At 38.3% G+C, this 144,179-nt stretch overlaps 5 protein-coding genes across 23 annotated transcripts; 1 reads left to right on the top strand and 4 right to left on the bottom strand.

Moving 5' to 3' along the window:
- Nucleotides 1–66,068: 66,068 nt before the first annotated feature.
- Nucleotides 66,069–86,246, bottom strand: LOC127417702 (vimentin-like). 9 transcript variants are annotated; one of them, XR_007893314.1, is made up of 12 exons: nucleotides 84,324–86,246; nucleotides 83,605–83,746; nucleotides 83,088–83,246; nucleotides 81,322–81,441; nucleotides 78,870–78,965; nucleotides 78,130–78,267; nucleotides 76,565–76,699; nucleotides 73,830–73,940; nucleotides 73,632–73,756; nucleotides 68,691–69,993; nucleotides 67,367–67,425; nucleotides 66,069–67,270 (listed from the first exon to the last, which is right to left on the bottom strand). XR_007893314.1 is itself a non-coding variant. In XM_051657876.1 (11 exons), the coding sequence occupies exons 1-10, from the start codon at nucleotides 84,422–84,424 to the stop codon at nucleotides 69,951–69,953; spliced, it is 1,170 nt and encodes a 389-aa protein (XP_051513836.1). In that variant the 5' UTR covers nucleotides 84,425–86,246; the 3' UTR covers nucleotides 66,069–68,796; nucleotides 69,938–69,950. The 9 variants fall into 9 exon arrangements, 4 of the variants coding, with proteins under 4 accessions (XP_051513836.1, XP_051513838.1, XP_051513837.1 ...); XR_007893316.1 differs by having other exon boundaries at nucleotides 67,367–67,467; nucleotides 69,938–69,993; XR_007893315.1 differs by having other exon boundaries at nucleotides 69,938–69,993.
- On the bottom strand, nucleotides 83,747–106,591 carry LOC127417683 (inositol polyphosphate 5-phosphatase OCRL-like). Of its 6 annotated transcripts, none has more exons than XR_007893309.1 (25): nucleotides 106,029–106,591; nucleotides 105,258–105,337; nucleotides 100,554–100,645; nucleotides 100,236–100,274; nucleotides 99,865–99,978; nucleotides 98,745–98,894; nucleotides 98,389–98,629; nucleotides 98,143–98,301; nucleotides 97,958–98,059; nucleotides 97,483–97,597; nucleotides 97,268–97,384; nucleotides 96,181–96,362; nucleotides 95,957–96,068; nucleotides 95,610–95,719; nucleotides 95,326–95,461; nucleotides 95,129–95,239; nucleotides 94,581–94,746; nucleotides 94,237–94,472; nucleotides 92,397–92,420; nucleotides 91,518–91,634; nucleotides 91,350–91,434; nucleotides 90,490–90,617; nucleotides 88,306–88,417; nucleotides 88,026–88,216; nucleotides 83,747–83,765 (listed from the first exon to the last, which is right to left on the bottom strand). XR_007893309.1 is itself a non-coding variant. In XM_051657826.1 (24 exons), exons 1-24 carry the CDS (start codon nucleotides 106,071–106,073, stop codon nucleotides 88,092–88,094), a joined length of 2,898 nt encoding a protein of 965 aa, XP_051513786.1. In that variant the 5' UTR covers nucleotides 106,074–106,591; the 3' UTR covers nucleotides 86,396–88,091. The 6 variants fall into 6 exon arrangements, 4 of the variants coding, with proteins under 4 accessions (XP_051513786.1, XP_051513787.1, XP_051513789.1 ...); XR_007893308.1 differs by lacking the exon at nucleotides 83,747–83,765 and adding an exon at nucleotides 86,396–87,329; XM_051657826.1 differs by lacking the exon at nucleotides 83,747–83,765 and having other exon boundaries at nucleotides 86,396–88,216.
- An 837-nt stretch (nucleotides 106,592–107,428) lies between these two features.
- On the bottom strand, nucleotides 107,429–111,691 carry LOC127417699 (protein eva-1 homolog C-like). 4 transcript variants are annotated; one of them, XM_051657871.1, is made up of 9 exons: nucleotides 111,530–111,666; nucleotides 110,277–111,097; nucleotides 109,675–109,880; nucleotides 109,454–109,577; nucleotides 109,207–109,359; nucleotides 108,878–109,021; nucleotides 108,693–108,764; nucleotides 108,385–108,465; nucleotides 107,429–108,116 (listed from the first exon to the last, which is right to left on the bottom strand). In XM_051657871.1, the coding sequence occupies exons 3-9, from the start codon at nucleotides 109,825–109,827 to the stop codon at nucleotides 107,728–107,730; spliced, it is 1,116 nt and encodes a 371-aa protein (XP_051513831.1). In that variant the 5' UTR covers nucleotides 109,828–109,880; nucleotides 110,277–111,097; nucleotides 111,530–111,666; the 3' UTR covers nucleotides 107,429–107,727. The 4 variants fall into 4 exon arrangements, with proteins under 4 accessions (XP_051513831.1, XP_051513827.1, XP_051513832.1 ...); XM_051657867.1 differs by lacking the exon at nucleotides 110,277–111,097 and having other exon boundaries at nucleotides 111,530–111,691; XM_051657872.1 differs by lacking the exon at nucleotides 110,277–111,097 and having other exon boundaries at nucleotides 109,454–109,573; nucleotides 111,530–111,677.
- Nucleotides 111,692–117,193: 5,502 nt separating this feature from the next.
- Nucleotides 117,194–122,059, top strand: LOC127417712 (chloride intracellular channel protein 2-like). Its single transcript, XM_051657893.1, has 6 exons — nucleotides 117,194–117,441; nucleotides 119,045–119,154; nucleotides 119,833–119,958; nucleotides 120,624–120,724; nucleotides 120,840–121,009; nucleotides 121,163–122,059. Exons 1-6 carry the CDS (start codon nucleotides 117,388–117,390, stop codon nucleotides 121,319–121,321), a joined length of 720 nt encoding a protein of 239 aa, XP_051513853.1. The 5' UTR covers nucleotides 117,194–117,387; the 3' UTR covers nucleotides 121,322–122,059.
- A 3,301-nt stretch (nucleotides 122,060–125,360) lies between these two features.
- LOC127417691 (sodium/potassium/calcium exchanger 3-like) lies at nucleotides 125,361–143,951 on the bottom strand. Of its 3 annotated transcripts, none has more exons than XM_051657850.1 (17): nucleotides 143,488–143,951; nucleotides 139,949–140,044; nucleotides 138,354–138,430; nucleotides 134,956–135,030; nucleotides 134,787–134,871; nucleotides 134,599–134,702; nucleotides 134,391–134,465; nucleotides 134,253–134,278; nucleotides 134,083–134,136; nucleotides 132,955–133,097; nucleotides 132,699–132,865; nucleotides 131,293–131,578; nucleotides 130,116–130,282; nucleotides 129,768–129,882; nucleotides 129,552–129,664; nucleotides 127,363–127,428; nucleotides 125,361–127,249 (listed from the first exon to the last, which is right to left on the bottom strand). In XM_051657850.1, the coding sequence occupies exons 1-17, from the start codon at nucleotides 143,594–143,596 to the stop codon at nucleotides 127,139–127,141; spliced, it is 1,869 nt and encodes a 622-aa protein (XP_051513810.1). In that variant the 5' UTR covers nucleotides 143,597–143,951; the 3' UTR covers nucleotides 125,361–127,138. The 3 variants fall into 3 exon arrangements, with proteins under 3 accessions (XP_051513810.1, XP_051513811.1, XP_051513812.1); XM_051657851.1 differs by having other exon boundaries at nucleotides 132,780–132,865; XM_051657852.1 differs by lacking the exons at nucleotides 138,354–138,430; nucleotides 139,949–140,044; nucleotides 143,488–143,951 and adding an exon at nucleotides 136,155–136,302.
- Between the last annotated feature and the right edge of the window lie 228 nt (nucleotides 143,952–144,179).

Genomic DNA, 144,179 nt, shown 5'->3' with positions numbered 1-144,179 from the left:
ATGCTTATCTCAAAGTTGCCAGAATTGAAAGCTTTGGTAGATATAAGATTTATTAGGCAGATTTAGAGGTCTGCAACCCGAAACCGACAGGTTCAGGTTTGTAATTAATGAAAAAGTAAACAGGCCTACCGATCTTGTTTCGTGCACGTGCTCTCGCTCACAGACACGCGCGAACAGACGAGTTAGGGGCACGTCTGTTCTGTTTGCCCATTGTTTAAACACTTGCTGGACGAATGTCTTTGACATTTTCACAGCGTCTTGCTTTTTCTTCAGCGTCTCTCACAGGATCGGCACTGTTTAAGCACCATGTCAAGTTAAAAAGAACTTCACATTTTTAAAAACGCATGTTGAGACATCTGCGCTCTGTTTCATTCTTTGTGCTGCGTCTAGATTGTTTTTAGCGCAGCTGTCACAAAGATTCAACATTCTAAACAAGTTCAGGCTGCATAGAGGGGACTGTTGCATTGTTTCATATTATTCCAGATTGTTCTGCACCAGGTGAAATTTCAGCAAATAAATGGTAAGGCAATGCTTTTTTCCCTTCTGCTCTAGTGTACTAAGGGGCTGCCGTGCTGTGTATGTTTACTGTTTCAGTACTGTTAAGAATGTTGCCTATATGCTTACATAAAATACATCTATACTAGGAGAAGATACTAGGAGAAGAAATTAGTTAGTAAGTGATTTCGGGTTCGGGTCAGGTTCGTGCTTAAAATCGGACCGGGTAGGGTCGGGTCACACGGTCTCGGGTTGGGTTCGGGTTTCATTTTAGGGCCCGTGCAGAGCTCAAGGCAGATTTCTGTGCATACCCTCAGATTAAATCCTGCAGGCGCCCATGACAGAAGATATCTATTTACAGCATGTACACTCTAAAAGCTTTTTCTCCAGGCCATTACTTGATATATAATATGTTGTTTTCTATGTGCAAACTTTCCGATCGGCACAATGATTTGATGGTATGTTTGACAGTTTGTGTAGAGTAAATTATTATGTTTCATAAGTTATGGAAACAGAACAGATCTAATTTGTCAGAAAATTAAAAAGCACCTGGTAAGAGTTGGTTATATTGCCTGAATGCATTGCAAAGTCTTTATAATGACACCAATTTTGTGTTACTGAGGCGAGTAATTATTAATTAATTTGATGATTTCTTTATCAGCACGGAATGTCAAAAGTATGCCAAAACATGTTTATGTAATATTTTTTAAGTGACTCAAGCATACAGTAATTTCCTAATTTATTTTCTATTTTTCAGGGGTCAACTTTTTTGACATGAAGTGCCATTTTTTATTTTCCTGGTCAATGGCTGTGCCGCACCCCAACTTTAGAATCCAGAAATGACATTGCTTTTGTTTATTTATGAAACTTATAGTTAGCATTTTGGCTGTGTACTCACAGAACAACGCTGACACACCAACGCATAACTATTAATGCACACCAACACAGGTCAGATAAAATGTCCACTCTATGTATTGTGTTGTAAGTTCATCAACAGATTAATATACTCGATTGCTACCGCATTTCCGTCATCACATGGCACACATGTAGTGTAGACAACTTTATTAATTATAAAGGGAGCGATCACATCATTTTCAGTGATAGACATTTAATACGTCTTTTATAGAATATTGGCATTAACTTAAGGAGCTTTCTGATTCAGGCAAACCCAGTTTGGTTTTTGTTTAAACTAATAGACTAATCACTATCAGAAAAATACCATGGTATTACTGACTTAATGATTACATTCATATTTCATGATACTGTCATAGTACTCAAAGATACTTTAAAAAATACCATGGTTTTACTATGACAGATGTCAAAAACATGGGATTATCAAAGACCATGTCTGAAAAAAAAAAGTGTAAAAAAAGGAAATAATTATGTTGAAAAATTAGTATGTAGTATTAGCAAAGAATTAGTTAAGTATAAATAAGTGCTACTCTTCAAAAAAAAATAAAAAATAACAAGTGCCCTTTTTTATCCTTTCACCCCTATCCCTGCTGAGGTCTGTGCATGCCACTGTCTATTCCTACCAGAAAGCACCATAAATTTACTCTCATTCAAAATTATGTTTTCATTCTTACATTATGCCACATCACAATGAATATGAATTGCCCTATTCATTGGACTGCACTGTAAATAATGATTATAAAACCTTTATTCTAATCATTATTTTCAAATACTTAGGAACATCAATGTTAGATGAAGTTGGCCTAAATAATCCATACCACGTTTAAAAAAAAAAAAAAAAAAAAAAAAAATCAGTTGTATCATATTCTGAGTTATATTATTTAACGTAGGCTTAACCATGCTTAATTCTCCTCTTCCTAACACTGAGATTTTTTAAGTTAAATGTAATTTGATCATTAGCAGTTATATAACTGAAAACAATCCAGGTGGTGATGCTGATTAAATTCTGGCAATTGACATCAACGTTTTCCCATCTGTTACGCCATCGTACCACCCAGAAAATTCACTCAGAATGACAAAAGAGAAAAAAACATCAATTTTGCCCCCTAATAAAGGCTAACTTTATGAGGAACCATGGCAACAAACAACAATCTTCTTTGCTGCCTGCATCTAACTGATGCCAAATGTTCTTGCAAACAAGTGCTGCTTCTAAAAAGGAGAATATAAAAACTGAACAACATCACCAAAAACCAAACATGCTTCTTTTAATTAATTTAGTATTAATTATCAGAATGCATGCTTCTATACTTCACACTTACTCACATGCAACCCATGTTGCTTGTACCACATAAGGTGTCTGAATATTAAGACTCCATGTTACTAAATGGAATTAAGGTTATTAAAACAATTTTAAATCACTGGTTTTATTGGGAACATACTGCATTGTGTGCAAACACAGACATTCCCTCTTCCTTCTCATGAAAAAACAAAGATCAGGATCTCACATGTTCATACATCTCTCCACAGACATAAACACACAATTCTGCAAATGTGTCCAGTTGTTAAAATATTCTATTTCAGTTCAAACATACTGTGTGTACCGACAGTAATATATTGAAGAGGTACAACAAAACGGAACAGATTTGAACTTGCCTATATCTCATGAGTGATGGTGTTGATGATCCTCAGAGAGGCATTTTTCTTAAATATTCTGTCACTCTGCTCATCTTGGGTCAAAGTGTGAAGAAAGATGTAAAAACAATACAATTCAACACCCTTTCTGTAAATATGAGCCAAGCAAATTGCACTGATATAATACTGTTAATGTAAAAGTGTTAATGACATTTATGTTTATTTTTATTATTTTTTCAAAAATGCAAATACTGTTTATGGATAAAAATATTAAAAAAGGTACACATAAAACTTTGTACAACAGAGTTTAAATCTGATAATTTATGCATAGCATTATGAATTACTGTGTGAAATGATGAAATATGCAGGATCATTTACCATGTTATACGAGGATACTGTGCAAATAGTGCATATGATGTGCTATGATGAATGTATATCTCATCATCTAAAACCATGTTAGTTACTTTTAGACAAAGCCTTAAACACCACAGTCTTTGAAGGGTACACCCCCCACCTCCTTAGAGGATATTGTGGTAGAAGTTGTCATTATAATATATTACTTTAGGAAATATTAGCCAATAAAATTGGAAATACAGTTTCCAACAGTATTCAAAAAGTGCATTCTTTCTCAAATAATTGTTTACTGACAGAATTCTGTTTTCTAGTTGGAGAGGAAAAGGTCTCTTGTCTGATATTTTATATATTTGTGCCATATCTAATCAAAATCAGCTGAAAGTTTCCAAGCCGTTCTGGCATACTACTAGGGGGAAATTTGAAGTACAACAGAATAAAATGAACTTTTTTTGACAGTCCACTGAAAGATGTCAGAAAATACTTATCAAGAACAATACCAAAAGAACTTTCAACTGTTTGAGATAGTTTTGACCTATTACCAATCACTGTTTCTGACTCCTGTAACTAAAAAGATCTTATGCACCTAAAACCACAATTACATCACTCAGATGGGCAATTAAAATCTTATTACTGTGAGTGAACCAACCTACAACATTAAAAAGCCGCTTTATTCCCTCAGTGAGATCTGAGAGTGTTACATGAAATCTCAGGCATGCAAAGCCAGGCCAAAAGGATGGTACGCTGCTAGTTCCTCCTGTTGGCATAAACTATTTTGGCAGCTCTTACAGTGATGATCAGAGTTGGTAATGTGCTTCCATTTTTGAGCCACTCAGCAGTACTGTCTTGTACTGGATAGGGCAGAGGGTGCTCTGCGGAGAAGGCAATAACGTCATGCTTCCCACACCCCTCGGTCAGGCGCTTCTGGGTCAGGCTTGGCTGTCAGTAGGTTGGGGTGCTGGGCAGCCATCCAGGCTCACAGTGCCTATGGAAAGCCTAGGGCCAGAACCTAACAGCCCTTAGGATGGAGGCAGTGGGCACTGGCATCACAGCAGCTTGCCACATAAACCTGACCATGACTGAGCGACGTAGGTGATGAATCATCCACTCTGTGCAGCTCAGAGCCTTTAGTGCAAAAGAGTCTCTAAACATCATCCCTTACTTAAACTTACCTGCAAGTCTGTCCCTGTGTACAAATCTTCTGTCCTACTTATTCCAAATGTCTAGTATTACAATACAGTATATTGAACGCAGTCTCATGACAACTCACAATAATTTATACAATATGGCAAAATTATTCAAACGACTTGACTCGCACAAACAGGTATGACTTTTATTCCCATAGAAAGCAGCAATCAATCAGCAAAATTTCTCATTTTTAGCTAGCCTCTCTTCCAACACTTTATTTAGTTGTAGGGTTTGGGTAAGGGGTTAGACTTATGATTAGGTTAAGGGTTTGGGGTTTAATTTAAAGAAAAATCGTAATAACATTGTTCATTTATTTTTCTCTATGGGAGTAAAAGTCAGACGTTTCTGTATGATCCAACTATTTCTAATGATTCTGCCATTTCATACTATTATTACGACTTGTCAAGAGACTGGGTTGGCATGTTTTAGATTTTCTTGCCATATGGGAACAGTCATGTTGTCAGGCTTCTGGGTGTTTCTATACAACTCATAGGTCATTTTGATTGGTCATTTATGGGATTTTTGTATTTTTATTAAATGAGCCTATATTTTTACTTCAAATATCTTGAGATAACACAAGATAACACTAAAAATTACAATGTGTAAACTGCTCCAGGAAATAACTGCATATTAAATACATGTTGTTCATTAACATTTCACTATAATGTAAAAATAAAATATATACAATTTGAGGCACTAAATGTGAATTTGTAATTGTATTTCTTTTTTTTTTTATACAATCGGATAAACCTGTTAGTTTGAACATTTATCTGCAGTAGACACATGAAATGTGTTGTACTTGCTTGTATCATTGTTGAATATTTTCAGAATCCAGCATAATATCATATTTCAAAGAGATCCAAGTCCAAATATCCAGTATCTTGGATATTGAATTTTATAGTTCCCCTCACAGAACAAAATAAAAATAATTATATTACATTTAGATATTTAATATTCAGCAATTAATACTTATTCTTAACAAAAAAATTTTTTGAAAAGTTTCCAATCTCACATGGCAGTTTTAGCTATACTGGGATAGATATAGAAAACTGATAGGTCCAGACTGAACCAAATACTGAAGATCATTTGGCTTCTATGAGTGGACGCATCATACATGATAATTTGCCACATTTAGTGGGCCGAAGGCAGAGTGCCATTTCTGTAATACGCTGATTCAGAGGTATGTGTCACCTTGGACTGGGCGGAAAGAGGCATGACCCTCATGTTTGAAACCTGAGGCAGGATGATTATTGGATAGCGTGAACACAACTGAAAACATCATCTAAGCAATATTAAGCTAATCAGACAGTCACAACCATTTCACATTAGTGTCCATATGTATATCATTAATCTGACAGAGTCTTAGGCGTTCAGTAATAGCAGTCACAGTCCAACATGCAGGATGGGTGTGAGGATCTGAATTCACGATCTGGGCCAGAGATACAGATCTTGTTCAATGAGACTTTACTCAAATTATGTTCTATACTAGAAAGAGATGAAAACACATATTCCAGGTTCAATACAAGTTAAACTCAATCGACAGCATTTGTGGCATAATATTGATTACCACAAAATTTTATTACGACTCGTCCCTCCTTTTCTTTAATAAAAGCAAAAATCTGGTTAATAGTGAGGCACTTAGAATGGAAGTGAATGGGGCCAAACCATAAACTTTCAAATACGCACTGTTTCAAAAGTATAGCAACAAGACATAAACATTACGTGTTGACATGATTTCAGTGTGATAAAATCACTTACTAACTTTTTCTGTGTAAAGGTCTAGCAAATTGTACAACTTCTTGCCATGACAATGTGATCCAAACAAACCCTAAAACCACTGTAAAAATGACCATTTAAGCCACTTTACAGCTCAAATAATACATGAGTTTAGACAGAAGAATTAATGTAAGTGCTTTTATAAAATTATCAGCTTCACATTTCTGCCTTCAAACCCTCCAAATATTGGCCCCCATTCACTTCCATTGTAAGTGCCTCACTGCAACCTTGTTTTGCATTTTTTTTTAAATAAATGTAAAAAAAATATTTTTTTATAAACAAAATAAAGGATGGACGAGTTGAAATAAATTTTTGTGGTAATCAGCATTATGCCACTAATGCTGTCGATTGAGCTTAATTTGTATTGAACCTAGAATACTCCTTTAAATATACCAGAGAAATCCTCAACTTACCACTCCAGACTCAAATATTTTGAAGACAACATAAAAATAAATACCCTATATTTGCTTTCTTAATAAATATCCCTGGTCTTGTTGTGTGCAGTTCAAAAGAGCATGTTACAATACAGAAAATATTTAATGTACATTTATTTATTTATTAGCTATGTGAATATTACAATGTGTTTCACATTAGTGTCCTGATCTCCCTTTGTGGGTTTACTATGCAATGATGACCGGCTGACTGCACATTACATGTCATAGCACTCTTTTCAAGATCAAATCAAAACTTGATGGATAAAATCATGCCCCACTCCTACAGAATATTTTTTTAAAATCAGAAATACACAGCATTATAGAAATGTAATGCATTGCAAGTGCTGTTTCATTTTGTCTAATTATGCAAAACATTAAAATTCATTTATTTTTAGATGTAGATCCAAAACAGCTGTGAAAAAGTACGATCGAAAATTAAACATAACAAAAGTGTTTGAGAAGCTAAATAATAAACAAACAAAAAAGTATCTCACACACACAAAGTCATATCACATACAAGAGACATAATAAGAATTTTATGCGGACTACTATTTCTCCCACTGAAGGTCTAGTTGCTACGTAACAGAAAAGGGTCAGTGGCACTGTGCAGGGTGAATAGATTCCTCCAGAGCAGTCCATTTATCAAGCGCTGCCAACATGCCAAATGCACAAAGGACAACACATCCACCGCTAGATCCTGTTCCTTTTCACTGTTTCCTTCTAACCACCTTTCCTCTTTTTATTTTAACCTCTTTGTCCCTTAAATCTTAAAACAATAATTGAGTTCACCAAAAAAGACCAAAACTTGCATGAAATTCCAGATGAGATGTAACATGTTAGTCACATTGGTTAAAGAATGAGGAGCTGGGGATACATTAATTTGAAGATTATTTCAATTTCAGTGTTCCATCACATTAAAACTGCTACTTAAGGTTACTCGAACAACTCTTAAATGACCTCACTAAGAGCCCTGTGCAACAGGAAACATAATTTCATATCAATGTTCTCCATCGCTATGAGTGCAGAACAAAACCACCACTAATGAGTCCCTGATCCCATGTTGAAAAATGACCCAAACTTCTACCTTACCCCCTTACAGGTGGGAACCGAGAATTGACATTACCGCACAGAAACGATTTATGATATGGATTTCGTGGCCTTCAAGCAGGTCATTAAGTAGTATGGGTCATTAGAATGAAAAAGCCTTTTCTTGCCCGTTTCAGTTGATAACAATACGCAGCTGGGTTAAAAGCACCTCAAGAACTATTACTTTTGAATTTATGCGTGACACAAAATAAATTATATTTATGGCTTGGCACACTAAGGCAACGATACACTGTGAAGTGTGAATTGTTATGTTATTCTTCACAGACAGAGCAAAGAGAATTCATAACAGGGAAGGTGTCAATGCATCAAAGGCGAATTTCACAGAGATAAGAAACAAAGAAGTATGGGTTCAAAACACTGCCACTCCACCATAGTTTTTATGGAGGCTTCTTATTTCCTATTCATTCAATACAAAAAGAAGGAATTCACTGCATTTCCACACCTCGGTTTCTTCACCTCATTTCTGACACCATGTGCCACCTTCAGAAAAAAACAGACTGAGCTTCTGACAATGACTTTGAGGGAGTCAAGAGAGTGAAACAGCAATCCATCAGTGCAGCCGTGGCGAACATGAGGTAAAAATATTCTCCTATTTTATGCCAGCTGACCCCATAACTGCACTTGATACATCCGTTTCTTTATTGACTCCTCTCCGCCTTGTCTTTTGTTCACCTTGGCCTGATTGCATCAGTGCAAATAATGACCTCTTCATGAAAATGACTGCAATTTTCCTGCAAAAGTCCCCTGTGCTGGCAGACTGCCGCAGTAATACACAGAGGGGAGAGTGGCAGACACTTAACCCATGTTAATGATGAAATTAAGAACGGCGACCACTAATGAGGACAGGAAAAGGATCGTTTGGAGACAAAAAATGTCAACATACTATAACTCTGTTTTGTGTAATTAGCACTTTCAAATGCTGTTTTACTGCTCCCGTTCAGCAGTTGTTATTTTATATGTCCACGATTGCAACCTCTCCCAGTAGGACACATAATCATATACTTTCCAGAATAAACAGGCAGCACATAACACCAGGAATATCAGATATCGCACATTGAAGTGGTCGAAGATTAGCTTGGCAGCAAAAACTATAAACAGGAGACTATAAAACTATAAATCTCATGAAGATTAAGATCATTAGTGAACTTGGTTGGTATTAGCAGGTGGAAGAGTGGGCATTGTCCAACTTCAAAGTCCCTTTCAGCAACACCTAAGTCCCGTGTGCTGCCCGCTCTTCCTGAAAGCAATCTCTCACCTGTCCGCTTGCATCAGTTCCTCTCTCTATATTGTGCAGAATCTGACCCACAGCCAGCTTGATACTCAACTTTCCAACCCAGAGAACTTACAACCAGCATCTATACAAGCCAAGCAGGCCATTTCTAAACTGCGTGCGATGGTGTGAACTGATCGAAATTCCGATAAGCACAACAACATCGGGGAAGGAAAAAGCTGTGGCTTTTTCTTCAACCTAATAATTTGTTTTGACTCCTTTTCATCTTACTGCTACACTAAATGAACTCCAGATCTGGATGAACAGCATATCTCTTCTTTTAGATCTACCTTTTTTATGTGATAGAGATAGAGATAGCGGGATGGAAAGCAAAGAGGGTAAAAACACTGATGAAGAAGGAAGGATCTAACAGAGAACAACAGTACCATTAGAAGTCCAAAGGACCTTGAGAAAAGTTGGCATGTACAGTTAAGTCAGAAGTTTACATACAAATTAGTTCAAATACATTTAAACTCAGTTTTTCACAATTCCTGACATTTAATTGCAGAAAAAAATTCCCTGTCTTAGGTAGGTTAGGATCACTACTTTATTTTAAGAATGTGAAATGTCAGAATAATAGTTGAGAGAATTATTTATTTCAGCTTTTATTTCTTTCATCACATTCCCAGTGGGTCAGAAGTTTACATATACTTTGTTAGTATTTAAATTGTTTAACTTGGGTCAAACATTTTGGGTAGACTTCCACAAGCTTCTCACAATAAGTTGCTGGAATTTTGGCCCATTCCTCCAGACAACTGGTTTAACTGAGTCAGGTTTGTAGGCCTCCTTGCTCACACACGCTTTTTCAGTTCTGCCCACAAATTTTCTATCAGATTGAGGTCAGGGCTTTATGATGGCCACTCCAATACCTTGACTTTGTTGTCCTTCAGCCATTTTGCCACAACTTTGGAGGTATGCTTTGGATCATTGTCCATTTGGAAGACCCATTTGCGATCGAGCTTTAACTTCATGGCTGATGTATTGAGATGTTGCTTCAATATAATTTTCCTTCCTCATGATGCCATCTATTTTGTGAAGTGCACCAGTCCCTCCTGCAGCAAAGCACCCCCACAACATGATGCTTCCACCCCCATGCTTCACGGTTGGGATGGTGCTCTTCGGCTTGCAAACCTCACCCTTTTTCCTCCAAACATAACGATGGACTTTATGGCCAAAAATTTCAATTTTTGTTTCATCAAAATAGAGGAATTTTCTCCAAAATGTAAGATATTTGTCCCCTTGTGCACTTGCAAACTGTAGTCTGGCTTTTTATGGCAGTTTTGCAGCATTAGCTTCTTCCTTGCTGAGCAGCCTTTCAGGTTATGTTGATATAGGACTCGTTTTTACTGTGGATATAGATAATTGTCTACCTGTTTCCTCCAGCATCTTCACAAGGTCCTTTGCTGTTGTTCTGAGATTGATTTGCACTTTTCACACCAAACTACGTTCATCTCTAGGACACAGAATGTGTCTCCTTCCTGAGCGGTATGATGGCTGCCTGGTCCCATGGTGTTTATACTTGTGTACTATTGTTGTACAGATGAACGTGGTACCTTCAGGTGTTTGGAAATTGCTCCCAAGGATGAACCAGACTTGTGGAGGTCCACAATTTTTTTTTCTGAGGTCATGGCTGATTTCTTTTGATTTTCCCATGATGTCAAGCAAAGAGGCACTGAGTTTGAAGGTAGGCCTTAAAATACATCCAGAAGTATACCTCCAATTCAGTACACCTCCTATCAGAAGCTAATTGGCTAAAAGCTTGACATAATTTTCTGGAATTTTCCAAGCTGCTTAAAGGCACAGTTAACTTAGTGTATGTAAACTTCTGACCCACTGGAACTGTGATATAGTCAATTAAAAGTAAAACAATCTGTCTGTAAACAATTGTTGGAAAAATTACTGATGTCCTAAATGACTTGCTAAAACTATTGTTTGCTAATATTAAATCTGTGGAGTGGTTAAAAAATGAGTTTTAATGACTTCAACCTAAGTGTACGTAAACTTCTGACTTCAACTGTATCTTCAGTGCATAAAAAAGTCCATCAAACACATGGCTGTAAAGGATCCCTGTAGCTCTCATTCTCTAAATGTATTCATCACAGCCTTTGAGATTCAGACAGCCGGGTGACTTCCAGATCAACATTACCTGGCACCTGTGAAACTATAGTACAGATCTGCATCTCTGATTAGATGCTGTCTGTACATGCAAAGATGTTGAAAGTTTGTTATTTTAAGCTCTATATAGTAAATCTATGACAAGAGCTATGTGTGTATGAGACTGTATAAAGACATCTCTTTGTTTAAATTGAGAAACATCTTATTGATTAAGCACGGGGTTCATGGATTTTTCCGAAACATGTCCCTAACAACAGTTTGCACTGTCTGTACAAGACCTGCGGTAAATACTACCTGATTGACACAATGTATTTGCAAGACAATGCCCCTGCAGAAGTGCAAATACCTAAGATTTTTGGATTCCTTGTATTGTCTATGCAGTGAATAGCATTTGAAACCTGCTCTATTGAAATGACAGTGACCCTAAACTGTCATCCCATGTAAATCTTAGTTAGCGCTCTCTTACTGATGGACCAGATAACCTGGATTATGGAGACAGCTGCTGCTGAGTCACGCAATACCGGAGCCAGTGTTTGCTGGAGATAATTGGCTGGTCCAGGGTAGAAATTATCAGTCTACTGCTTGGCCACAAACTCTCTGCAATACATTTTCATGAAGTAAAATAAGAGAACTCAACGCTATAGAAAGAACTACAAATTGCACACAAGTGAATCACATTGCTGAAAGAAAATCACTTATCTACAAGAGTGGCAGAAATGGCATGTATTACTAAGTTGAATAGACATGGCAGGGTAGACATGGTTATGGGTTGAAAGTTAAATCCATTGACCTCAGAAGTCTGACATGTGCAATATGGAGAGACAAAAGCTGTCTCTTTGTGGTTGTGCATATTTTAAAATATTACACAAATTAAGCTTAATCTCTGCAGCTCTTTAAAGACAAACATTTACCACATTGTTTAAATAGCTCTTGGCTTTTCAACTTCGGCTCAGTTACTGCAAGAATGTTTACAGGCCTTGAACACAATACACTGAGGTGGTGTGCTACAGTAGCCCAACTATTTTCAACCAGCAGATCTCTCAACAGTACTAGGAAACATCCGCCTGCATTTATTCTAGGTACCGTGCTTGATGCCTGGAGTAAACACAGATACCATTAAGAGGCGGAAAACAAACAGGAAGAACATTACTCATGAAGGGAGACAAATAATATGGTAAACATTTTGAGATAAGTTGCCATTTTTAGCTTTGGATGAAAAACACCTGTTGATTTTACCATTTTGATTAATATCGCTTAGAAACATCAACTTGGGCATCAACTTTGGTTTTATTACTCAGATTACGTTGAGATTAACTGGTGGCCAGGACTGGGAGAATAGACGTTCTTCACTATTAATAAAAACTTACATAAGGAAGGGTTTTGAAAGAATGAAGGACATAGGCATGTGAAATGCCATCACCGGTAGCTGACTGGCAGCATGCATAGCATTCCTTTACTCAAAGCGTTTCCTGTAAACATTCAAATACTTCCTGTGTTGGGCCAGAAGTCAGATGTGCCAGGTGCATTTGTTATGAACATATCAAATAACAGATCAAAAGAGGAACCCGCTGAAAATTTTGCAGGTTTGAATTTAAAATGAAAGGAAAAAACCTACAAGTAAAGGTATTGGACCATATGGAGGGTACTTAAAAGTTTACAACACCCAAAGAGGATTAAAAGTAATTTGGTGCAAATGTTAGGAGTTTACAACCTGCTTTGTTGTAAGTCACACATGCTCTTGTCTTTATTGAGAGCATTACAACATGCCATTCATACTCAAATCGAAGCATAATTTTGGGTTTGGTTACTGATTTTCTGGAAGTGTAACTTTGGGTTTGGCTACTGATTTTAAAATAATTGTTTTTAATAACAGTTCTATATATAAAGTTGTTTTTTATCTTCGTGGTAACACTTTACAGTAAGGTTTTATTCGTTAACATTAGTTAACTAAATTAATTAACAAATTAACCATAAACAATAAATGTTCAGCACTTCAATTAATCTTGGTTAATGTTTATTTCAACATTTACTATTTAAATCTAAAAGTTGTATATATTAACATTACTACATGCTGTAAAAACATATTGTATGTTAACACATAGAACCTTATTGTAAAGTGTTACCTTTTCTGTAAATCAGTCTAACTGTATGTTTTTTTTGTGTGTTACTAATGACTTCATTCTCTTATGAAAAAGAGGCATGTTTGTGGTGATCAAAGCAATTTAGATACCAGCCATACATAAAACCTGGTCATTGTTCTTCAACAAATTATCTCCTGGCTAAAATTAGGTCAGTGGTGGTGGATAAGCACCATCAAACTTTGCATTGGACAGTACCAGACGAGAGGATTACTTCACAAAGAGTGAAGGCTTCAAGTGGACCCTGCTAAAATGGAAGGTGCTCCCGTTGTTCGGTCTGAAGAGGGTGTTACGGACATGCTTGCCTGGAACAAATGACTATATAAACAATGCCACACAGAGCCATGGTCTCATAAATGAAAATATACGTGAGCAGAGCGCAGCATTTTTAAAAGGTTTTGACAAGGGCATCTATTCATAATGTGAATATGTCTTGAGCAGCCACTTAATTTGTTTAATATGTATTTTATTGCTCTGTGCTGTCAATGGAGATTTGGTTAATGCATCCTGGGCCTCTTGGAAATGAAAACGGCATTCAACAGAGACGATCAAATTCTTTTTTTAGTCAAAGTATGTAGAATCGTTGTATTTATTCATGAAATTGAGACCCTGAAAGATGTGTAATGGCCGTTCATACAGAACACTTTTTTGCTTCCGTCTGCGCTGTTTTTCAATTATTGTTATATGTAAACATTCACTAGACAGAATGCAGGAATGCTGCATTTTTTAGATGCTGTGATAATTTAAAAGGAACTTTTTAAATGTGTCTCAAGACACCTGCCATCTGTTCAATTCGTTGTGCTGCAGTTAGCTTTTTTTAGAGCAAGAATGTGTTCGGTGTGAATGGCCCCTAACAGAAACTGAGCAAGAGAACTAAATAGAGAGAAGATATTTTTGCAACAAAACCTAAGGCATTATTCATTAATAAAAAACTAATTAAAACGTTCCTTGATAAAAAACAATTCTGAACAAAACACACAAAAACAAAACTTTACAGCATACATTAAGTACATCTGTTCTCAAATGGCCCAGTTTTTTGGCCTCTTTTACACATTTGTATTTAATTGTCTTTGCAATGACGTGATTGTGGGAATATTCATTCAGGTGTTGAAACTGAAGAGGGGGAGATCATAAACAGCATGAATTGTGCTAGATTGTTGGTACCCAACTTTATAAATACAAATAAAGACAAACAGTCAAAACAAATAGCAACAAAATAAAAATCACAATGGAAAAAAAAAAAAAAATAATAATAATAATTACAATAGCATTTAAACTGCATCCAATTCCATTCACAAAAAATATATGAAACATTTTATTCCTTCAAGGCTTTACATATCACTCACCATTCAGTATAAGAATCAAAATCCCTCCTGTTTATTGAACAAAAGAACATTTCAGCTCAGTGTAGCTTGCTGATTTTCATCAGGCCTTTTGTTCTTGTAGAGAACGGAATTCTATACAGAGAGCAAAACAAATGACTCAGAATCAGCAAATCAAACAAAACAAGATGAAGACACAGGGTCTGATAAGTTTTCCTCTGGCACCTCCCTATGTCACACGCACACTAGACAGAAATGCTACAAAATATGCCAGCTATTCTACCCAAATGCAAAATACACAATACTGAATCTGAGAAAAATGGGTTTAAAGCACAGTGCTTTGCCTTTGTTTTACAGTGAATTTTGTAATTATTGCAATTTTCACACTCTGTTTTCTCTGAATCTAAGCATATGTAGGTATCACCAAACCCATCTATCACAGGACAGATCATAGTCAAAGAGACACTATTTCAGTCAACTTAATTCTGACAAAATGTGTAGCTACTGCATTTTGCCATTGCATGGCAGCATAGACGATGACAAAATTATCTAATATTTTCATGGAAATGTGTTTCATAAAAGAAAAACTACTCTTTCTATTCATCTTGCATCCTTTTTTGGTGCCTCTCCTTCATCTAGTGTTGTTTTCAGTGGTTTCCAGATACACACCACCTAAAAAATTCTAAGAAGTGTTTCTGTTTGGTTATCATAAAACTACCCTCTTCCTCTCTCTCTTTCTTCAGTGGGAGGGTTAATACAGGGTGGGGGGGATGGGGGACTCAGAGTCAGGGATACATAAGCAACATGAGGGACCTGGGCTCCTAATCCAAGGCAAACAGTCCTCATACACAGAACTACCACAAGCTGACTCCCTGCACACTCACGGCTCTACTGGACTTGGCAACAGCTTCCATTTACAAAGGGAAAAACGCACATCTCCGCAGGAGAACTCCAACAGAAACCTGCCCTCAGTCTCAGAGTGGTGCTGTCACACACTTGCACACAGATATACAAACACCTTCACACAGACACACACACAAACACGCTCACCCACTCAGACACAAACATAGCCACGCACACACAGAGACATACGCACACACTAAGGAGCAAACAGTCTCTCTGCCTTTCTCTCTCTCTCCTGCTCACCCACTCTCCTCTCCCTCCCATCCACACACACACACCACTACAGTATATCAGCTATCAACTCGCAGAGAGACGGAGGGGAGAGCAGAAATGAATGTGAAGATCTTGACGCTGGTGATTGTGCTGGTGGTTTCTCTGCTGTGTTCAGCCAGTGCTGGTAAGTGTGGAGCGTGACGGCCTTTGCCCGGAGCCTCCCTATGTTTATCTTTTTTCTCTGCTGTTAGCCTTGGGAATGGGCAGCTGTAGCTGATCAGTTACCCAGCATGGTTAGCCTTCTAGGGCTGGGAGAGGAGGGAAACAGTACCTGGCTGCGTGCTGTGCTGCACTGCAGAGGTTTGGCTTGTTTTTGTGCCTATTTAATGAAGTTTATTGTGCCATTGGTGGATTACTTGCGTAGATTCAAAGTCAGGCTTCATATTGACAGACAGGAAAATTACGGTAATTATAATTCTTCCTGGTGCCATGTAATGCTTGGCGTTCTAAGATTATGCACTCCTGGATTTTGTAAATGCAAGGTGTATGCTTATTCAGTGTTGTGGTGCATGTGATGAAGGTTGTATAATTAATTCAGTCGGTTTGGATTCCAGATTTAAAAGCCAATATGCTGTCAGCACTAACTGTGGATGTTTCAAGGTGGATTTGATCAATTTCTTTAGGCTGTGGCACATCATGGATGGTATTCTAGGCTGAAGGTACACAGAATGGCTCCTTCATGGCATGCATGTGAGATTTCGTGCTCTTACACTTAACCTCAGAATGTTTAATTATAAAAGCAGTCTGATATTGTATTATGTAATTAGAATTATTTATCTACCTCTAGCAATAGTACAAAAAACAGACTGAGCATTTATCAAGGATAGGTCACACAAGTCTTAAATGTTAGAGCTTGAGTCAGGTGACCAGTGGTCACCCTGCAGATGTGATGCAGGTAACAGGCTTGTGTTAAAAACAACAACTATGGCCCTTGTGCAAATGCTTGCATCTCTCTAAAGTCCGACACCAATCCACTGGCAACTGCTGGGAAGCAGGTTTGGGAGGGTTACTTTTGAAATGTATTCTACTACAGATTACAGAATACAGAATATTTATAACGTATTCTAAATACTTTGGATTACTTCTTCAGCACTGGTTGATTTTTTCACTCATTTTGACTATAAAAACTGCCGGTACAGTAAGACAGAATACACATGTTAAAAATACATTCTCTGAAAAACCTAAATATCTTATGCAGTGTTGCTTCTAAAACAAGATAAATCAAATTGATCTTGTTTTAAGGATTTTTAGGTATTTTTACAGGAAAACAATACAAAAATTATTATCAAAAATATGATTTTTGCCCTAATATCAAAGGTCTTACTAGAAAAAAAGAAATTATGATCCAACGTGAATTTTCTTGATAAACAAATACGATCATGCCTGGTAACGTGCATGTAAAATGGCTATAAACAGCATTTTAGCTTAGCGTAAAGCTGACAATTTACACAAGGTGAATTTCTATTTCTTCTGCTCCAAACTTACTTCAAACTTACTTCTCTGTCTACACGTATGAATGTAACACATCATAAAGAAAGTGTTTCACCGCTGTTCAGATGCACTTTGGATCGCATCATTTATATGTATAAATGTTTTCCATCTGAAAGGACTAAATATTAAATGAAACAAATGACAATAAAATGCAAAGTAATCTCTTCAGTAATCAAAATACTTTTTAAATGTAACTGTATTCTAATTACCAATGATTAAAATTGTAACTGTAGTGGAATACAGTTACTTATATTTAGTATTTTAAATACATAATCCCATAACATGTATTCCGTTACTCCCCAACCCTGCTGGGAAGCATGTGTGTTTGAGAGCTTAAGTGTATGTCGAAGTGTCTCTGTGTGTGTAGGGTGCTGGTTAGTGGATACTCAGCCAATCAAACAGCAATCGCGCAGAGCTCCTTACGCCCTGCATTTCCACACACATTCATTACGCAGATGCTGCTATTTTTATCTCTGCACGAGTAAATGGGAAGCAATTACCTTGCTTTATGGTCAGTGTCGTTTTTCACTCCCTCGTGCCTATGTGTGTGGAGTGTGTCCAGCTTCTGTTTTTCCTTATGCCTGATCTTTGGAAGGACAGGCTATGGCTACAGCCTTCAGCCTATAATGTCTGATTTGTGTGACATGCTTCAGGTCAGACTGCCTGCTTGTTCCCAGCCTGTTGTTATTGGTAGTATTATCTCCACTGAGAGCATTAAGCATCATGAGATGGGGGGAGAGAGAGCTGCAGGGAGCCGGAGCTGCGCGCTGTCGCGGGAAGGTGTTGGAAGCGGCTCGGTGTGTAGGCAGCGGGTGTGAAGCCTTTCATCTTCAGACAAACGCTTTTCCACTACACTGGGAGTTTGCTGGAAATTGCCATCTATTTCGACCATGAGTGCACGAGCGTGTGTACGATGGGGGTATTCTAAGTAATGCGGGAGCACCACTTTCTTGGAGGTTGAAAGAAGGTGGGGACATGGAGAAGAAGTGATGGTGCAACAGGCAACAGGAGCTTCATTACTGTAGCCCCGGGCAGGCATTTAGTGTCACCCAGCAGAACGGCTGCGGCCCTGCTAATCTCATCTCCACATACCTCAATCTGCTTGTCTTGTAATGAGCTTCCCCTAAAGAATGGGCAAATCTCTGCACATTAAGCCATTCATAATTCATCCTGAAAGCAATCTGTCTTCCACTCTCATTGCTCTCAAGCCTGGTATGTAAACACTTCATATTGTTGAAACAGCTCAGGAACTCAGGGCTGTCAAAGTTTGAAATCAAAGCCTCATCTTTCAGAGTCAGAAGCGCTGGAAAATTACAACAGCTCAAAAGCAAACACACACATGCACATAAACGCACAGAAGTCATGAGATGTGGTGTAATTTTAGCTGCTTTGAGTGGCCTTTCCTTCCAGTCAGTTGAGCAGGTGAGAGCGCGGAGATCAGATCTTGAGCATTATCTGTTTAAAATCAGCTCAGTGCTAAGGGGCGATTTCATGCGAGCTGTCAACAATGTTATTATTTGGTATCAGTGTTAATTTTTTCACAGTTTTTGATGAAAATGTCCTTTAAAATTAGTCAATATTTCATCATCTCATATTCATTAGATTTAGTCAGTCGAAAATGACATAGCATATCATTTTAGTCAACGAAAATAAAATCTTTTAGTTGATGACGATGTGCAAAATGGACAAAAAAGTGTGTCAAACTGTAACAGACCAAACTTTAATCAAATATTCAATCATTTATGGAAAAAATTTAAAAATGTATCAAACATATAACTATACATAGCCTACTGTCCTTGTTGTGAAAAAACTGAGCTCTTAAAATAATAATGAATAGATTGAAGTATTAGCTACTTTTTAGAAGTTAGCCTACTGTACTCTGAATTCTTCATGCTTTAGAGACTCATTAATTTTCCATGAAAGGATATTACATTGCGTGTAGCGTGTTTCTTACAGAAACAGTATATTTACAACGCAAGTTACGCAATGCAAATTACGCATATTCTGACAAGTGCGTCATTTAGATCAAGTTCACCTGTTCATTCGCTTCACTGTGCAGAAGTTGTTATATTACATACTGTATATGTTGTGGATATAGGCTACTATAGTAATTAAAATGTATAAATAAGATGCGTTTGAATGAGGTATTTACCCCATTTTGAAGCAGTTCATTTAGCCCGTGTTCAACTCATGCAGCTCAAGCAGAGAAATTCCCAATTATTAATGGGTTAGATTAATCTATTTCTAATATCTTCTTCTATATACAGATTCTATAGATGTTTCTTCTCCTTTTTATATCTTGCACTGTTAATATCTTGCAGTATCATTATTATCGTCATATTTTCGTCAATAGTATGCTTTAATAAAATAGTTTAATTATCGTCATGATGCACCTTTTTAGTCTCGTCTTCGTTATCATTGACGAAATCAAAAAACCCTTCGTCAACAGACGTTTTCATCAGTGATTTCGTTGATGAGATTAACACTGTTTGGTATTAAACTTTGATGTAGCGTTGGAGATCTTGCACAGGCATGTCTCGCTCATCTGTGAAGCTGTGCATCCTGGGTCAGTGTGAGCCAGTGAGACCCTGGCAAAACAAATACTGGGCTCATTAAGAAAACCTTCAGCCACTCAATGTTTCTTTTTAGAAGAAAAGGGGAAAGGGCCAGGATATTTTGTGAAATAACATCAGTGGCCCTGTGCTAACAGCATGCAGGAAGTATTAAATCATAATTCCAGTTTATTTCACCCGCTCACCTAATGCGAAGAAGGTGTTTGCAGCTACAGACTTGATTATGGGGGCCGTGGAGAGAACACAAACAGGCAAACTTTTCCAGATGTCCACTGATAACATGATAATAGTCGCCGAGCAGCATGAAGGAAACGGGCGCTACAGAAAGGTCATTACAGGATTATGGACAATCATTCAATGGTGCTTTCAGGCATGATGGATTTTTGTCTGAGTTCCTCTCTTTCACATGCACACGCATACACAAACGTGCATACATACACACACACACATACAGGAGGTCAGTGACTCAGATCTATTTTATGAGTAACCTGGATATCCTCTATGGTGTTGCAGGAGAAATGGCTGTCTCACTTTAGACTACAGTGTGATTTGTCAGTGACTGTAAAAGCAAATGGTTGTGTAAAAAATACACACAGATGTGTCCGATGTGATCTACTGATGTGTGAATAATTACTAGTTCATATTAATGTACACAGTTATCTAGTATATTGTTGTCACGGTACCACAATTTCAGTAGTCGTTACCAATACCAGTTAAATTTCACAGTTCTTGATACCAATTTCGATACCACAGAAAAATGTTGCTAATATGATAATGTGCTATTGAACACACTCCTTTAGCCTATTTAAAGTTACATTTCAATGTAAAAAATAAATTAAAAGATATGCATGTTTCCTTCAAGTGTTTATAACACTTGTTTGTTTTTAAGCAGGGCTCTACTGAAATCGGTTTTATTTTTTCACCAAATCCTGTTTTCCCTTTTTTTTTTAAAAATTATATTATTTTTCATGATATATTTACATTATTATTCCATGTTTTAAAGTTTAATTTCATTTCATTATCAAAATGGTGTCTAATAAAAAACATTTCCTTAAACTTTTCACAAGTAAAAATAGAACAATTACTTGTTTATTTTTATAAACTCTTCAAGTACATGCTGGTGCTCAGAGTTTATGGAACTGGTTATTTGGTAGCTATACAGCTCTGGATTTTACAGAGCAGAAACAATAAAAAAAGTGACCTTTATAAAACATTTTCATGCAGTAGAGGCATAGCGGTAACCTTTGAGAAATGCTACGAATTGGCCACAGCATGGTGAATGTCTTGACATATGTGACTGCTGTAGGCCAGCATAATGCAATTTAGAGCACTCTGAATATACCAGATCACCTCCACCCTAAGACTCATACAGGTACAGAGGAGAAATATCTTGAAAGGTGGTGGTGGAGGAGAAAGAAAAGGGAAAAAATTAAGAGACGTGATTAAACCTGTGTGATAGCAAAGGGAGCCTTGTACGACCAACTGATTTTGCAAGAAACACAGCCACTAAAATATTCAAAAGCCTTTAAAACTTCACAGCTGGTGGTCTTCCTTTCTTCCCCATATTTGCAGGTGGACAAATGCGGGGAATATAAAGGTCCTGGTGCCAAAACTCTTTCAAATGGATGTTTGCTCTCTGCTCTCTCTCAGAGCCACAGTTTTGCATCTGGCTTAGCTGCATGCCTCCTGTACCCACATGCCAGCAAGCTGACAAACCATTAGCTAGGCCCCTTTAACTGAACATCAGGGAACATATCCCCTCAACACCACCAAAATCTCTTTCTCTCTCCTCGACTTTTTTAATCAAAGCCAGAAATAACAAAACGCCTCACTGCATCCACTGGGGCCTAATATTAATCTGATTTATGGCTCCCTTTTCAAATATTAAACATTACATTTATTGTGGTTGCTGATCAGATAAGATCAGAGTGGACATTTTTATGCACAGTGAGGCAAAATGCTAAATAAATATTTAAAGTCAGGAAATAAATGCGCTTTAATTACTTTCATGCTCAATTTGTAAAGCATGGAATGAGAAAACAGGAGAGGGCTTTCCCTAATGGAAGAGAAATAGTTAAATTGTTTTTGGACATATTTAGAGTTCTGCCAAATAATTTTAAAGCTATATCACGTCAAACTGTTCAACAGATTTAAGACTTCTGCTTTGGGTATTTCACGAAGTCTGTTCAGAAACAGATATTTCTAAGGTACTGATTGGTGTGAGTGGTTCTGATTTGAGAAGTTAAATGGATAGTTTATGAGAAGTGTTGGAGCGTTTTTGGAACACTTTAATGATGCCCCCATTGGGAGTACTCGTAATTCTAAGCCTTGGGGTACAGGATATCTGTTTAATGCCTTCAATTTTATTCCTCTAAATAATATACAGCCAATATAAACCCAAGCATGCCTTCTCTCTTCTCTTTAATGGAAGGCAATGCATATTAAATGCAATCTACACACCCCTATACTGTACTGAAGCATTTCCTCATGAGCTTAAAAGAAATTTTGATTAACTTTTTTTTTGAATGTCTTCCAATTAGTCGTAAAGACATCTGCATAGATAATAGGACATTGTTTTTAAAATGTCCAAAGGGAACAATTAAAAACCTAAAGATTTTATCAGTCGTAAAACAAAAGTATGCAATTATTTTATCATATGACTTCTATATTATTGTCATTCAGTTTAGAACAAATTAGGTATATGCATGATGGTTGATATCAAGAAAACAAAAAGCATAAGAGAAGATCATTCCTAACAAGCCTCATGTTGAATGAACAAGTCTGTTTGTAAAAGTAGCGTGCAGGAATTTTCCATAGATTCCGTAAATATACACTATATACAATTCAGGCCAACAGTTTACTCAGGGATTGTGAAGCTTTACATTTAATCTTATTTGGTTTAAACATTCTGGTTTATACTCCAACACATATAAACAGAAATGGTAAATGAACTCTCAGTAATTGAAAATCATCTGTAACGTCAATGACCCTCAAAGTTACCGTGAGAACCAGGGCAAATTCTCTAAAACAAAACACTCCATTGCGTCTTTGTCTTATTCACTGGCTGAGGTGCATGCAACAGAACCAGCCATTCACATTTGAGCTGTTCACCCTGCACCAAGTGGTTCAGTCTTGTCCATTCACATTGTTATGACACATTTGTGTCTTTTCATGACTGATCATTGAGAGATGAAAACATGTGATCTCAGCTGGAAATAACCCAGCCTGCACTGGTTGACACTCTTTCAGCGGTCACTCAGTAGCTCAGCAAAGGGCCTAAAGCAGGAGAATTGAAACTGAAGCCTTTCTACACCATCACACTTCCTTTAAAGACAGTATGCATGTGGGTTCACAGCTGACAACACAATAGAAAGGGGTGGATGTTGTTCATTACTGATTAGAGAGCACATTGAAATAGACTGTTAGTGGATCCCATCCTTTGGGCAGCAAATACTTTCAGCATATAATTGTGGCCTATGAAAAAAATGGGGTCTTCCTCTAGAGGGCATTTAACTTCCTGAAAAGCTGAATCCTCTATTGGAGGATGCAACATAAAGGGACGGTGACACAAATGGGTAAACTAGAAAAGGTATTTATTAACAAAAAACAAAAACAAATGGTAACATAATCAGAATATCAGTTATCAGTGATGTCAGTCAGTTGTGAATGTAAGTGTATGAACGTGAAGTGTTGTATCAGTGAGTGTATGGATGCTAAAAATAAACAACAGCCAAAACTGAAGCGGGGAGCTGGCAGACTGCCTAAGCAGCGGCCACAACTAGCGGAAGCAAAGCGTTTAAATCGGTCACCACTACAAGGCTCAGGTGTGCACAAACCACACCCCAATCACATCATCTGAACCTGCAAAGTAAGAAAAGAAAACACACAACACTGACTGGGTCATAACAGGCGCATTCAAATTTTTAGAAGTTTTTTGTTTTTCTGTGGACATGTGTGCATGAAAAAGTATGCCTGTTTAAATCTATTACTTGAGATACAATTCGTAATCCTGAGATACAAATGGATATCCACCCCTGCAATCCCTTGAAAGTTATTAAATAAAATGTCCTATCCTGTAATCACAACCGACGGTAATTGGTGCATCCAGTCCATCGCTGCCAGCGCTGAGTAGAGTAACATGCACCACAATGGCTTCACTGAAGAGTAAGGCCAACATTCTTTATACAAGTACTTGGCTAACACATTGTTAATGCGCGGTTCAGTTGGACTTGCTTAATGTGCATTCTTGCATTACCGAGGTGGTAACAAAACTTAGTACTCAAGGGGGCGATAGAGTTACATTCAAAAGTGTGTGCCATTAAACTGGATGTGGAATTGTTCAGGTAAGCTGCTATTAATTTAATGACTTTTAACTTGCTCAGCAATATTCTTTTCAAACTGCAGTTCCGCCATGACAGTAGATGACTTGAAAGAGAAAACTCACTGTACAAGCAGACAGTTCACACTAATGGCCTACAACGCCCCTTGCAGCAATGTTGCGAATGCAGCGCCTTCTTGCGTGGTGTTATAAAATTTGTCTGACCCATTTTGTAATGCAACAACAAACAAAATCGAGCTTCTGTAGCTTGAAGCACCAGCGTTTACATACCTGCATTGAGAATGTTTCGGCCTTAAGCATTATCGTAATGGTTTCATGCTCGGGATGTGCCTGAAGCCGAATACCGTATTCAGAAAGGCACGAATAATGACTTCCAAACAAAAAACAAATTCATCCAAATAACAGAAAAAATCTTAGTTTGACTGATTATACAAGAAGCACAAGGATAAAGTGACATTTTAAATAAACATATCTAAAATTAAAATGAATTTATAAGTCTGTGAAGCCAATATTACTAAATAATAATTACTATAATGGTGTCCTAATATCGTAAAAAATCCTGATAAATCTATGGGACTTTCACCTGTTTGTTTCACCAGGACTTTAATCTGTTTCAGCAGATATTAATGTCAGCAATACCAGGAGAAACCACAGTTAACGACATATTCCACAGTTAATGTAGACTACAAATTCAGCTTTAAATGGTAAGAAAAAAAAAAAAGAAAAAAAAATATATATATATATATATATACACAAATGCATAATTTATTTATAGAAACTATAAAAGTAGCAGAGTAACATTTAAAAATGGGCGTTTCATTTAGTTTGACACTTCCAGTTTAAGCCCTGCCCACATCCAGTTCTATCTGAATAATTTTGTCAGAGGAACAGATACAGATCTGCAGATACAAATAATGGCTTCACTGCACCCCCTATTTCATGCTAACTGCCATTCTATCAGTCTTTATTTCTATGATCCAATTGGTGTCTCTAGAGATTAATGCAAAAATGGGAGCTAGCAGCTTCTTGACAATTACTAGCGTGCTAAGCTTGAGCCCGCCACTACTGACTAAAACATTCAAGTCTCAGTCTCTGCTGCCTGCCTTGGAGGTAAATCGTCTTTAAGACAGCATGCTGTTTGCCCTGGAAGCCAATTCAGAAGAAATCTCACTTAAGATGCTTTGCATGATCAGCTCGCTGATTTTCCTGTTCTTAAAGGGTCCAACCTACAGTAACCTCTAGCCAGTGATTCAACCCCTGCCAGTCTGAAGTGCTGCTCCAAGAGTTTGAACAAGTCTTAATTAGCCTTCTGTCTCTCTCTCTCTCTCTCTCTCTCTCTCTCTCTCTCTCTCTCTCTCAACATGTCATTAGCAGTCAAGGCAGGAACCATAGTGCTTTGAGCCTACAACTTTCTGATCATTCGGTACCAGGCCATTTCGAGCCACATTATTATAGCTTAGCACTAATTTGGGTCATATGTAGTTTGCTTGCAAGGCTGCACACCATCTGAAGGTGTCAGGAACGATCATAGAGCAGAGGGGTGACGAGAAGCCACAGCCACTTTTATCAGAGTACAGTTCTTACTTTCAGTATTAAAGCTCAAAGTGGAGCAGTTTTCGGGAGTGAGGTGTGGGAAAGTCGGCCTAGGAAAGCGAGGACAAGTTCTTGTGCAATTTTATTCCTCAGCAGAGTTGCAGAACACACTGCAAGCCTTAATTTCATCCTGCAAGCCCCGTGCTATAATACACGCACAATGGTCAATACCAAAAAGTCCCTGTTGCAATGAAATATGGCCAGAAACGACCACAACAACTGGTTGCAGGGCTGTCAGACAGGGAAAGGGTTAAGCAATCTTATCACCTCCCTCACCCTAATGTGGAAATTTGTAAACTGGGAAACCTGATCTATTCCTACTGACACTGTCATTCTCTTGCTCCTCAGTGATTGCCTTTCACAGCGGCTGCCATGGAAACGTGGTTAGAGATTGGTACCAGTTTATGCCAAGGCCTGGTGCTTCTGGTAGGCATGCGATAAGCAGCGCTTCGACTCCCTGCATCAAAAGGCCACAGAATGCAGGCTGCTGATTTCAGATGCTGCTCAGGAAGCTCTACTGGCTTCCTCATCTTAATTTCCATATCAGAAGTAGTATATTTAGGGACATAATAGCCCACTGTTAGGAAATTTTGCAAGGCACACTGTAACAGTCTCATTTCTGAGCTAGGCAAGTGATTCATAGTGGGGTTTCATGCTAATTAATGTGTCTCATTCAAGGAATAATGCTCGTGATCAAGTGTGACTAGCTAAAGGATAGTCTTAGTGGGCATAAAATTGGCATGTCTGCTTGTGTGGTGGAGAAAAAAAGCAACTAAATGTGGAGCTCTCTCTTATTTCAATGAATGAACGTCCTTTGAGACACTAGGGATCATGCCTCTGACGTCACAGACTGGCAGCTATGGTTACACCCCCGTGGGGCACCACGCCTCTTCTCGTGCATACGCAAAGCAACACTCAAAGAACAAACATTTCTTGAATAACATGCACAAAGACACGTCCATTTACAAAATGCATTTCGATATCATTTGGCAAGAATGGAAATGATTTGAATGCAGCAAAGCATGTACTTGTTTAATCAGACAGAGAATAATTGCCACACCTTTCTGCATGCAATTTCTTAGATGGGTTAGAAGGACTCTCACATGTGCAACAGAGCATCAATGTCACATAAAGTTCTCTTAAAGGAGTAGCTCACCCAAAAATGAAAATTCTGTCATAATAATTGTACACCTGAAGCACAAATGCTAGCGCTGCAGCATTGTTTATCAGTTGGGTTGCTAGGAGACATCTCTAATGAGAGTCAAAGCGAACGGGAGTGTTGCAGTTTTGTTTCCTTAAACGTCATCTTCCGAATATCAGGGAATGGAATGCATTTATGGTCGGAGATATCAAGTAGGAATATCCCACATCCAACTTGAATGGAATGCAGAATAATTAGATAGATTTTTCCAGGTATTATAGACCTCCTTGGTAGATTCATATGAAAAATTATGATTTTTGAATGTCTGTTCGGGAGACATTCATTTCACAAACAGTCATGCTACAGTTAAAATTAGGCTTGTTTGAGCATTAAGTGTCGTTTCAAGTTCTGGCTTTCGTGCGTGGACGTGTTTTTAAAATGTCAGTAGGTTTTATTAGTTAGCTGCAACATAATGTATGATGCCCAAAGGCATAGGGTGTCTTATTCATTGTGAAACTGTGTTTTCTTAATGGCATGAATCACACTGAAGGCCTAGACTTTTAATGCACGGCCTGCCACTGAGAAAGAAAGTCATATTTGTTTGGTTAAACATATAGGTGAGTAAATTAAATACTGCTATTGCTAATGCTATTAAATACAAAAGACAGAAAATACACAAATCTCCTTAAAACTTTGTGCCACCTTTGACTTATGATGTGGCTACGTTGCCGATGTCCATTATGCATGTTCATGGAGATACCCTTATGAGAGCTGTTATGACTGCAGACTCGAGACATGGAGAGTGAGCGGATGGATGTCTGACACACTTCTCTCATCATGCCTACTGCTGCATCCAACTCTCTTGTAATGGACTGTATTATTTTCTAAAAGATGAGGTAGGGCAAGGAGAATATTCTGTAAACAACAACAATAAATCAATATCCCTGTATAATGTTTCACAAACAAACTATCCAAGCAAGACGATTTTGATTCACATAGACAGAGCAATTACATTACGCATTGATTGGTTGCTGCATTCAGTTCATTTAAGATGGCTGATGGCGAGGGTGTTAGAAGGGCAAATGCATAAGCAAAGATAGTGCATGTATTACAACCAGCCATAAATAAGCCATAAATAAAGGTTGCCCTCTCTTCACCTGGTTCTGCTTTGCATGTAAGTAGATCTAATCTCTCACTTCCTGGAGTGTTGAGTAAAAGATTAGATCCATCTGTTGGCCCCAGACTGAAAGTCCTCAGACTAGCCTGAACTTTATACAGTATCTATTTAAAGTCATGGTTCTTTATTGTTTGCGTTGTGTATTTGTATAGGGAGTGTATAGTAAATTTAGGCCAGTCAGAGACATCAGATTGTGTACGCCCTTTATAAATGTTGCCTACCCTGGGCCTCTCTCTCTGTCAGGAAAGTGCCGGGTGATGGATAACTCTCTCGGCTAAGAGGCAGCCCTGGGATTTACAGGGACACGCTATCAGACACGAGGTGTCCAGCAGAGGAGAGGCATGGAGAGGCAGTCATGTTAAAAAGTTAACATAATGAATAGCACCTAAGGAGTGTGGCGAGGTGGGACGAGAGGATGAGATGGCTACGATCTCGCTATTTATCATTAGTCTGCAGGAAAGCCGAGCTGTTGTTACCGATGGCACTTCCTGCAATGTCAACCATCTCCATTGGAGCACCAAGTTGTGGTGACTTCAGCATTTTAGCATTCCCAAAATTCTCACTTTATTAAACTTTAATTGAAGGGTTTTGCAGGGTGAGGACCAAACAGCGTTCTTTTGTAAAATAATCCAAAAGTCATGCTTAAGGGTTTGAGGTCTTTAGATAACATGGCTGGTTTCGTGAGAAGCATCTATTGGAATATTACTTCCTGACTTGCTTGTCATTAGTTGGTAATCCTGGAAGGTATTATGGCAGTGGGAAGGAGGCCCACTATCAGTGCCATCCGATCTAATACAATAAGGAGGCTAGAGCATTTTGATCCCTGCGTGGGCCTGGTAAACAAAAAGCAAGTTAAGAGATCACATCAGCATATGCCATCTATTATAGTATATCCACGATTATTGCTTGTCACTTTGTATTCGCCATGGAGTGCGGAAAGATACAGCAGCCTGCAGAGTATTTCAAGGATCTAAACAGATTGAGAAGAAGCCAAGAGTCGTAAAACAACGGTGATTTTGAGTGCTTAAAATAGACCTCCCTCTTTACCAATTCAATGTATGTCTCATGGTTAAAAGGTTAATTCACCCAAAAATGAAAATTATGTCAACATTTACTCACCCTCATTTTGTTCCAAAACCACATTACCTTCTTTTGCTCTGTGGAACATGAAACAATATGTTTGGCAGAATGTTAGCCCTCAGTCACAGTTCATTTTCATTAAATGGAAAAAAGATGAAATGAAAGTGAATGGTGACTGAGGCTGTCAGTTCCTAACATTCTATATAACATTTCTGTGTTCCACAGAAGAAAGAAAGGCATATGGGTTTGAAACGACATGAGGGTGTGTAAAGCATGAAACACTTTTCATTTCTGTGTGAACTATCCCTTTAATTCATAAACACTGTTCTTATTGCTTATCACTATTTTTTAGCACCTTTCATTACACTCTGATTATTTGCCAGACGGTCCGGGATGAGAATTTCCTTAAAGAAGTGCTCTCCTCAAAGCTAAGTGCTGAGAAATGGTGCCTGTCAGCTTGTGATAGCAGGAAACATCTAAATTATGTCATTATGGAGGGGGGTTATGACAGAAGCAGATAGAAGAGTCATGGTGATGTGCTGTGTTCAGATCAGCTTGCCCAGTAGAGAAACATTTTATGTTTGTTCTCTCAAAGGCATTTCAAGACTATGCTTCTTGCGATGTTGGACAATATGTTGGGTTATGTAATTATGGTTTTGAAAAGCCAAGAATGGCTAAAACATTTGGCCTGTTTCTCACAGTTGACTCTGAGTGTTGTAGAGAGGACCAATGGGGAGGGGGAAATCTCATGCTTACACATAGAGCCTTTTTACATGTTAAACCCTCCAGATTAGAAATAAATGATTTGAATGCAGACAGAATGAGTAAACTTGCTTCATTCATTTTGCATCTTGTGCAATTACAGGGGAATAATGCCCGGATTAGCAGGCCTGGTGGAAAGATGTGTGGTTTGTTTCCATTAAATCTAGAAATATGCAATGGAGTCTGTTTGAGGGGCAAATGAATTAGCCCACTGTTCGAAGAATTAGTCTGCTGTGAACGTGTAATATGTCAGCTAAAGGCGATTAGCTTGAAAATGTAATTTGAGTTGTCAGGAATTTAAAAATATAGCTTGAGCACATTTAAATAAGCAGACTTATAGGCAACGTGTTTAGCCTTGTTACCCCTCATTCATGGTTTAGCCATTACTCATATAAGAGTTAAAGATTTAAATCCTGTATAATAATGTGAATTGTATGGCACTAGCTGCTTTGTCTGTGTGATTGGCAATGACACACTAAAAATAATAATAATGTTACATGTGGTTACATCTAAAACAACAGTTTTTTGTTCAAGTCAATAATATTATTTATCATCACTGAGTCAACCTGAATACATTAGGTTACACCAAGAAAATGAATTTTAAGGCTTAGATCAGGTAACAATAGCTCCTGAAGGTAACAACTGCAGGTTAAACTAGGCTTGCGATTTGTGCCTTTTTTTTTGTGCATTGATAATCAAATTTTTTTCCAGATGATTATTGATCTATATTGGCATTTTTTTCAGATATAGATAGGGCTCATTGTTGCATAATTTATTTGTTTGAAGCTATATACAGAAAAATTGCATAATAAACTTTGCCATTTCTAATTGTTCAGTTTGCTCAGTTTGCTCAGTCATACACTAACCTGCAAACTCATCAACGTCACTTTGTTCGTTTTTGAAGAAGTACAAAAACCTTCATAACTTTTGTGTGTATAGTGAATAGATTCACAACTTTGGACTGCAACCTGCATCGCATGTTTTTCAGTATTAAGCACAGTAAATGTTATATCACCCCCTTGTGGTCTCCCAACGCTATCACACCAGACTACATTAACCGGAAGGCCAACTAACAGTGAATTGGAAAGCACACAAAAAAGCTTTTAATTTAAATGTCGGCAAATGTTAATATATTGATGCCTCAAAAACATTTAGAGAAAATAATGTGCAGATCAGCAATAGATATATCGATATTTCATGACAGTCCTAATTACCACTTTTTACAGTGTAATTTTTACAGTCCAGTCAGAGTAGCTCATTTTTTCCTTGTTGCCCTATTTTTCCAATGTTAGCTATTTGTTAGCTATTTATTTTCTTTTGAGTGAAAGGCTACATCTCAAACATGACAAAATGCATTGATTTGTATGAGACATCTAGAAGGTCTAATATTGGACTCATTCTTACACTGACTTTTTGTTAATTCAGAACAAGTGCTTATGGTATGACATTTTAGAAAAGTTGCTCCCTGGATTCTTCTTAATTTAGGTTGTCTGTCACTCCCCAGGGAGATGTTAGGAATGTCTTGACCCAACGAGAGTAATCTCATTCAAGCTCTTGCTGGGAAAAGGTTAATGGGATTCTCTGTTTACTCTCAAGGATAGGCATTTTTGGAGCTCTTACTGAAAGATTCCTTTTTTAAGAGCTGAGCTATCTGTCTGGCTGTTTTTTTTTTTTTTTTTTTTTTTTTTGCATGCGTTGGAATTGTTAATGCAGAAGGACATATGAAAAGAAGATGAATTTTGAGAATGGATTACATTGTTTGAGCGCTATTCAGCTGAGATAGTATGTGTAAAGTATGGAATAAGCAAATGGAGAGCAGTGGCCCGAACATCTACTGATTCTGAAATGAGAAGCATCTTAGTCCAAGCAAGTTTTCCCTTTCATCTGCTTCAATAACGTAGACAGTAAAGATGAGTCTTGCAGAATCTGTTCTGATAGCTTCTGTCATTGGGAAGACTGGGAACTTTCTGTGGAAAGACATCCAATCCTTATGAGGCACTCAAACAAAACACCCTTACAAAGGCAATTCAGGAGTTGAATGGGAGATCAGTGACATCAGATAATGCTGCACAGATCAAGGTCTCCTAAAAACCTCCCAGAATATTTTCTCTCTCTTGAGGATTTGTTTGATTTTTCTAAAGAGGTGAGAGGTAAGAGATGCATTGATGTGGATCAAACTGTGGATGAGACAGGCTTTAAGAATAAACTCACACTTATTGAGAGATGACTGGAAACATCTGGGCACACTCACAAGAGAGTGCATGTAGGCACACATACACACAGACAAATATGTGCTTAGGACAAGCGTCTACCCAGTGTTCTTGAGACAGACACTTGGTGATGCGAGAAGTTCAAAGATTTGTTTCTAAACATAACATAAGTGTCCGTGACTGGCAGGGGACGTGAGACAGCAGGGTTTGGATTTTCTTTAGAAGTGGTTCCGCTGTAATAAATTATATTTAAATTTCTTAAAGATGAAGTGTGTAATTCCTTCACTGTTAAAATATATTCTCCTGTCCCAGCTTAAAGGGACAGCTCGCCCCAAAATGGAAATTCGATCATCATTTACTCACTTTCAGGCTGTTCCAAACCTGTATGATTTTCTTTCTTCTGTGGAACATAAAAGGAAGTCTAACCTGAGTCAGCATTCACTTTCATTGCATCTTTTTCCATACAATGAGAGTGAATGGTGAGTGAGGCTAACATTGTGCCTCCTTCTGTGTTCCAGGGAGAAAACAAAGTCATACAGGTTTGGAAGAACATAAGGATGAGTAAATAATGACAGAATTTTGTTTTTGGTTGAACTATTCATTTAATATGAAGAGACAACTATAATGTAATTAAGCCATTCATAGTGTGATTTCCCTGAAAAGTGTAAACACTGCAGTGCTGTCAAAACATTGCTCTGTTTGTATGATCCTGACAAGCCGACAAATCAACAATGGCTCAACCAATAGCATTATTTTGGGGCTGGATTATCTGTTTGAAACCTATTTGAAAACAGTCATTATTTCATTTGTTGACACTAGTGGCAATCACATAGCAAACTATATCTTAGAACACTTGCATCTTATTGAAAATTAATGGGTTTTAGAGACACAAACACATGCCCTCTTTATCTTTGCAGGTCCAGTGGCCTCCACCGAGCATAGCAAAGAGCTGGAGGAGGTGGGCAGCATGAGGACTCCTTTACGGCAGAACCCCCCTCGAGCCGGCCGGAGCCAAAGACCCTCTGGCTGGAGGAGGAGACGCCCTCGACCCCGCCTCTCCCATAAGGGGCCCATGCCATTTTAGAGCAAGGTCAGTTTGACATTACCAGTGTTATGCAATATAAAGTATAACCTTAAAAATCTAATAAGAGCCAAAAATAACAATAACAATTTAGCAGAAAAACATAATAAATAAATCCAATTTTCATCTGAAAATAGAAAATTTCTCTGGATAGGCCTTGGGAGAAGTAGGACCTTTCTCATTTTCAGAATAATCGTCTAATCTAGTGCACACTGAGGGAAGCTGAGAAAGCTAGAGAATAACATGAGGGAAGGAAGACTGTGATTGACAGAAACCTGCTCCCTCATTCATTTCTACCATAAATAATAAATTACTGTTGGCACAGAAAAACTGCACGTCATTATGAGATTACTGGACTTTAGACTGTCCATTTCTGTGGTCCCAATCTCTTCCCATAGGTCTACAAAAAACCTATACAGAGTGTGGTGTAATACAATGTAAATGGTGTGTTATACATACAGTAGATATATCAGCTATCCGAGTCACTACATTTCTGTTATTCTGATTTTTATGCCAGTTAAGTTCACTATCTAAAGATAATACTCAGTAAAATCCTGAATCTCATCTAATCAGTTTCAGCTTGTTTTTCAAGTGAAAGAATATTTAACTTAATGTCTAAATAAACAATTCCTCAGGCAAATACTTTATTCTTTGCATACAGAAAAACAGTGTTCGCTTCTTACAAAAACTGCCTCCATGAAATTTCCAGTGAGCATCAAAATAGATATTTTCAAAGCAGCTTATATTAAGGAAACAAACAAATTACAAAGTCAATAAATCAAAAATCAATATATCAGACAGATCATATCAGCATGTTTCTTTTATCATTTGCACTGAAATGGTGGCACACAGTTTTTCAGAAACATAGGGATTTTTAAAGTTAAATGGAAATGGAAAAAAAATCAGTGTGGAGAGATAGCTATGGACTCATTCACAGCTTTTAAGATATCCCCACAGGAGTCAGCAACACTATCCTGCCAAGTCTCGCCATAAATTAACCTCATATAAGACTAGAGTCTTTGGAGAAAGAAAAGTCAGCTCTTTATGGCATAGTTAATCGTTTTTAAAGGCAGAGGGACGAAGGCAACAAAAAGTGAAAAATCCAAAGCCTTCAAATCCACCACAGTTTTACAATCTATGGCAAATTACAGTTTTTTGCTCTTGGGAAAACACTTCCTATTCATTTGTTTCATCAGTCCAAGAGAAAAACAGTGATGATGTCACAAAGGTGAACACAAACAGGGAAGCCTCTGCATACCAGTCTGTGCTCATGGGAAAACACACATATCTAAACATTCAATACCCAGCTTGTCCAATAAAATGCTGATTCTTTTGGAAAGATGGGCAGTCAATGCTTGTTTTGATCCTAGAATACTGGCAGTACAATAAGGTTAGCTGCAGGAAGCTGTGTAGCTCCATTAAATGAAACAGCTCAGTGACTCACAATGTAGACTCCACAAACAGCACTTCTACCCCAAACAAGACGATGACTTCATTTTCATTCAGCTCCTTCTTCAGCTCCCTTCATGCCATACTAGAGTTCAGAGTTCACGTCTTTTAGCACATTCACCCACATTCCTTTGGGCCCACTCTGGTGAACCAGTCCGTTTTAAGTGACTTGCGTGCCAATCAAGCCTGCCGTATCAAGCACCAAAATCAAACACTAAACAATGAAGGAAATTCTTCTCGTAATCCAGTGGCATCCACATACAGATCATAGTTTTTTTTTCCCCTAAAGGAAAAGTTCACCCAAAAATACAAATCCTGACATTATTTACTCACCCTCATATCATTCCAAACCCACATGACTTACTTTCTTCTGTGGAACACAAAAGGAAATATTTTAAAGACTGTTGATCGCTGATTTCCATATTTCTATACTACCTCACTTTCAAGCTTCAAAAAGCACCTAAAAATGTCATGCAAGTAGTCCATGTCAATGTCAGAAATTAACTTATCCATTAAGGGGCAATATTTATACCTGGATTTGATTTTTGGGGGCATGTTTAACCTTTATGAAGGCATATGTTTTCTAATTATTTAAAAAAAATAATGTAAAGTACTTCATTCTAACCAATTTATTAACAAATTCTCTATCCGAGTAATTATATCTTAGGTTTTATGCAATAATATGTACAGTATATCTAGGCCTAGAATACAGTGTTAAGAAATATATAAGATGTTACAAATATTACACAGAAGAGTTCATTATGGAGCAATTTTTTGCCCCACATTTTGAATCTGGGGGCATTTTTGTCACTTTCGGTTACATTTTCCCCCAAGCCACTGTTAATGTCTGACCCTGGTCCATTCTACTTGTGACTTATTTCAAGCATTTGAGGTGAAATGTCCACTGTGTGGCACTAAAAATGAGTAAAATGTTCTTCCAAACAGAGGAGGTTAGGGTTAATGTTCTATCAAGTTTTAAATCAACAAAACCTACCTTCCTACCCTAATCCTTAAACCTAAACATATCTGATAGTATCAAATAAAGCAAATGTTAAATAAAAAATGTAGGGCTGAAACTAACGATTATTTTGATAATCGATTAATCTTCGATTATTTCTACGATTAATCGATTAATCGGATAAAATTTTATTTTATTTCCTGTATTTTATTAAAATATGATTTTTCCAAAAACTGAAATTATAAAGGGCATAAGGGTTTGGTTTCCTTTACATTACTGAATTAACGATTCTTTACTCTCACAAAACTTTGAACAAAGCCTAAATCATCAGAAGTTTACATTTATTATTATTATTATTATTATTATTATTATTACTTTCAGGACATATGCGAAACGGTTCCTTTACTTGTAAAACTTAACAAAAAATGCTCTTCATTAAAGAGTAAACTGATCCATCCGGGATGGAGTGGGACAAAAAAATTTGCCCAGCAGAGGGCAATAGTGACACAAGAATAGAAATGTTAATAATTCTGCCCAGCTGAAAAATACGTAATTGTGTTAGATACAGTACGCTTGTACGCTGTCACTGATTATATACATTTAAGTATTTTAATATGATTACTGATTACATGCTTCTAAACTATTCTTAAAAAAAGAATTGTGTATGTTTATCCAGTAAAATAATGTTTGCCATTGTATAAATTTACTAGTGAAATCAGACATTACATGATGTGGCATTATCAGGACCCTCAGTATTATTATATATTATATTCAGCATTACATACAGTTTAATAAAGTACAATCATCTGTAAACCATGTGCAAATTCACTCTCGCGCTTGAAAAGACTCATCCCGGTGCTCACTATATTACATGCGCTTACATGAACAGGAGAAAACACTTTAAAAACCGGCACACCTTGACTGCTGAGACTTCAGTCTGATATCCATGAAAGCTGCACAACTGATTACATTGAATCTGAGATCGTGGTATGATGTTGGACAGTTTAATCAAAATGATCGCGCTCCCTTTCTCCATTGTGATCGATTTGATTGATGCGGATGCATGCGCTCGCTTGCTCAGCGTTTAACAGAGACTCGCTTGTGGTAAGAACAAACAGTTTTGCAAAATACGCAGCTGATTTTGAACTCATAACATGTTTACATTATAAAACATAGAAAATAGCAGTAAAATGAAAGTGATGCGCTGGAGAGAAACAACTCCCGCGCTTCAAACAGCACAAGCACTCTGTAAACGCACCTGACGCAGCAACTGCTCCACATTAAACTGTATGCTTATTATGATCTTCTCTGAAGTGTTTATAAAGCGCTCTTGTGCACTGGACAACTTGGGTCGTGTTTCTTCCGCTGCAACTTGTCTCCGTTGTTTTTCAAACGAGTTTCATAATGCAACCCATTTTTAACTGGGCTGTGAAGTGATGTCACTGACGGGGCTTCTCAGTGCTTACTGCAAATATCCAACTAATCGATAATGAAATTCATTGTCGATGATTTCCATTATTGATAATTATCGATTTTATCGATTAGTTGTTGCAGCCCTAAAAAAATTTAATTGCTGAAGCAACCACATCATGTACAAGATGGCGCCGCAGATGGCAGCCTCGGTGTGGAACTCTCCAATTCTTTTGTTGTTTTTGTTCGTTTGTCCTGTGTTTAGTACATTTTTTCCAATCAGTTTTACCAGGAATGAACTGCTGAACATTCGACAGCACATACCAGACAATCTTTTCCCGGTTTTTGATTATTCAGACATTTTGCTGGACATTTTAGTCAGAGGCACAGCTGTGTTGTTCAAGTGCGCTATGAGACACAAGTGAGGGAAGCGAGCTGGCGCGTTGGTCAAGCTCCTTCAGCGCAGCTTTCGAACAGCACTGCCGAGCATTCATCTAGCGAATCTCCAGTCTCTTCCTAACAAAACGGACAAACTACATCTCCTCACCCATACAAACAAGGACTTTTCAAACTCTGCTGCCTTGTGTTTCACAGAAACCTGGCTGAGTAAAGCCATTCCAGAAAGTGCGTTACATCTGCTGGGCTTTCAGCTGTTCAGAGTGGATCACATTGTTAACTGGGAAAATGAGAGGCAGTGGAACATGCTTTCACATCAATGAAAGTTGGTGTACAGATTTAACAACGTTAAAAAAGATGTGCTGTCCTAATTTGGAAGCGCCCTTTATCAACTGTAAGCCTTTCTACTCGCCACAGGAATTTTCCTCGTTTATTCTGGTGTTTGTTTATATTCCTCAACAAACGTGTGTGAGCACAGCACTGCAACAGCTGGCTGATCAGATCACAGACACGGAACAACAACACCCAGACTCACTTATTATTCTTGGCGATTTTAACAAAGCCAACCTCAAAATACAGACAGCACATTACATGCCACACCAGAGACAGAAATATACTGGACCACTGCTACACAACATTAAAGGATGCATATCGCTCTGTCCCTAGAGCTTAGGGACTCTCTGATCAAAGTCTGGTTCATCTCATTTCGACCTACAGGCAGAAACTAAAATCAGCTAAACCTTTAGTAAAGACTGTAAAAAGATGGACCAATGAAGCAGAGCTGGAACTACAAGCCTGCTTTAACTGCACTGATTGGAGTGTTTTTGAGGCTGCAGACACCAATCTGGACAAGCTCACAGATACTGTGACATCATATATCAGTTTCTGTGAGGATATGTCCATTCCTACTAGGACTTACTTAACATTCAACAATGAAAAACCATGGTCTACAGCAAAACTCAGGCAGCTTCATCAGGCCAAAGAGGATGCTTACAGAAGTGGAGATAAAATCTTGTACAATCAGGCCAGAAACACACTGAAAAAAGAGATTAGAGTGGCTAAAAGAAGCTACTCTGAGAAGCTGAAAAACAAGCTTTCAGCTAACGACCCTGCATCAGTGTGGAGAGGCCTGAAAGACATTACTAACTACAAAACACCATCCCCAGCACTGTAGGGAATCAACAACTGGCTGACGACCTGAATGTGTTTTACTGCAGATTTGAAAAGCCCAGTCTCACACCCCACACCCGCTCTGACCTTCACTTCACACAAACACCAACACCTCCTGCAACCCCCCTCCTGCTACTCAACCTGCACTTAAGATCTGTAAAGAGGATGTGTGCCAGATATTCTGGAAAGAAAGGCAAGGAATGCACAGGGCCCAGAAAATGGTTCAACCCCTTGTTTAAAATCTTCAACAGATCACTGGAGCAGTGTGAAGTTCCCTGCTGCTTCAACACTCAACCATCATCCCTGTCCCGAAGAAACCCAAAATCACAGGACTTAATGACAACAGACCTGTCGCTCTGACGTCTGTTGTTATTGTTATTTGAGAGACTGGTGTTGGCCCACCTGAAAGATATCACTGGACCATTTCTGGATCCCCTTCAGTTTGCTTATTGAGCAAACAGGTCTGTGGATGATGCAGTCAACATGGGATTGCATCATATCCTGCAACATCTGGACAGACCAGGGACATATGCAAGGATCCTTTTTGTGGACTTCAGTTCGGCTTTCAACACCATCATCCCAGCTATTCTCTGGACTAAATTAAACCAACTCTCTGTTCCCACCTCTATCTGTCAGTGGATCACCAGCTTTCTGACAGATAGGCAGCAGTTAGTGAGACTGGGGAAATTCACTTCCAGCACCTGTACGATCAGCACTGGTGCCCCCCAGGGATATGTGCTCTCCCTACTACTCTTCTTCCTGTACACAAATGACTGCACCGCCAAGGAGCCCTCTGTCTATCTCCTGAATTTTGCAGACAACACTACTGTCTTCAGCCTCATCCAGGATGATGATGAGTCTGCATACAGAAGGGAGGTTGAACAGCTGGCTGTCTGGTGCAGTCAAAATAACCTGGAGCTGAACATGCTCAAAACAGTGGAGATGATAGTGAACACCCCAACATTAACCCGCTCACCATTCTGAAAAGCACTGTGGCAGCAGTGGAGTCATTCAGGTTTCTGGGCTCTACCATCTCACATGACCTGAAGTGGGAGACCCACATTGACACCACTGTGAAGAAGGCCCAGCAGAGGTTGTACTTCCTTCACCAGTTGAGGAATTTCAACCTGCCACAGGTGCTGCTGATACAGTTCGACACAGCAGTTACTGAATCTGTCCTCTGCACTTCAGTAACAGTCTGGTTTGGTTCAGCTACGAAATCGGACATCAGAAGACTACAAAGGACAGTTTGGACTGCTGAGTGGATTATTGGTTGCCCCCTGCCCTCCCTTCAAGAACTACACACTTCCAGAGTGAGGAAAAGGGCTGGAAACAAATCACTCTGGACCCCACTCACCCAGCCCACTACCTCTTTGAACTGTTGCCTTCTGGCCGGTGCTACAGAGTACTGAGTACCAGAACCATCAGGCACAAGAACAGTTTTTTTCCTTCAGGCTATCCATCTCATGAACAGTTAAAACTGCCCAATTGAGCAATAATTATGTGCAATGCACAGCTTAGTCTATTTATATTTATCCAACATATTCTACCTCTTCTGCCATTACATTCCCTTGCACTATCTGTATATAACAGATTTGTACTTCCACATTCTTTTTGTTGTATTGTTGTGCACTGGAAGCTTCTGTCACCAAGAAAAATTCTTTGTATGTGTAAGCATACTTGGCAATAAAGCTCATTCTGATTCTGATCATTCATTGCATTGCAAGTGCATACGCTCTATCACACAATTTGATTACTCTTGAACAAGTTTGTAAATGTAGTTGGTTACGTAATGCAAACGTTAAAATGTATCATCTAACATTTCATGCACTGTAGTAAAAGCATTTACATATCATAGAATGGTATTGTGTGAGCAACAGGGCAAAAAGTAAGTGTTTATGAACTGATAATCTGCCCTTTTACTTATGATTTGTGTGAAAGGAAATGAAAGTCATTGTTGTTGTAGCAACTCTAGTGCTTATTTCACCAATACATGAAATATGTACAACAAGGCATGTAAAAATAATTTAGCAAAAATGTACTGCATGTACAGTAATGTGATTCTGAGAACAGATTGGAAATTTAGGTTGCTATTCACTCTCAAATCAAATAAAATCAAATCATTGATCAACTCTTGTATTCAGAGGTCAAATTAAACGTGTTCCACAGAAGAAAGGGTCATATGGGTTTGGCATGAGGATGTTACTTAATTTTTAAGTGAACTATTCCTTTAATTTGATATTGAAAGAGAAATGATTCCTACATTACATTTTACAGAATATGATATTTACATTTATATTCACTATCTTGGCAGGCAATTTATTACCAAAGAAACATAGCATATAGTGTGTTGTGATAATTACAGTATGACACAGTACAGTAAATCAGTCCATTCCCCAGATAGAACTCCCACTAAAGTGTCTGACCTGCATCTGGCTTGTGTACATAGCGTCACATTTTCTGCAGTGTGAGAAATGTAGCCTCACACTTCATCATCTTTGGCTAAAATGGGGAGCAGACTGACCGGGGCAATTAACTCTACTCAAGGGCTGATAACAGCCAGAGAACCACAGAACAAGGCCACACTGGAGGCACTTGAAAAGCTTTTTTTTTTTTTTCTCATTAAGTTCTCTTTGTGCCTATTGATGAGAAGTATGTCTTCATTAAAAACTTGACCAAATGCATCATTCCATACAAAAAGAAAAAGGAAATCATTACTTGAGCTGAGAGTACTTTTAAGTTGACATTAGGCGACATTGTACACTGACTTCTGAATAAGCGCTGATAAAAAAATAAAATAAAAAAAATGTCTTATCTTGAAAGTCTCCTTAAGAAAAACCAGTCAAACTAAATAACATGCCGGCATGGCTTTATCTTTGTGAATTCTCTAGGAGGTAAAGGGAAAAGGAGGCTTAAAGCTCAGCTGACATTATGGGAACTGAAGGTTGTGGTAATGGAACACAAACAACACAAGAATGAACAGCCTATTACAAGATACAGATGCCACAACATATAAGAAACACACACACACGCACGCACGCACGCATGCACACACACACGCACACACACATTGAGAGACCTCCTCCTCAAAGGCTTTGTAGCACAAAGGCACTGCTCTGCACTGCAGCGAGCAAGAAATTGGAAATCTGTTTCAGTCAGTACCAACGGGCACACTGGCTGATTAGAAAAGCAACTGCCTGAAACAAACTTTTGCTTTTAAAGTGTCCATAGCTTTTTCTGTCAGACAAGCAACGTGATGTCACAGAGCACATACAAAGATGATATATGATGAGTCACAAACAAGAAGTCATTTTGATAAGAATGTATGATGCTGTGCTGCACATGACTCAAACACACAAATATGCAGGTAATATAAAGAAAGTAAAAGATGACCTCACTGATTGACAGATCAAAACTCAAAGTAATGCAAAGGAACAATAGTCCAGTTCCATACGCTAAGAGCATAAATTGTTTGTACCTGAATAAACAATGACAATCTTTTCTGTTTTGAAAGGACTGGTTTGATGTTTTTGGGGTACATTTAGCATATTTAAACTTTGATAATTTGCTCTGAAGGTTCTTTTGTTAGCTGCTCTGATTTAGACATACTAATTGGCACTGTCAGGTAGCAACTGTACAGAACAACATGGATGTCTCCCTGCTTTGTGCCTTATTTATGTTTCTTTTCTTTTGTCCATAGGCACAGCTTACAGTGCCCTCCCCCTTGGTTCTGATTTATATGCTCTTCCTTTGCCTTGGGGGGCCTTGCAACATGGGGCCTTTGCTAGGTCAGCCTGAAGAGTGATGTCCATAGCACCTGCTGGTTCTTCAAGCAACTCTTCTTCTGTCCACAAAAAACCCAGGACAAGTCACTCACCCTCAGCTCTACGAAGAAATGTGGGCTGGGAACGGGGGTGGGGGGTATTGAGCCCGAGCTATCAGATTCTGTCTCTCTCTGTCTCTGTCTCTCTCCTCCTGTGGTTTTCCTCATTTGCTTTCTAGAGCCCTTTCATGGCCACACTTTGCATGATGTGTGAGCAGTGGGGAGCCTGGTCCAAACAGTTATAGTCTGAAAGCGTCAGTTACTTCTCCAAGGTGTGCTAGTCCCATTCTGTCCAGCATAAAAAGGTGACCATAGCGCTTTGTTCCATTGCTATGTTGTGGCAACTCTTGGCTTATAACAACTCTTAGTGTTTATGAGGGAGGAAAGTGTCAGGGAACAAAAAGTCAAAGGCACTGTCTAATACTTCCTCAACAGGGCCTCTGCTTAGGCCCCTCATGGCCAGGTCAGCAACGTTTGATGTTTTCTTTCATATTACATCTTACAAAATGTCTCAAAACTTATCACCATTTGCCTACTACAAAAAATTGAGATGTTCTCCCAGAGAGTAGCTTAATGACTGCATCAATGTTATCTGATTTACTTATCACTGCTGATTATATGCAATTGTTAAAGGAATATAATCAGGTTTTCAGTACTGCAAATTAACATAATACAGCTCGATACCATTGAATCACTCATCTCCTTCCAAAACTTGATCACTTTGAAACTTTGTGCTGTCCAATGGTCATTCTACATCACAAAGTAGCCTAAGAGTTGTCAGCAGTCCGAAGCTTAAAACTAAAACCACAGTGTCTCTTTATAAAATCTCACTCTTCTACTATGAGTGTGAGCTCATCAATCCTGAGCCCTCTTCTCCTCCCTCATGACTCACACTGCTTAATAGCAGAGATACATGACTGTTAACTGCCCAGGGTGATCTGCTTAACACGGCAGACCATCTCTCCTTTTAATGAAGTGCCAAATAGCAAATCTACTCCACAGTGCTGCCAGGAGAAGTAGTAAATGTGTTACCTCTCATTTGGGGAAGCATACCATCTAACCACATGTATGCATGGCAATGTAAAGGCAATGGTAGCAAAGAGCATGGTCTGAAGACATTAGACCAAAAACAAATAAAAAATGCAAAGGACAGACACTTCTTTATTATTTAGCAGAAGGCCGGATCGTCCCTTGACAGAACTATATGCCTTTATTTGACATCATACTGGAATTTATTTCTTTTTGGTTCTCATTCTTATGTTGTTGTTTTTGTTGCATTTCATTTCATTTTCTCAGGGTGCTCTGACAGAAGCCTGTATGGTCTATATTACATGCATTTTTTTAAGAAACACTCATTATTTGTATCTACACCATTTAGCATCATGCTTACAGTATGTATCCATCACCTTAGCAACATTTTCAGACTGCATTTTTACAAGCCATCATTGTTCTCCCCATGTTGGGAGCAGTTGCCTTTTGGGTTTGGGCCTCTTTAGCACAGGTGGCTGTGATGGCCAACGTCATTAAATCCCATTGCTAATCTGTTAATCTAAGTCTCACTGAGCTCACAGTCAAATTGGTCTCAACTGATTTACTTTTGTGATGTAATATTCTATAAATATGGGTAACCCATGGCACGGGCATCACCAAAATTACAGTGGTTTCTTAGAGGCCTGTTTTGTCTTGTAGCTTTCTGTAAGATACCAATAATGAGGCAGATATAAGAGGTACACTCATAATTCCAGTGCTTAATTAGACAACATGGCTAAAGTTTGGTATTGAAAATTTGCATTTTATTCCCTCCCCCCATTTCCTGTTCACCATTTCTCTGTGGATTTAGAACAGAGAGCTGCTGTGTATCCTCCACAAACATTGCCTCACGGTAAAATCAGCTCTTCATAAGAGAGTGCCTAAAAACCGAAGCAGTAAAACACCCAGCCAAACTCACCTTGATTAAAAATGTATCGAATCTTAGGGCACTATGAATACTTATAATTCTAGTCACACCACTATTATTTTAAACCCTCTCAGACAGAGATGTGGATTTCATTAACTCTCTCTTAGAACGATAGTGCTCCGATAGAGTTCTGTTTCATGGATCAGTAGGTCAGAACACAGAGAAAATCTAGAGCTAGACAAGTTCCCATTTGTAAGATTGGGGTAGTTACAGTACACTCCAACAAAAACAGTCAGAAGAGCACTGTTAGAGGTGCAGAGCAATGCCTGTATCCACACTGTTGTTCATAAATGTATCTTCACCATCTTCACCAGAGCTGAGCTGCCCAAGCAGTGTTTCAGTTCAGTTCAAGCCATGAATCTTCAAAAACTACCCCATCACTGCAACTCCTTTCCCACCGATGGTGATGGTTATCTGTTTCATCAAACATCCAAAGACAAATACAACAAAATCCAAAGCTTGCTATAGCAGAGACCCCTATCAATAACTTGGCTTTTCTCCAACACCTCCCTGTACGGACATGCAAGGCTGCACTTTGGCAATTTCATTATGCTGCTGGAAAAATAAATCCTGAAAACAAGTCCTTTGGCATGTAATGATTTTCCAGTGTCTTGTGACAATTTATATTGACTGATTCTTGTCTAGCTGGTTGTCCAAAGCTTACTTTTCAATACAGTGTGGAAAGCTGTATTTAATTTTTTGTGTGTATGGTCGTATAAAAGTGTAGAAAAATGAGCCTGCTGCACAATATGTCGTGGACACAAAAGAGCTTTCACACCTTCATCTGCTGTCTAACTCAAATCCATTGCTCCCATCAGCACATCAGGTTAATGGAGCTTGTGGCATAAAGAGTACAAGCATGTCCAGACCAATTAATTATACTTACAGAGCACAAATCATTTTCTAGAAATGCTTTAATGAAAAAGAGCTCACACAAGAAACCCATTCCTGTTTCTGCCCAATTTGGCTCCATTGTTACATCAGAAGTCATATGCACTTGTACACATGTTCCACTGGATTGTTCAGAGGTCTTTTGTTTGAGTGTGGACCTTTTTCATTTGATAAATGAAAGTTTGTTTGGGAAAGCATGGGGGATTCAGTAAGTGTTTGTATGTTGAGAATAGAGCTGTGGAAAGAGAGAAAAGCAGAGAAAAAAGATAAAGCATAGAAGCAACAAAAATATATGATACAAAACTCAGCTTGACCCTTGGAATCCATTGCATTGGTTTCAACCAAGACATTCACAAAACATTCAAATGCTTTCATTAGTTTACTATTTGACATAGAAAGACAAAAGGAAATGTTCAACCAGCAACACTTTTGACCACTTGGTCGAAATTAGCTTGTCACGGTGCATCTAAAAAGTGGCAACCAGATCAACTAACTGAAACCCAGTCCCAACAATTCACAAATGTCCACAAACAGTGCAAATCAACAGGTTAGCTACATGTGATCTCCCATGGGTGAGAAACTGAGAATGATGTGATTATGCTGTTGCTCAATCAAAACTTCTCACCCATAAAAAAAGCTATAGTCCTCTATGATTCCACCCTCTATCCAAAACATGCAGCCCTACACATGGCCTGTTTGTTCAGCACACCCATCCATTTTAAATGGTCCATGGAGAATGCCACTCAAATCTTTAGTTAGGCATGGCATTTCAACAGTATTAGTAGGCCACATGAAAAAGCAGCATAACGGCAAGGTATTATTCCTTATCTTTATTCATGTCGGAGGTGTGTGCTCATCAAATTCACCTGGCCAAATGTACAGTCCTTGTCTCTGTTTGATGTTGAACTGGGCAAAAACAAATGAATAAATAAATGAATTAAACAAGTGTATCAGAAATGGTTGAAATACTGTGTACATATTTGAACTTTTGGTTCCTAATTTATAAAAGATAAGCTTTAGCTCTTGGAGTACTTATTTTATTTTTTCCTTTCATGCGTAGCTTTGTGTTTTTATTTTCTATTTCTGTAAAGTGTGTAAATATATCTTTATGATAATAAGTAATATTAAAAAAAAATCTTATTTTAAGAAACAAGTGTGAGTTTGTCCTTTTTATAACAAATTTGATAGACAAGGCATTCATAACTATTTGCATTACAATAATTTGTCAATAATTTACATCTAAGTTATACACCATTGCTCAAAAGTTTGGAATCACTAGGACATATTCTTTATTGAAAGAAGTTGATGCTTCTGTACACCAACGATGTCTAAAATACTGCCAAAAAGACTGCCAAAAAGCTGAGTAGTGTTGAAATTTATTATTACTGTTTAAAATGGCTGTTTAATATTTGTATTTATTTTTAAATTAAATTCCTACCCATGATGAATCAGACCCATTTTTAGCTGTAATTTTTCCAGTCCACTAAGAAAACACTGCATCACAGAATCTTTAAGAAATCATTCGAATGTGCTAATTTGATACTCAAATGATTATGGGAACAGTTGAAAATGAATGCACCATTTCATTACGTTTGATTCTTGATGAATTTAAAGCTTCCTTGGAAAATTGGTAAATTGATTCCAAACTTTTGAATGGTATTGTACACAAAAAGACCCATTTTGTTACCACCAAATTATACTACCAAATGACAGACTGATAACTTGATCATTTTAGAGATACTAAACTGTTATTAACAGCATAAAAATAAGTTTACTTAGGTCCTTTCACAAATATTAATTGGAGAAATTTTGAAATTTGAAAAGATGCTCATAAAATAAGTTTATGGGCTTGCTACTAAATATAAAGAACCTAGATAGACCCAAATAAAATGAATAATAGAAAGTTACTAGAATATTCCCAGACTGCTTTATTCTTTGACTGATAGCTGATATTGGGGGAAAAAGAGACAGGAAGAATAACAAATCTATACAACAGAAAAAAGGTCTATATGTTCTGTCTGCAGGCCCCTCATTGTGGCTCTGTCTTTTGGGAGAGCTCTGGGAAGTGTCTGCTTAGCATGGTGAGCTGACATGGCCTGACAAGCAGCAGGGTACCCCATGGGGTAATCGCACCCCGATCCGGAGAGGCTATGTCATCAAACCCGGGTCAGCTGTATAATTTGGCTGGGGGTCAGCAAGGTGATATGGAGCGTGACAATGAAGCTCTAGAGTTACAGTGCAGATCTGGCTGCAGAGGTGACACCAGGAGGCAGTTATGTATCCCAGACTGCTCCTTTAACAGCTCAGGGATCAGTCTGTTCACTCTTACTGCATTAAAGGGTGTCACCAATTCCCATTTAAAGTTTGCTTATGGACTGAGTTGACAACCCTGGAGCCATGAAGAGACAGGCATCTGGTGAGTTATGCAGGGCGTGATAATGATAATTATTACCACAGTGTTTCTAAATCATTCATAATGGCCCGATGGCAAACTGAGAAAATGGTTTATATAAACAATACGATGTTACAACCTTAACTTGAAGCCAGAACACAGCAGTAACATCTGGACTGCCCCTGGCAACAAGCCTCCAGTCTCTTCTGCCACACCATAAAAAGCCTTTATGACTGTCGTCTGTCTAAATCAAGCAGAGCCTTCAGCAGTAACCGATGGGCACATATTGGTGGGTTCTTTCTGTTTTCCAGCTCAGTCACTTTTAATTAATCAGCAATGCTGATACAAAGTGGGTCTGACAGAACATTGACAAATCACTGCCATTACAAATGTCAGAACTGCAGAAAGAACAACATCACGGGCAATTAAGCTCATAACAGCCTCCAAGAGTTGCCACTTGGACACCTGCATGGGGTCTGTGGCTGCGGTGAAGAGGTGGGAAAACACAGGGGACTGCAAACACAGCCTGGAGCCAGGTAAAGGGCAAGAACAACATGAGCCTAATACACCTCAGCTGCATTAACAGTGGCTGTCTTGTAGAAGGGATGGATCGTTGACATGGTCATAATAACAAAACCAGCACAAATGCTAAGGGATGGGGGGTAAGCCACCATGGAGTGATGTGGGACCATCTATCATTTTCAAATGGTGGTCGGAGGCTTGACTTTCAACTCACTCTGGTTACTGCTCTAATCAGGGTGCTGATTTCTTGTGATTTGTTCAAGGAGTCCCTTGGGAAAGATCTGCTCTGGTACACTACTCTAGGAATAGGTGAGTGGAAGCAAAGAGAGGTGTTGGTGTACCGAACATATCCTTGAACTAATTTCTCTCACCAGTGAGCCAAAAACTGACGTCCAGGATTAAACGCACAGAGAGCAGCTTAGTCGCTTCAGCCTTCATACGCAGAACACGAACAAAGCCAGTAGACCAATGCATAGCTAAACATATTCAAGGTCGCACATTTTCTATCAGCACAACTTAGCTTCACAAAATTTCGTAACTGAACAGGTGGTCAGTACAAGAATTGGTGACACTGCAATGATGAATACTGCAACTAGCGGAGTAGGACATTTCTACTTTCTACAGTGGTGATCTGTGAGAGAAGTTTCATGGGAGGCTGAACCCAAGGATTTTAAACCATGTTTTATATTCATATGTTTTTTGCTGATTATAATGCTCCCACACACATATGATCTCTCTCTCTCTCACTCTCTGATATCTAAATAAGCCTTCATAACTACCAATGCATTATAATCTGTCCTATAACCAACCCAACACTTATCTATATAGTAAACGAAAGGAACAAAATCACAAAGATGCCTTTTTTAGCCACATTTTGAACAGAAGCATATTACATTAGTTTACTAATGAGAGGAGCTTTTATGCTGTCAGCCTCATCTGGCATAACAGCATACAGTGATTAAAACACACCTGGGCTACAGTGCGTGAAAAAAAAAAAACATTTACAAGTTACGAGTTATGAGATACGTTATTAGGTAATTTGATTAAAATAACTGTTAATTTGAACACTTTTGTTGTTATGTTTATTTTGAATGCATTTTTTTTAAGGCTCAGCATCCCTTATCTTCTCTGACAGACTGACGCTGACTTTCTCTGAAGTGCATTGTCAAGATTTTTTGGGATGCAAGAAATTAATACAGTATAAAAAGAGGCTTAAAGGGTTAGTTCACCCAAAAATGAAAATTCTCTCATGATTTTACCTTGAAGCCATCCCAGGTGTGGGGGATGGCCTTCTGCAGCAGAACCGAAATGAAGAATTTCAATGAATTTTTTTCTTACATAAACCTATCGATTTGCTTCAGAAGACATTAATTGATCGACTGGAGTTGTGTAGATTACTTGTATGCTGCCTAAATATGCCTTTTGGACTGTCAAAAAGCCAGCAGCCTGATGGCACCCATTTACTTGCATTGTATGGACAAACAGAGCTGAAATGGGATTATAAAATTCTTAATTTTAGTTCTGCTGAAGAAGGAAAGTCATATACATCTGGGATGGATTAAAGGTAAGTAAATCATGAGAGAATTTTCATTTTTGGGTGAACTAACCCTTTATGATTGTTCAGGAGTGGGCAAGATTGGGAGCTCTACTGCAGTTTTTATGATTGCATTGCCGTTAGTAAACAAGAGTCCCCCACGGGTATCTTGTTACACTGTAAAATGGAGAAAGGACTTGTGCTGGGCAGTCACTTCAGAAACATTGTTTCTTTACATGCATTAAAGCTTTAATTGAACTATTTGCTGTTGCCTTATAATGCAAATGTTTCCTTGTTTTAGGTGTTATGTGTTTAAAGGGATAGTTAACATAAAAATGAAAATTCTGTCATCATTTACTCACCTTCATGTCATACCAGACTTTCTTCCAACACAAAAGGAGATTTTAGGCAGTATGTTAGTTTCAAGTCACCATTCACTTTCATTTTGCCTTTTTTCTATACAGTGCAAGTGAATGGTGAATTAAGACAGGTTTGGAATGACATTTGGCAGAATACAATTTTTGAAAAAAAAAAAAAAAAAAAAAAAAATGTATTCCTTTAATTTACCCTTTACCTGGCCAAAAAAATACATTCATTACTGCAACATTTTTATCATCAGTGTCTCCTCATATTCTCTACTAAATTTAAACTAACCTAGTATGCATTTTTACATCCAAGCATTAGTCGCGTGAGGCCTCGTAGGAAACAGATTAAGAGGGAGTCACCCCGGAGAGAAAGTTATCAGTGCAGTGCACCAAAGAGATTACCAGACAGCTAACAATAAAACATCCTGATCCAGAAAAGACCATTGATGGACTCCATTGAGGGGCACCATGGTGTGTCCCCATTCAAAAGCGCTGAGAAGGCTCTTGCCAGTTTATCGCAGTAGAAGAGCAGTTATTATCTGTAAAAGGGCGTAATTATCTCTAGGGGGACAACACATCTAGAAGGAAGTCTCAGGCTCTGCGGAAGGACTGCGGTTTGTGGGCTGCAGTGCAAACAGGCAGACGTTAACGCCACAGCCATCGCTTCGACAGACAGACAGCAGCACGAGTCGCTACCCTCGAGGTATTCTACTAATCTTTCAAGTGGAAAATTAATCTTCCTTCTGTTGTCAGAGAAGAAGAAAGGCTTTTCTGTCTGAGCCTAGTGAAGTCTATGACAATCAGAATTGCAGCTTACCGAAAGTTGGGAAAATTGAGTTGTAGGAACTTGACAGCACAGTGAACTCTTCCCTTATATTTAATTACTCTCTTTTTTTGTCAAGAATACCATTTGTCTAAAAGGAAAGAACTGATTTCACGCTGAAAGAAGAAGAACAATCTTTTTTATTGCCACATGACCAAAGCTGTTAGAATATATTTTCATGACTTTCATGTAATGCAGCCATAGGACACCGCCATGAATTTATTACAGGGAAAATCCCCCTGGAGTAGAGGTCTTTACGGGCCTTAAAATGAAACCTAGAACCGACCTATACCTGAGACCATGTGACCAGGCCCTACCCAGCCCAAATGGTACCGTCAGGTTTTAAGCCCCAACCTGACCCAAAACCGAAATCGCTCACTCTTCTCCAAGCAAGTACTGTTGCAATAGGCTGTATTTTATGTAAGCATCGCAGGCAACATTCATAACAGTAAACATACACAGTTTTAACAAGGCACGACGGCCCCTCAGCACACTAGAGCAGAACCTTTGCTTGGTGCAGAACAATCTGGAATCATGTGTAACAATTAACACACCTCTTTGTAGCCTGAATTTGTTCAAAACGTTTAATATATGCAACAATTATCACATTAGTCAATGTACAATGTACTGACATGAACTAAAACTGAAATTAGTGTGAACCAAGATTAATAAATGCTAGAATATTTTTGAATTGTTTGTTCAAGTTACCTAATGCATTAATGTTACCAAAGAGAACCTTATTGTAAAGTGTTACAAAAACAACTCAATGAAAAAATGAATAGAGTGGTGCTACAATACTCTTTAGAGTTTCGCTTTAAAAAGTAGAAAGAGTGCAAGCTCTGTTTTTTTATACCTGTACTTGGCAAGTAATTTTGCATAGTGTTTTACAACAGTAGTTAAATTGTATTCAGTGACACAAGATCACATATGGCCATACAGAGGCAAACCTCTCAAGTCTCTCTAGAGAAGTATCTCTGAAGTATCATGTAAGGAGTAATCGTGAGAGGAAATCACTGTCAGATAGCATCATGCTACACACATAGAGCACATTTCCTTAAAAAGCATCAGGGAGTGTTACTTGTACAAGGAATGTGGAAACAATCTTATGTTGCAGATTTGCTCTAACACATTAGACAGATGCTCGCTCAATGAAACATTACAACAAACTGAGCTCAATGACAAACAGATTGTTTGGAGGACAGATACATTAAAACACAAATCACACTGACTACTGTATATAATTTTTTACCTCTCAGACCTGGAGGAGGTTCTGATGTAGTGGCTGGAAAATCTTGACCGGGGATGCTTCATTCATGCAATAAGGCATAAACTGACAGCCTTTTTGAACACTATACAGTTATAAATGCATTAGGATACAGAGATGGAGATGTCACAGAGCAAAAGCAATGACTTTTGGGAGCGGGCCAGACTGCTATAATTTGCCAACTTGGATTTGATGAAGCCCATTAAACTATAATAGCTGATTTTCTAAATCACTGCCAACACTACACTCTTTATCAAGCTTCTGAGGATGTTTGCCTGTATCCATCCTATTAACCACCTCACTCTTCCTGATGTCTTAATGCAGGTCAGCTCCTCTGGGGTTTAGAGTGAGAGAGAAAAGAGAGAGAGAGAAAAGAGAGAGAGAGAGAGAGAGAGAGAGAGAGAGAGAGAGAGAGAGAGAGAGAGAGAGAGAGAGAGAGAGAGAGAGAGAAAACAAGCTCCCTCATTCTCTTTTTCTTATCTTTTTGCACTGCCAGCTGAACCCCTCTCAGACACAGCAACTCAGAAGCAGCCAGGCTTTCTTGGCACAGTCTGTACCAAGATGAGAAACAGCCCCACCAGTGTGAACCTGAGACGAAATATTGCTACATTTGAAGCAAACCTGTTGTGTCAGTGATCGTAAGTGCCTGCACCGTGCCATGCAATACAGAGCACAGAAAGGAAGTCAAGACGCACAGTGATACTGACACATATGCAAATTCATGTACACTGTCCTTCCCTCGGCTCTCCCCAAGGAATAAATCTGCATTTCATCATGGTTCCTTTAGGTTGTAAATGTATTAAAAATTCAGCATATGTATTAAAAATGCAGCTGAGCGTAGACAAGATATGTAAAACTTAACCTCCATGTTGAATAAAAACATGTGCCTTATAAACTAATTACTTTCACTGGATTGTTTATTAAACATGCACCCAAAGACCTTCCTTTCGGCTCTTTGAGTATGTGATTATGGCAGTGCCTGGATCTGTTTAAGACAGCTTGTAAACAGAGACAATAGAAGTATAAAGAAGAGACTGGCAGAGTGGTGCTGAGGATCTCCACAGCACTTCCTCATCTGGAGAGCCTTCTGTGTGGATTACAGCCCTGCATTAGACAACACCTATGCCAAGTCCACTGAACAGGCAGGCAGTTGGCCACTGTGGATTCATCCAGAGGCACCATAAATATATGGTATCAACTGTATAAAGGTATTTAGTGTCATATATGGTGGTGTCTATAAAGGCAATAAACCCATTTATGCTAGATATCCAAATTAGAACAAAATATGGCAACATTTTACAAAAAGTTTCCATTTGTTAACATTAGTTAACAACATTAGTTAACTCAAACTAACACTAAACAATACTTCTACATCATTTATTAATCTAGGTTAATGGTAATGTCAACAAATACTAATACATTTTTATCATCAAAAGTAGCATTTGTTAACATTAATTAATGCACTATGAACTAACATGAACTAACAATAAACAATTGTATTTTTATTAACTGACATTAACAAAGATTAATAAATGCTGTAAAACATATATTGTTAATTGTTTGTTCATGAAACATAATGCATTAACTAATGTTAACGAATGGAACCTTAAATGTAGAGTGTTACCCAAAATATCACAAAATATCAAATAACAAGGGAATACATTAAAGGGGCATTTTTTTGTCCCCACTTCTGACATACTGTATCTGGGGCATTTTTTGTCACCTTTAGTGGCATTGTTGCCCCAAGTCCCCCTGTTAATTTCTGACACTGATATCACATATTGTGTAATCAAAGTAGACAATTTTTACAGTTATATTAAACAATGTAAAACACAGAGAAGAACTCAACCAACTTATTGTTCCTGTATCCCAACTTTCACCATGGATTAAGTGCTGATTTCCCCTACCAGAGTGCAACTGTCTGGTTCTGGAAGTAAAAATCCCATTCAGTTTTTCCATAGTGGAATTGATTATAATAAATAATTTATAAACCTTTAAAAACAGACCTACCGTGATGCATTGCGAGTGACACATTTGAGTCTGTCTCCCTACACTCTCAAACTGATTATATATTTGTATACATCTAAATATTTTGCAATACACTTGAAATGTATTGATTCTATACTTATAATAAACAACTTAAATCAATAGCTGCAAATTTTTCCATCGTTTTTAATTTGGTTACATTCACAATGCTTCATGGGATTGTAGTTCATTTCTTCATTTAAGACGTTAAGTACACAGTCTTGTACCTTTGTCTTTTTGTTTGATTTTCAAATATTTAAAATCAAAGTTTGTAATGTTGTGAGCTGGTTGGTTTGAATCATGACTGAAGGTGAAGAGATTTTTAAACAACTACCACGTGTTTGAGAGTGTTATACCGATTACTTTAGTTATGATAATAAACAGCTGGCATTTGATCAAGCACAGATAAGAAGCTGAGATTTTCCACTAGTTACTAGAAGAGCACAATCAGATCAGCCATGATTACCACTGTTGTAGTTGCCATGACTACAGTCTGGCTGAGTGATGCAGTGACCCCAGTTCTCCTGGTTACTGGCCGTAGCCCTAAACATGAACCGTCAGAGCAATACAGACACTCAAGAAGTCTTCCACAAACAAACAAACAGCAAATGGCGTTAATCTTAGGTAGCCAGACAACATCTGCTGCAAAACAACGTACTGCCTTGCCTGGCTGGGGATTTTCAACACATTAAATTGGCCCACTCGATACAGTCCATTTCTTCTCTCGTCAACATGATAAAGTCTATCATGAGTGCAACACTGCGATAAAATCAGACAAGCAGGTCTAAACTCCCGCAAGTAGGCAGTTGCCCCAGCCTACAGTCTGCCAATACATTGAATGAGTGCGACACATTGTACAGATCTTTGGATTAGTAAAGAAATTAGCAAAACAAATGTACAGTAGTTGAAGTTTATGTCAACAAAACTCTGGAAATCAACGGCTTATATACCATACCTTTTATATTTGGCATTCAGGCCAGCATTATGAAAGCTGTGAAAATGTTCTGCTGATGGGCGAGACCTTAAATGCTATTTTCTCAGCAGGCCCAAAACATGCCTTAGTAATTGACTAAGTATGAAATTATGGAGAACGAAAACTCTTTCAATGCTCTGCCAGAATGTCAATGAGGATAATTAAAGTTATGAATAAACTGTGGGCCATTTTTCTTCTCCAACTGGGAAGTGATGATGCCAGGGTGTTAACGTCTAATATCCTACATGTCTCAACTATGTATTTCACTTCCTATGTACTCTGCAAAGAGTCATGTTCCCTAGTATATGCTTAAGAAGTAGCACCCAGGCATGTTTTCTACCCGTTTACCCTGGGAGATAAAGACGTTTATGTTTATGCAGTTGCCATGACGAGAGATGTCCTTCAGAGACTGAGGAGGTGTTTAATGATCTTCACCACCCTCAGGTTTAGACAACCATTACAGCATCAGTCTCAAACATACACAAGCACTTCTCTCTTCTCTGCAGGATGGTGGCCTAACCGATGATAGTTCTGGCTGAGGCTCAAAGAGGGATTTTTCAGTAAATTACAATGCCACCCAGAAGGCTTATACCATGCTCGTGATTATTATTGGAACTGTTGACAAGCATCCTAACGCTAGTGGAGGTCAGTGAGACAGAGAAGCCGGTAGATACTGTTTCAGATGTGGGTAGTACAGCGAGCAACACACACATTTTGGTTCCATCTGTAGAGCCCCCGCAGCAGGGCGTTTGGGTGACGTCTCGGCAGCATACTCGTTCAGCAAAGCGACACAACTCTCCTGTTCCTGTTAGGGTTTCCAATCGTTTCTCCCCACTCAATGATGCACCCACTGAGAATCATGTTGAAAGAGCCTTAATAACTGGTGATTCAATTGTAAGAATTGTGGAAATAGAGAATCCAGCCACCTTGTTAAATGCATTTCCGGGGCTCGTGCATCTGACATCAGATCAAATTTACAAGTGCTGGCTAATGCTAAACGTAGATTTTCTAAAATTGTTATTCATGTTGGTGCTAACGATGTCCAGCTTTGCCAGTCAAAGATCACTAAAGATAATGTTAAAGAGGTGTGTGAACTTGCAAAAACAATGTCAGACACTGTAATATGCTCTGGCCTCCTCCCTGCTCGATGTGGTGATAAGGTTTATAATAGATTACTGTCACTGAATGGCTGGATGTCTGAGTGGTGTATGGAGAATAGCATAGCATTTATAGACAATTGGAAAAGTTTTTGGGGTAGACCTGACCTGCTAAAGAGAGACGGACTTCAACCCTAACCCTAACAGGATGAATATATTAGCTTACATGAATCTACTCCCCCAGGACATTGTCATAAACATGAGCCTCATCTGAAGGGTTGAGGAGGTTTTGCTACTATTTACAGTGAAGTTTTTGGTGTTACTCAAAGGACAGGATATAAGTTTAAGTCTTTTGAACTAATAATGCTTAATGTGACCGTCAGATACAAATAAAAAAGCTCTGTTGTCTTTTGCCCTTACTACAGTTTATAGATCACCTGGGGCGTACTCTGATTTCCTTTGTGAATTTTCACATTTTCTGTCAGATCTAGTAGTTACTGTAGATAGAGCTTTAATTGTTGATGACTTCAACATTCACATAGATAATGAAAATGACACATTGGGATTAGCAATTATTGATATTCTCAACTCTCTTGGAGTCAGACAAAATGTGACCGGACCAGCTCATCGCCGTAATTATACACTAGATTTAATTCTGTAATATGGAGTTGATGTTGATACTATAGAAATTCTTCTACAGAGCGATGACATCTCAGATCATTACCTCGTCTCTACACCACGCTATCGTTCAGGTAGAACTATTCTTTCGACCACTAAATATAGCTCCACTAACAATCTTCCAGAATTGTCTCACATATTCAATAAGCCAAAAAGTCTAGAAGAACTTGACATAATAACAGAAAATATAAATACAGTCTTCTCTAGCACTCTTGATAGTGTCCACCCCCTTCAATTAAAGAAAATTAAAGAAAAAAGCCCCGCACCATGGTACAATGATCACACTCATGCTCGCAAGAGAGCAGCTCGGAAAATGGAGCGTAAGTGGAAGAATACAAAATTACAGGTATTTTTCTCTGTGCATGGAAGGATAGTGTCTGTAGCTACAGAGAGGCACTAAAAGCTGCCAGGTCAGCATATTATAGAAAACTCATAGAAAATAACCACAACAATCCTAGGTGTTTATTCAGTACTGTGGCTAAATTGGTTAGGAATAAAGCATCGACTGAACCAGATATTACGTCGCAGCACAATAGTAATGACTTCATGAATTTCTTTACTATAAATTTGAAATAATCAGAAACAAATTTGGAATTATGCAATCAACTGTCACAGCACCTCAGAAAACAGAGTCTCATAATTTTCCTCACGAGCAACTTCAATCCTTCGCTGTCATAGGTCATGAAGAGCTAACAAAACTTCAAAAAAATCTGAAGCCACAACATGCATGTAAGATCCAATACCAACTAAGCTCTTAAAAGAGGTATTCCCTGTAATCTCAAACCTCTTCTTAATATTATTAACTTCTCACTATCCCTAGGACATGTCCCAAGAAACTTTAAAATAGCAGTTATCAAACCACTTATTAAGAAGCCACAGCTTGATCCTGGAGAATTGGCTAAATACAGACAGATTTTAAATCTACCATTTATGTTGAAAATACTACAAAAAGGTAGTGTCCTCCCAATTATGCTCATTTCCACAGAGAAATGGTATATATGAACAATTTCAGTCAGGATTTAGGCCCCATCACATTACAGAGACTTATCAGAGTCACAAATGACTTGCTCTTATCATCTGATTGCAGCTGCATTTCTCCTCTAGTGCTTTCAGATCTTAGTGCCGCCTTCGACATGACAGATCACAAAATTCTCTTGAATAGGCTGGAGAATTATGTTGGCATCAGTAGACTTGCATTAGCATGGTTTAGGTCCTTTTTATCAGACCGCTACCACTTTGTATGTGTAAATGAGGAATTGTCAAATCAAACAAAAAATATGGAGTGCCACAGGGATCAGTTTTAGGGCCTCTGCTTTTCTCCTTATATATGCTTCCCCTGGGAGATATTATCAGGAATCATGGAATAAGTTTCCACTGTTATGCCGACGATACCCAACTTTATATTTCTTCTAAACCAGACGAAAATTCACAATTCTCCAAATTAGCAGAATGTATCAATGAAATCAAAGACTGGATGGCCATACATTTCCTTCTACTCAATTCCGACAAAACAGAGGTAATTATTATTGGACCAAAAACCTCTAAAAATAAGTCGCAAAAATACAATTTGAATCTCGATGGATATACTGTTACATCGTCTTCTACAGTGAAGAACTTAGGTGTTATATTTTATACCAATCTGTCCTTTAGAAATCAAATTTCCAATGTTTGTAGAACAGCATTCTTCCGCCTCAGAAATATTGCTAAGTTACGACACATGCTCTCTGTTGCTGATGCTGAGGTTACCAGGCTGGCCAGATCCAGCTCTGTTCCTGCTTGGTGTCGGACTCCACTGCTTCGTGTCGCTGAGTGATGATGAAAAACTACAGCCGGTGCTAACCAGACATCATTTCAGTCTTTTACAATGGACTTTAGAGGATGAACTGAAACCAAATCCAACTGTAAGACATAGGATACTTCATATGCCACTGCCTGAACCTTGGATTTAGGGTGGACCCCACCGAACCTCACCGAAATGTATTGCCGGTTGAACTGCGATGCATCTCACTGATCTCTGCCTGCATCACCTTTGTCTATTGGTGGACTACACTCTTGAAATGGAATATATAGACTATCAATTAATTGCCAACAAAAGCTTTCATCAGCCAACTAACAAAGGACAATGCATCTATGTGAACTTCTGCAGTTAATCCAGGATGAACTTCAAAGACATTACTCATTAATCTTACAGTTCATACAAAATCTTTGTTTAAACACTGGAGCTTAACACTTACTTAATTTACTAATTTTAAACCATGACTTGCACTGCACACAAATAACTAATATTGGCATTATATTCATACTGTTTAGCCAGAGGGGAACTGGCACCCACAGTGAGCCTGGCTTCTCCCAAGGTTATTTTTCTCCATTAACCAACATCTTATGGAGTTTTGTGTTCCTTGCCACAGTTGCCTTCAGCTTGCTCACTGGGATTCTAAATACAATTATCATTTATTTATTAAATTTTTTTTTTTATTATTCACAATTTACAATCTTTATTTAATCAAACTACGCAATGATGACTCTAAGACTTTATAGATATAACATTTTCATTTTCTGTTAATGCATGATTTTCTGTAAAGCTGCTTTGAAGTGATGTGTGTTGTGAAATGCGCTATACAAATAAAAATGTCTTGGCTTGACAAAGAGATATTCTCATGCATATGAAATGACCTGACGTCCATACATTTTAGATTGGTTATATTATTTAGGGCTAGGTTTCTTTATTTTCTTTGCATTCTTAAACCTAAATATCAGATTCATGAGAAAACCAAACACTGCATGCAAGAAAAACAAGCTCTCCTGAGAGGCATCCATGAGTAAACAAACTAAATTCATTCTACATGGAAATGAAACAATGTGCTTAGAACTTTCATCACAGTGCCCATCAATCATTAGATTTTCTCTTATGCTCTGATTGTTTTAAAGTCATACTGCCCTACTCAACTGGGTTTAACAAGGTTAATGTCTTTGGCTTGCTGCAACTTACAGTAAAGCATATGGGAAGTGTTTGTGCAGTTTAAAAAAAAAAAACTGCAATTAACACTGTTTATGTCACAATTTCACAAGCAAGTAATTCCCATAAAGCATGTCATGAATCATCTCCATGACTTTAACAATGGCAAAATCTATTCTCAAATGCTCACATGAAAACAATTAAATGCATTAAAAGTGCTTCAGTTTGTATTAATGCCCCACCAAAGGGCTTGGCAAGTTTGTGGACAAAAGGTGCACCAACACTATTCTCTTTATTCTGCATTCTCTGTGTTATGCAGGCTTTTCTTTAAGCACATTTAGCTTTTGCTCCAGCAGCTCCACACAACATTTGTCTTCATCTGAGCTATGTCTAGTGGACAGCTCCTATTCGTTTGGTTTGATGATTAAATAGATTTTGATTTGGCATGCTGCTGTGTAAACTTCCTGTGTGGGTAACCTTCAGGTCTGGCCTTGCCTCTGGGCTCCCGAGAGGGCCGAGCACCATTGCAGTTACCATCCCTCCAAATCAGCAGAGTTCAAAAATGCCTGTTTAACCCCCTCATTTCTGTGAAGTCTGGAATCCACACTGGGTGTTCTATCAGGTTTTTCTCATGTTCTCTCTCCCTTTCTCGCACCAGCCAGATTCCAGATACTTTGTGAATATTAAACAGCACTGACTGTGGGAATGGTTCCCAAACGGGCAGCAGATGTTGTTAGAAGGAGAGGTGAGATTGTTTTGTCTGCAAATGGAGTTGTACAATATTGCTGGTTGACAACACTTCACAGCGAGTTACCACTAAAGAAAAGTTACTACAGTGACTCAGTGGTCTTTGATGAAGTTCACCAATATGTAACCAAGCATTTAATTGTTACAGATGCACTGTACCACAGGCAAAACCTCTTATTAAATATTTTCAAACCAAATGGTTATGGTACAAACCTCAGTGTTTGAGAGCAAGTATCTGTTGGTAATCACTATAAGCTCCATATGTTGTTGAGGTTCCATAGAACTTTATCCTGGAGCTTTACCCAGATAATGGGTGATGTAGTGTCTGTGATAATCTATGTAGTATACAGGATGTGTCTTATGTCAGATAACATCATCTAAAATGGGGTTGATGGGTGCCAACAAATACCTGCCACAGCCGAACCATTCAGCCAAACCGAATACCAGTATTCCAGTCAGTATGTGCTACAACTGCATCCTGCTTACCTGTTCGACCTGTCAGTTCTGAGAGGAAACAGACCTGTATATGGAGTAAGATGAATGAGTAACTAGTGGAAAATCATTTCAGAGTCTGTTTAAAATCCAGCACCAGCCATACCTCCAGGCTAATGCTGTATCAAACTCAGCAAGACATGAAAGAAAGGAAATTACTTCGAAAGATGAATTCAAAAGCATTTTTAGGGATCTAAACAATTCATATCCTCCCCCTTTCTTGTTTTTGGATGACTCCATATAAATACTAATAATTGCCATGATGATATTATTAGATACTGTGAGAACATGACTGATTTCTATATAGCAGATGATAATTTGAATGAACAGAGTAAGGGTTATTTTATGTGTATATTAGGGCTGGGAAATTGAATGCATTACTTTCTGCGATTAATACTGTTTAATGAGCTAAAAAAATTCAATTAATGCAGTATCGTTTTTTTTTTTTTTACTTCTGAAACTTCACGCAATAACAGAAAGGTGTCCTGAGCTTTTCCTGTTGGGGGCGGGGTTTGGGCATCTGCTGCCTGGCAGGAACAAACCCAAGCACCTTTGTACAATGGGCAAAACTTCACTAATATTTTTCCCCACTTTCTGTGGCTAAAATTGGCATATATACATTTCAGAAGGTACACGCTCGACTCAACTGCATATCCTAGCACAGAAACTGATTGTGTGGAGCAGTGCATGATTATTCATTACACACGACGCATATCCCAACTCCCGGTATAATAAACACGGAGCGAATTTATTGTATGAAGAATGGAGACTTCTCCTGCAAGTGGTGAACCAGGTGAGAGATATGGGCAAGCTGCTGTATCTATTCGCATCGTCTGTAAATGCGCAACTACTGTCATCTGAACCACTGTCAAAAGTGAGACCATGAAAGAGAGACCCAGCGTGTGCGAAACAGAGACTGAGAAGGACCTAGACGTTCAGCATGCTGCAGCCAGGTATACTTGTAGAAACTGAACGATAGCAAGAGAAAAGTTTTGAGTTTTCAAACTTCAGCAAATTAAACTTCAACATTCAATATGTTTTATATCTGTATATACTGGGTCTGTTACAAAACCTAGTGAGCGTCCTCCGGAAGCAGCATTTTAAGGCATCACAGGCGCACTCCTGTAGCAAAGGCTGTTCCAAAAATAAAATCTTAATTACGTTGCCTAATAAAATATCTCATTTTGGACAAATTCTAAGGTAGCATCGGATGTATCCTTCCCCAGGTAGGCAACCCCAGAATGCACCATGGTGAACTCGGCGGCAAAATTAATCCAAGATGGCGGACAAAGCAAATATCCTTATAATCCATTCAATACTGAAAAGTATCAATATCTAACAGTTTAATATGATACAAAACAATGTAAACCATGCATGGAGCTTCTGCCTATATAGAGTGTTCCAAATTGGTCTCTTATGAGGCTTCATTTCGTTAAGGATACTGCCATAGAAGACAGCAGCCTATGTAGGCAGTAGACAGTGAGGCAGCTCACTAAGTTTTGGCACAGACCCCTTGTGCCTAATAATGCATTGGCAATGTAAACTTAAGTTTATCTTGCAAATAAAATTTGATATGAATTGAGTCTGCCCATTTGATCCTAATATTAAAAAAGTCCACAGTAAAATGGCAGAAAATTTTGCCCGACTTTTAATTAAAAGTTTTCGACTGATTTTATGGCATGTATACATATACTTGTATCAAAAAATTATACCTGTAAAAAAGGTATCTAATCAACTCTATTTGTGGAGAAAAAAAAAAAAAAAAAAACATTTTAACCTGCACATACTGTATTTGAATTAACGTAGATGACTAACCAATTTTTTGCAAGTTTTTTGAGACAAATTATAAAGTAACTATTTATGATGATTTTTTTAAATGTTTGTTGTAATGTATCATGTACCACAATTTAATCACGATTAATCACAAAACACTGTATGATTTATTAGTTTAAAACAAATTATGATTCACAGCCCTAGTGTATATGCATTTAGATGCATCTTAGCATATGGGACCGATGGAAATACATGTTTTGGGGTTAAAAATATTGTTAAAAGGATTATGAAATTTTCAAGCATTTGAAGTAGAGCTTCATGGGTAGAGATGTCTGGTAGCAACATTATTATTGGATATGAAAGAATACCTCTGATATATGCTACACACTATAAGCCTTTTCAACTGACAATACAAAGTCCTTTCTGTACATGATTGCGACATAATGGAATGGAACTACTGCCAATTTACATGTGAGAATCTGCCAAGTCTCAACTAAATCCATGCTGTTATGCTGATTCATTTGCTACATGAGAAAGAAGCACCTTTTTTTTTTTTTTACCCCCTTTTCTCCCCAATTTGGAATGCCCAATTCCCACTACTTAGTAGGTCCTCATGGTGGCACGGTTACTCACCTCTATCCGGGTGGTGGAGGACAAGTCTCAGTTGCCTCTGCTTCTGAGACAGTCAATCCGTGCATCTTATCACGTGGCTCGTTGTGCATGACATCGCCATCAACTCATGTGGAGGCTCATGCTACTCTCCGCACCCCATTGAGAGCGAGAACCACTAATCGCGACCACAAGGAGGTTACCCCATGTGACTCTACCCTCCCTAGCAACCGGGCCAATTTGGTTGCTTAGGAGACCTGGCTGAGTCACACAGCACACCCTGGATTCGAACTTATGACTCCAGGGTTGTTGGTCAGCATCAATACTCGCTGAGCTACCCAGCCAAGAAGCACCTTTTTAAACTTTGACTGAGACTAATAAACTTTTTGCACAGCTCAGAGGACAATTTTTTTATGAACTGTACAATTAAACAAAACAGAACTGCAAAATTATTAACCTATGAAAACCCAATTAATTTATCATTCAATGTAATGGTAGTATCACAAAGACTATGAATACAGTACAAAGACAATCCACACCAAAGTTACCTCTTAGAATAAACTGTCATTCTTTACCAAAAATATCTTTGACATATCTTTGACTTTGGAACAAACTTCTAGGACAACCCTCAAATAACACCAGCAACATATTGTAAACCCATCTTTATGATCATTCCACATTGAAAGCGATTTATTTCACCAATACTTCTGCTTTAACTATAAAATAGTGCTATGGAAGCTTTTTACACTCATGCACATCCTATTCATTATCAGCATGAGAATCAACATAACAAAAAAAAGAGAATCACTCAATAGGGCTGATTAAAAATGGGAGCTAAAATGATTGTACTTATTACGTCAAACTCCGACTGTTGGTATGTAGGAAACTCCGTGATCCTATGAAGAGCTTGTGAATGAGTGATGCCTGCTTTCTTCAACCGGCAACAACTTGCAGATCCCCTGCAGTTGAAAAAGGCCTCTGTCATTTATTATTGTTCTTTTCTTATTATGAAAATACTTTCTCAATTGACTCCCACTTTTGTATATTTTCACAGTCATTATTTACTTTCTCTCTTTATCCCCCTCCCCCCATTGTTTATTTGCTGTAAAAACATGCTTGGTCTCATTTCCAAACACAGCATACATGAACCTTAAAAATGAGTTTTCTCTTTCAGACTAACTTTGTTTATTAGTTCAGTCGGTTAGGTTGGGATAAAATGGCTGAGCGTGCCTATCAGGAGGTGATGGCTGAATTGAATCATACCAGCTGCTCTCTAGTCAACAATACCTCAATTCCTAATCCAATTTTTCATGTCTGAAATGTTTGGCTCAAATATCATAAGGCATTGGTGATGACCTTATAAAGGGTTGGGTGCTGATTCCTTAAATGAAATACCCCAGTAATGTATACGGAACGATTCCTTGGCAGCAAATCCCATTATTATATTACTTTGAATATAAGGAAACCGGTTAAGAGCATGACATAAGAATGGCATATTTCACCTTAAAATCAAAGGAAAAAAAAAACACGTACAGAACAATGGTATGTTTAAATTTTATAGCATTTAGTTATCGAAGTATAATTGCAAAAAAAAAAAAAAAAAAAATTTCGTTACAGTATTGAGAATCACAAGTTTAATCACCACTGAAGGTACCGGGAATAAAATAAATAAAATAAATAAATAAAAAAACTCACGTACAATGTCGGTACACATTACAGTAATGAGAATTTAAGGGAAAATATAATATAAATATATTAATATAATTTCTTAATATTATTTATTTTTTCTATATAATTATATACAGTAATTCTATAGAATTTCTATATAACTCTCCCTTTTTATTTTGGGGTGAAATATGACCTGGATATGTTTTTATGCAATTCACCCTGGAATTCTCAATTTAAGCCTTTGTATTATCAGCGGAGTTCATCCATTCTTATGTATATGTATAGGCCTGGCTTCTGTATAGCAATAACACTGTCCAACCAGAGTCAGGTGTGTAACCTTCCAGAAGCTTTAAGAATTAGTAAAAATAAAGAGTGAGTTTTATCTTTGTTTTTCTTAGATGCTTCTCCCTCCATTTTCACTTCTCATCAAGGGCATCAGGATTAAAGGACCACAAGGGGTGTCACTGATCGTTGACCCAAAACTCAGCTTTGATGACTGACCCCACTGCCAAGTTGGAGAAGACCGGCCTCTGACCCCCTCAACATCACTGCTGGCCTACGAGGCGTTAACAACCCCCTATAACCTTTTCAGGGTCCTCTGGGGGCAAATGTGAGGGCTGAAAATCCCCTGCCAACCAATGCATCATGTCCAACTCTGCTATCATCAGCTATATCATTCGGTTAATGTTTTAAAGAACAGTTGTTTCCAATTTAATTATTTTTCAGCTGGAGAAATTCATGCTTTTCAAATTGGGGAAAATGTAAATTATGAAATTGTAAATGACTCACAAACTCTCCCCGAATGATTAACAATGCAGTGCAGAATCATTTAAAAATACATTACCCATGTTAAAGAAACATTTTAACCGATCATATTTAATTTGTGGTACATCATCATGTGGCAAACAAATTAACAAATAATGAGAATGCAATTCATCACATTAGCAGAAACAGAAACAAGCCAGATAAAGTGAGACAGAGAAAGACAATAAGCATCAAATAAGAAAAAATCCTTGTTAAACTACCCTGCCTGACCTTTTGATCTCCCCCTGCTGATGTCAGTTCCTCCCACCTCTCTTCCACTGTCAAACCAGAAGCAAACCAAGAGCTCAACAGGCCAGGCCCAGGGTCCCATTCTTCATCATAAGCACCCAGATGACTCTGGGATGTGTGCATGTTTAAAGAGGGGGAGGTTCAGAGTGATCTGGTGCCCTAGGGCAGCAAGAATGACTAAATACCCCAGCAGTGAAGATAAAGGCCCCAAAGATGGAGTGACTTCCTCTCCTGCTGCCCATGTTTCATTTCCACAGAATTGGAGGTGTCAGCATGGCTGCACAGGTCATTTCAGCCACAACATGGCCTTTACAGATGAGCTTCAATTAAACCGGAATTAGTACCTGTATTTTTACATTAAATGCACAGATAACAACCTTTTGACAGAGAAAATAATCACAGAGTGTTACGTGCAAGGTTCAAAATGACGATTGAAAGCCATGCTGGGTAAAAATCCATGGCTCTCCACACAAGACTTCTAAAGACTTGAACAACAGGACAATTGTGGTCTCTTTCAAGTCCATCTCCGCAGAAAATATTCCCATGAACTGAAATGTACTGAACATATAGTGCAAAAAGATAAATAAATAAAAAAGACTGCATTATTTCAAAGGCAAAGATTTATTTAAAGGCCTTAATAAGTTGCACATAGGAGACAACAAGAGACTCACTCAAACCTCTGAAGAAAAAAATGTATTAACAAGCTACTAGTCCAACAAGTGAATAAAAATGCTGAGGCCTAGCTGGCCTACTATGCAGTACCTACAAATTTTGTTAAAACAGAGTTACAACTGAAATCTGGTCTCTTAGACCCAGCTTACACCTGGTATTAAGATGCGTTTCAGGTGATCCAAACACAAGTGGTCCGTGATAAATACAGGCCTAAATGGGGTGCAAAACATTTTGTGGTCACAAAAAACACATGGAGTTAGTAAAAAACACAAGTGACTATATTGCATATGAGGTGTAAATGCTAACCCGTCCTGAATGTGTTCTGGACAGCAGTGAAGCACCACCCCTCATCTGTCAATCAACCACTGCTCCAAAAAAAAAAAAAAAAAAGACTTTGACCTTTGCAGCTTTAAAAGGAAATAAACATACGTTAGGAAAATTTGAAAAAGCAAATACATACACAAGCAAAAGAACTTCACAGAACTTCTTCAGTGTCTGATATCAACATGCAGGGACACAGATAACAAGCACACACATCTGAAGCTCAGGTGCTCCACTAAAACAATGGATAATTCTGGTCGAAATGTTGCTTCTGTGCTTAGATTGAATTTCATCTGGGAGAAACAGCACGATGGTTTTATTAGCGCTTTCTTTGCCTTTTATGCGGTTTATTATCCTGCAGTAGAACACTGAAATTAGATACCCTCCCCTTGAAATCTGAACACAAGTGGTCACAGGAGATGCATTTAAGTGACCAGGTGTAAACAGCGATGTGTATCACCTGACTACATGTGATTGTATCACCCGAGACGCATCTTAATACCAGATGTAAACGGTCTTAGATCACGATCTGTCCGGTGACTTGTTTTGCTCAATAAAGCGCAATCGTTCATGATACACTGTGAATGACACATGATGGTCTACCTACACTTTCAAACTACTAGATTTTTGCAAATATTTAAATATTTTGCAAGAAATTTAAAATACACTGCCTGGCCAAAAAAAATAAATCCCCGTTTGGATTTAAATAAGCCGACACTTAAGAGCCTATGATTGGATCATTATTGCAGTGATTAATGTGTTTCAGCTGGTAACAATTCTTTTAACCCTAGCTGATGCAGTGTGTAGCTTCTCATTTCTTAAACAACCATGTCGGAAGATGTATCCCGTGGTCGTGGAATTTTTTTTACTGTGTTTCAGAAGGGGCAAATTATTGGCCTGCATCAAGCAAAAAAATCAACTAAGGAGATTGCCGAAATCACTGGAATTGGGTTAAGAACTGCCCAACGCAATATAAAAACCTGGAAGGTTAGTGGTGAACCGTCAGCTTCGTGGAAGAAATGTGGTCTGAAAAAATCTTGAATGATCGTGATCAGAGATCACTAAAACGTTTGAAGTCACATCGTAAAAACTCTACAGTAGAACTCACAACTATGTTAAATAGTGAAAGTAAGAGCATTTCCACACGCACAATGCCTCGAGAACTTATAGGATTGGGAGTTGTTAAAAAAAGAAAGCCACTTGTTAGTGAGGCTAATCGGAAAAAACAACTTCAATTTGCGAGAGAGCATAAAGATTGGACTGTGAAGAAATGGAAAAAGGTCATGTGGTCTGATGAGTCCAGATTTACCCTATTCCATGGCACGTCAGGGTAAGAAGGGAAGCGCATGAAGCGATGAACCCGGTTTGACTCTCCCGTCATCAATACAAGATCTCGGCCAAAAATGAATGCAACTCTGGATGGAAATAAATGTTGTGACATTGCATAAGGTTGTCGAAACAATGCCAAGACAAATGCATGCCATAATCAAAGCTAAAGGAGGTCCAATGAAATATTAGAGTATGCACATTTTTTTTTTGGCCAAGCAGTATATATTGGTTCTATACTTATAAATAAAAAAGTCATAGTTAAGTCAGTAGTTCAATATTTTCTATAATTTTTATTTGATTACATATTTCACAACACTTCATAGGATTGTAATTCAGTCCCTCATGAATGACGGTATCTTTATTTGTCCCGATTTTCTAATAATTTGTTGCTTCAAATCAAAGTGTATAATGTTGTGGTTAGGCTCTGAGCTGGTTGGTTTAATCCATGGCTTAGAACTCAATATGAAGAATTTTATGAAAACCCTATGGCAAAAATGAATGGGAAAAATACTTCCGGAATCAAGAGGGATGAAAAAGTGGGCAGGCACTGTCATGCTCTATTATGCTCAGATTCAGAAAAAACTTTGTAAGCCATTTTTCTCTGCTTCAGTGTTAGTGTATTTACCTTTCTTTGTAGGGCAGTACAGTATTTGGAAATTTGTGGCAATAGGGCTTTCTAATCACTCACTGAGGCCCTAAAAAAAACTTTTGGACAGTGCAAGAGCCTGTATTTGCAGAGTGACAAGGCTCAAAGGGTCAATGATTCAACAGAGCCACACACACACACACACACACACACAGAGGAACAGCGAATGTGTGAATGTATATGTGTGAGAGATTATGATTATGTATGTGCAACATTGAAAGGTTTAAGTTTCAAACAGAAGATTCCTGTACTTAAGATCCCAACCCCATCTCTCACACTCTCTACAAGCATACTCCCAGTGCTAACACACTCCTCACAAGCATTTTGCCACAGTCTTTCTTGAGGACCTAAGGTTACCTACCACTGACCCATTATCAATAAGCTTGAACTCTCAGATGTTTATCTGTCAGAGAAGGTTTACATCTGCTCAAAAGATTAAGTGTGTCTGACATCTGTTTTCTTTTTCTTTTCTGATTTGTGTGACACTGTTAAGGATTGATTTGTAAGTAGTTTTAGTGTTTCTTTGTGTCTGCTGCAGTCCAGAGGAGAGCATCTACGTCTGGGCGTCTCTGTTCTCTCACCTTTTCTTACACCTTACAGGCAGCTCAGTCTCTCTTCCTCTTCTTCCACCAAACCCCTGGAGCAGGAAAAGAAAAAAACAACTCAAGCTGCTGTTATTTCCCCCAAAGCTTATCCCGCGGCTAGCATACCTTACATCTCGGTCTGAGCAATCTTTAACACTTCCTTTCACACATCTTCCACAAGGTCCAATGAAGAAACTTTCTTTCTTCCATGGAACACAAAGGAAATGTTAGACTGAATTATAGTCACTGACATCTGTCACCATGAACTTTTATTGTATGGAAAAATGAGCAGTGCCAACATTCTTCAAAATTTCTCCTCATGCTTCATGGAAGAAATAAAGTTATATGGGTTGAAACAATAAGACGGTGAGTAAATGACATCACAAATGTTAATTTTTGGGTGAACTATTCCTTTAAGTTTTACACTGTGTCTACACTGGAAGCGCTGAAGTCTCAGAATGTTCACAAAACCAGTGAGCTGTTAACAAGGCTACACTTCAACAATTATACATTGTTTCATTCAACAACAGTTCAATGAAAATAAAATCGGTTAAAAAAATAAAACCCTACTTTGTTTTCAGCTGAAATCCATTATAGTATAAAAATGGATTTTGCACTGATTGTTTTATAAAGGCAAAATAACATTAAACTAAATTTTAGTATTGCTACAACTGTGTACTGTTCATGGTTAGAAACAAAAGATAGAGAAGGCCCAAGACCGGGAAATCACAAGATGGCTTTGATGAAATGGTCAGAAGTTAAATACATAAAGAACATAAAATTAACTGAAAAAACAAAATCATTTAATTTCAAACAGACAGGGAAAAATAAAGTGGCTGGCATAGCTGTTCAGATGTTAGATACAGAAACGGCTTCCAGTCTAGACAGCTTCATTGCTTTTAATGGGAGTGATTTAGCCTTAAAAGAATAGTTCACGTAAAAATGAAAATTCTCTCATTACTCACTTACCCTGATGCCATCCCAGATGTGTATGACTGTCTTGCTTCAGCAGAACACAAATGAAGATTTTTTGAAGAAGATAGAGCTCTGTCAGGTCCTTATAATGTAAGTACAAGAGTGCCAGCACTTTAACAGTCCAAAAGTCACATTCAGGCAGCATAAAAGTAATCCACACGACTCCAGTCGATCAATTAATGTCTTTCGAAGCGAATCGATAGGTTTATGTAAGAAACAAGTCAATAATTAAAATGTTTTCAACTTTAAATCAAGCTTCCATCCAGGGCTCTGATGCTGTTTGAAATGGCCGAACTCTTGCATGACGTTTGTTCTCCTGTTGTAAATAAGCGCTGCTTCCGAATCCTCACGTGAACTTGCCAACGTGCTTGCGTCACGTGACAGCTATGTGATGCGTCAACTGCAGGCAGCAATCAATTTGCTTCAGAAGACATTCAAAGATCGACTGGAGTCACATGGATTACTTTTATGCTGCCTAAATGTGACTTTTGGACCGTCAAAGTGCTGGCACCCGTTTACTTGCATTGTAAGGACCTGACAGAGCTCTATCTTCTTCTAAAAACTTTTATTGTGTACTGCTGAAGAAAGACAGTCATACACATCTGGGATGGCATCAGGGTAAGTAAATAATTAGAGAATTTTCATTTTAGGGTGAACTATTCCTTTAACACAGCGCATGCGTCTGGAGCAGAAATGGTGTTAGAATAATCATAAGCAACTGTATATCAAGATTAAATGTCTGTTAAGATGCTGGTACAGATGCTGTGATGAATGGTGTGCAGCCTGTTCGGTTTTAAACTGACACGATGCTCATCACAGGCAAGACAGACCAGCATCTGGCAAAAACTACATTTGGGATTTTTCACAAGTCAAATGGCAATGGAGATGACAGCACAGTGTCATCAGGGGTTAGTGGAGCAGACAGTTTTCTAAAGTACCCAAGAATATACAAGCCAAGCTTTCATCTCTTATTCATGGTTTCTCATCAAGAATAAGCAAGAGGCAGAAATATGACATAGCATTGACAATGCACAAATTACTGTCTGTAGACAATCTAGCTGACTTTAAATTAAGCTATTGGGTCAGAAAGTACACAGGTGGCATCAACAGCCTTGCTTGTTGACAGAGGAGACAAAACCAGCTCTCTATGTCCATTTTAATGAGCCATTGTTTGTAAGGTAGTCATTTCCTGTGCAATACTCCTCACTGGGCATCTGGGGCCCGGAGGCTCTAATTTAGGAGCGTTTCAAGGGATTATTGGTGAGGTTATATGGTGGATGTGTCACGCCGCATACATCAGGGGAGTTTTTCATTCCGGTTAGTGCCATGTAAAAGAACATGTTTAGGGAAGAAGGAAATGACCTAATGTTTTCTGCGACTGCAGGGGGATGCATTTCCTGTGACCTTGCTTGGCCACAGGAATGAGGGCACTATTCTTAGGTATGTCTTCATCTGTGCATTGTGTCACTCATGCGCCCTGCTGTGCAATGACATAATCCTACATATACATAATCTCTCTATGTTCCTCAAAGCAAGTAATAACGCAGTCATAGATGTTTAAATGAATAACAATATCACCATGAATATAGCACGTCATGATTCTGGCACTGCTGGTGAAAATACAAGGGTCGTGTCTAGATGGTAACTGTCTCATTTCATTTCATTGTTTTGTTTTGTTTTATCCCCATTTTCTTCCAATTTGGAATGCCCAATTCCCACTACTTAGTAGGTCCTCGAGGTGGCACGGTTACTCACCTCGATCAGGGTGGCAGAGGACAAGTCTCAGTTGCCTCCGCTTCTGAGACAGTCAATCCACGCATCTTATCACGTGGCTCGTTGTGCATGACACCGCGGAGACTCCCAGCATGTGGAGTCTCATGCAACTCTCCGCGGTCCATGCACAACTTACCACATGCCCCACTGAGAGCGAGAACCACTAATCGTGACCACAAGGAGGTTACCCCATGTGACTCTACCCTCCCTAGAGTAGATTCAAACCTGCAACTTTACTCACTAATGATGACAACGTTACCACTAGTCCAACTAGTCTGGCTTTTAACAGTAGGGCCGATTGATGTATTTTACCACGAGCTAACAATATCCGACGGCAGCAGATTTAGAGCTGAAGTTATCACATTAATTATGTGAAATATTTGAGCGATTTAATTAGTCATCAAGAATGGCAATTTTTAAAACAGACAATTTAAAATAATATTTTATTGTGCATAACCAAATTAATATTTCTGAGTTTTCACCAGAAAAGCAGTGACAAACCACAACTCGCGTAAAATGTTCCCCAGCATATTGCTTGCAATTTTAGGTTTCAACCTCAGATGCCGCTAGAGAACCCAAAGTTCCGTTATACAGCTTTAATAAATAAACCAGAAGGGGTGGGATCTTGCAAATGTGCAAAATATTGTAAATGGCGGGTGTTCCAATTCTGCAGAAATCTGGTAAACTCTCTGCCGAGTTCTGCACACACAGATTCCCTGCTCATTATTTACTTTAACCAGACAGCAATAACACGTGACAGACTTGCCACACAAATAGTGCTACATATAAGCAGCATATGAGAGATAATGCATTTGATCGCATAAAAATTATAGCCCACACAAATATTGAGTACAGTTTTAGCAAGAGTGAACTATTTTTAGTGATACTTGTTGGCTCTGAATGAAATATGTTTTTAGTTAGCCTGTAGTCAACCATGTATCACCTGTAGGCAGCGATCTCTATGTCCAGAGCCATCTTCTGACTCAGCAGTTCTTCATTATCCCCACTTTGCTCCTTCATCTGGAGATGAAGATCAGCCTGCTCTTCCTCCAGCTGACAAATGTCATTCTGGCCAGAAACAGTACAGTGGTGAGATATTGAGAGCTGCTTGTAGTAAAATTCAAAGGGTGAGTGTTTGTACCTCTAGCTCTTCTATCTCTTCCAGGTATTTAGCTTTCTCTGCCTCTATTTCAGTCTCAAGCTCATCTCCACACTTCTCCAGCTCAGCCACCTCTTTATGCAGCTCTGTAATCTGCAATTACACATTTACAATAAAAACAAACAGGTGCTAAAATACAATATATACTGTAACATCATAACTCTGATCTTGCTGTTGTGTTGTGATTAATGGCTATTTTGGTCCAAAACTATCAATTCTGTTAGCATGTTGATATTTCTGCATATATATGTTGTATTTACCCCTAACAACAAATACAATGCAGAGAACTGTCTGCACACAAGGTGCACAACTGTGAGTAATTACTGTAATCAGGCAAGTTAAACAGTCAGCTGTCAGAGACAGATGGAGATTGCCGGCTCTGTTTCTTTTTCAGGTAGATCATGGAGACTCTCGTCTCTGTGTTATTAACAGGCTGATGAGACAACGGCCGATGAAAATGGCTGTAGCTCTGCTTTGGGTTTTGAGTGAGATTAGGGAGGTCTGACTTGTTGCCCCTTGAGAAGTCTGGCCGTGACTCTCCAGTAATGTACAGTACAAGTTAAACGGGACCTGATTTCACCACCAACAGTTTGTTTAGCCAAACTGTCTTACAGAGCAACTAGATCACTAGTATCCATCATTCATGGTAGGAGTGAGAGCGACAGGTAAATTAGGAACATGACTAAGAGGGGAGAAGTGGTAAAAGCAATAGAAGAGAGAAAGACACTGTGAGATGGAGGGAGAGGAAGAGCAAAAAGAGAGAGAGAGATAGGAAGGAAGGAAGCAAAGCAGACTGTCCATCACGGTTGTGCTGCAGATCAGGGAACAGGATCCTGTGTTATGAGAGTGGGCAATATGGTTTGAAAGGGTCGGTTTATTTTAAAAGAGGGGCTATGACCACAACCACAATAATTAGAACCAAACCTCCCTGTTTGTTATTTCAAATGAAAAGGTGTCATTTGTGGATGACCAACAATTATCTTGTTATGGAGAAATGTAAATCGTGGCCAATAAGCAGTTTCTATTTGTTTGAAACATAAATCTTGAATGATTTCTCTTTATCCTGATGCACCATAATTTTGTCTTCACTGTCTTTTTTCCTTTACAAAAATAAATAAAAATCCCTTCTTGCCGGAGAGGGAGTCTGACAGGTGAGATTTTATTACTACGGCTCAGTATGGTTTGCCGTCTCCTGAGGCACTGCAGGAATGTGTTAAGTTTATGAAGTTTGTGATTGGGGAGAGAGTGCGTTGGCAGACTGTGAAATGTATTGTTCATAATGGAACAGTGAGAGAGATAAACACTGTTAGAGACAATACACTCACATCTCCTAGCGATATCTCTCAGAATAAACACTCCGGGCAGCAGGAGTACTCTTACTTTATTCCCCAGCTGTCAGTCTGACTGAGGACTCTGCATTGTGAAACACCCTCCCCCACAAAAACTTCTCAGCTCTTACCACTCCTCCTAAACACTGATTTCCGCCATTAGGACTGACACGAGGACTGATGTCTGATGCTGCGCTGTTGAACTAGTGGGTGTTCAGGTCAATCATTTGAGTGAATTTGTGGTCATGTAGACACTGCAAAGTTTTGGGAGTGACAACTGCATTTAAAAGCATGAGTGAATCCCCCAAATTATCATTCCAAGTGTGTATGTATTACAGGAGTCACTCCCTAACCCATGATGCTTGACATCCAGATAACTATAGCAATGTTTTGGCGTCTTGCAGCTGCACACAAGAAAAATGGGTGTCAACAGGTTAACGAGCAGAGTTAGGCTATTTTTGTCCCAAGTATTATTAGGACATTTTTAGAAAACTACTGTCAACAGAAGCACTGTGTTTTGTTTATGTTCCTCAAGCTGCTACTTTCAAACAGCATGCTCTCTCTGGACCTTAATGTACAGTATGGGTTGCCCCTCGACTGTAGGACAGGTGGGAGCAACTACCATGGAAAGAGACAGATCCATATCAAAATGTGTCACAAAGGCGTCCAGACAAGTATGTCCATCTCTGTAACTTGTTAGCGCCGCATCAGGAGAAGAGATGAGCTGTCATTCTCCAAAAAAGATAGGCATAACTGCATTAACAACTAGTTGTTCAGTTTGATTCTGTAAACACTACACTGATTTAATAAGAATATGGTAGTCATTACATTAATTTTTAAGGAGTGAATTTGGCTGTATAATGCAGTTGTCATTCACATAAATAAGCAAACTCTGTATGTACTGAATGGGATTAAGCACTCAAAAGATGAGTGACAACTGTATTTAGCTGTGTGTACATGGTCTGTATGATGTAAACTGAGAATGAAGACCACCCTCTTCTCCACTACGATCTACGATGCTGAAATTAGCTAAATAGACTTCAGCGTCAGAGTAGACACCATGGTTAATTTGATGCGAATGAAAACTAGGCAGCAAGGGATAGAAGTTAATTCCATTCTCTATGCAGTACTATTGTGTGTTTGGGCTCAGAACGTTCAGCTGACAAAACATTGAAATTGTGAAATGTTGTGAACATTGTGGTCTTTCCACAAATTTCAAGGAAATGAAAATCAGAAGTGACCTCAGACCTAACCACAGTATGACATATACAGACCATATCTATATCACAGCTGGTTTTGTTTACATCAAAGATAATATGGCATCTACTCTGATTTAGGCCTATTGGTGGTTCACAGCTCAAGAGCTGCATTGAGGGTAAACTAACTCACCAGGTCCTTCAAGATGTTCACGTCCGTCTCTTTGGAAATGTCCATCACTTTCCCTCGAGTCATCTTAGCCAGTTGTTCCTGCTTCCCCTTTCCTGCAGCATCAATGGTGGCAGCACTCGAGGCTCTGGATTCAAACTGAAAGGCAGGTTCACAGATCAGACTTACTGGATCTCAGAAACAGATTTACTTCACAGAGAAACCCATTAAACAGAGATCTACAGAGAACAGCCTGTGAAGATGAATCACTGATTATTCCCAAAGGAAAGAATAGCAAATGAAGGCCCATCAGGTCAGCAGGTGCAACCAGACAAAAATCAGCATCCAATTACTGTTTGCCCCAAATCCCAATCAATATCAATTGTGAGTGAAACAATTGGACCTTGTGCAACACTAATTAAAAACAAAGAACCAGTAGAGACCAGTAATTGAAATCAGAGAGAGGTGGTTAAGAGTGTGTTTGTGTGCATGGGAGTTGTTTTTTGTGTATGTATACAACTTTTAGCACACTAACAGGAGATGTTCTATGCCTGCTTTCCTTACACTCAATCACACACTAGAAGACTCTTGTCTCTTTAAAGGCTCTCCAGTCTCCTAGTGGAGAAGTGCTTTCTTCTACTCTCCAGACCCATTCTGCCTAGGAGCCTGGGAAGGGCTCCAGAGCTCTGATTACTGCTGTGACCCCAGTAGAGAGTAGCTACTTCTGGGGCAAACAGGGTCAGAGGGCACTGGCTCTAGAATGACCTTTAGAGAGTCCACTTTCCTCAAACGACATAGAGGGGACAATAGTGTTCTGTGCTAGATGTGGATGGAGCTTTCAGGTCTACAAACTGTCCCCTAAAGTGTAGTGTGAAACAGGAAAGGAATTTTATTTTTTACACATACCAGCCCCATTGAGATGTGCTAGTTCACCCAAAGAATCATTTACAAGTCATATTGACAACTTAATGACAATTTGACAGCATCAATCCCAATTTAGGTTCACTGCATGGAAAAGAGCACCATGAACATTCTGCTACATTTCCTGTGTTCCACAGAAGAAATATTCATACAGGTTTAAAGTTTCAAAGGGTGAGCACATGACGGAATTTTCATTTTGGGTGAACTAATTGAAAATGGGGTGGTCCACACTGAAAATATGGGATTCAAAATCTAATTTAAGCCTGTACATAAACAGTTTTAGGATTTTGAAAAATTTAAAACAAAATAAATGTTTTGGTGTAAAATGAATAAGCAGCATTAAAAATTCTGCACTATTTAGGTCACTAATCAAATAATCAAATTTGTGACAATGGCCATGTTAACTCCTTTGTTTCAAAAGGTCAGATTTCTTTGCTTCCATTGAAGCACACAAGTTTCTTTTTGGAACATGCTCAAATCAGGGTTTTAACAAATTTGTGAAGTCCATACCAGTTAGAATGCATGTTGTCATTAAAGCAAAAAGGAAATATACCAAATACTATGAAACTCTGGCCATGACAGCTTGACAAAAGGAAAGTTAATGTGGGAGTAAAACAGCGTAAGTACATAGGTGTTAAAGTTCCATGGTCTGTATGTGTCTGATGTACCTTTAGGCTTTCAGCCAGCTCACTGTAGTACTCTTTGATGTCCATGATAGCTGGTGTGATATCAATGGAGGGGAATTGCAGGGAAACAATGGGAGAACCTTCATCCAGAGGCCTGGGCTCACGCATGTTCTCCACCCTCTGTCAAACAAACACAAAATTATGACCTCTTGTTTTTCCTCAGGTAATAATATCTGATTCTTCAAGACAGGGCAGCTGTTCATTAATCTGGGCCCAATGAAGTGTTCATGAGAAGGAGACTGAGTCATGAATAATGAGAGAGCGGCAGATGAGGGGGGGCTGCCACCCCGTGCCACCCTTCTGGCCCCGCCCCTGGCAGAAAATGCTGATAATAATAGCAGTTAATAAAACAAGAGGTACTTCTGTTTTCATTTCATATGCCTGTACTGTGTTACACTGCACATCCCAGAGGGAGTGTATTAAATACGATACAGAGAGGAAATCAACGAGAAGAAAACATGGGCCGATTGAGATTTGTTTCCAGCACTTGCATACCCCCGGATATGGGAGACTACTACATTCCTTTGCGGTGTGATCTGAGGGACTGTGTTTCCTGTCAGTCTCTATTCCCCTAAACCTGTTCTCATTACAATAAGAGAAGACATCTTAAAAGGTGAAAGTCCCACTTTGCCCCTTGCTAGAAAGTGCCAACAATTCTAGGGTCTTTCAATTTCCAAACCTCAAAAGAGATGTGTTATTGTTGACCTTCTGCATTGCCTTACCGTTTCATGCTGCCTTTCCATGGTGGCCAGCTGCTCCTCATAGATGGACACTTGCTCTCGAAGGGCCAGGCAGTCAGCGGTAATTGCATCCACCTCCTGAGGGGGGCAGCAGAAATAAAGGTCAGTTCAAATACAAAGCACTTACCCGCTGCATCTACTATCACAAGCATCATCATTGTCACCGGGCTATCCTGATTGCACCCTGGTAAAGACTGCAATGCAGGGTAGATGGGATCCACACACACACACACACACACACACACACACACACACACACACAAACTGTCCTCCCCCGTTTAGACAAAGCTCTGCTTTATTCGGCTCATCTGGGTATCTTAAGTGCCTGATTAATTGCCGATGAATTCAGTTACACAGAATGAAAGCATTTGCATGTGAATGCTGCAATGTGACAGTGGGTCTGGGCAGAAGTGGAAGCACAGAGCACACAAACTTCCCCGGAGCCCAGAACTGGCACAGTGGCCACTGTTCCCGTTATCTCAGCTTGAACACAAGTCTGGTATTGGAGAGAGTCTAGACATCGTTTTGATGCCGATTTGCTTCCTCTGTTCCACACTGCCAAAGGGCTGAGCTTCGCCACGATGCCCTCCTCTGAAAACACTGCATTCCAGCTAGACGAAGTGCTGGTGCCTCCAACCATACTTTCTCATCCTATCTGTTTTCATGTATCCACTGTCATCACTTCTGTAAAACGCTAGTAAAAAACACTGACAATAGAATACATGTTAAGTAGCTGCTTTAAGTCTGTAAACACAAATATGATGGGCTTTTGTAAGTTCTGCCTTTCTATGGAAAATTAGAACAGAGAATAATGACCTTAAAGATACTTCACCCAAAAATGAAAATTCTGTCATCATTTACTCACCCCACATGTTGTTCCAAACCAATATTTCCTTCTGAGGAACACAAAAAAAGATGTTAGGCAGAATGTTCAAGACAGACAGCCTTAGTCAGCATTCACTCATTCACCATGCATCTTTTTTCCACACAGTGAAAGTGAATGGCGATTGAGGCTAATATTCTGTCCAACATCTCTTGTGTACAACAGAAAGAAGAAAATCATATAGGTTTTGAACAATGAGGGTGAGTAAATGACAAAAATAAATTTATTTTGTGGGTCAACTAAAGGGATAGTTAACCCAAAAATGAAAATTCTCTCATAATTTACTCACCCTCATGCCATCCCAGATGTGTATGACTTTTTTTCTTCTGCAGAACACAAATTAAGATTTTTAAAATAATATCTCAGCTCTGTAGGTCCACACAATGCCACAACATTTTAAAGCTCCAAAAAGCACATAAAGGCTGCATAAAGGTAATCCAAATTACTCCAGTGTTTTATCACACGTCTTCTTAAGTGATCTAATTGGTTTTGGATGACAACAGACCAAAATCTAACTCCTTTTTTTACTATAAATCTTCACATCAGCAGTTTCCTTGGTGATCACAATTTCAAGCTCAATTACACTTCCTAGCGCCATCTAGCGCTCTGCACATGCGCAAAGCACTAGGAAGTGTGACGGAACTTGAAATCATGATGAGGCCTAGAGAATGCAATGGCAAGATGTACAGTGAAAAAGGAGTTATATTTTGGACTGTTCTCACCCAAAATCGATTTGATTGCTTAAGACATGGATTCATTTAGTGTTATTTAGATTACTTAATCTATTCCTTTAAATCTCCATATTGTTCCCAGACAATGTCTCTACAGTATAGTATCTATATATAAGACTGCAATGTTATCCATCTGAATCCATAATAACTATATATTTTTTTTCTCTTTATTCTTTCTCTTCAACCCTCCATTCACATCTCAGCCCAGACTAAGAGATAAGCCATTCTCTGTATTGCATCTAGGAGATATGAGAGGCTGAATGAGTGAATTATTAGGCATGGTGAAAGCTTTCCCACATCTGCTGTTTTCCTGGAGATGTGCTCTGGCATCTATGGGGTGACAGAGTGGTTTATAGAGAAAGCAGCTCAGGTTTCAGAGTGGCCACTGACCGGGAGTCAGCGGGGCCCATAATCAGACTCTGCAGAACAGATCTGGGAGCAGCAGCTGTGCTGTGCCACTCCAGGGACTTTCAGTCAACACCACTGGAGAACACCCCGTCTACAGTACAGACCAACACTGCTCTCTAGTGGTGGGGACAGTGTAGGCCTTTATTATCATATACAAATATATACATTTGAATCTGGATGTACACTTATGGTGGGCTGGTGTTGCATAGTGGTTAAAGCTCAGGGTTGTAATAAGAATGCTGGTTCGATCCCCACCAAAAGCAAGGGGGGATTGCCCCTTTAATAAGTGTACTGTAAGTTGCTTTTGATTTAAAAAATAAAAAAGCCTTTGCTAAATGACTGCTTAATTTAATATACTACATACATATCACATGTCAAATAAGAACTGCATTTGTCATGTATGTTTCATTACCACTGAGACATCCTCCCGCTCCAGCTGGATGAGAGTCCTTTGTTCAACCACCTCATCATATTTCTTCTGAAGACGCTGCAGCTCACCCTTCAGCTCCTCTGTGTCACAGAAAATCTCCTCCTGTGGAAAACAAAAGACCAGCAGAAAATCACAACAGGCCCAGGAATCGATTAAAAATTGTTCTGATGACATTACCAATCGATAAAACTACAGCTTTTAAGATTAATAGTCCAGCATCACTTTCTGCAATTTTCCAAATATTAATATAAGCATATTGCAATGAAAAAAATCAATAGCATATATGTATTGTAAAAAGTGACATTTGAACTAATTAAATGTAAACGACTTTTCAAAATTCACTTGTGTCAATTCAATGAATAGTTCACCCAAAAATTAAAATTCTCTCATCATTTACTCACCCTTTTGCCATCCCAGATGTACATTACATTCTTTCATCTGCTGAACTTAAATGAAGAGTTTTAGAAGAATTCTTTCAAGAATCTTTTGGTCCATACAATGCAAATGAAAGGGTGCTAAAATTAAAATTAAATTAATCCATAAGACTCCAGTGGAGAAATCAATGTCTTCAGAAGCGATATGATAGGTGTGGGTGAGAAACAGATCAATATTTATGTCTATTTTTTTTTTTACAACAGATTCTCCACCCTGCTCAATCAATCTCCACTTTGGGTGTGTCTCGTTTGGAAGGACGCATGCTAGGCAGGACACCTTTGAAGGCTGCAGTATACCAAGTGTCCTTTAAACAAGATGGCCTTCGTAGGACAAATGGAAACGGAACGTAACATGGTTGCTATGACAGCATGCCACCCTTCAACAAGCGGGAGCGCTTTGAGTGAGAAGGGAACAAAGTCACTTTAGAAGGGAATGTATGAGGTACATTTTAGGAGAGTTATAATGATGTAAAGAAAAAAGAAAATAGATTTTACATGTGTACTTTTAGTCTAATACTTTATTTTAATTATATATTAATATAATTATACATATTATATACTCTGCACCCATCTGCTGAGGTACTTCAACTTGAGAATTAACATTCCTTGCGTTTGAACATAATATTTACGGGCAAATTGGCGTCATTTTTTTTTTTTTTAGACATTTCCGTTGAAGCAAAGAATTGTGGGTTATGAGTGCCCACGAAGGATACACCTCATGCATCCTCCGAATTCCCCTGAAAGAAGGTCGCATGCGAAGGCTGCATTCGAAGTGTCCTACTCGCTTTTCTGAAACGAGACAGCCTCGATGATGTATGTGGCCGCAAATGCGACCTCCAGAGGACGCAACCTTCCAAACGAGACACAGCCTTTAACTTTCACTTTCTCATTCTTCATCTTGTGTTCACATTATTCATGCATATTGCCCCCTACTGAGCAGGGATAAGAATTTCTAGCAAAAAACTAACTTGAATACTTAAGTATTGATCTGTTTCTCACCCACACCTATCATATCCATTTCTTAAGACAGTGATTAAACCACTGGAGTCGTATGGATTACTTTTATGATGCTTTTATGTGATTTTGTGAGCGTCACAATTTTGGCACCCATTCACTTCCACTGTATGGACCTACAGAGTCGAAATATTCTTCTAAAAATCATAATTTATGTTCTGCAGAAGAAAAAAAAGTCATACACATCTGGGATGGCATGAGGGTGAGTAAATGATGAGAGAATTTTCATTTTTGGGTGAACTATCCCCTTAAAACCTCCATAAATTTCCAGCATTGTCCAGGTTGGAGTTTGTCTGGTACCTTCTCTTTGCGGAGTCTGCCTATCACAGCCTCCAGACTGTAGTCTGCAGGACCACTGATGTTGTCGGTGGTCGTTGAGCTCTGCTCTGACTCCATCCTCTCCTCCATCTCAATGATCTGAACCACCAGAGACTCGTTCTCCTCCTCCAGACAACGAACCTACCAAATCCACACATTTCACAAAAGGTATGAGAGCAGAGGAATACGGTACAAAATTAATGTGTTATTTCTAATAACAGTGAAATACGTAATTTATAAGTGTCGTACTATATACTTAAAATCAGTAGAGGACATTGTGACTTAGGAACCAGCATATTCATGGGTTTAATATGATTTCCTTTACACCCTCAGGCAAATGACTGACCCTATTAAACATCATGGAAATATGATAATTGGGCCACACACACACAGGAAGACCATTAGATTCAGTATGTGCACAGCTGATTTAATTACCCTGCAGAACCTCTTGTGTGTGTATAAGTGAGAAACATTTCATGTGAGGGAGCGCAAGTCTCACCACATCGATAAGGACAGCCAGGCGATCGTTGAGGGCGGCGATGACAGAGCTCTCATGGAAAAATCGAGCCACACCCTCCTTGTTTAGAGCACGAGCTGCAGCTAAATCTGGCTCAGGACATACACTCATTGAAACTCCACCCCTGTCAAAAAGACTGAAATCTTTTCAAAAGCCACAATGGTTCGTTTATTTCCTCAGTAAACATAAGTAAACAATGTTGAAGGAAAAGAAGAAATACTGAAGCGGAAAAGAGGAAATACTGAAGCACAAAAGGGCTTAACTGGTAAAACATTTACATGTTCAAAAGTGCATGTGAGATATGTTTATAAATCAAGAAAAAATAAAGAGTGAGACCATTGTATTACGTGATTTAAATAATTTGCACACAACTAATTTCCAGGTGTGACTATAATACACAATGCGGACCATAAATTAATTTTTGAGAAACAAAGCAGAGCAGTGTGAGTGAAGATGAACCCCAGACAGACATCTGGGAATGTTCTACTTGATCTTTCAGATGTCTGGGCAACTATAAACTTTGTGTTACTGTAAATGAGCATCAATATAACATTATGTAATCCAACAAATCTTTTCTTAACTATAATGAGTTTATCTGGAAGAATGCGCTTGAATGCCAAAATGCAATTCTATAACTTTTTTCTGCTTTACATTCATTTTCTATCTAGTGTTCCAAATATCCCAGATCTATAGGCACTGACCTTGCACTGAAGTGGGCCTGGAATCCACAGCGTTCTGCAGCCCGGCTCCACTGCTCCTCCTCAAACAACTTACGGTATGAAGAAACTCTTAACATGGCCATGGTGGCAGCAGGGAAAACCAGGAAAGATAACAACTGAACATGACCGGGGTCTTTATAGATGCTGAGGCTGAGAATGTCACACACGCTTGTGGGATCTCTCACTGAACCAAAGGTGGACTAACTAGGGAAGCAGTGTCAGAAGACAAACCTTTCACATGTAGCAGAGACAATTCAGCCATATCAACAATAGTTGAGGTCACTCCTATAGAAAGCAGTTACAAATATTAATCAGAGTACACTGGTAATTCGTTGTTGATCTGTAATGTGGAACGATATTTCAGTGCTGAAGAGCCATTACTTAAGGGATAAACTTTAAAAAGTTATGACACTCAGTATGCTTGAGCAGTTATAATAGAGCAACAGTGGTCTTTGTGTCTCAAGCTACAGTCTTCACCTGTCAGAATGCATAATCCAACATTTGATGGATGAACGACAAATACAATGGGTTAAATACACATCACGCACCCCTGTCTTTCGAAATGTGTGTACACAACATTGAATTCTGATTAATGACGAGTAGGTCTATACTATATGCTGAAAGAAGCCGAGCTACGAATGCATTATCTGGGTCTGTTAGTCCAGCTTCACAAACAACAGTCTTGTACTATTTCAGTTGGACAAAAGCATTTAGATGACATTTAAAAAAGACAAATTATTGTTTTAGTCTAACCTAAATCGAACTTTTAAAGTGCACGTAAACATACTGTCTGTTATCAGAGCACATCTTATAAGCTACAGAACTTGCAGTTCCCCACAAAAACAAAGCACAATTATTATTCAATTCAATATATTAGAAGAGCTTCACTTGTACATTTTCTGAAGGAAATACGAGAGATGACTGTCTATGCAAAACTCATTAGGTCTTGCAAGCGGTTGCCAGGGCATTGCTGTGCAGTTACTAAGGTATTCTGAGTGGTTACTTTTTGGCCTAAGCAAAAACCCCTTCAAGTCAGTCCACTCGGCAGCCATTTTTGGACTGCTCCAGGCCAGGCATCAGCAGCTATTTTCAACTTGAATGAGGAAAGACTGAAATCTCCCAAACAGTTGGTCAAGATTACAACCAAAGAACATATTTAAAATTAGCAGTAAATACTGACATTTTCAGTATCATAAATTGTACTTCTTTATGTCAGATCATGATCACAACAGAAAACACTTCTGTTTAGCTAATGTGAATGCGAGTTCTTGAGTTGACTGACAGGCAATGTCTGTATCTAAAAGGTGATTGGCTCTTTTACCTGAAAGACAGAACTTCCTTTTCTACATCCGTTGGCCTTTCCAATTTCTCTCATTTATTTTAATAATGGTGATCTGTCTCTGCCCTAAGTCAAAAGAGCCCACACCCAAGTCTATGGCTTGGGTCTCTCAGTCAAACTGGCAGGTGAAAAATGAATGTACAATGAACTGCAAACCTCTCCTCGACAAGCTGCACAATTTGAGATATTCAATAAAAATAACATCTCAGATAGCCTAATTAAATGGTCAATGTCTTTATTACATTAAATTAATTAGCTGTCCCGACCCCTCCCCCACAAATAAACAAAGAATGTGCAAGCACCCAGCTGCAAAGTACCAGAAATTTCAGACTGAACATTACAAAAACTTAATGGAAAAGAAGACAGGACAAAACAATAACCAAAGAGGCAGGGTGGTGGCCACAGCACACCAAAAATCTGTGTTAGAATAATGGCCATCTGAATTCCTGCTCCTGTGATTTAGTCTCCTGCAATGCGGTCAATTCTTTCCAGAAACGTCATCAACTGGCATTGAAAAGCAAGTGATTTCAGGCCATGACTGGCTGAATAACATTGCCCAGCTCTGGAATTTAACCATAGCCATTTTCAGAGCAGATATATAAAAAAGAACAAGCAGAAAGCTCAGACTGGGGCTTGTAAACATGACAGATGATGTTAAGTGATTCAAAGTGTGATCGTGTGACCACAGTAAATAAGTGGAAGTCTCAGAAGGCAATTAGCTACAGCCATGATCACTCACAGAGTGTCACTTCTTGATTATTAAAGTAAAAGCAGGACATTAAGACTTTGCTGACAACACTTTTTCATTTCTTTTTTTCCTGCATTTTGAGGAAATACTGCTAATGGACTGGGGAAGGCGTCACGCTCATTATTTTGTGAAAAGGCTTTGGTGGTTTGTTTTCTAATAATATTATAGCTTTAAATTTGATTACTATAAGCATAACAGAACAGAGGAAGCATCCTATTCAAACACTGAAAAAAAACACTGGTTGGGTAGTATTGAGCCTCTGCGGTATCAAAGATCACTTTAAAGAAAAGGTTTTTGAAGGAAATAAACCTCAGCAGAATTTCAGTCACCACACAAATAAGTTCAGCAGAATCCCAAAGTATACTATGAATGCAAGAGAGATTTCCATGTATCGGTGTCACTACATGGAAATACAAAGTGTAACAACACCACTGCTGAACAAAAGGACACAAAGACTATAAACGGACACTCAATTTTCCACTCTGAGTTAAGGGACAGTATGACATACAACATACACATTAAGAGAAAACAGAAGGACCATGATTGCATCTTCATTACAGAACAAATCATATTAAAGCACCTAGTGAACACATCCGTTTAAACATTAACGTGTCTGTAACATGACATGATTCATATCAGACCTGTAAAAGAATAAGGATTCTTCCCAGTCCTCTGGATTACATTGACAGATCTAATGAAGGTAACGAAATCAAAGGAGGTTGTGGCATCAAAACTACAAAGGATACAGAAAGTGTTTCTGGAGCACAGCCAGTTCATAAAGACGAAGGACATCAAAATGTACAATGTTGAAGACAACAGTACATGAGACTAGACACCATATAAATAACATGTGCACACCACAATGGACAGAGCCGTCTGATTCATCATGATTCAGATCCAACTGTAAGTAAAGATAACAGAACAGAACTTCAGCGCTGAAAGATAGTCGATAGGAATAAAACACTTCTTCTCTGAAAGTCAGCACATGATTCTGATACCCATCTCAAGATGGCAAGAGAGAAGGGGAGACAGAGAACGACAGGCAGATTGAGAGAAAAGGTACTCCAAGTTCTGATAACTTAACCATTCTAGAGAGAGAATTTAACCCACCAGCAGTCAATACAACCTCCTCAACACGGCTTTCCTTTAGTGTAATAAAGTCATTATCTGAGTGTCTACGAGTCCAGATATTCATTTTCAATCACATTCAGTCAAATACTGAGAGAAATAATGGATTTGGTATTTCAGCACTCTGCTCCAGAGGTCAAAAACTGTGAAGGTGGGGTCTACACATAGCATTCTAAATGCTACAGTCAAAAAGGTGAGGTTTATTAGAGTCAAAGTGTACTTATTAATAATTCCAGAGCTACGCAGCCAGAGTGGAGATAAGTTTACACCAGAGACTATTCCCCTGAGAAAGGAATAGAAGAATAGTACAATGTAACCAGTGGGCAATGTCTGTGCAAAAGCTGGAAATATCCAATGCTCCCAAACTCCCATCAAAGAGGTGTTAGCCATTTTAGTGCAGGGTGACCCAAATATCTCCCAGAAGTCCAGCCACAAACACACCGCAACAGTCCAGTTCAAGTCCACTCACTCTAGAACCACCTGAGAGGAGGCATGACACCTTAATGTCTGACCCTCCGTTCTGCAGTCAGCTCCCTCAGTCTTCATCACCTCCCATCAGGAACCCCAAGATGAAGTCAGTGGCTCTTTGACGATCGCTTGACGTCTGTTTGCTAGCAAGTTTGGGTGGTGGCCGAATAAGAAGGCTTGCAAAGAGAGTAGCTACACAGAGGTACAAAGGACAATTTAGATACTACAGCAATGCACCTGAATATATGTGGTCTGCAGACGAGAGAGATACTCAGACTCACCTAGGAGGTTGGCATTCAGGTTGTTGTCAATAGAGTGTTTAAGCAATTCTCTCAAAAAGGCCATCAGGTAGCGGAACACATTGCGATGAGCCCGTGGGAGCTGAGATATTAGCTGTTATTCAGAGGAAAACAAACAGTTTATCTGATGATTTCTCTTGGATGGTTGGCATTTCAGATGTAATTCTATGACCATTAATAGAGTATCAAATACAGTGGCCCCAAGAAGTATTTGGACACTTAAACCACACTTAAAAATCATTCTATTAGACAAAAAAATCAACCCAATTTCAAGTGGCATTTGTTGTAAAAAGATAGCATAAGCATCTTTTCAACTAAAACATTTCAGAAGTTTGTAAGGTTTAAAGAAAACAATACATACTGTTCAAAATGGAGACAAATAGTACTTTGACACATTCTGGTTGTCAAACATTTGTGGAACATGTCCAAGAGTTAAACTACACTTTTGGTTACTGTGCTAGGACACCTGCGTGAACTTGAGGGAACTGAATTCATTAGGGGTGTAACAATTCACTCTTCTCACAATTCGGTTTGGTTCATGCTACTGAACTCACGGTTCAGTTCACAATTCTTTAAACTAAGTCTGAATCAAGAAAAGTTACGACTGTAATTATTCTTTTATTACTATTACTTTGAGGACATTTGCCAAACAGTTCCTTTCCTTTAAAATTTAGCTAAAAGTACTGACTAGAAATCAGCCAGAACAGGGCATTTGTATCACCAAAGGGAAATATTATCTAATAATTCTGCTTACTGAAAATATAGAATATGTTAGATACATAAGCTGCTTACACACTGTCACTGATTATATACATTAAACATTTTTAAATTAAAATTGTATTTTTCAAAAATAATATTATCTCTGATTATATCTAAATATTCTTTTCAAAAATACATATTCAATGGAAGTGCATTTTTATTCAGTTAAATAATAATAATTTACTTATTAAATTAAATCAGACATGACATTTGACATTAAGATTATATTTTCCCATAGTATTATTATTATACATAATATTCTGCATTATACATAGTAGATTAATATAGTACTATCATTAAACCCCTGTAACCTTTCATTTTCTCTCACACAGCCAGAGCAGATCCCTCTTGCTCTTCAAACGGACATTCGATCCTTGAGCTGAAAAGGCATGTCTCTCTCTGCTCCTGGTGCTCCGTGCATTACATTGGCTTTTCAGTTTCAGTTTTCACAGTTTCAGCCGAACTCATCATACAAGACCTGTGGCTGCTAGTGTGCAATTGTAATTTAGAGCTCCTTGTGTGCAATGACGTGATTTCCATTTGTTTGCCCACGTTACGTAGGCATCGCATGTATCAGATATAATAGATGCTAAAATAGCAAAAATTGAAATAATTAAAAAAATATATATAATCTTACGATGTGCATTGTTACATTTTTGAAACACAATGTATCGTGCCAGGATAATTTGTTACACCCCTAGACTTCATACAACCTTCAAAAAATCACCTCAACACAGGGGGCCTGGGTAGCTCAGTGGTAAAAGATGCTGGCTACCACCCCTGGAGTTCGCTATTTCGAATCCCAGGGCGTGCTGAGTGACTCCAGCCAGGTCTCCTAAGCAACCAAATTGGCCCGGTTGCTAGGGAGGGTAGAGTCACATGGGGTAACCTCCTCGTGGTCGCTATAATGCGGTTCGTTCTCGGTGGGGCACGTTGTGAGTTGAGCGTGGATGCCGCGGTGGATGGCGTGAAGCCTCCACACATGCTATGTCTCCGTGGCAACACGCTCAACAAGCCACGTGATAAGATGCGTGGGTTGATGGTCTCAGACGGGATTCAATCCGCCACCCGGATTGAGGTGAATCACTACACGACCACGAGGACTTAAAAGCGCACTGGGAATTGGGTGAAAAATAAATAAATAAATAAATAAATAAAACAAATTCACCTCAACACCAGTTGGTAAAAAGTAACTGCAAAAATTGATCAAAATTTGAAGTTAGTTCTGGGAAATGATCTACCATCGTTTATTCAGTTATTCACAGTTGACACTCGGTTTGATATTTTGTTTTCTAATATATTGACATTTATAATGTGGCTTAATGATCTGAATACTTTTTGGGGTCACTGCATATATTTGAGACACCACCATACAATAAGTACCATTGTACAGTACCGTGTAAATACCTGTTTGCAAAGGCGACTGTCATGAGAGCATTCAAGACCGCGCTGGTAGAGTTCATAACACAGCACAGGCTCAGGCAGAGCCTCCAAGAAGATCAACAGAGCTTCAGCAACTGAGTGATTACAGCCAGCTAACCAGATGTCAAGGAAATCCACAGTGAAAAGTAAGGAGAAAAAATGGCATTAAGAAAAAGGATAAGACAAAAAAGACAGTGTTGGGATGTCTCAAGCACCTTGATAGTAAAACAGAGGGAAAATTCTCAGTCTCTCAGCAGCAGTGTTCTAGAGCACAGGGATAAATTTTGTGGGAGAGTCCAGCCAGTCAAAGTAGTTTTAAAGAGAGGCATTCGGTCACATTCACTGAACTGGCAGGCGTTAGCATTTCTATGCAAAGTAGCTCTGACTGTGCTGTGTATATACATACACACCAATCAGCCACAACATTAAAACGACCTGCCTAATATTGTGTAGGTCCCCCTTGTGCCACCAAAACAGCGCCAACCCGCATCTCAGAATAGCATTCGGAGATGATATTCTTCTCACCACAATTGTACAGGGCGATTATTCGACTTACCATAGACTTTTGTCAGTTCAAACCAGTCTGGCCATTCTCTTTTGACCTCTCTCATCAACAAGGCATTTTCATCCACAGAACTGCTGCTCGTTGGATGTTTTTCATTTTTGGCACCATTCGGAGTAAATTCTAGAGACCGTTGTGCATAAAAATCCCAGGAGATCAGCAGTTACAGAAATACTCAAACCAGCCTATCTGGCACCAACAATCATGCCACGGTCCAAATCACTGAGATCAAATTTTTATTATATTATATAGATATATATGGTCTTTTCGTGTGAAAGGATACGGATGGATTCAGGAATGCTGGTGTCCAGGCAGTCAATAATACTTTGTAGCTCATCTTGAAGGCCGGGGGTTTGGAAGAGGTCCTCCTAAATAAAAGAAAAAGCTTATTAGCATTTCTCTAATATATAGCTAATAATTGGTGCTTTCTCACTTTTATTTTGAGTTTTACCTGTTGGCAGGCCTTTGTGTAGAGGTGATTAACAAGCAACCAAACCTCTTTGGGAATCTTCAGAGGTGTATCCTCTGCACCAGCACTGTCCAACAAGAAATTCATCCTGGATTTCTCCTGAGAAATTAGGAATGTTTTAAACTGAAATACCACACTGACTTGTAAATCCTGTAAATTCTATAAATATACATATATTAAGATGGTCCCACATTTACAGGGAACTTTAGATCAGAGAAGAAGATGTTTAAATCATTTCACAAACATCACTACTTGATCCCTGTGATCTTTGGAAAGGGGCCACAAATAATGGTATCCTGGTCACTTTCTCACTCTCTCTCACACACACACATACACACACACACAGAGAAACCTGTTAAGTGGAGAACAGTGCCAGCCTCAATACTCCTGAACAATATTAGGGGACTCATGCAATTAGCAGAAATGAAGTTCAAAGTTGCAGCTCATGCTGTGCCACAGAAGAAAACCCAGACAAGATAAAAAAAAAAAAAACAATTACAAACACTATGATTTGTGAGGCTAGTTTCATCATGCTGTGAGCTGTTTCCTCTCTCTGCTAATCTAATACTGCTTGCGGGTGCGTTGTGAACTGGGCAGGGAAAAGAGTGGCAGAATTCAAGCTGAGAGACTGAAGCCTCAGTAACTTTCATTAGCCTCTACCAGCAGAGTAACTGAGCAATGCAGCAAGTTGACCTGGGTGACCGAGACAGTATGTATTTCAAAACAACATGTGCAAGCACACTGATACACTGTTATACTTGGACACAAATTTAAAACGGGACAAAAATCACCATCATTTAGACATATAGGGCCCAATGCATGATTTAACAAATCTTTTCTGTAGATGAAGAGGGGCTTTACCTTTTCCATGCAGCTATCCTCTCCCTGAGAATCATGCAGCCCCAGAGTGATTGATTGGAAAGGAGTGGTCAGAGCAGAAAGGAGTAAGGGGGGAAGGAGAGGTAAGACAACAGAGAAACATTGTGTAATCACTAAGAAGACAGAGCCAGTATTGCATAATCACATATAAGAAGCCTTCAGCTACCAACAGTGATCAGTTGGAATAGTAGAGTGATAGAAACAGCAGAAATCAACTAAAGATGATTGACTACTCTCTAAATGAAAAACTAATCACATTTGAGAAGATGTGAAAATGGAACAGTTCCAAACAGAGTTCTGGGCTGGGCTGAGTTAGAGTCCTATTGCATATAGAAACATGCCAAACCTGAAAGTCTTCCCTGATCTAAATTTGTATCCATTTTTAGTGGTGATGGTGGTTTTAATGGGAGACGCAATTCTCAAATTAATTGAGAGACGCAACTTCTCGGAGAGCGTTTTTGCGTGAGAATAGCTTGCTGGACTTAACAGTGAATAAAAGTCAGCACAGTAAGAAGTTTCGTCTCTTTAATACATAAATGCATAATTTTTATGCACCACTGTTGCACCCATCAAAGCTTCGCTTCAACAAGACATTTAAAGAGGATCACTGTCAAAACTGTTTACTGTTCAAACTAGAATGCTGATTTCCTTACGACGCTTAAGGTTTAAGCGAAAGCATTTTAAAAGACCTAGGTTTCTCTCAGAGAATGTGGCTTAATGTGGTCAGGTAAACGCATAAGGGTGCACGTGCATGGAACAACAAATGTCATAGGATGGGGCCCAACAACAAGTCAGCACAGTGGAAAGAACTCAACATTTCTGGGAGTACAGTGGGAAAAATCACATACACTATAAATTATACCCATTTATACAGACAAATGTAAAATATCAACTGTCCCTCACGTCCCATATATGCATATTGGGGAAATCCCAGAGTTTTACATAAGAGGGAAACCCTACTACTGTATCGCAATTCAGCTGCAGATACAATAGAAAGTGAAGGAAACAAACACAGCAACAACTTTGGACACATCAACAACTGGAATATCTAGAAATAAAGCGAAGCAACAGAGAATAAAATAGCAAAGTCTTCCTCGGATCCCATGTTTGTTATTTACACAAGTGCCACAGGAAAATTACGTTGCTGAAGAGAAAGCTGCTTACTGACAAAGTACGAGAGTAAAGAGTATGCCGCTTATACAGTACATGCAAACTGGAATGCTGTTTTCTTGCAATAACCCACTTTCTGGTTTCCATGTAGTCACTGATTCTGTCTGACACTGTTTAAATTAATAGTTGCACACTTGCAGTAAAATAAGGTTTCAAATTCTGGATGTCATGAGCTAAATGTTGTCCCACAATATTACAGTTATGTGCATTTGAACCTTAAAATTAACCTTAACCTAACCCTACCCACCCTGAAGCACTCCATTTATATAAAGCGTGTCATTCTGTTTTCAGAAAGCGCATAAGCGGTTTTGTGCCGCTAAGCATTGGGGCCTTTCTTATTTGTTACTTTGATAGTTTTGTTCAATAAGATGTTATATTTATTTAACCTATTCATTTATTAAATATATTTTAGTTACCACGTTGAAGTGCTGCACTTAGCATCTTTATTTCTCTCTGAAACGCATCTGATCGGGGTCACGTGAACATAACGGAGCCTAATTAAACATGGGTTCCTAAACAACGACTAGTCGTTCAGACAATGCACTGCCTAGTCAATTATGAAATTTATTTTGTTTTACACATCCCTAGCTCATATATTCCCATGTTAATATTCTATCTATCTATCTAACAGCAGCTGTGGCCTGTCCCTCACCAGGTCGATGAGTTTGGTGATGGGGATCTCGCGAATGGGCTTCTTCATACGGCATAGCGTCTCTAGAGAAGTTCCAAAGCAGCTGGGCAGGTAGTTCCCAGAGATAGTGATGAAGTAGTCTTTCCCTCGGTCCAGGTGAAGCACCAGGATGTCCTCGATCTTATCCTCACCAGAATTTAGCAGAGTTACAGAGTCTTTACTGACATACACCTCCAAGAAGATTTCTATTGTCTCATCTGTGAGGAATGTGAGTATTTGAGATAATCAGAAGGATTAAATATATTCTCTACTGCATAATTAAGCCATAAATACAGGGAAATGCTGTATATGATAGAGATACTCACTAGGGTCTAGTACCCCCTCACAGGGTTCAGCGCGTAGCCAGTGCTTACAGTACTGAGAATCATTGAGTTTGGGAATGAAGGCGAAGGTGCAGGTCACCTGTCCATCATTAGTGATAAGAAAACTCTGACGCTGAAGCTGACGGAACTTTACATTCTCAAAAGTGAACTATGGGATAAAAAAAGTTAAAACTTAAAACTGAGGCAACAAACACATACACTTAGGTTTCATAATTACAAAATACCCTGAAGCATGAAAAGATGCAGTGTTTTCAAGTAATGGTGATCTGTTTTTGTGTGTACTTTTCCACATCAAGACAAATTCTGCCTTGACTGCCACAGAGCATTGAGTCTCAAAGTAATTATGGCACATGTTATTAGGCTATAATCCACTCATAGTCAAGAGAAGTGCTAACATCATGCAAACATATCGATTCTCCACTGATATATAGTTGGTTCTCCGAAAAATATGGAGGCAGGCCAGTGGATCGATGCAGAGTGAATTTGTGAGGGGAATACACTGCCCGGTCTGGCTCGCTTTCATTACTCACCTCCCGGCAGGTAAGGAACAGAGAAGGGAGAAAGTCATTTTCCATTCTGTCCATGTCCCGCACAATCTCTTCAAACACCTTCTTGTAGCGCTGATCGTTCACCATCTTCACCTGTAGAAGACACAAACACACATAAATAATCAATGTGATGCTCATAAACTCTGTTAGAGAACCCTAACTGAAGGAGTAAAACTCACCCCGATGATGAAGAGGGAGCTGACGGGTTTGTGATCACTGGTCTTCAGCTCCATGTGACTGCGATAGTGAAGCTGCTTCACGTTGCTCCCCCTCCACAGGATACGGTCACACCACGCAGGGATCCGACACTTCCCGCTGTGCCCATACCCCAGAGAACACAACCAAACTATGCCGTTTCAATCTCCTTCATTTAATTTTAGGAGTACTGTACAGGCAAGTGATCCTCAAACATCAACAAATGTCATTTGAAGGAAGACATTCAATAGATATCCAAAAACTTTACCTTGAGTCCCATCGATCTGATTTTGCATCATATTTGTAAGTTGGGATGAAATTAATCTCTCCTTCCATGAAATCAGTGAAGGCACTTTTAGTAATTCTCTGGAGGTTCAGCTGATGAAACGAAACGAGATGCTATTATGTAAACTTTCAGAGCAAAAAAATGGAAGTCAGTATATATATAGCCACCACTTAAAGAACTGCCACATATAATCATTGCAAAAAGAAAACAGGAAGCAACAAAGAATACCACAGAAATACATTGAAAGATCTTCCATTTGGTTCTTAAAGTTCCTTCCAATCATTCAGGTGTATTTTGCTTTATGCAATGACTGATACTGGAGGGCTCACTTGATCATACTCTTGAAGCCTCTGTAGCTTGTTGTCAGCAATAAGTCTTTTCACCTCCACTGCATCAGGCAAACAAAGCCTGTAGTTGAGATCTCCGAGCCAAATCACCACACTTAAAAGGAGAAACAATTATAAGCACTGAACTATTGCTTACAGGTATACTATTCAGAAATCTGTTTAGAGACGAGGCAACACTAAATGACTCATTGGTCCATGACACTCACTCATGTTTAACTATATTGAGAGGGGGGTAGTCCAGCAGGTGGAAGCTCATGCGGGCACAGATGTCTTTGTAGTCCTGGTTCCGACGTTCATAATCATCCACATGTGCCGCCAAGTGAGAGTTTACGAAGCAGAAGCTAGTATTGTGAAAAACAAAGCGCACTGCCACTCCTCCTTTATTCCCCTATAGAATAATAAGTATATAAGACCAATAAATCACACTGAGCACAAATCATAACGCCTAATAACACTGCTCTCTAGAATACAGGTTTCTGATTGGTAAATAGTGGCATTAAAGGGTTAGTTCACCCAAAAAAGTAAATGTCATTGTTTATTTAGTAAGTTCAATTCTCCAGTGTGTGCAGCTGTGCTGTGTTCTGTTGTTTCTATCACTGTGGTGGACCTGTTTTTTAGATAAACAAAACGCATTTTCTCTTGAACGCTCCATGTCACGAGGGACCTGTGTGAATTGTTTCTCCCGTGCAGTCTCATCATGAACGCGCAGAGTAACGGTCTGTCAGCAGTTTCACTAAATAATACATTAGACTTCCGTTTGTTTCTCACCAAAGCACAAATTAAAACAAATCATCATAACAATCATTAGTCTCACGGAATAATTTATTAGACTTCTGAATTATACTTATGCATTCTTTTGAAGCTTGAAGAGGTGGTCACCATAAACTGCCATTGTGTGACATTGCTGAGCACAAAATTGTTTCACAATTTCTCCCTTTGTTTTTAAGAAAAAGGAAGAAAGTCAAATGGGGTTATTACAACACAGGGGTGAGTAAACATTGACTGAATTTTCATTTTGGGGTGAACTATCACTTTAAGCATTTAAATATGTTTTTGTGTAATGACTGCTTTATTTATTTGTCAAGTTGCCATGTAATAAGTGGGATAACATACAGTCCACTTCACATCGGGAAGTTTTTGCAATAATGGCTGGTTGACTGTATATGATCCCTTTTTACATATAATGATCTACAAAGAAGATACGCAGAGAGATCTGCATTCTAAGGAAAGAAAGGGCAACAAGCACTTCCTGTTCTGACAAACCACTTTTTGTTTAAACAAATTCAAACGTACCATTTTATTCATGAGACCAGTTCCCACAGACTCGGAAGCTATGTCACTTATGTAATTTTTGTGTGCTTTGTTGACATACACCACCAGCATCATTCCCACCAGGCGAATAATACGAATCTGGGGACAGGACTCACCTTCATGAAAAATTCAATAACAAAAAATGAAAAGGTAAAAAGCAACGATCAGTTTGGATAGGGCAATTAGCTGTCACTCACTCGTATGTATTTGGCTTTAGGGTGGAGGGATCGCTCTACTGCTTCAACCCACAACTGTTCTTTGGATGAATCCATATAGAAAAAGGCCTCTGTGCTCAGGTCCAGCTCCTGAAATCTGCCAAATAACCGAATAATTCAAACAAAGCACTATGACCGTAAGCAATCAATGAATGGACATGTACAATGCTCTAGGGAGCAAGTTTTAAAGGTGAAGTGTGTGATTTCTGTGCCACTAGCATCACCAAACAGAATTTTAACAATAATGATAATTTTTTTAACGACTAATGATTATTTTCAAACAGGTTTCCCGAACAATCTTATTAAGATGGTCGTACCTGCTCTCGGCTTTTGTTTGGCAAATGTCTTTTAAAACCAATGGCCAAGATACATTTTAATTAGAGTATGTTACAGATGAGTTGCCAGTTCTAACTATGACAGTGAAGCAGAGTGCCAGGTCTTTTGTTCAGCCACTCACCCCAGTGCATAGACATCTGGAGGGTCTGGGACACAACACAGCCAAGGTTCCAGAGTGCTGTCAGGGGACTGACCATTCACATTCCATGTGCCAATAAAAAACCTGTACAATACAGTGGACTCAACTAAATAACTGGAATCAGTCAAAACAGAATCGTTTGTCATGCGTTTAAATGTAACATTCACCTGAAGTTCTGAATGTCCACATATTCTTTCTCCTTCTTGCCGAGCCGATACCTGATCAGGCCTTCCCTGGAGCCTGCGTGGCTGCTCATCGTGGCCTGTCTCATACTGTAGTTAGATGGGCTGTCAGACCAGGAAATAGAGCGGTCTACGAAGTTATAACTGCAATGCAACACAGTACTGAGTTTACTTATGCTGAAAATCCACAGGCTTCTGCCACAGAGTACATTCCAGACTAGTAACACTCACTCATGTCTGACAGGTGTAGCATTCTGTGCAGGCGGTGGCCTTTCTTTGGGGGTTGGGCCTGCTGTGAGGTTAGTTGGTGGTGTGTATGTGCCTTTCCGAGGGGGAAGAGGGGGCACTGGAGGTGGTGGCGGCTCTCGTTGTGCAAATATACGGTTTTGCTGGTTCTTCTTTTCTTCCACTTTTAAAGAATGGTTAAAATTTTCCTCGAAGCCAAAATCAGTCGCAAGCGAGAGGACGGAGTCTGTAGAAATTGAGAGGAACGCAGCAGTAAGACCGTAAGTGACAAAGCAATCACCAGAACTAATGTCTTTGATAATATATATAGCAATATATAAGTGCCATTATTTATTCCAAACCTGTATTTAATGGCTGCACTAAAGTGCTGTTCTTGATGACGACTGAGGTGGATTTGGAGGTTCCTCTCTGAGGTGGGATTGGAACGCAGCCTTTGACTGGAACAGGTACAACAGGCTCCATTTTCTTGGGAAATGAACTCCTTCCCTCAGCTGAAGATAGACCATTTAATTTTTTACTATTTTTATAATTGATGGCATATACCTTTAAAAACTAGAAGAAGAAAAAAACTGTCTTAAAAATGACTTAAAAATTCTTTACCAGTGACAGTTAGATGCAAAGTAGGATTGTGACAAAGATGAAAAATCATTCAGTTCATTCTGTCATCCTTTTATTACAGGCAGCTCTACTCATGAGAGTAAACAGTAGAGGACAGGCCAAACAATATGCCTGTTTCAGACTAGGGTGGGCATGAAGTCTCTGACACAAGACAGTATATTCAGAGCACCTTCACACGGTGCACTTTATACACCGTGACAACAGAGAATAATCAATTATAAAAATGGTTCTGTCAAGAATTAAAACTATAAATAAAATGGATTCCATAGTGACCTGAAAACAACATCATTTCATAAGATTTGTATCTTCTTATAGAAATAAAAAAAATAAAAATAAAGTTCTTTCAAAAAATATCACTTATATATATATATACACACACATGGTGTCTTTGAGTTCTCCAACTTACCTTCCCAAATTAATGTCCTCAATGTGGACTTTGGCACACTTTCAAAAATTATACATTGGCCACATGAAAAACATGAAAATCCATTAGGCCAACAACAATGCCAAGAACAAATCCCTGTTCTCTCATGAAAGAGCTCGAAAGACAAACCTGTCCTGAGCAGTGTGGTAAGAACTCAAAGCAGGTTGCAACAGATTTCCTAACCTCTGAACTGGCTTCTGGACTCTGAATATGCAACAGTGAAAACTAAAATAAACCAACACCAAAGAATTATAACTCTCAAAATGTGTGCCTGACATTAAGGTCAAATTCTTCCAGGAAGCATTCATTGCTGGTTGAATGGTTACCCTGGTAAATAAATGATTAGAGTAGTTAATAAATAAGAAATGTGCCTTGATGTTTATGGCGACATCTTGTGCAGGGAAAATGAGGTGCGTCACCTTGCTGTTTGGCCTTCATCACATACTGAATGAAGGACTGCGTATGCACGTCATCCTGCAGCTCCAGCACAAACTCTGGAGTTTGTTCACCTCGAAGACGAATCCGTACCGTTGCTGTTGAGAAATAGGATTTTTTTTAAATGCCTTTCACATGAATGCCATTTAAATGCTTTTCACTGCACTTGAACTGTTTGCTATGCTATGCTACCTGCTGATGTAATCAACACACTACACGCACTGTAAAAGAAGGCACTTAAGAACATGGCTGCCAAGAAAGTAACTACAAACATAACTGAATTTAACTGAGGAACAATATCTAACAAAAAAAAAAACTAAAAAAAAATGATATATATGGGCGAATTAAAACTTACTGTTATTAGAGAGGTCAATGAGAAGCGCTTCATCGGCCTCTAAAATGGGATTTACAAGAAAATTAGGGACGGTTATGCCTGAACATGTGCCATGGCTTTCAGAGGACTGTACCAGGATACAGAAAACATAAATTGCTGTCTCTCAGTGACAAATGTTTATCAAATATTTGATTAGGGAGAGACACAGTGCTAATTATCTTGACAGAGACCAAAGGTGAGTTTGTAAAGTACAGAAATATTTTAATGACTAGAGAACAACAGTATTCACACTGTTACAAAGTCCTTCTATAAACTATAAAGAGTCTATAAGGAGCTTACCTCGAACAAGCTGAAAATGGTTATTGATAGGGATGGACAGCTGGGGCACAGGACTTAATACAATTGCATCAGGGTTTGCCAGAATATCCAACCTAACAACAAGAGATCCATTCATAAAATGTCATTCAAGAGCACATTTTATTCAGGAAACTTAATTCCTTTAGGAAATCATCTAATTTTTCTCAGATTTTCTAGGATTGTAAATTTTTTTTTTTCCTTTTTTCTACCTAATTGTATTTACTATAAGTGCCCTAGACTTCTCTTTTCTTTGATTCTAAAGAAATACACTCAGATTTCAAACTGAACCAAAACAGAGGGACAACACCACGTCTGGTCACTTAATGGGTTTAGCAAATCCCAAAAATAAGTATGTCTCATATTTCCACTATGGTCCAGGTCCAGCATAATCTTATCACATCAAAAATGTAGCTTTCAGAATGCAGAGGGAGGCTTATAGAAATGCAGCAGACTAAATGCATATTGAAGGGCTAATTGCAGACCATATTTCACTCTCTGACAATAACAGTGCCAACTCTTGGGCATCAGGTTCCTCTCAACATGGTCATACCTCCATTTCACTCCATGGGAAATTCAATTATGGTGGATTATTGGAAAAACCTTCCGATTTTCCTGCTTGAGTGTGCTGCCCAAACTCAGAGGCAAGTCTAAAACCTCTATGTGCTGCCAGTGAGCCCCTTCTCTCTCCGTCTCAGAAGACTATAATTGCTATAATGGATGCTGTTGCCAGGAAACACAGCCCTCATGAACAAGTGAAATTGGGGCTAAAAAATCTTAAATGTAATCAATACAAATAATAGCCCAATGTGGTGATGATGATTATAACCTGCTCATTCCAAAAAATACCTCTTTTCTGAGGTCAAACTGCAACATTTATAACCGCATTAATGTTTCATAACACTAGTGCCCAACCGATATATCAGTCGGCCGATATTATCCTTTCACCGATATATCGGTATCTGCATATATTTTACCGATATGCGCCGATATAAAAACTTTTTTTCAGAACATATAATGCAGAAAACAATGCTTTAGAATTGGTGTCATTACGTAGTTTGTCCAGCAGAGCGTGCTCCGACACCATTGTTTACAGAGCTGAGCTGACAGTGGCTCTGCAGACAGGGCGGAGTTCAGCTGTGTGTCTTCACTGTAAGCTGTTAACTAATCTGTTAAATACATACTGGAAACTTAAACAATGACCCCATCATATTCCCTTTTCAATATAACTAATATAACATTAACCTTGTCCCTGACAACTATGTCACTCATGTCTGTTTGCTGTTAGCCAGCTGTAGTTTGTCAGTGCAGTCAGTAATGTAGCAGATTGAAAGGTAAACATCAGAGCATCTTTTTGCAGCTCAGCAGACAACGGTGCGGTGGTGGATTGTGTCTGTTGAGTGCTGATTTCATGCTACGTTGTTACCTAGTTGGTGAGACACAATGCTGATCCATCTTTTACTCTCTGTGACAACGAGCTTATAGCTAACTAGCTAATCACGTAGCTATTTTCATTGTTGTCAGCTGAGTGGAAGCTAATGAGTAAACATGTATTCACCAAACTGTTTTGTTCAGGATTCACAGTTTGGTACCCCCTTCAACTGAACAATTCCAGTCATGTCATTTATAAAATGAAATATTTAGAAGTCTGGTTTTCCACCATTGAAAGTTTCCCCTGAACTTGTATAGCAGAATACGGTGTAACACATCTGCTGCTGTTTATCTTGACTCGGCAGTATTAATATAGTTAGCATTTGACTGATACTAAACAGTAATACTGATGTTTATTTAGCCATTTATATTATTTTTATTTATTCTTTATTTTCTCAGTGTTCATTTCTAGAATTTGTTGACAATGCATAATAACAATGTCAAATATTCTTTGATAAAAAAAATCTGTTTAAGAAAGCAGCCTTCTGAGTACATTTGCATAGTCATATCGGTGCAAAATCGGTGAAAAAATCCATATAGAAAAGGTCTGTTTTCATTCCAGCTCAAAAATTAAATATATCGGCCATTACAGCGGTAATCGGTGAATTTTCCCTCTCTAAAATCGGTATCGGTCAGGCTCTACATAACACATTGACAATGTAGGTTAAAACTGTTATGTAGCTAAAGCACACCCCTCATGTTGTTCTATATCCACACTGTAAACCCTAATGCTCAAAATAATTAATTGTTATGAGTACGGAAAAATTTATTCATACAAATTAGTTCAAATAAATTAACCTTGATGAGTATTTAGAACTTTCTCTTTCTTTTGAGTTCTCAAAACTTACACCTTTTAAGTAACCTGAATTGTTTAATGTTTCAAGTTTAATGAACTTCTCTTTTTTTTTTTTTTTTATCCCCTTTTCTCCAAATTTGGAATGCCCACTTCCCACTACTTAGTAGGTCCTCATGGTAAAGAAAAAATCAACACGCATGAGTAGTACAAAATCAAAATCTGACAGTTCTGCTTACTTAAAAAAAATTAACCTGATTACCTCAAAAATGTTTTAGTTCTGCCAACTTATTCAGGTTTACAGTACATATGACTTTCTTCTGGGTAACAAAAAATTTATTAGATATTAGGAGATATTAGTACAATGACAGCCTCAGCCACCATTCACTTGTATTGTTTGAAAAAAAAGTGCAATAAACGTAAATGGTGACTGAGGCTAAATTTTGTCATACATCTCCATTTGTGTTCAACAGAAGAAAGTCATACAGGTTTGGATTACATGAGGGTGAGAACTGATGACAACAATTTTTTGTTTATGGGTGAACTATCCCTCTGGCTCTGTAAAGATATCAACTCATATCAGGCCCAGTTGCAAGAAACTCCTTAAGTTAAAGGTGCAGTATGTGATTCAGAAACCCTTGTTATTAATGATACCTGTGGCCATTAAGTGAACTGCAGCCAGCTACCTGTTGCTCGTGCTCGTGCACACACTCCATAGGGACACCAGCATCAACCAAAACAATGACGTAACGTACAAAGAGACTGAACGTGATTCACTGACATCATGCTGACAGATGAGGTAGCATAATTATAATTACACAGTTATGACTGTTTTACTACACACTTTGAAACTGTATATTATATTTGACTCTCCAGTGCTGGAACAGGGCTAAAACAAAGTGTGGATGTAGGTCTGACTATGCGAGACTGTAGATTGAAGTAATAACTTTTCTTTGCATGATACATTGACTGCATTTATATGACAGCCTATGTCGGGTTAGCTAGCTAGCCAGCTTTATCAATAGCTGTTAGCTAAATCTAGTGGATGATGACAGTAGCTGTTTATAAAATAGACTGTACATTATAAAGATGTTGACACAATTCAGTATTGATGTGATTCCATCACAACTGTCATTTTGATATATTGATGCACTATTGTTTTATAATAATAGATTGTATATATTTTCTGTATAACCAAGTTACGTTACACTAATGAATGGAGCTTTTTGCATTATCTTCAACATTGTCTAGCATTAATTTCATGTGTTATTGTAGTTTACCTTGCTGAATAATTACAGATTAACATTGACATTAACCTGACATTTAGTATAAAGAGAAGATCGTTGAAATTATTTGAAAGTTACAAAGCAAAGTAGCTTGCAATTCTTCAGCATTAGCAGGCAAGATCAAGTTAGCTAAAATTACACAGATCAATCCTATGGCACTATATTTCACATACTTAGCAGTTATGTAAGCTTACCTGTCCAATAAGAAGAACGCCAATTCAAGGTCGGCAAAAAAAAAACCCTTAGTTATAATTGTAAGGGTACTGTAACGAAGGGGTTTCTTAACTTAAGGAGTTTCTTGCACCTCAAGCGATGGATATCTACCATTACTTTCTTCTGTTAAGAGAGCCCTTTCATTACATAACGACCCAACAAATAACGTGTGTGACCTCTTTTGCCCAGTTGGTGTTTCTGAGCTTGGAGAAAATCTGAGTGTGTACAATTTTAATGCAGTTAAATAGTTTGTGTGCTCATGTGAGGCTTATTAGGCTCTAGGACACCAAAGTGGAATGCAGGATAATGGGCAGCATGCTGACATCCACCACAGCTGATCTAACACAGACACACACACACACACACACACACACACACACACAGTAAACCACACTGAAAGCATGACTACCTAAACTATCTGATTACACAATTTTTCACAGAGCCTTCTCACATCTATTGTAACCAGCAGTTATGTCCATACTGTATATAAAAATCATGACCTTTAAAAGGAACCAAGAATCGGATCATTATACTTCAGATTAAAAGGCAAAGATATTTAACTGAGTTTGTAATCAGCTGTAAGAGAGCGTAACATCGGATCTAGAAAAATAGCGGCCTCTTAAGCCAGCTGCACTCTCAATATAGCGATGCTGTTAAGACAACAATTCATTAGACTGCATATGTCTATTTGTGGGATTGGTTGCTAATCATTAAAGAAAAGGCCAAGATGACCAAATAATCATCCAGGTAATAACATGGAAACATAACAGCAATTAACCACCTTGCAGAATGAGCAGTTCAGTCTAATAAGAGTTGTTTTGCTATCCTGACACCTGCTTTGATGCTCATTTCTGTCTAAATCAGAAATTTTTTTGCAACTAATTCTGTTAAACACTTGAAAGAAAGTGTAATTTAGTAGTTTAGAATAAAGTGGAATGCATCAGGAAAAAAAAAAAACAGACTTACTTGAATTGTCCAGAACATTCTAACAGGGACAAGAGTCTTGGTTCTTTCTGTCCGCCTCTGAGCTCATACCCTCTAACAGTCTGAAAAGTTACAGTCAAGGGTGGAATTAAATAGCTAGAAAGGGAACAGTGAAAAAAACCTAATGTGCAACGCCTGGTTGTTGTTCCATGCCTTCTCCCTCTCTCTCTCTCTCACACACACACACAAAATAAAATAAAAAATAAAATAATTTTCATTAGGTAAGTAACCATACATAACAGGAAATAATGATCATACTGCAACAGATGACTGAAATGTGGTTTAAGTATAAAGATCTTCCCTGTGATTTAAGAACTTTGTTATTCTCATCATCAACTACAGCTGTTTCTGTAGCATCTGTAATGTCATACCTCTCACGCTGCGTTTCACCGGATATGCACACATCATATCAAGTGGCATGACAATGTCACGCAATTACAGTATATCCATAAGTTATTCCAGAGAAACTCCAGAGCAGCAATAGTGTCTGTTTGCATAACAACAAAGCTTCCGTTCTATATATATGTGTCTAACCTTTGTCTAAGGACAGACAAAGAACCCCGACACGAACAGACAAAAAGCTGTATTCTGTACAGCCTATTTAGGACACTGACAAGCCAAAAATAAACATTAAATCATTACCTCTACAACTATGCTAACAACACATTGCTGAATGACTTTAATAGAGACAACTACTGCTATGACGCCCTTCACAAAATACATATGAACGACCAAGCTTCGAAAAAAGGATACAGTCACACATTTGCTCTCAGAAATCCCAAGTGAAGACTCCATCATGAATGTTAAGTGTGTTGATTTAAAGCCGTCAGGCGGCTAGCTAACAGGCTAAACTCCGCGCGAGTGTTTGCTCATGTCAGGTTCCGCCCCTCACAACGGCCTACCGGGGAGGTCGCGAGAAACAAAACAGCTCTGTATTTTAAAATGAGCAAGGTAGGCTCGCGCTCGGTCGCCCCATAGCTTTTGAATTTAATCCGCTACTACAAGTTATATTAATGTACACGCGCTGCATCGAAGAGCAGTAACGTAGACGCTTGTGAGCCGGTGCGGTGTCAATAAATAAACTCGGGGATGAGATCTCAGGTCCGTAGAAAATGATACCTATGGAGTGTTTGTGGAGTTTAGGGTGATACAGCAATAGCCGTGACGGTATATATGTGGTCTAGTCGCGTTATAATTCAGAATGTAATCAGGTTTAGTTTGAGCAAAATATGTGGCAAAACATCACCGGTCATGTAAGAGTTTCGAGGGCATTATCACAGCGCTCTCCTTGTGGCCTCAGCTAGAGCCCAGCTGATGCGCTGCTCATAGATGTCAGGGATGCGCAACTTTTTCGCATATTCACTGTAAGCGCAGTACGGATGACCGGACAGTTTAAATATTAGTTTGTGCAAATCTCAAATGGGATATGAAGCTCATGAGTGTCTTTTTGGTTGCAGGATACTTCTTTCAGAGAGAATAATATGCTGCAAGGGTATTATTATATTGTCTTTGTCTCCTATTCATTCATCTAGTTAAAACAGAATAAAATATCAGGCTAAAACTTTCTAGTCTAGAGCATGGAGTGATCTTGTCAGAAGAATCTTGTCTGTGGTGTGTTTGATAAGTACAATAATACATTTATTTTCATTTTCCAAAGGAATAAAATTACACCTTCACCCTCACTCTTTTACTAACCTTTTTGCCACAGTGTGTATTAAAGGTGTAAATACTTCAATAAATACACTCTGGGTCCAATGAGTCAGTAGTGTAGAATAGGGCATACACCGTATGCCCACCTATCAATTTAATTCCCTGCTAAACGTAAATATATACATTTAAATGTAACTTTTGCAATTAAACTGTGAAATTACTGCCTTTTTCTCATGATATCAAATCATTTCAATTTATATTTCTAAGTATGCCCACCTCTTCAGACACTACCACACCACTGCAATGAGTAGACTCTTACATAGAGGTTCAATGTGTGCCCCTTGATACAGGGCACGGGACAACATTCCCAGTTGTCCCCAGACAGTGGCCCTGCATAAAAACAGCCTATCTGTAGGAAACATGTTTGTATAGTTGCAAGCAGGTAACTTGAAAGGATTCTGGATACACATTTAAGATCTGAATAATCTAATCACATCTTTAAGTTGTTTGTAATAAAAGATTTATTGTCAAGGATTTCATTTGAAGGGTTATGTGTGTGAGCAATGTGTGTGAAAAATACACTATCAACATCAATAAACTATTTTACCCAACAAGCTCTTCATCTGGCTTACTCTTCTTTATGTATTAGAAAAACTTTGATTCATCGGCAAGCCACCCGATGTCTGGTCAGCCAAATACAAGATCTAACACACTCATATTAACAGTATAATTAGTGTTTGTTTTAATAAAGAAAACAAAATCCTGTTCCCAAGAAAAAATTAATTAAGATCACATCACATCCTCAAGCAGAGGAAGTTTTGATTTTGTGCATTGCATAAGGGCTAGAGTTAATGTGTGACCAAATGTCGCCATTTGGCATCTCTGGTTTGTCCTCATCCCTTCTCTCCTCCATCACTACTGTCATAATCATCTCTGGGCTGAACATGTCTGCTGTGCGGTAAGGACGTGTAAGGTGGCGATAAGAAGAGCGCAGAGAGGCATCGTCATCATCAAAATCCTCCATTATTCCTCCTTGAGACCTGTTGGAGTCCTTGAGCTCATCTCCTAACTCAGAGACAAGATCCTTCAGATCTCTCATCAGGGTGGGCTTGAGACCAAACAAGCACAGCAAGAAGAGCAAACCAGCACATATACCAGAGACAAAGTATAAAGCCACTGTCTCTGGAAGACCTTGGGAGATGGAAAAGAAAGGCCAAGATGAAGAAATTAAACATCTTTGCCAACACCTAAAATTTAACGAACCTTACCTGCAAAAATAAACAAAAGGATGGGTAAAATTAACAAGTAATTACTACAATGGTTAGTGAATGAGAAAGACCACTGCTGACTGCTGATATTAGCAAATCATGAAGAGACGGGAAAACGTATAAATAAATACATTAAAAAATAGCATCAAATCATTTCGATATTTTGGGATCAGACCACACATCTAACATACCCTGGATCTGGGAAAAGATTTCCAGAGAGTTGGTGAAAATGTTTTGTGGCCTGGATACACCAGGGCCCATATACCACCCTCCTGTGACAGGAGAAGAAGGCATTGGATCCAGCAGTCAGCAGGACCATTAAAAACCAATGATTATTAGAAGATACATTATAGCCAAGTTGAATATCGCAATGTTATGTACTGTATATTTGAATCACAGTTATTTAGTTGCAAATGTCTAAAACAAGCCAGTTCATTCAAATGAAAATTGGCTAAGCAATAAAGAGGTTGTCCTCATACAGTAAACAACCTTTTATTACCATGTGTGTAATCAGAGAGCAAGAAAGGATCTATCTTTCCATGTCCAACATCTTCCAGTAGATACCGTGGTACTAAATGCAGAACAATAATCAGTCTTTTTATGTAAAATATTCATAATTAACATTGGACATTTTTCAGCATTAATGAATTGTGTTGAAGCCTCTTTGTATGTCTTTAAACTCACCACAGGTGAAGGAGACTCGCAGGTGCTTCCTGGTGCCAGGGAAGCAGGGGTCTCCAAAACTCTGAGCATCAGCACTCACAGAGCAGTTCGTCCTGCCATGACACTTCCTTGACACCCTTCTCAAGGCTGATGGAGACAAGCACTCTGACAGGAAACAAGAAGATTTTAAGCTATGGTCTCATAAAAAAATTTCAAAGACATGAAATGAATTTCTGTTTTAATGTAACCAAAATGATTTGAAGATAAGAGTAGCTGCATAAAATGTTGTGGCTCTGCTGTTATACCAGATCTTATCCACTAGATAGGAGAAGTGTATTTTAGTCTCAGACCTATGTCAGGCTTTGTGTTAGCCTCTTGAGGGCACTCAAGGCTGTCATGCACCAGGTGGCCAAATGTGGCTGAGTAAATGGCCAGAACTGTGTCATTCTTACATGCCAGCTTCAGTCTTTCATTCTCGCACACCGTTCTTGAGCGATGGTGCTCTTTGGAGAAGAAAAAAGGTGCTTATACACTGACTTCTGTGATTACTGTAGTTTTACAATATTACAAGATCTATGCACAAATACAGTGTCTCACCTGGCTTGCACTTGTAGGAGACAATGGTGTACTTGCTTGTTTCAGGGCAGGGATCTTGACCAAACACAGGACTCACCACAGGAATCTGACACTCCCTTTGATCCTGGCACTCTGACATGACTTTCTTCACATAAACACAATTTTAAAAACAGTTTCATGGTGGTACACATGTCTCTTCAATTAGAAAATAAAGGTGGATCAAAGTTATATCAAAGAGATACCTGAATGGCTGTGGTTGATATACAGTCTGTGCTTTCTACTGTTGTGTTTGGGTTTGCATTGGAGGGGCATAAATATTGACTTGGGACACGGCGTCCATAAAATGCTGACAGAACAGCCACAGATGTTCTAATGGGGCATCTGATGGACAGCATTTCTCCATCACAGGCATGTGCAGTGTGGTTCCTCAGGATCTTGTGGAGGTAATCTAAGGAACAGCAAAAAAAAAAAAAAAAAAAAAAAAAGATTTATGAAATTCTCACGGCGGACTTAAAACGTCAGTCAAGGTTGCTGAGATAAGGGCCTACAATATGTCACTGCTTAGCGTAGTACTATTGCATTGAAAACCCATTTAGAGTGTGCACTGCACAATGGCATTGTACACCACAACTAATGAATACTTAATCTGCACGACTGTGGTATTGCAGTACAAGCAATATGACAATGGCCAAACCAGCTCCCTCACTTATCTAATCTTTGAAGGTGTGGTTGGCATTGGAGCTTTAAGATGCACTCAGTAATTTTTTTCTTCATTAAAAAAGTTTTACTCCTAAAAAAATTAATTGTAATTTTGAAACATATGTTTAAATTAATGAGCACTCACCTGAGATGAAGACTCCAGTCGTATCAGTGACCTTATAACAGCTGTTTAATTTGACATGGAGAGGGTCCCCTCGTGGGGGCTGCCATGTTACAATCTCATGACCAGCTGGGTATACTCACTTAATCTCAGTAACCACCGTGTTATGGGACACTTTCACTCATGGATAAAATGAATCATTGTTTAGATCCTGTATTTATTATTGACCAAATTCCATTTAAAATGTGCTTAGGAATTCTTTATCTTTCATAACATTATCAGACAATTGTAGAAAGAGAGAGTGGCAGAGGTCAGGGAGAGCTATTTAGTCAGAGGAAATGCCCCCAACAGGATTTGAAAGAGGTCTTCCTGTTCACAAAGCAGATATGGTTTTAAAATATTACAAAGCTGAGATGCCAAAAAATAAAAACTGAAGGTCACTGCAGAACATTTTACTCTTTTAAAGCTTTTTTTACTTTCTTGTCCTCCACTTTTGTACCCAGCTCAGGTTTCTATTGTTATGTTTTTAACACAGATGGCTATTTTCCTACATTGAGCAATATCCACAAGCAAATGTGTATGTTGGAGGCATTCAGTGAGAAGGAACTGGATCAGTTTGTCAATTGTAATGTCTGGCCTGTACCTCCCCTCTCTCTTGGGATTGGCATACTGCATTTGTAGAGTCCTCTGTTAGGCAGTGCCAGGCACAGGCATACACACACAGATAAACACAATTAGCTATTCTTGGCTGCTTATCATTACTGAAGCCATTATGTTGTTTTTGAAGTAAGAAACGGCATGGCTGAACCAAGAAGCCAACATTTGGGAAAAATGCACGTGTATATCTGGAATAAGAGAAATATGAAAGGTATTGTTACATTCATACCATTCATGGCCCTAACTAGCAAAAACACTGTTTGATGTTTGTTTTATTATGAGTGAGTTCTAAAATCTTTTTATGTACACATTCACAATATAGCACCATCCACATTAATTTAGCCTTGCTTCTGCAAGTCTTTGGCATTGTATGAGTTAATGTAGACAATTGCCTTGACTTCCTAAATTATTTGTTCTCAAACAATGGAGGAGGATGGGACATTTCTGTGACCCTCATTCACACATGTCTCTCTTAAGATGATACTCTACAGCTGGTTGATGATTGTGTTAAAGACAAAATACCAAATGATCTCTTTCCTTTGGGAGGTACACTCAAAGGCAACAGAGCTAAGAACTTGATTTCCCTTATCACAGCAACAAAATGACAGAAAAACACTTACCAGAGAAATCTGGAGCAGATGAGGCATGGTGTGTGTTGACAACTAGGACAGTGAAAAGGAAACACAAGGACCAACAAGAGCTCCATGGAGGCAGCATAGTGCACAACGTACATTACTAACTGTGATTTTATTACTAGGAGAGGTTGTTTGGCAGTTTACTGCCCTCTGACTTCTGACTTCAGGAGAAAAGGGTAAATGGTTGCATTGTGTTGAAAAGAAAACAAGAGCTCTTTCAGTAGCACTGACACTGACATGCATTGGAATCATTGTGATAATTAGACATTTTTCATGTATGTTTGCATGTATTTTTTCATCAAAAGGCCATTTTCAGGTGAGAAAGTTCACACCTCTATGTAATAAGATGCTGTACTGTACTAAACATGGCTATTTCTACCTGACCTGACCCTTACAAATTACTTTTGTCTGTGTTACCTCATGTATTCAGGTTAGGTCAGCCATATTAAAGAGTAGGCTATATTTGAATTTGAATAAAACATGCTAATTTAGTTGCTACCATGTTAAAGGAATCATACCACTTATTTTCTTTTCAATCCGATACCAAACACAATCAAGGTCAATATTGCTGATATTGAAAACTAATATGATACTTCTATTAAATGGATTTTATTTTTTGATTTCTAAGGATAAAAGGAGTCATTTTAGCCATTAAACAATATATTTAAAAGCCATCAATTTTTTTATTTATAGGGCTAAACTGCAAATCATCAGACATCTATTTTTGTTTATCATTTATGAACAACAGGTCAATTTAAATTGTTTAACAGATTTAACATTTTAAATAAAAATGTTAATAAAATAAATACATTTAAATATATTTAAATTAAATCTCTATCAAATGAGCGCTGTCTACGACTGCTTGGAGACAGTAAAAACTAAAAGTCTTGTTAAAAGCTAAACATTTTGGGAAAAAATGTTGGCATAAGTAGTTTAGAATAATCAAATTATTATTTCTTAAAAAATAACCTGTGAAGCAGTATTGTTTCAAAATATTAATAATATTTGAAAAACTTTTGCCCACCATTTTTTATTTTTTTATTTTTTTTACAAATAAAATAAATAACAATTGTTTAAAAAAAAAAATTCCTATCAAATAGGAGCTGTCTGCGACTACATGTGTCTTTCAGCATTACTGCACATTAAGTTGAAATAGAAGAAATAGATCCAGTCTATGCTATTGTCTTGTATATTTCTTTTTCCAAGTTGAGTCCTATGAAACGCAGTAGTTTTCATGTTTAAGAAATAATAAAATCACTAGTTTAATAACAAACCTTTAGTTTCTATATTTTTATGTGAGTTTCCATCCTCTTGATACAACATCAGTATCGGAAGTATGGATACTTTAGAATCGATCCACCCTCCCCCAAAAGGAATATTCTGGGTTCAAGTTAAGTTCAAGTTTAGGTTAAGCTCACTCAACAGTATTTTTGTCAAAATACTACATCATGGCAGCAAAGTTGTAAAATATAATATAACTTTACACCGAAAAGGTAATTAAGTGTTTTATTACACTAAAATCATGTTAACACATATTAAAGCCTTGTGGCAGTGAGTATTTTAACATTTATGGATTGGCACCATTCACTTCCATTTTAAGTGCCTCACTGAAACCCAGATTTTTTGCTTTTTTTAAGAAAAGGAGGGACAAGTATATTGTCAGGTGTATTTTGTTGATTCATGTCTTTTATTTTGAAATTCTAGTTCCTGTTTCATGTCATGTGTTCCTGTTTCCCTTGTCATGTGATTTCTGTTTTCCCTCCATGTTTATGTGTCATGTTTTCATTGGTTTATTGTTTAATTAGCTTGTTATGAGTTCTGTTTTTTCATTGGTTTATGTTCTCCCATGTCTTGTATTTAAGCTCTCATGTTTTCATTGACTAGTTGTCAAGTATTGGATGTGATAGTAGATGTTTATGTCAAGCCATGTTCAAATCAAGTCAAGCCATGTTTGTGTTTAGTTCATGTGTAGTCAGGGTTATTGGTTCTCACTTTGTAAGTAAACTGCACTTGGGTTCTTCATCTCATCATTGTTAGCAGCCAACATCCTTACATACATATATACAGTATAGCGATTTTCTGCCATTTTTGGCTTTGGTCCATAATAAAATAAAAATAGTTACCACTCCCTCCCACACTAAGAAAATTAAAATGTGTTTCTTGTGGTAGCCTTAAAATTAACTTGTTTTATTCAAGGCAAAATATTATTTAACATAACTGAATCAACCTGAATGTATTAGGTGACACCAACAAAACACATTTTAAGGATTAGATCAAGTAGAAATACTGTTGCTACTTAAGGTAAAAATGGCAGGTCCCACTATTGTTTTACAGTGCAGCACGTCAAGGTGAAAAACAAAATGGAAATGAACAGATGGTCTGCACTCTGAAAATATCCTCAAAACATTTTGTTTGCATGTCTTTAGCAACGGGGGAAAAATAGGCTACAGACATTTCAGATGATGTCTTCTTCTTTTGTCCACAAAGGGAGGTTTCGTCTGATTTCCCTGAACTTCTGGGGACACATTTGCTGCCAAAGGTTCACACTCAATAAGGCCAAAACGCCTGAATTTTTCCATTTGCTTTTAATACATTGAGACATTTCCACTGTGTGCAAACCATCTCTGTTCATGCTCTATGATCAGTCATAAAAACCTTAAAACAAGAAATGATATTTGCTGGACATGACAATTTTGTTTCCTTTGCTTGTGTTGATGTCAAATGACAGCGATGGGCCCTCATGGTCAAGTGAGGATTTTCTGAGCTGTGTTCCCAGCTGCTGGATTTCCTTTTGATAGACTATCATCTTAAGATAAGTGCTTCCTCTCTTAGCCTAAGGAAGAGAGAGGTCAGTGGCTAGCAACTGAATCATTTCTTTGTAATCCAGAAATACTAGAAGATGCAACTCGGTTGCCATAGCAACTAAATACATATAGCTGGTTAATATCTGAGCCTTGTAGTGTACTAGCTCTAGTTAGGAGAGGATGTTATCAGCATGACCCATGTGTTCACTGGAACAGAATGGAGGACGGTTTCTCAGCACATTGTCAAAAAATACTCCCCAAGTAAAGGGATCCGTTTCAAGTTAAAAGAGAGTGAGAGTTATACTCCCACATGTAGGATTGGTCCAGTTACTGAGAGGAATGTTTCTGAATTACATTTGTGTAAGGAGACAAAATGCTTTACAGTAATTTGCTGACATTTGACGTGTTTGCTTAGTGGTTGCAACAGTGATTTCCGATTAGAGGCTGAACCAGTATTCACTGCATCCAACTCACATCTCTGTGGTGAGTTCTTGTTTGGTGGTACATCATGTGAGGTGATGCAGTGTTTAACCTTGCTCAGTAATGTTGGCATTTGTGTTAAAGGGGATAAGAAGCTACTGTAGTGTGGACTGAAAAACAGCTCACAGCTTAAATGTGTTACACTGTAAAAAATGTCTGTAATTTTAATTGTAAAATACTGTAAAAATGCTACAGAAAAAGTTAATTGATTAAAAAGTCTTTGCTGTAAAATATACAGTAAAAAATAGTAATATATTTTAAAAGACAATACAGTAGATTTTACAATAAAATGTTGTAAAAAACAAACAAATGTTAGATGTAAAAAGTATGATTTTCCTGTATAATTAATGGTAAAAATGTACATTATGTTTAACAAGAGATTACATGTACTGTTTACAGTTAACTATTGTTAAAATTACAGTGAAAAACAATAATTGGGCGTTCCCACAATTCCCTGCATGACCTATCATATTTCATTACATTTTATGGGAATAGTTATGTTTCTTCTTATTTTAATATCAGTTACGTACATTGGTGTGTTCTGTTTTATATTTAATGTAGTTTAGTTAATGTTTATTACATTATTTAAATTTCACATGTGTTACCCTGATGGTGTTTAGTATTTCTGTGACACTGAGCACTGTCTCTACATGTTTATTGGTCATTGCTCCTGGAAGAGCCACTACTGGTGAACTTCATCATGTGCTCTTCTGTAAATTTTACGGTGATTAACAATTCTTTAAAAAGTAAAAAGCAGATTTTACAGTTTCAGAAGGTTAATATCAAGTTTATGATATTTTATTTTATTTTTTATTTTTTTTTACTGTAAATTTAACAGAATTAAATATATATATATATATATATATATATATATATATATATATATATATAATTTTTATAGTGCCAGAGTGGTCATGTAAATTGCAACAGTTTAAACTGTAAACATAATTATTCTGGCAACCACAGCTTTTTTGGGGGATAAAAACAACAGTATTTTTTTTACAGTGTACTCATAGTATCCTGCTGGCTCCAGGAGGAGGGAGTATATGGGGTAAACTGGCATGGCTCATTTCCTGTGCTGGCCAAAGTGGAACTCACTTTATTTCCAGGATTTGTTAGGAGTTTCCATTTCAAATCTTTATTTTGGAATCACCATTCCCTTCATGTTTTACATAGTCAAGAAGTGCTAAGACTTTGCGTTCTGTTTCTTTCTTTCATTGAGTGTCTTTAGAGTAATGTGTCTACTTTTTATTTTTAAAATAATCATGTTTCATACTCTTGTGAATTCCCCAGCATGATGCAATAAGTTACATTAACACAACATCTGCATACTCTGAGAGGAAATGAAACTCTTGCTCATGCAGTTTAAAATAAGAATGAAAATAAATATGCAAAAGTTTTTAGGGTTGCCATTTGGTGTTTGGCATTTCTGTTTTTATAGCATAAAATGGTGTACAGGGTTAATTTTATGGTGTAAACTGGTGGTTAAGAGATGTGTTGCCATGTTAACATGTTCAGTTTCAATGGGAAGCAATGAGATGTCAGAATTGTTTCCTCATGAGTCAAACACAGCCGGTGACTCAAGACGGCTACAGAGGGAATGAGGGGAAGTACCTATTTGCTTAAAGACAACCCTTCCCTTGAGAATGACCACATACCCCACACCCACATTTATCCATTCATACGCTCACAGTAGCACACACTTATACCAATCAAACGAAGACTTCCCCAAATGTCCCCAAAGGGAGGTTTTGTGTGATTTTAACTAATTTCTGGAGACACGTTTGTCCCCAAAATCTTTTAGAAGTTAGAAAAATCCCAGAAGCAGATAAAATGAAAGAAAATAATGAGACAGAATATAAAATGCCTAATATTTTTAGTGTATCTGAGTCATTCAAATACAACAGGGAAAGTACAGACACTGTACTTGTGTGGTCTGAAATGTAAAAGCAATTCTGTATTCTCTCAAAAACAACAGTTTTAAGCAGTGATTGTTTCAAGGAGGAAATAAGTGTAACAGAGGATCTTATAATCCATTCAGTTTTTGTAAAACAGCCACTCCCCAATGAAATAGGTCAGAAAGTAGCACTTGTGATTGAACATAATGAACACATGGAGGGGTGGTTGTAAGAGGTCAGTATCAACATTAAGGTCTGTGTACACCTGTGTTAGGTGTTAATAGCCTCATGAATGGAATGTGGCCCCTGCTTCATGTTTAAGATAACACAATGACGTTTCTCTCCGGTGTAAGTAAGCATTGGGTGAAATGAAAGGCTATTTTTGAGCTTTCAGTCACAGCTTGGCAGCACAGTTATATAGTTGGGGCCACACCCATCCTCTGTTGCCTCCCTCCCTCCTGACTTTTAAAGTCTGTTGCTTGAGGGAGACTGCAGAAAGCAAGGCTCTAACTAACTTTTATCAGTGAAGACTTACAAATATTGCAACAGTTTACATCTCTGCTTTTGGGGATCTTCTGTCTTCTGGTTGCTCTCTGGGATATTTTTCAGGAGGTCTGGACTAACAAAAGTTTTTATTGTATTTTATTTTTCAGCTGGAAAAATGGCTCTCAGACTGGACTCAAATAAAGAACCAAGTGTTGAGCTCTTCATAAAGGTCAGTTGTTCAACTTTTTCAAGTTTGACTTCATCAGACACTCACATTCCAGAGCAGCTATTACTGTAAATAATTCCAATGATGTAACCAAATATTAAGGATTGGGAGATCACATGTGATGATTTAAAAATCAACAATTGAAAACATAAAAATGTATAATTCGAAAATATATTTAAACATATCAATCAACCACTAATCTAAATTATTATTCATTGGGTCCTCCTCATTGTCTATGGTGGTTACATCCCTGTTTCCAATATTCCTGTATTATGTAATCTTGGACTCATGGAATCCTGTATTCTTGAAGTTGAAATGCAGTTTACTTAATTTTTGACAGAATTACTTAGTCTTTTAACAACTTTTACTTACTGCATCGATTTGCCTTTTATTTTTTATACCTTTTCAGACCACAGTCATAGTGTAATTTACTGCAGATGGGTAGGATATATTTTACATTAATATGGACTTACATAGTCATGAAGTGATTGTGGCTACATGAGTAGGTCAGAAAAGGTTAGATTTACCATTAATTTGTTGAATGGGACTCTGCATAGACAATAAACCTAGTGCTCTATCAGTGCTTTCCGTTAGGGCAGGGATCTCCTGGGCGAAATGAATCATGGTTTACTGTACATGGGAGTATTGAAGTATTGAACACTGCTAGTATGGCTGATGTGTGACTTTTTCCTCTTACGTTGTTCTTTATCAGAGTCGACACACAGACCAGACTGGGGTCCTCTTATCAATATACATGCACACATACAAAAAGAGACCGGGAATGCTTGGCCCCTTGTCGTCACACCCACACACATATTTGCTACAGTACTATTTTAAGCTGACATGGACTCATATTTAGCCTCTTTGTGCTTTGCAACTACCTTATGATGAGCCCCGACACTTGGACCCCAAAGATCATCAAAGCTTTGTAGATGCAGATTTTGCAGTTTTTCATGTTTCATATTTTTGTTCTTAGTTGAAAAAGATGTACATTATGGGCAGTCGAGGCATTGTTCATATCTGTTATCTGCCTATTCAAGACAATTCCTGATTTTCCTTTCTTTGGATCAAGCTTTTGAATTGTCCCTCCACACCCACACAACACATAGGCTATTTATGTCCCTTTCTTTTTGAGGCGAGGGACACAAATAGTTATAAATAAAAGCTTTCTGCTAATGTTAGTGTAGTAGACATTAAAGGTGAAGTGTGTAATTTCTGTGCACCAGCAGCACCAAACAAATTTTCCAAACACTCCCCCAATCTTGCATTGATAACAAGTGACATGTGACAAACAGATAGTCCCATCCCAAACTCACACCACTGATCCAGTGTAGCCATGTTGTGCTGATCAGAATTCTCAAACAAACTGAGCAATGCTTCAATAGTACCAAAGAGCAACAGTGCTTACACATTTTGGGGCAATCAGCCAACGAGTGGCTTATTGAAAGTTGTCTCTGCATATTAAGCTAGGACTGGAAAAAGTAGTTTTACATCAAAAAAATTACACGCTTCACCTTTCGGGAAATCAAGAATGTGTGTTTCTGAATGTGACCTAGTGTCTTTGAAAATATAATGCTGACCATGGATTTTTCCACTTTGTCTCCAGGCGGGCCATGATGGAGAGAACGTGGGGAACTGTCCCTTCTGCCAGAGACTCTTCATGGTTCTATGGTTGAAAGGAGTCAAGTTCACAGTAACCACAGTTGACATGAGAAAGTAAGTGTCCCTTTAAAAAAATGACTTTCACAACCACCACGATGATAAGGCTATCTAATGGAATGGAATGTTATAGACAAATAGCATATTCTGTGGAATTTTGGGCCAGGACTGGACTGGCTTTGATAAGGCTGGGAGCGGCCCACATAGGTGTTCTTCAAACAGGATAAGGGGAGTGAGAACATTCCCATTGCACTGTTCCCATCTAATTCTTCTGAAGCAAATTAAATTACTTAAAGGTATAGTTCACCAAAAAATTTTTAAATTCTATCATCATTCACTTACTTTCATGTTGTTTCAAACCCATATATGACTTCCTTTTTTCTGTGGAAAAACACAAAAGGAATGCTAGGCAGAATGTTAGGATTATGTGTTTTATGGAAGAAAGAAAGTCCTACCTGTTTGGAACATTGTGAGTGTTTGTCAATGATGACAGCATTTTCATTTTTTGGTGAACTATCCCTTAATGTTTGAACTGTTGCCAATGCAAGAACAATCACCCTTTTAGCAGATGGACTCTCCCAGATCCGTGTGCTTTGCTAATGAGTTTAATACTGTTTCAAAGAACCATTAATCATTGCAGGTCTCAGTCAAAGACTCTCTATATCCAATAGATTGACCGTGTCCGCACCCTGTGGTTCACACTCCCTCTGCTTTGCACCATCATGTGTTGTTTAGGAAGCCAGATGAGTTAAAGGACTTAGCTCCGGGTACCAACCCTCCTTTCCTCCTGTTCAATGGCACCCTGAAGACCGACTTCATTAAGATTGAAGAGTTTCTGGAGTCAACCCTCGCCCCTCCTCGGTATTGTCCATGTATACTTTCTATTAGATCATGTGATGCCATAACAAACATGACTTTAATTTGAAGGTAGAATTGTTTTATTAGGATACAATACCGTACTCAAATATTTAGTATTGCCATGAGTCACATGGCTGCAGACATATGATGTCTCAGTCTGTAAGATCTGAAACACTGAATGAGCATTTATGTGATATTTTAAGATATAGAAATTTGTGTCCAAATTCATAATATCAACCACAGAGTCCACCCAGCATGTCAGATAGTGTGATTTTAGTGCAGTCCTCGCTGACAGACATTTCTCATTTTGCCTTGACTGTTTCAACACTGTAAAAAATGTTTATGAAGTAACCTAAAAGGTACTTCATGTGGTTGCATCTAAATTAACTAGTTTTAATTAAAAAATGCTGATTAATCTGACTGAATTTACCTCATAATTTTTTATGGGTTAGATCAAGTAGAAATAGATCCCACATTACCACTGCAACTACCACATTTGACAGAATATGTAATATAACATTTTTGTTTTAAAGGAAAGACATATGGCGTATCTACAATATTGTATATATTTCTAATATTTATAAGTTGTGAATGCTGTTGAATGTATATATTTTGGGTGTCTGATGATTGACTATAGTTATTAATTTCACTCTCTCTTATCATATCAGCTATCCTCACCTCAGTCCCCGCTACAAAGAGTCTTTTGATGTTGGTGCTGACATTTTTGCAAAGTTTTCTGCTTTCATCAAGAACAGCCCAAACAATGCTTGTGAGTTTGTGTCTGAACAAATGCTCTTCACAATAGTACAATATCATATATAGTGACATGAGGTGACATCTAAAATTGCTATGCTTTTATACAAAGAATAATATTTTGTTCTCAGTCCATGAAAAAGCCTTACTGAGAGAGTTTAAGCGGCTGGATGACTATCTGAACACTCCACTACAGGATGAGCTAGATCAAAACATTTCTGTATCCAAAAGGAAATTTCTTGATGGTGACCGCTTGACACTGGCAGACTGTAATTTGTTACCAAAGCTGCACGTCATCAAGGTAAGACACAAATCTAGGAAAGAAGACACCTCTGGGGAGTATCTGCATACAAACACTAAATATGCTCACACAAACTTGTAATTTAAAGCGGGTATATGTGTAAATATTTATAAATATGTGTTTATATCAAATTCTCTGTCTTTGATTTTGTAGGTTGCAGCTAAGAAGTACTGTAATTTTGACATTCCTGCTCAGCTCACTGGAGTGTGGCGTTACCTGCAGAATGCGTATGAGAGAGAAGAATTCAGCCAGACCTGTCCAGCAGACATTGAAATTGAGAAAGCCTATCTGAGTGTGGCCAAGAGGAACTGAACTTTAGACCAAAGAGTGAATAAAAAATAAAAAAATTAATAAAAAAAATGAATTTTAAATAACATGAAATCCCATATTTTTCTCATATGGGGCTTGGAGGAGGCACTATACAGTAGAAAAATGTAAATGGTTAGGGTCATAGAAATAAGTTTATAGCCATCTACAACACAATAGGCACACATAGTTTGTTAATGCACTTTCATTGTGTCTGTGATACCAGAACTCATTAGATATGCTATAATACTTTTGATTGACTGCTACTGTTAGTTTTAAGTCATTAAGTCATTTCACAGACAGGCTTTAATTTGGTAGCTTTCGGGTTATAGAATCCCTTGCGAATTATCTTAAGCTCAACAGTCAATTTGCATTTGTTACACAGCATTTCATATGTAATGTTTTCTGTGCATAGTGTATATATGTATTTTACATTCCTTAGGGTATATTCAGTTATCTGTAAATATATATAGATAGATATATATAAAAAGTGTATGTTTTTTTTATAATCACCCTAAACACTCTAAAGATAAGAAAAGTGTAGTCAATATAAAGTGAAATCATGCACAGCATATGAGTCATGCATCATGATTTCCACAGCAATGGTTTTGTTTTAAGGGTTACTGAGTATGAGGTGTACTGAGTCACATAGACATCACCATTGTTTAGACCTCACGATTGTTTAAAAAGAGATTAAACTGCTTCCTTTCAGATTTGACTTAAATAAAACAAATATACATATGACCAGTTTGTTACCATATTTCTTTTTTTGTGTGAATATTATAATGAAGCATATTCAGAGATTTGATGAAAAATATTGAGGATTAAAATAAACTAATACGTAACACAACTAACGGCTAATGTGGACTCAACCCAACGGGACATGAAAAGCAAAGTGGCACAATGAAAACCACAGATATTACATCCAGTCAGTTTTACCCAGACTATGTTTATTTTACAGCTTTACAGTTGCAGGTCAAGGTCAGTTTTCATTTAAGATAAAAAATACATTCATATTCCAGTTATCTACTATATATAATACAATATACACAATGCCAAAGGGTAGTTGGATGGATAATTAACGGAGATACAGTAGAGTGATTTTCAGGCGTTTGTACAGAAAGGATAGGTTGGTCCTCCTTCATCCCATGGAATTAACTCAGTTTGTTACACAATACTTCCAGAAACAGGCTGGGAAAGAAAGAGCTGTTGTTTAGTAATGGAATGATGACATAAATATAGCCATTATGTTATTGGCAAATTCTGCATCTGAATAAAATCTGCATTTCATACTTCTTTGTAATTTTTCTATATTTTTTCCAGACTTGTCTTCAATCTTGCCTTTGTTTCATAGCAAATTTGAGAACCTATGTTTAAACTAATAAATTCAGGCAGACACACCTCTCTTATTGTTTTTGGGCAAATTTTGCTCAGATCGCAGATAGCCTTGAGAACGCAGGTTATCAGCCGCTGCTAGTTTCAACACGACTGCTTTTAGGTCATCCACCTGAGGTCAAAGGGCATTAAAATACAGAATCAATATCACTGTTTTAAATTTTAAAAACATATACAGTATATGTAAAAAGTTAATTTATTACAAAGAGTATGATTTTACCATATTAGTTATTTTCTCTTGCTGCAAGGTCTCTTTAGTGCCTGAAAAGGGAGTTAAAGCCAAAAAAGCAAATTTTTTTTAGGTAAAACTGAGAATCAAAACCATAATAAAAAAATAAATAACAATTATTATGTAGGCTATTAATAACTACATCACAACCCCCTACTTTTAGCCCAGAGTCTCGTCTGTACCTCTCTGAAGCAGGACAGGGAGCACATTTTTAATGTCGTTACTCTGTCCCTCCTCAACCTCTGCGACCAGTTTCTGAATCAGTTCTGCCAAGCACAATAGTCAAATTTAATCAGATTTAATCATGATATGCATTTGCGCAAAAAAGAAACATAAAAAAATAAATCAACTAACAATCAAAAAAAATTCATAATATCCATAAAAAGTATCTTTTCTTCTTTATTTGTCTCCTATTTGAATTTTCAGCATTGCCCTAGACTTATCTTCACTACAGGTTTAGAGAAGCATGAGGTTGCTATATAACTGTTTATGTATTTGAGAACATTGATCAAGCTTTGGGTTGATGAGTCAGAGCAACTCATCAACCCAATGTCTAATAATTGTACATTCACAGTTATTGTGTTATCTGCACATTTGTTTTGCTGTACATTGAGTCTAGTGTGCAGCCTTAACCAGATGTTTACAAAATCATGAGCTTACCAACTCAAGCAAAAGCACAATATTGAGCTTACCTTCCTGTTGTGGCAGTGCAGTGTCTGAGTATAGAGGCAATGCATGAGTTCTCCGTGCTGAGCAAACTATGGCCAAAATGTAGAGCAGTGCCAGTGACAACATGTTGACAGATTCTTGGGTGACTTCAGTCTTCACTCCCTTTGCCCTGGCTGAGATGTTCAGTTTTATATCTTCCGGGGCCATCTATCCTGGAGGAATCAATACATCTCATGTCATTCCATTCCAGTGTTAATGGTTTTGACGTGATGGTACTCTCGTCATAGATACAATTTAGGGTGCGTTGTCAGTTCAGACAGAGCCTATCTCTGCTTGCACAGAGAGCTCTAACAAATGTTTACTCTTCACTGCCCATTAGTGACTACTCCATCACATCAAACTCTTCGTTTCAGACATCTCACGTTGCACACCTCATTTGACCGTTTCTAAGTCTTTTCAATCTCCAAGCAGATTTAATGTTTCAGTGATTAGCCCAATAAGAAAATCAAGTTAGTTTGCCTTTTTAAGACCAGACCACAGCCAAGAATTTTGCTTGATTCCTCTATTGAATGGTACAAGCAAAGTGTATTACAAGCATTTGGTTTCTAAGAGTTTTAGCGATAACTCTATCCTATGACAGTCAGAAGATTTTTTTTTTTTTTTGAAGATACTGACACTCTTGTCTGGTTAGGTACTCAAAGCAACCCATTAATACCCAAGATGACCCCTTATGCACTAGATGACGTGTGACCTAGAACATTGCTATTGGTTTGTCTTTTGCTGCATTTATCAAAGTGAAAGGTGTACAGTGTAACAACACAAAGCTTTGGTGCCAAAAACAAAACAAAAAAACAATGTGATGGATTATGGCGTGAGTTTCTGAAATTGCAGGTGGAAGTATTAGGCCCAACCAACATTTCTCATCTGCCACAGTCTTTGATAAAACATTGTGTCCAAAAAAAGAAAGAACAAAACAACAAGAACATAATTTAAAATGTTGTGAGTATTAGAAGAGCCAGATTTGGTGAATGTGTTGAGACATTAGTGTATGCTTTATATATTTCAGATGATGTCATGAAAATGAGATGAGTTAAATGAAAAAGTTCTTTAAAATCAAAATATTCAATTAAAAGTTTTAAAATACAATGAACTTTGAATTCATAAAGTGTAATGTTGATATCAATAAAGATAAATAAATGTTAAGCAATCAATCTCTGGGCAATAATCCTGGACAAAGTTTAAGTCTATAAAATGACAAGATGCTACTGTAGTTTGCTTCATGCTTTGCAAAAGACAAGATATGCTAATATACTAATATGATTTAACAGGTAAACACAGTGATAAATCACAAATGGAAGAATTAAATGTCAGCGATAAATGTTAAATGTTTGTTCAAGCAAAAATGAAAATTCTACAATCATTTACTCACCTTAATATTGTTCCAAACCCATATGATTTTCTTTCTTTTGTGGAACACAAAAGAAAATGTTAGGCAGAAAATTAGGAACTGACATCCATGAACTTCAATTGGTGGGGGGGTTGGAAACAGTGTCTACATTCCACAAAATTTCTCCTTTTGTGTTCTAAAGTTAAAAAGGAAGTCATGTCAGTTTGAAACAACATGAGGGTGAGTAAATGATTCATTTTTGGCTGAACTAATCCTTTAATGCAATGTGTAAAAATAGTTTATTTGTAACACTTCCATATTTTGAAGGGAAAGAAAGCAAATGACTCATTCAGAATTATCAGGGGATATTGCACAGACCTTGTTTTATTGCACTTAACAACATACAAAAATCTTTTAAAAACATAGACAGAACTGTAACAAATAGTGAGGAGTAATAATGTCCTTAAGTTGCTTCAACATGAGTTCTAAAATTAATAGAAAACAGAGAAATGTTCAACTGAAAAAGTTAGCTAACCAGTGTCATGAGATGCTTACTCTTTTAGGCTGCCACTAATCACATCATTTGCTATTTATTTCTCACTCCCATTTAAGCAACAAATACGTCTTATCAGGTGTGGTGTAGTTTCACTGATAAAACACATAATTTCAATGAGTTACATCTGCTCATTATTACTAACAGAACTGCAAAACCACAAGCATGACATTTTTGACTATCAGTGCTGGACTCTTTTTAGTAATACATGTCTTAAAGTTAAACTCAGAATAAAAAAAAATTAAAATAAATAAATAAACATTTAACATTAAATGCACAACAGAACCAAAACATAAGCACGTTTTTAATCAGGAAACTTTACAACAATTAAAACACAGCTGTACTGTATTTTTGCCTTCACATCAAAATTAACCAAAAACATTTTCAACTCAAACAGAAGAAGCTTATATGTCAGTTTTAAGACCAGATCTCATACTACCTACACTGTTCTCAGAATTATAATATGGGATCATATACAGTAAATATATATGATTCACCAAATCTAGATTAGATTGCCAACATGTCCTTAAAAATTACATTTTTGTTTTATTTGGTAAAGATCAAATCAGGTCTGCTGTTCTGTAGGAGTAGTTGTTAATTAATGCAGTGCTTAATTACATTAATTAAATTAAAAATGCCTGTGAATGATAATAGTTATTTGTGAATAGCAAACAACGATATTCCTGCAGTATCAAGATTTCATTAAGGATTGTTACTTTCTAATGTAATGCTGTTCAAAGTGTTACAGTGGGGCACATAAAGAAACATTTCATTATTTCATTAGCCTACTACATATCAAAATGTGTAACAGACACCTCTAAGTGGCACTTTATATAACACTACTGTATGTATGTTTGGTATGTAAACATTTACCAAAGACAGGGATATTTTTGGTTAATCAGTAATACTACAATTGTCTTAAAAATAGTTTTTTTTCTAGAAAATTTTCTTTTTCAAGGAAAAACACCAAAAGTGACAGATTCTTCTTAAATGTAATGAAACAGGAAAATCCTAAAACTCTAAACCACAATTTTTACAGACCTTAAGTCTAAAATAAATAAGACAAAATAACGCAATACATTGAGTGTATTGGATTGAGCTCTGTTACAAGAGTTAATAGAACACTTTTTGGTAGTAACTCTTTTGCAATGTCATGTATTTTTGTTTGAAACATGCTTGATTGTGTCCTTTAATATTTCAGAATAAAAATATGCAAAAGGTGAGGCTATAGGAAATGTCCTGTGTGCTGTAAACATTTGATACACTTTCTATAAATTCATCACATCTTGTGTTTTGAAATTGATTTGTGTTCTCTTCAAGAAGCTCAGTATGTTATGTAGAAATACCTCAGAGGTACAGTAAAGAGTACAGTATCGAGTTTAGCAGGTGATTTGTTTCAAGCAGTGTTTAGAACTAGCCTGCTCTCAACCTACCAGACTCATCTAAGCAGAGTCAAAGTTATATCGTTCACTAACGTGGCATCAATCTATGGCTGAAATAACTGCTACCAATAAGGCAGTGACTGGGGGTAAAATATGGTTATCTAGGTTTAGATCTACCCTACAGCTACGAAAACATGCCAAATGGAATCTAGAGCTTCTCAAAGCAGATGGAGCAAAGCAGGAAGATGGCATACAGGAACATGAGGCCAAGACCTAACCTCCGGTCCAGCCTCCAGTGGTTCAGGTGCACGCTCAGTACCTGCAGACAGAAAACAGCCCATGTGAGAGTTTGTCCACCCCTCTGTTTATGAAAACTAAAAAAATAGATGAATGAATACGTTTGAGGATATACAGTTCAAATTCTGAACTCACAGTGAGAAAAACAGAAGCAAGGAGTAGAATCACTGAGTACACCAGCCCCTTACTGTTGATGAAGACCTGGAGGAGTAGAATTTACAAGAGAGAATGCAAGAAGAATATAAATGTTTTAGATATGTTTTATCTGATTTGTTCAATTTATATTCAGCAGACAGGTCATAAAATATGCAAAGCTAGTTTTATAAACACTGTTTTTTATTAATTAACCATCTGCAGTCCATCAACTGCTCGTATACATAAAGCGAGAACCAAGACATTAGAAGCATGGAGTATTGCTTTTGATAATGTAAAATCCTTTATTTCTTAGCAAAAGAAAGAAAGTCATACACATACACTATATTGCCAAAAGTATTCGCTCACCCATCCAAATAATTGAATTCAGGTGTTCCAATCACTTCCATGGCCACAGGTGTATAAAATGAAGCACCTAGGCATGCAGACTGCTTCTACAAACATTTGTGAAAGAATGGGCTGCTCTCAGGAGCTCAGTGAATTCCAGCATGGTACTGTGATAGGATGCCACCTGTGCAACAAGTCCAGTCGTGAAATTTCCTCGCTACTAAATATTCCACAGTCAACTGTCAGTGGTATTATAACAAAGTGGAAGCAATTGGGAATGACAGCAACTCAGCCACGAAGTGGTAGGCCACGTAAAATGACAGAGCGGGGTCAGCGGATGCTAAGGCGCATAGTGCGCAGAGGTCGCCAACTTTCTGCAGAGTCAGTCGCTACAGACCTCCAAAGTTCATGTGGCCTTCAGATTAGCTCAAGAAAAGTGCGTAGAGAGCTTCATGGAATGGGTTTCCATGGCCGAGCAGCTGCATCCAAGCCATACATCACCAAGTGCAATGCAAAGCGTCGGATGCAATGGTGTAAAGCACGCCGCCACTGGACTCTAGAGCAGTGGAGACGTGTTCTCTGGAGTGACAAATCACGCTTCTCCATCTGGCACGATGGACGAGTCTGGGTTTGGCGGTTGCCAGGAGAACGGTACTTGTCTGACTGCATTGTGCCAACTGTGAAGTTTGGTGGAGGGGGGATTATGGTGTGGGGTTGTTTTTCAGGAGCTGGGCATGGCCCCTTAGTTCCAGTGAAAGGAACTCTGAATGCTTCAGCATACCAAGAGATTTTGGACAATTCCATGCTCCCAACATTGTGGGAACAGTTTGGGGATGGCCCCTTCCTGTTCCAACATGACTGCGCACCAGTGCACAAAGCAAGGTCCATAAAGACATGGATGAGTGGGTTTGGTGTGGAAGAACTTGACTGGCCTGCACAGAGTCCTGACCTCAACCCGATAGAGCACCTTTGGGATGAATTAGAGCGAAGACTGCGAGCCAGGCCTTCTCGTCCAACATCAGTGTCTGACCTCACAAATGTGCTTCTGGAAGAATGGTCAAAAATTCCCATAAACACACTCCTAAACCTTGTGGAAAGCCTTCCCAGAAGATTTGAAGCTGTTATAGCTGCAAAGGGTGGGCCGACGTCATATTAAACCCTATGAATTAAGAATGGGATGTCACTTAAGATCATATGCATCTAAAGGCTGATGAGTGAATACTTTTGGCAATATAGTGTATATGATGGCATGAGGGTGAGTAAATGATGAGAGAATTTTCATTTTGGGTGAACTATCCCTTTAAGATTTCGCCTTATTTTGCATTAAGTTAGTGCTATTTGCCTGGCGCAATAAATGTTGCGCTATTAAACTGAATTTTATTCATAAAAGATGTTTTGGTACTTTTTTAGTGTGCATGGCAGCAGTAATTAATCAAATGGTGATCAAATGATGAAGAAGAGTGTTACATCCAGACATATATAGAGATGCACAATGTAGTCAAGTACGATTGTGCCTTAAAACAAATGTCTTAGGTGCACGGACTGCAATGAAGCCGTATAATCACAGTAAAGTATGTGAGACTGTGGTATGCTGCATCTTCCACAATCTAGCACTCAGAACAAGTCTGCAAGATGGGGAATTACACTGCAAAAATTGTGTTCAGCACCAATTTTGTTGGTATGTTTGTGCCATTGCTGGATTTGCATAATTATTTTAATGTATCAGGTACTAAAACAATAAAGACATATGGTTCAATTTAGCAGCACAATCCTTTCTTAGTGAATTTCCCCCTGGAAAAAAAAAAAAGGAAAAAGAACGAAAAGTAGAACATAAAATAGCTCACCGTTGACCCATAATCAACCACTAGTGTGCGCAGAGCCCATGGAAATCCAAGACCCAGCAGAATGTCAAAGATGTTGCTTCCAATGGAGTTAGACACTGCCATGTCACCCATACCTGCACCACCAGAATAATCAATTCATCTGACTATCAAATATACTGATGTGACTTAAAACTGAATATGTGGTCAAGAAAGGGAAGAGTGGGGTGTTATCTGCACCTTGACGGGCAACTATGAGACTAGCCATGCAGTCTGGGACACTGGTGCCTGCAGCTAAAAATGTAATACCCATGACAACATCTGGAATGTCCAATGTAAAACTGATGATGGTGACCTGAAACAAAAGAACAAATAAATTAAACATTCTTAGTGTAGGTCCTAAATGTAGGTGTACCCGGATACAATGAGGTACAATTGCTAATTAAAACCTAAAACCTAAAACCTTAAAACCTAAAATCTTCCAAAAAGATTCCCAATCAATAAGCAGATTCTTCTGTGTCATTCACATTCCATGAGACTGACACTAAGCTGAGTGGAACTGACACTGATTTTAAGGGCTATTCTTACCATCCACACCATGAGGTAGGAGAATACGGCAATCCAGAGTATGGAGGCCACAAAGGTAACCATGAACCAACGCTCCCAGCGTGGCAAAACACAATTGGGCACAGTGTAGTACAGCAGGCAGCCTAAGGGCCATGAGAACAGCCACTTCACTTGCTCCCAGTGCCCCTCTGTGAACAGAAGCACTTCATCAGATTCAGTACACACCTAAATTAGTTCAAAGATTTCATACTAGGCTCTTTATCGCCACCTAAAGGACAAAGACAGTGGTTACTACAACAGTATTACAGCCCACAAAGTCCACACAAAAAGAGACCACAGTGAAAATCTGGGATGCTTTTTTTATTATTATTATTATTATTAAACTTGGAAATAAAAATAACATTTTAGGATTTTTATATTTTTTAAACAAAGAAAAGTTATGACGTGAAAAGAAGAAGAATATTTACAATTCTGCACTATTTCTTGGTTAACAATCAAATGTAAGCAAATCTGTGACATTGACCATGTTGAACAAATACAGGCAAAGCTAAGAATTCAGTAACATCACAAGATACTCTTTGGAACATTCTCACATCATGCTAGGTTGCTTGGATCATCAGGTTTGTAAAAACTAAAAATTGTTATGCTGATAATATCATTTGAAACGAAAAGGTTACAGACTTTTGGACAAACTTTAATGATGATTCTTGAATAAATTACAAGTAAAGAAATATCAATCATCTGGAGAGATCATTAGTTCATAATTTACATGTCATACTTTTATTGAAGGTTTTCAAACACTTCCCCTTTAGAGAGTCTCAAATTTCAAGTTCGTCACCAATCCTGACATTTTCAGCTATTTTTCAGTTGTTCTGCAGAGATGGAGTTAATTTGATTGGAAATCACATCAGCCCAAAGAGATCTGAGAGCTTTCATCACTTTACTATAATCATAACACTTAAGTGCATGAATCTAAAATGCATGACTCCATTATCTACAAATGGCTCAGACTAATGGATTATGGTCCTTAAAGGGCAAAAAATTAGGACCATTATTCTAATCAGGATTTGGAAAAGAAAAAAAAAAAAAAAAATGTGAAAGACAAATGAACCATAAGAAACTGACATTCTAAAAATTCGGTACATTCATATTGTTTAACTAAGATGTGTTGGTATTATTTACAAACATATCCACTAACCTGGCACAGTAAGCGGTCTGAAGGGTTGTTCCTCATCTCCCTCTTCCTCATCCTCTTCCTCCTCTTCTTTAGGCTGTGTGTCCTCTGTGTCTGCTATCCTTTCTAGCTCCCCTCCTTGGCCCCTTTTTCTGGGTTCCTCCAGGGGCTGCGTTTCACTCTCAAGGGTCCTTCCGTTTTCCAGGCCCCAAGGAACCCCCTCCATCCCTGGCCCATCTTGGCCAAGAGTGTCCCCTGCTCCACTGCCACTGCTGTCTCCAGGACTCCTGTTTCTAATGAGCCTCTGCCTCTGTGGAAGACAGACAGAGGATGTGAGAGATGTCCAGTTGGACACTGAGTGGGGTTGGAGAAAAGGAGACCCAATGTGAGATGAGAAATGGTGAGGACAGAGTTTCAGAGTAAAGTTGGCTGAATATATTGCAAGACCAAGGTAAAGCGCAGCCCACCAGGGCTTCTTAAAGATGACATGCTAGAGCTGTAAGAGTCAAGCCAATAAGCAGGTCATGTGGTGATTTTAAATGAAATAAAGCATTTGCCAAAGCAAACAATCAAATGGTTATAGAAGAAAAATGGAATTTAAACTGGATGCAGATAATGCCTAAACCTAGGAAGACATATAAGTAACTACAGTATCTCTAACTTTGGGAGCGTAAACAGTTGGTTATACAGGAAAATGACAGCAGACATTCTGTGGATATTCTGTGGCTCAACTGCTGTCCTACCTGTTGCAGAAGTTACAGTGGGAGGGTCCTATTACAGGACCCATAGGTACGAAAAATCATATGTGTGATTTCTGTAATATCTAAATTATTTATCCAAAACAGCAATAAAATTAAAAGGAGAGTGGAATCTCCTACTTCTCAGATTTTTCTCCTGACAAAAAGACCTCAATAATTTCACATGTATCTCCTCTAGAATTTCAGAAGAAATTTTAGAAATTTCTCACACTGTGCTCAGATTCGCCAATATACCAAAAAGATTTCAATATGAACTGAGCTTTATTATTTCTCCTAACAATTTTTAGGAGAAACTCTGGAAAAAATATTTTTTACGTGAGAAGTAAAATTAAGAATTAAGTGTAAAATTAAAATAATAATAATAATAATAAGATTAAGATAAGTTTTGTAAGATTTATGCTTAAAAAAGGCAATTTACCAATGTGGTAAGGAAAAATAAATGTAATTCAAGATATATTTTGTGATGAAATGCTGATTAAGAACATCTGAGACAAAGATGACATGTTTATGAAGCATAATTGAGTCTCCTGATTAAAATGTTTCACTGGGGACCTGAATTGACCCTCCCTTTAATCCATACATCAAAAGACTGATTTATTCCTTGTAGGGAAATGGAGCTGCTGCTGTTCCTTCCCAACATGAGCAGAGAGCGAGCAAGCATGCAGCCATTACCTCAGTGATGAGCATGCGTCCAGCCATGCTGAGGCGAATGCGGGGAGAGAAGTGGGGCGTGATCATGACACGAAGGCTTGCCTCTGAGAAAGAGAACTGGTGTGGGTGTAGACTCATCAACTCATCCACCATCACCACCGGGGAGTCCTGGCCACCCGCATTCTGACCTGAGAGAGAAAAGCATGATACTCTGTAATGCAGTCGCACAACCACACAGTACGCGCCACACAGCTCCATCATCCATCCCCACACACACCTTTCTTCAAGAGGATCATGGAGGTGTCACAGTGTGGGCTTGCCTCTCCAACCGACACATCTCTGCGCAGACTGCTTACCAAACACGGCTGACCTGGGATACCAAACCTCTGCTCGACCCAGCCCCAAATCTGACTGTTAAACCTTAAAATGAACACACACACAACCAATTATTACATAATCTGCTATGATATCTATAGAACCTTTTTACCAGTCAAAAACACTTATTACTTATTATTTCTACAATTTAGAATAACTGTAAAGTCATCAAAATGATGAAATAACACAGAAAAGTAAGTATGGGAATTATGTAATGACCAAAAATGTTAAACAAATCAAAACTACAGTATCTTGTATTTCACATTCTTTAAAGGAGCAATATGTAACATTGACATCAAGCGTTTAAAATGGGTACTGAATTGCCTCCCCCGCCACCTCCTCCCCAGACTCGAAGCTCACGCGGTTTGCCTGGTTGAGGACACGCAACAGGAATGAGCAAACTGGCAATGGCAAGCAATGAGCCTTACATTGTAAGTTGATCAGCTAATGTATACATTTGCAATATTTTTATTGTTTGCAAATTATTAACCAGCTCGTGTGGATTTTTATAACTCTGTCAATGTTAGCTAGATGTACTGCTGGCTTCCATGGCTGCAGCGCACTTTGTTTGCCCGCTAACTTGTTTCAAATCTGGCAACCCGGAGTGTTGAAATACTATTGGGAAATGGGCAGTGGGTTGGATCACACAGGCCAAAACACAAACAGAAATTCCGTCCCAAAATGGATATTTACTGGCTGTAGCATTGTTTTCGGAGAAGCCAATATTTCAATTTAGCATGTTTCCTAAATCTCTGATAACATATTATGATAATTTTATGCTTTAGTACAATAAATATATTACATATTGCTCCTTTAAAGTAGCCACTATTTGCCTAGATTACAGCTCTGCACACTCTGTGCATTCTCTCAACCAATTTTTTTTGTCTATGAAAGTAATTTCAAGCATCATTTAAGCATTAGCTTTTAGATGAAAAGGTTTTTAAGATCATGAGAAACACAGATTCAGTCAAGTGTCTCCAAACTTTTGATTGGTAGCGTAGGCCTATTTAAAAACTAAAACTGTACTTACTTCATGATAAGGATATAAACTCCATACATTGATATGAGGATTATCGTCTCCCACCTGCAACAGTGGTATTAAACGATAATGCTTAAATCTTTCATTTAAATCCCTCTACCCACATACATGAGCATTGTTAAACCTTTGAATAAACCCATGATGATTCTTGACACACTTACCAGATAACTTTTTCATCATAAATGACCTGAAAGTCAAAGACACATATACAAAAATGTTCTTAAGTCTGATTTCAATGCAGAATACAGACAAATATGGTGCTGTTTTAAAACAGTCCTGTAGTCCTATTTTAGTTTTACCAGAATCAAAGCCAACACAGAGAGAATGTAGTATGTAGAGTCACGGAAGAGCGGCCACCAGGTCAGAGAGATGGTCTATGTAGCAGGAATTACAGAAAAAAAGAAACAAAAAAATCGAAAGACAGTGATCTTTAAAGTTTCATATTTAGAGGTTTTACATATATGCATTTAGGCAAGTACGCTAGAGGCTGAGCATGAGGCATAGTACCTGTCCAGCAAATATGCCACAAACTCCGATGATGACCAGGATGTTAAAGACAGCTGATCCTACAATAGTGCCCACCCCCAGATCTCCCTTGGTGATGAACACACCTGATATGAAGAAAAAAACATGTTATTGACCACTTACTGACAATAGTGTATTAACAGTCATTGCTGGAGGTCATTTATACTGACCAATCAAAGAGGTGAAAAGCTCAGGGGCGGAACTGCCTGCTGCCATGAAGGTGGCACCTGCAACATCCTCACTAAGATGCAGGTTCTGAAAATGCAAACACTAGCTCACAACATGGACTGAAATTTCCTAGTAACATTAAACTTCCTGCCATAAAGAACAAACTCTCACCTCAGAGATTTTTTGCAGAGAGGGCACAAAGTAGACATCACAGACAATTGCAAGGGCATAGAACATGTAAACTGCCTGTGGTCACAAAAGCACATGGGGGACAGTTTAGCAGAGAGACTGTTGTTTATCAGCAGTGTCACACAAAACAGTATTTAATCTTAATGAAAAAAAAAAAAAAAAAACAGAAAAATAAATGCAGGGAATATTTGCACATGGTGTAAATAGCACCTGCCACACAGTACAACTATTTGCACTCCAGTAGTCTGGTGGAAACTGAGAAATTGAGAAATACTGCACCCTCTTGTGTCACTGCCGTGGCATGGGGTGTTGCGTCTGTGGGGATGAAATTTTCTTGTGCGGATGACCCGGTTTCGATCCCACCTTTCATCGCACTTTTATTCCATCCTGTTTCCTGTCTACACTCTTAATATTTTCTTTAATACTACTTTTAATAATAAATAAAAATAAATATAAAGGTTGATTTCCTTGCAGTGATTTGGTCGCAGTGAAGGTCGGGAGTTTAGAGAAAGGTTTGATTCAGGTAAAATTAACCATGGTTTTACTATGGTAATATTGTAATAACCATGTTTTTTTTGGCAGAAGCCATAGTTTTAATTCACTTAACCATGGTGTTACTACAGTAATATGGTGTAAATATAGTAACCGTGTTTTATTTTGTGGTGATTTGACTCAAAAATTCCACAGTGATATGATGGTTTCTATAGTAAAACCATGCTTAACTTTTGTAAGAGAAGGTTAAGGTTAGGTTTAGGGGTATAGGGGTTGGTGTAGGGTGTCTGTGGGACTCTAAAAACACACAATAAAAATGCTACAGTGATGCCCCTTTACTATATGTTTGTCACAGTTATTCACTATTCTATTCTGTGGACTCTTATTTTGATATGGTTTTTGTGTCATCCTTAGTTTCCTCTGGACTACACTTCCCATAATGCACTGCCCTCATCACTGCCATATGTGTGTCAGTTCTTGTATTGTTACATTGTGTTTAGTTGGTTATTTGATAATTAGCATTATAGTTTGTTCCACTCCAGCGAGTTTCCTTGATTATTCCTTGTATTTGTTCCACTCCAGCGACTACTATTAAAAGAATGAAAAGTACTCATGCGTCTCCTCTCTTCCTCTCCAAGAACCCAACATTACAGAAGAACCGACCTGACAAAGAATACGTATCCACTTACCTGTTCCTCTAACATCCTCCTCTACTCCAGCGATCCCACTCTCATAGAAAGCCAGACCTCGATGAGCACATCATTGAGCATGGAGCTAACAGGGGTTTTCATGGAACTGTTCAGGCAGGATCTGTTCCCCTCTTGGAATATTCCACCAAGTTCTTCCAACTCGCTGCAACATCCATCATATCGGATTTGTACCTCAAGTCCAATTACGGTATGGGTTTAAACTTTCACTGAACAACAGCGCTTCCAGAGGCGGAGAATCTCTCCCTTGCAGATTATATCCTTGCCACACTGAACATCCATCGTCCTTCGCTATCTTCCATTACCACGGTTACTCCTCTCCCAGCTTTCTCCCCTCACATTGTGGGTTTTGGCGAGAACCCCGTGCCACCTCCTTGCTCCTCGCTGTCCACGGCTCCTCACAAGCCAGCCACGGTTAGCGAGCCAGTGCCCATGCCGGCCACGGTTAGCGAGCCAGTGCCCATGCTGGGCATGGTTACCGTCCCAGAGCCAATGCCTGTAGACTCAACCGTCCCAGTGCCAATGCCTGTAGCCTCGACCGTCCCCGTAACCACACTCCCTGCTTCCCCAGACTCTGCCAACGCTCACAACCACGTAGGTCGTTCCCCAGTCTCTGCCCATGTTTACGGCCACGGAGGGCGTTCCCCAGAATCTACCTGTGATCATGACCGCAGAGGTCGATCCCCAGTCTCAGCCTTTACACTCTACCACGTGAGTCACTTCCGAGCCTGCCGCGGCTCTTAGCCCCGAGCCTGCCACGGCTCTGCCTTCCATGGCCTTGTCCCTCGATCTTCCTATGGCTCCGCCATCCACGGCTCCGCCCCTCGCGGCTCCACCATCCACGGCTCCACCCCCAGAGTCTTCCAGGGCTCCGCCTACCTTCATCGAGCCTCTCCGGGCTCCGCCTGCCTTTGTCGACCCTTCCTTGGCTCCGCCTTCTTTGTCTCCTACTGCTCCACCATCAATCCCTGGATCTCCCCCTCCTACGGCTCAGCCCATCCACCACACTCTCCACTACCTGTGTCTTAAAACCCCAATCTTCCTGTGGCTCTGCCAGCTCCTCCTCTGGTTCCTCCCCTTGAGACCCAAATCTTCCATCCTCTTGTTGCTCCATCTCCAGACCCATCTCCGGCTCTGCCATCGAGACCTCAAGTCCCTACTCTGCGGCCACCTCCCAGGCCTCCTGATCCAGTCCCAGTCCTGCGGCCGCCCCCCAGGCCCCTGGATCCATTCCCAGCCCTATAGCCGCCCCCTAGGCCTACTGTTCATCTTCCTTGGATCCTTCTGCATCACCCTACCCTCCTCGTCCATCTTTGGGGTACCAGGAGACACCCTTTAAAGGGGGGGTAATGTCACAGTTATTCACTGTTCTATTCAGTGGACTCTTATTTTGATATGGTTTTTGTATCATTCTTAGTTTCTCCTGGACTACACTTCCCATAATGCACTGCCCTCATCACTGCCATCTGTTCCCAATCTTCCTCACCTGTCCTCCATTTCCTCACCAGCACCTGTGTGTATAAATACTCTCCAGTTTTATTCATTGTCAGTTCTTGTATTGTTACATTGTGTTTAGTTGGTTATTTGATGTTTAGCATTATAGTTTGTTCCACTCCAGCAAGTTTCCTTGATTATTCCTTGTATTTGTTCCACTCCAGCGATGACTATTAAAAGATTGAAAAGTGCTCCTGCGTCTCCTCTCTTCCTCTCCAAGAACCCAAATTTACAATGTTAGTATTTAATTAGAGGGTGCAAATAGAATTTGCTACTATTTGCACTTAGTGCAAATATGTTTTTTGTTGTTGCTATCTACAAAAAGGGCAAATAGCCTCTGTCAAAAAAAAAAAATCATGCAAATCAGATCAAAAACAATCTTACCCAAGGGTAAGCAAATTTAATTTAATATATATTATGCTTGATTTAGTTTAGTTTTTTTATTTTACTATAAATCCTCATCTGGCACTAAAATATTCTATGGCATCTTACCAAATTGTAAGCTTTAATTCTACAATCAAAAGAATGTACAGATTCAGAAGAAATAACATTTAAATTGCCCTTCATATAGAGTATTTTTTCAAAACACACAAAAAACCACTGACAGAAAATGCACTTGCATGATATGGTCAATCATTGCATCACACAGCTCCCATTACATTTATCATCATACTTTGTCATACTCACGCAAAACACATGCAGTAGAACTGCCCCATGCCTCCTCTGATCCTTAGTGAAGATGTCTTCTGGAAATTCATGGATAGCTGGGTGGATGAGTGAGAGGACCATTAGGAACATAAGTGGAAACATTACAGGGAAAATATGCAATCCAGAGAAAGCCTAAACATATTCTGGAATCCCTTAATGCGCAATATGACACTTGCTCAACCTTCCCAACTGTATCTGTTGATAATCAGACTACAATGACACAAAACTCACCCAAATCTTAGTACCAGTGGTGGATTCACAGAGGGAAAACAGGCTTGCATTCAAGAAAACATGTTTTCCCAGTCAGATGCTGCAGTGGCTAGAAAAGCCTTATCTTGTGTTAGTGAGTTTTTATTGGCCCTAAGTATTTGACATGCTGGGAAGACCTAACCATACACATTCAGATGCATATACAGTTCTTTGGGGATAGTAAAAAAACTTTGAAAGGTGAAGTTATTTTGTGTTATTTGTAGAAAAATAACCTAAATATAATCAAGTGTTGCGCTTTCTTGCTTTATTGGTCTAGCCCCCTTATCAGAGAATGTGTCACATTTAACTCATTTTTGTTGAGAAGCTTATGTCTTTGGTAACTAAGTGCCAATTGAATTGACCAGCCTTTTAGCTCATCTGTAATAGTGTAGAGAGGCCAGGAAGAGTGGTCCTGGTTAAATCCTTAAATCCGAGGATTGGTAATACTTCAGCCCACTGCAATCAGTGTGAGGACTGGCCTTAAATAGGCAAGTTGTCTCATAAACAGCTGTTAAATAAAGAGATAAGTGAGGAAATTACACCCCCATAAATGCACAGATAAGTAATAATCAAATCCTTTCTGATTTTGAATTTCCTCAGAAATTTATTTTAGAATCTATGGAGATTAACATTGTGTGTAATTTAGCCAATATACATATATATATATGATCAAAAATATGCATTTAAATTATCATTAGGAATATTAACTATGCATTGTAATATGACCTAAAAATGATCTCAACAAATTCCCTTTTATTAAAATGATATATGTGGATCTATGGAATCCTTGATTAACTTGACTAAGGTAGACTATTATCGGGTTTACAGAATCAATGATTTTTCACACAGATGCTACATATGAGATAATTGGTCTGGGGGAGATCAGAGTTGTCACATGCTTTGATATTTTTAGTACACAAGCATATCTTTATGTAACTCAGAAAAAAACACTCACACAGAGAGACAAAGGTAATAGGAGAGAAAAAAGAAAAGACATTAAATAGAGAAACACCTTTGTGGATGAGTGATTTGTGGACTTGATTGGAGGAAAAAAGAGCATATGACGTATTTCTCTAAAGTGCAACCCTCTGAATGCTTAAAACGGACCATCCGCTGTTCTGAAATTAGGGATTCCGTTGCTTAGTAACACAAGCCTCAAAGGGAGCTTGACTATGATGAGGGCACCTGTCTGCATCATTTCACAGAATGAAAAGGCAGGGGGAAAGATGGCGAAAAAAGGAGGGATGTGATAGAAACAAGCAAGTGAAAAAAGAGGGAGAGATGGAGAGAGAGCGAGGCAGAGACCTGATCTGGGTTTCACTCACCAGCTCTTGGTGTGCTTGATGTGTGGTTCTCCTCTACACTCTGCTGGGTTAGTTTACGCTGGGCCCAGATAAGCTCAGGATACTCTATGGAATGGGCTGTAAAAATAAATAATATATACAATATACATACATTTTTACTTAAAAAGTTTTAAAAGGTCAATGTTAAAAAAGTGCAATTTTATATGTTTATATCAAAGTCATTGCACTGGTTATAAAGCTACTCAACTCTGTAAAACCTAATTAGTTCACCATACTTAGATTTTGTAAGGCAATCGCTTTGCATGCTTTTTCTAAGTAAACTTACTTATTTGGCTCAAGTTAACTGAACTTAATTTTTTAAGCAAATTTAACTAGTTACAAATAAACTTAACTCATCTGTGATTAAAGTATTGCTGTTTTTATTTAAATATATTAATTAAGTTATATCATGCCTTATACAGTATAAGGGGAATTTATGACTGGACTCTAGGTTACCCACATTGGATTCTACTCAGTACTTCTTAGTTCACAGAAATCTGCACTTTTGTAAAGTACAGTTGAGTAAAGAAGAATGGCCTAAATTGAACAGGCTCCAAGTTCAGTGGTAACACTATTCACCCTAATGGTAACTTCACAAAAATCACAACTATCAACCAGCTACAACAAAACAACAACAATAGTCATAAGAATTATTATTATTTTTAAATAACAATTATTATTTTTTGACATAAGTTCCCTTGTTTTGACCAAACATACATAATTTATTCAAGCGCAGGGGCTTATGGGTATTCCACACAACCACAACTTTGTACTTGATCATTTTGAGTAAGTAGTACTCATAGCCTACATTTAAAGAACGTATATATTCGAGTTATGATTCCAAAATGTGAGACATTTCAAGTACTGTTTAATTAGGATCACTCAAATGTTTTTATTAATGACAACTTTAGGGTTTAGAGAGTAACAGTATCTTTATTTTATCTAGTAAGAATAGTAAAAAAATTAGGCTTGAGTAAATTGTTTTTTTTTTTTTTTGTTTTTTTTTTACAATTTGAGAAAACGATTAGTATTTACAGTGAAGGCAAAATATAAATGATATACAGTGGAGTCCAAATGTCTAAAATCATCAGTAAAAATGATTCTATTTGGCATTTTTATAATATTAATGCAATTTATTTTTCATTACAAATGAGAAATTCAGGATTTCTTAGTATTTGGTACAGTATGTCTCCCTTTTGCTTTAATGACGGCATGCACTCAAGTTCCATGTTATCCTACAGTAGCATTATTTGAGAATAATTCCATAGAGCATCATCTGTGCTTTAATGGATTAAAGGAAACCTTACCTTTTGTTAAAAGTAGTTAACATGGTCAATGTCACACATTTGCATATTTGATTAGAGACCAATAAAAGGTGCAGAGTTTTAAATAATGTCTTATTCATTTTATATCATAATGATCCTTTGTTTAAACATTTTCAAAATCATAAATCTTATCCCATATTTTCAATGAGCTCAGACCTAGAGACCAGTGTCCCACTGTATAAATTATTCATTTTAAACCACTAAATAACATTACATAAATATAATCACAATTATAGCTACTCCACAGATATCTATCAAACCTAAAATCCAAATGATTTAAAAATGCTTGAGGCAATCAGAATGTCTCCTCCCCTCTCAAGTTTCCATGGAGACCTGATCCAAAAGCAGTGATTAATGAGTGGTGTGGAACTCAATGTGAGCCCAGAGAGGGTGTGGTTTACTCAAGAACCAAAGGACAAAGATAGTTCTCATTTGCATATGCAAACTAATCAGTTCCAAATATAACTACAAAAGGCGAACTGCCTGCTTAGTCAAATATGCTGAACAAAATTTCTCATTTAAAGAGTTAGTTCATGCCCAAAAGAAAATGTTGTAATCTTTTGCTCCCCCTCATGTCATTCCAAAGACAAAAGGAGATGTTAGGAAGAATGTTAAGGACTGACAGCAATAATCACCTTCTACTTACATTGTATGGAAGGAAGATGCAATGACACTGAATGGTGACTGAGGATAACATTCTGCCCAACATCTCGTGTTACACAGAAGCGTAAAAGATGACAGAATTGTACTTTTGGGGCTAAAACTTGGCAATAAAGCTAATTCTGATTATGATTCTGAAATATCCATTTAAGACAATGGTAGCAATAAATATCATTCCAGAATGTGTAACTAATATGTAATAACAAACATATAGTTAATTTTTCTGCAGAACTACCCGTTAATCTTTTGTGAACATAAACAAGAAAAAAGCAAAAGATCAAGTAAAAGTGGTCAACTGATAATGACCTTCATTTTTAAAGCTCTTCAATCATGCAATCATTGTTTTTTACATCTGTAAATCAGTGTCTAAACCTGCATAACACTTGACATGCTTACGATTAAAGGTATTGTGGAAGTAAAGCTCCAGTTACTAAAAATCATCACGACAGTCAGCTGTTGATTCCAACGGCACTTTTTAGAAGCTGTTTAACATTCAGACTCAGCCTCCCAAGGGAACTCATTACTCACATAGACAAAGCTAGAAAGTTAAAGGCACTGCGAAAAGATCAAATAATAAGCAAAAAAGAAGATGACGCAAAAGAAGCAGGTCAGATTTTACTTTTTTTTTTTTTATTCCTCAACCCCGTCAGCATCCGTGTGCGCTTTTCAACAGAATGTTTCAGCACCCACGGGCATGTGATCTCTGTTACAGCTCATTACTGACTTCAGTCCTCAGTCTTAATTCAAACCTAAACATATGGTAGGTTCCCATGCACTTACTACTTCTTACTCTGCTCATTTAAGTGTCATAAAAGAGCCATTTAAATCCTTTTTTCTGCTCTGCACCTAAAATACCCCATAAAAACACTGGAAGTTTGGCATCTCTAAAAATGGAATCTGTGCTTATTTAATAGACTGAACTGAACCAATCTTCTCTGATGTATGAGGAAAATCAAAAGCCCTGCTGATCCCAACATTTCAGCCTCTGAAGAAGAGTAATAGTGAAGACCTGAGAAACAGGTGTGATGTCCAGGTAATAATGCTGCAGAGGTGCTGTGGAGGTCACAGTCGAATATGTCAGGCTGAAGCTGCTGTCACAGTGATGCCCTTTAGAGACAGGCAATTATGTGCCTGCTATGCTCTGCCACCCCTCTTGCCCTGCTCTTCCAGTAATGCTTTTGGGGGGTTTCAGAAGATATGATCACCTGATGCTTTCAAATGATGAAGTTCAGTAATATGTTCTTCATAATTAGGTTAAATCATAAACACCATTGTTGCTACTCATACTGTAGATTCACATCCGTTATATTGAATAGCATACTGTATAAAACATACGGGGAAAAAAATCACATCTCCAACACCACAATGGAAAGAGTCTCCACAGGCTTTGGTTAAATGTATGTAGGTCACATCAAGCACCGCATATAACGGGTAACAAGGGACATTAAACGAACGTTTAACGAAATAAGTATCGATCCCCACTATATGCATTTGATACATTGGTGTTAATGGCACATTAATAATGGGGAAACGCACCTGTTACGTGAAGAATTTGAGCGAAGCAGGTGACGGCGATGAGCCCAACAGCACATATTAAGCGCCTATAGAAGACCCGCTGCCGTCTGGATGTCAACACCGCCTTCATCCCTCCACCACACCTCTCAAAACATGACCATCGAAGAGACAAGCCCTCTTCCTTGATTCACACCACCTATATTACACTCTTGCTTCTTAACATATGGCGCACTGGCGGGTTTACATTCAGCCATACGCTTGTCGCGTGAGCGTCCTGTCGCTTCGTCAATAAAGGCTCATATCATCATCATTCTCTTACTGATATCCATCCGCTTTCGGATCTGTAGTTATGTACGGTTACAACAAAAGGTGTTAAATTGCGGCCGAGCTTGAAAATAACAGATATATTTCAATGTTTGCACATATTGTCTCAGCTTATACGCATTCTAATCACATCCACCTCCATCTGCGCCTCTCTCTCTCCACACAGCAGCGCGACTCCGTCACTGAGGGTGTTTCCCAGACTCACAACTGCGCCCTCATGTATGCTTGAGAATAAACCAAGTATAACAACGTTATCCAGCTAGCGAAAAAACATAATTGTCTAATGTTTACTTACTGGTAAGGTGCCCCCCCCCCAAAATATTCAGACACTTTTAAAACCTGTCACTGCTTTTGATTACGAAATACCACACCAAATTGCAATTATTTCA

Source organism: Myxocyprinus asiaticus, chromosome 27 (assembly GCF_019703515.2).
Source record: "Myxocyprinus asiaticus isolate MX2 ecotype Aquarium Trade chromosome 27, UBuf_Myxa_2, whole genome shotgun sequence".
NCBI lineage: Eukaryota > Metazoa > Chordata > Actinopteri > Cypriniformes > Catostomidae > Myxocyprinus > Myxocyprinus asiaticus.
This window is presented reverse-complemented; position numbering and strand designations above follow the sequence as displayed.

Bases quoted from the DNA above. Each gene is read 5' to 3' on its own strand.
- LOC127417683 (XM_051657826.1), bottom strand. From the start codon at position 106,073: ATGATGGAGTCTTCACTTGGGATTTCTGAGAGCAAATGTGTGACT. The intron at 94,747-95,128 runs GTGAGTAATGAA...TTTATCCCATAG, and splicing joins TGTTCCTTACCTGCCGGGAG to TTCACTTTTGAGAATGTAAA. The intron at 94,473-94,580 runs GTGAGTATCTCT...CATTCCTCACAG, and splicing joins TGAGGGGGTACTAGACCCTA to ATGAGACAATAGAAATCTTC.
- LOC127417702 (XM_051657875.1), bottom strand. From the start codon at position 84,424: ATGGCCATGTTAAGAGTTTCTTCATACCGTAAGTTGTTTGAGGAGGAG. The intron at 83,247-83,604 runs GTGAGACTTGCG...TGGATTTGGTAG, and splicing joins TGGCTGTCCTTATCGATGTG to GTTCGTTGTCTGGAGGAGGA. The intron at 81,442-83,087 runs GTACCAGACAAA...TGTTTTCCACAG, and splicing joins GCAGACTCCGCAAAGAGAAG to GAGGAGATTTTCTGTGACAC.
- LOC127417699 (XM_051657867.1), bottom strand. From the start codon at position 111,626: ATGCTGCCTCCATGGAGCTCTTGTTGGTCCTTGTGTTTCCTTTTCACT. The intron at 109,881-111,529 runs GTAAGTGTTTTT...GCTGTTCCTTAG, and splicing joins ATCTGCTCCAGATTTCTCTG to ATTACCTCCACAAGATCCTG. The intron at 108,765-108,877 runs GTGAGTTTAAAG...TTCTGCATTTAG, and splicing joins GCGAGTCTCCTTCACCTGTG to TACCACGGTATCTACTGGAA.
- LOC127417712 (XM_051657893.1), top strand. From the start codon at position 117,388: ATGGCTCTCAGACTGGACTCAAATAAAGAACCAAGTGTTGAGCTCTTC. The intron at 119,959-120,623 runs GTATTGTCCATG...TTATCATATCAG, and splicing joins TCAACCCTCGCCCCTCCTCG to CTATCCTCACCTCAGTCCCC. The intron at 121,010-121,162 runs GTAAGACACAAA...TTGATTTTGTAG, and splicing joins CAAAGCTGCACGTCATCAAG to GTTGCAGCTAAGAAGTACTG.
- LOC127417691 (XM_051657850.1), bottom strand. From the start codon at position 143,596: ATGAAGGCGGTGTTGACATCCAGACGGCAGCGGGTCTTCTATAGGCGC. The intron at 134,872-134,955 runs GTGAGAGTTTGT...TTGCATTTTCAG, and splicing joins CTCTGCAAAAAATCTCTGAG to AACCTGCATCTTAGTGAGGA. The intron at 134,279-134,390 runs GTAAAACTAAAA...TTTGACTTTCAG, and splicing joins CTGTGTTGGCTTTGATTCTG to GTCATTTATGATGAAAAAGT.